General features: G+C 40.4%; 1 protein-coding gene across 1 annotated transcript; it reads left to right on the forward strand.

Annotated features, from left to right (window-relative positions):
• Nucleotides 1-10314: 10314 nt before the first annotated feature.
• Nucleotides 10315-68662, forward strand: LOC126185438 (33 kDa inner dynein arm light chain, axonemal). The gene is made up of 6 exons (XM_049928130.1): nucleotides 10315-10470; nucleotides 41744-41914; nucleotides 53022-53154; nucleotides 53265-53410; nucleotides 66445-66642; nucleotides 68175-68662. The coding sequence occupies exons 1-6, from the start codon at nucleotides 10375-10377 to the stop codon at nucleotides 68214-68216; spliced, it is 786 nt and encodes a 261-aa protein (XP_049784087.1). The 5' UTR covers nucleotides 10315-10374; the 3' UTR covers nucleotides 68217-68662.
• Nucleotides 68663-144179: the final 75517 nt, after the last annotated feature.

A 144179-nucleotide genomic window follows, 5' to 3' on the forward strand; every position in this document is an offset into this window, starting at 1 on the left:
ATTCTGGGACATTGCGAGGCACTGGCAAATCTCGCACGGCTAACAAACGCGACTGAAGAGGATGTACTCATTGACTGTTTATGACATGACCAAGATACTGCAACTCGGGTTTTAAAAAAATCACACTTTTCCAGTCCACACTTTAATCCTGCTTCACATTAACACACGTCCGCAGCTCGTGGTCCCGTGGTAGCGTTCTCGCTTCCCGCGCACTGGGTCCCGGGTTTGATTCCCGACGGGGTCAGGGATTTTTCCTGCCTCGAGATGACTGGGTGTTGCGTCGTCGTCATCATCATCATTCATCCCCATTACGGTCGGAGGAAGGCAATGGCAAACCACCTCCGCTAGGACCTTGCCTAGTCAGCGGTGCGAGTCTCCCGCATCGTCCCCTACGCTCGCTCCTCGGACTATGGGACCTCATCATCATCACATAACACACGAAACAAAACACGCAACTTTGCAATATGATCTTCAGATGTACGACCTGCTACGACACTATCGTCCAAATAGTTTGAACAGTTTGTCACTTGAGCAGTCAGCTGTTCCAAATACCGTTGGAAAACGGCGGGTGCAGAAGCAATGCCAAATCAACGCAAATATTTAGGCAAGCCCAAATCACTGTTCATTACACATATTTCTTGAGATTCTTCATCAAGCGGTATTTGAAATACAGTCGTTCTTCCCGCGAACCATACGCGACTGGAACAGGAAAGGGAGGTAATGACAGTGGCACGTAAAGTGCCCTCCGCCACACACCGTTGGGTGGCTTGCGGAGTATAAATGTAGATGTAGATGTAAGTCAATTTTTGAGACATAGCGGCCAGCAGTTAATCAGTCCATGAGGTCCTCTGGGCGTGGCAAGGGGTAAGTATCAAACACAGTTTATAAGTTGACCGTAGACTTAAAGTCAACACACAGACGAATGTTACCTGAAGGTTTGGGGGGCAAAACCAGTGGACTTGCCCATTGGCTTGTTTGTATGGATGCAATAGCTCCGCTATCTTGCAATTCTTTAAGTTCAACAGTGACTTTGTCCTATAATGCAATGGGAACAGTTCTGGCGAGGCAAAATTTCGGCTAAGCATTGTCATTCAGAGTAATATGAGCAATAAAATTGTTTAGTCTTGCCTAAACCTTCATAAAAGAGTTCCGGGAATTCTTTCAGCGAAGCTAGCTAGCTACGCTGTCTTTTGCATGGAATGTGACACTGACGACACATTGTCCTGAATGTTAAAGCCAAAAAATCAAATGACTCAAGACCAAATATGTTCTCACAAATGTGTGATTGTAGCACTGTAAAAGTCGCTGTTCGCGTATGCGAGCGATACATGGCAGGCAAAGTATATTTTCCGAGAACGGGAATGTCTTGTCCATCATACGCCATCAGGTGCGTGCTAGTTTCAGACAGGCGTGGGGAGCCCAACATTTGATAATGTATGTGTGACGATTCTGCAGTGTAACAGAGACACCAGTGTCCAAAATGAAATTTCACACGTTTCCCACAAAGAAGCAAATGAATAAAATGTTTGTAGGACTGGCGTAGCACTGAAGAAACTGCTCACTTCCTAGTTTTGCTAGTGCCTGTTGCAGTCTTTGAATATATTCCATTAATGACGTGGGCCTTGTGACTAGATTTTTGTCAGTGGGCTGAATTCTTATGTTTGTTCCGTTGCAAACATACAGATTGTAAATAAGCTTTCTTGCCACAAGCGTAGCACTGTGATTGTCGGGAGGGACAGTCTTGACATTTGTGCCGTGAATCCCATCCTCGTCACCAGTATTGTTTCCTGCCCACTCGTCTAACACACTCCTGGAAATTGAAATAAGAACGCCGTGAATTCATTGTCCCAGGAAGGGGAAACTATATTGACACATTCCTGGGGTCAGATACATCACATGATCACACTGACAGAACCACAGGCACATAGACACAGGCAACAGAGCATGCACAATGTCGGCACTAGTACAGTGTATATCCACCTTTCGCAGCAATGCAGGCTGCTATTCTCCCATGGAGACGATCGTAGAGATGCTGGATGTAGTCCTGTGGAACGGCTTGCCATGCCATTTCCACCTGGCGCCTCAGTTGGACCAGCGTTCGTGCTGGACGTGCAGACCGCGTGAGACGACGCTTCATCCAGTCCCAAACATGCTCAATGGGGGACAGATCCGGAGATCTTGCTGGCCAGGGTAGTTGACTTACACCTTCTAGAGCACGTTGGGTGGCACGGGATACATGCGGACGTGCATTGTCCTGTTGGAACAGCAAGTTCCCTTGCCGGTCTAGGAATGGTAGAACGATGGGTTCGATGACGGTTTGGATGTACCGTGCACTATTCAGTGTCCCCTCGACGATCACCAGTGGTGTACGGCCAGTGTAGGAGATCGCTCCCCACACCATGATGCCGGGTGTTGGCCCTGTGAGCCTCGGTCGTATGCAGTCCTGATTGTGGCGCTCACCTGCACGGCGCCAAACACGCATACGACCATCATTGGCACCAAGGCAGAAGCGACTCTCATCGCTGAAGACGACACGTCTCCATTCGTCCCTCCATTCACGCCTGTCGCGACACCACTGGAGGCGGGCTGCACGATGTTGGGGCGTGAGCGGAAGACGGCGTAACGGTGTGCGGGACCGTAGCCCAGCTTCATGGAGACGGTTGCGAATGGTCCTCGCCGATACCCCAGGAGCAACAGTGTCCCTAATTTGCTGGGAAGTGGCGGTGCGGTCCCCTACGGCACTGCGTAGGATCCTGCGGTCTTGGCGTGCATCCGTGCGTCACTGCGGTCCGGTCCCAGGTCGACGGGCACGTGCACCTTCCGCCGACCACTGGCGACAACATCGATGTACTGTGGAGACCTCACGCCCCACGTGTTGAGCAATTCGGCGGTACGTCCACCCGGCCTCCCGCATGCCCACTATACGCCCTCGCTCAAAGTCCGTCAACTGCACATACGGTTCACGTCCACGCTGTCGCGGCATGCTACCAGTGTTAAAGACTGCGATGGAGCTCCGTATGCCACGGCAAACTGCCTGACACTGACGGCGGCGGTGCACAAATGCTGCGCAGCTAGCGCCATTCGACGGCCAACACCGCGGTTCCTGGTGTGTCCGCTGTGCCGTGCGTGTGATCATTGCTTGTACAGTCCTCTCGCAGTGTCCGGAGCAAGTATGGTGGGTCTGACACACCGGTGTCAATGTGTTCTTTTTTCCATTTCCAGGAGTGTATATAGGGTGCCTAGTAAGCTGTTTTCTCGGATCGCTAGACAACAATTCAAGGTTCAAAAAATGGTTCAAATGGCTCTGAGCACTATGGGACTTAACATCTGAGATCATCAGTCCCCTAAAACTTAGAACTACTTAAACCTAACTTAACCTAAGGACATCACACACATCCATGGCCGAGGCAGGATTCGAACCTGCGACCGTAGTGGTCGCGCGGTTCCAGACTGTAGCGCCTAGAACCGCTTGGCCACCCCGTCCGGCCAACAATTCAAGGAAATCGTATTAATTGAGTTTATTACAGTAAGTTAAATTGACAATACTTTGCGTATTCACAAAGGTGTGTCGCAAACAAATGGCGACATGCAAATAATCAATGTCCTTCGGTAGAAACAATTTCAATGCAAGCAGTTCTTAAGTCATTGCTGTAGCGTTTGTATGACGGCTCATCTTCCACTCCAGCCACAGCTAGGCGGCGTCGTGCTTATATTCTCTTCAGCGTACTATCGGCTGACGTCGTCTCACTGCCATATCTGCTCTTCCGTTCTTGATCGTCGTGCCGGCTCTTGTCGTTAAGCCGGAACAGACACTGGCGAATCTTCTGCAAATGCTTGTTTGTTTCAGTTGCTCGTATTCGCTTCCATTCAAGCTGGTGTAAACGAACCTACCCCCCGCCTCTCTCATCATCGCTGTCAAATGTTGGGTTTTGGCAGGCAGAGCTTGCTTCCTCCACTCGCCTCACACTCATAGAAACTTGTCGATGACGTTGTGAACAAACTGCACAGCTGCGGTTGTGTGTTGCATGAAGGTTTCGCTTTTTGTTATGAGACAAGTGCCTTTAAAGTCTACTTTGCAGTTACCAATCGTAACTGTGCCTTTTAAACGATATATGAATTAAGTACTTTAGACAAACTTAGGGGAGACAATAGTGATACGCTCGACTTACCCAGAAGTGACGTCAAAACGATGTATCACTTGGTGCGACCATGGCAGTCGACAGCTTTGAAGTTGCCATATTGATTCAGTTGTACTTCGTTGTATGTCTATTTTAACTTACATGCCATGGCAGTGTGCCATTTCGGGCAGTGGTGTACTGAAGATTTATCAGAAACATATCACACGCCTTCAGAAGATCATAAGCTGATTAATATTATTGTTGAAAAATACTTGTGTTTCTGTTGCCTCGTGGTTAGGAACATTGAATTATGGAGTCACAGAAAGTTGGTTTGTGACCTGCTATGTTCCATAGTGACAGACATCGTTTTTAATAGACCTCAAAATTTCTGATCAGGTATGGAATATATAAACATCACATGTGTCCAAAAGTAGCAACACAGGAAGGTATAAGACAAAATTCAAATATTTCTGATTGGAAAAAAAATCAGTTTAATGTAAATGAAAAGCAAATATTAAAATGATACTTATAAATTACCATTTTATAGTTAAACTTGAATACTAGAATCATTCAAATTACATTAAACATGCTCTTTCTTAATTTATAGCACAGTTAAAAAATCATATTCAGAAAATAACATAAAAAATTAAAAATCTAATTAGTAAATTAAAAAAACCTAAATGTTAGTATGCCGACAGTTTCCACAAGTTGGCCTAGAACACTCCAAGCATGTTGGCCGGCCAAATTGATAGTGCTATCAATTTGGCCGGCCAACATGCTTGCCCATCAATTAAAAGGTGCTCAATGATACGAAGTCTTTCACCTTTTAATTGATGGGCAAGTGCTATATGTTTTTTTGTTATTAATTTGCTTCCATGGAGTTTGATGAGCTAGTTACTGAAATGAAAATATGAAATTGTAAAATATAAAAGTACGCTACTTTCATGAAACAAAAGAAGCTTTACCCACTAAAAATATCATTATCTGCAGGTATTTTGTGTAATAGCCTTATAGTCCACTTCATATCCATTGGTACTTGATGTGTTCAAATGGCTCTGAGCACTATGGGACTTAACATCTATGGTCATCAGTCCCCTAGAACTTAGAACTACTTAAACCTAACTAACCTAAGGACATCACACAACACCCAGCCATCACGAGGCAGAGAAAATCCCTGACCCCGCCGGGAATCGAACCCAGGCGTGGGAAGTGAGAATGCTACCGCACGACCACGAGATGCGGGCACTTGATGTGTGGTGAACCTTCTTTGCATATAAGGTTCCATTAAATCTTTCACTAGTGTGAACATAAAATTTTTCCAGCAAATCGATTCACTGTCCCTGTTAAGTCTATAGAAAATCTGAGCATTCATATTGGCTGTGTCTAGTATCCTGAAAAATTTACTTCAGAAATGTTCAAATGTGGGTGAAATCTTATGGGACTCAACTGCTAAGGTCATCAGTCCCTAAGCTTACACACTACTTAACCTAAATTATCCTAAGGACAAACACACACCCATGCCCGAGGGAGGACTCGAACCTCCGCCGGGACCAGCCGCACAGTCTATGACTGCAGCGCCTTAAGACCACTCGGCTAATTCAGCGCGGCAAAATTTACTTATGGGAGATATCTGAGTAAGTATTGCAGCAGTGCATTTTTCATCTGGGGCGTCTATACCTCCCTTGGTATTGTTGTAATATGCAACTATTTCCTCTTTTCCTATTTCCTTACCTATACCTTTGCAGTCATGCATAGATGACACCAATATTGTGGCTCTCCTCTTTTTTTGGATCAATGTAAGGAAGTCATCGCTTTAGGAAATCGACGTATTGGCAGCCTTTCTGGTATAGTATTTTTTGTTGTGTTGTCGTTGTTGCACCAACATACACCAATCCATTTCTTAGAGTGTTGCATAAGTGGTTCTGATAAAACCAGTTATCACTGGTTGCACTTACGTTTGTTTTGAGCAGTGGTTGGGATTGTCTCCAGACAGACTGAGATGTCTTATTAAATATACACACTGTAAAGATTTTATTCCTAGAATCAGTTAGACATTGCACTTTTATGCCACACGTTCTGAATTTGCACCTACCTCTGAAGTATTTCGTCAATGTACACGTTCTCCCCAGGTATGTAGAACGCTTGACATCTGAAGAGTTCTGATGTCTGAGCTAATAGCTCAATTTTTTCCTCTCTTCTCTCGTTTTGGTATCGTCACTCACAGAGCTATCAAAATACAGTATAACCTCGTTAGCGCGAACTCGCATAAGACGAACTCGCGGTTAACGCGAAAAAAATATTGGTCCAACCATGAATACATTAGTTCTTATTGTATGTTTTATCGGTTAACACGAATTTCGGTTAAGGCGAATTACGAACTCTGTTTCAGTTCCTAGCGTAATTAAATTTCACTGTAACACAAACTTCCGACCTTAGAGTATTCTAAAGCGTATTTTTTTCCGAAATGAATGTAGGAAATGTAGCTACAAAGCTAATTATAGTTATCGTTGACTCGTTTTTAACGTTTTGTAGGTCGGTAGCCGCGATTATCGCCTCAACAATCAGCGTATGCTGTACATTGTAAGACATTCAATAATGTGTACAGCAGCATTTAGGAACGTACTCAGTGCCAGATTTGACAGGTGTTCTGTTAGTCGTAGCCTTATCGAGTTGGAATACTGATTAATAACTACAGTTACAACCTGTACCGTAGCACGCGAAAGTGGCAAAGAGGAAACAGACAGCTCTAAATGTACAGGCAAAGCTTAAGATTCTAGATGAAGTGGACCGTGGTACCAAGGAAACAGCAATTGCAGAGCAGTTTGGAATACCTAAATCTACTTTATTTACGATTATTAAGAATCGAGAAAAAATTGTTAATGCTGCGGCATCAGGTTCTGGAAACAAATTTAAACGACTTCGTACTGCCAAGTATGAAGACATCGAGACGTTACTGCTAGAATGGTTCAATCATATGCGTGCATTTAACATACATTTAACTGGCCATGTGATTCAGTCAAGGCAAATGATATTGCTAAAGATGTGGGCATAAAAGAGACACTCAGTTTCATCTGTGCAAATTTGTGGTGAAGCAAATAAAGTTGATGAAGAAAGTGTGAAACCTGGTTGCATGAATTCAACCGAGTGAGGGAAAAGTATGCCTCGTGTGATGTGTTTAACATGGATGAAACTGGATTTTTCTACAATCTTATTCCAAATCACACCCTGGGGATAAAAGGTGATAAGCGTCACAGTGGAGCACGAAGCAAACAGCATGTGACTGTTGTACTGTGCTGTAATGCTGACAGAAGTGAGAAGTTTCGTCCCAGGGTTATCGGTGGATCCTAGAAACCACATTGTTTTAAAACATAAATATGGACACTTTACCTTGCATCTACTCTCACCACAAGAAAGCTTGGATCGATGACACATCATTTCGCAAGTGGCTTCTTCGTTTCAACAGTCGAATGGTTGCTCAAAATAGACATGTTCTTCTTACATTGAACAGATATACTGTCCATAACGTTCATGATCTGCACCTATCCAACATAAAGGTTCAGTTTTTTCCACCCAACGCCACAAGCCGTCTTCAGCCATTGGACCAAGGCATGTCTCTCATAAAGAAAGCTTATCGTAAACGACTTGTAAGAGCTGTAATTCGTGCTGCTGAAAACAATAGTGCAACCCCAAATTGGAATCTGCTTGACGCAATAAAAGCCATCGCAGCAGCCTGGAACTCAGTATCGCCACATCATACAGGGAAGTGCTTTAACAGAGCTTGGAGACAGCAACACTGAAGATGTCCACGAGTTAGAAGATGCCACTTCACCCGATTAATAGACAGTTCTGCAGGACGTTGCGAACCGTGGGATTAGTTTCGAAGAATTCATTAGTGTAGACCGCGATGTTGCCGTATGTGCTTCTGTGGAATCGGATGTGCCAAAAGCTGTGAACGAGGTGCAAGAAGGGCCATCAGAAGAGAGTGAAGAGGAAGAGAATACAGATACCATACCACCTATCCGTCAGGAAATGTTTACAGCCTTGGACTGTTTGGAACGATTCGCTTCAACATCCGACGTCACTGCTGAGTTTACGGATGCTATCATTACAATTGGTTGTGAAATTACAAAATATTATCATTCCCAATGAACGTCAGCGAACCATGACCAAATTTTTTCCAAGAAAGTAACGTACATAATTTGTGAGTACTTGTAATTTTACCATCACTTTATACAGTAGTGTTATAAGTCTACAATAACGTGATTGATAGTGTAGTATATTATACATTAGTGTACTGTTGTACATGTATACTTATTAAAATCTGTGTTTTTCACTTAACACGAATTTTTCAACACGAACTCCTGATTTTTCGGTCCCTTCAGATTCGTGTAAACGAAGTTTTACTGTAATAGCAAATCTGTTACAATTCAATATTGCACTGAATATTTCTCATCCAGGTGTGTGCACTAGAAGCCCAATTAATGTCCTCATTGATAAATAGCCAATGTTTCTCATACCGGCATCACTGAACTGGTATTACACAGATCCCCAATTTTTCCGAATCTTTCATTAGTGCGAAGAACAATTTTGCTTATGCAATCATCAGTTATTAGTAATGACCACATTTCGAGAGGTTTTGGTTCATGTCCACTTTCAGCTTTTATTTTTAGTCGCAGTAAATGCATTATTATGTTACGTTTTGATATGAGAGTTCGCATATTAGCAAACGGTATTTCTATCCACTTGCAACATCTATTTTTGCCACAAAAAGCCTTACCTCTGTTTTGAGATTGTTGAATTTCGGCAATGTTGATATTGTTGTCACTGTTTTGCGCAGAGCACGAATCATCTATGTCTGAAACTTCACTCTGCTAAGGTAAGCTGTTGTGCTGGCTACCAATTATATTAGTATCACAATCACATCACAGTTTTTAATATCGTCCTCCAGCCACTACCCGACTATTTCAGCAATTTTCGGATCGTTCAGATAATGAAGGCATGTGGACAGTTCCGACTCTACAGCTACTGAGAATCGAAAGGAGGCGTGCTTCCCTGAAAATAAATTATGCTTGTCTCCAGCTTTCTAGGGGTCTGAGAGACCACATGACTGTGGTTATGCCGATTTTCTTCATTTTTGTATCAGATTTTCAGACTTTCTCGCTAAAGTAATACAAGTAAGTTCTGCAATGTTTGATGTTACATATAAGAGTACGCTCTGATCTTTGCCTCATTAATACATGAAGGATGAAATTGCTGCAAGTGAAACAATCAGTAACGACGTTTGTATTTCTACTTGTGACAAATAATGGTCTTTTTCCTAATATGTCGCGACTTCCGAGGGTGTGGTTAGGCACGAACTTCAGTCACAGTAATGAAATTTATATTCCCTGCTTGTCACAAATATTTGACTATTTATTTCCGAATACCGTATGTTGCGATTTCAGAGGGTGTGTTTAGTCAGAAATATAGGGGGGCAGCTTAAACCGCTGTGAGTGAAACTAGCATTCATAACATTCAAATTCTTCCTTGTCACATGTATAGGGTTGTCTGTTTCCGAATGTGTTGTGAATTCTGAAAGTGTGCTTAGGTAGAACCTAAGAGAACAACTTAAATTGCTGTGTGCGGCATATTTAGCTGTTTCTTCTGCGAACATGTTGCGATTTCAGTGTTCACACTTGCCCAAGGGAGAAGCTTGTGTCAGTGTAACACTTGACTTACTGGAAACGTGCTGCTGGACATCAACACGTCGTTTTGATGTCACTTCCTAAACTAGTAGCCATGATCCCGGACATGGCGCGGTTTTTTCTTAGCAGGGATCAACTTATAGTTGGACTGAAAAGAACAACATCGGGAATTCCCTGTTATTAATATAGATGAGAGACTCGTAATTTCAGAGAGCTCATTTGTCTGAAACGTAATAAATTACTGAGGTAGAACAGGGACAAATTCTTGTATACCGTATTCTCCTTTATCCATCCACGTCACTTCTAAAAATATACATAGAAAGAAAATGAGAAAAGCCATTGACCTCGTAGAGTTTGAGAATGAATCGATAATAACAAAATTTATCATCAGAAGCTCGTCACTGCAAAGCGACTCTGTCTGCATGCCTTTTTTCACCCAACACTTCTGACAAAAAATTTCTCTGAATCCGAGGTCTCGGGAGGATTCGCCGAATGTTCGTTGTCAAGGAAACACATAAATAGTTATTCATCGTTTGAGTGAGCAATGCATTATTTACTGTAATTTTTCCGAAATGGCAGAAAAAGTTGTATCATATCCGACTACATTAGTGAAATACGACAATCCAGTGTTGGTGACTAGGCATCCGGAGAAGAAACCACCATCTGAGGTATAGTTAAATAGAATTGTTATTCTCATGCAACACGCACCGCTTGTATCACTGAATCAGACACGCTTCTAAACAACTATAACTGGCATTAAAAAAGATGTGCTGGCGTCAGTCCTGGAACGTTTTTGCGTCATACTGAATCATTTAGTAATCGAAACTGTGTGTTTACCGATTATAAAATATGTGAAAGGGTAAGCGAGTGGTATATTAGAACAGAAGTATCAGGTGTTTCAACGATAATCATAAAACAAATAGTAGCTGCTGTATTCCACATTTGACGTAACCCTTTGTTAATGAAATTGACTAGGAGCTCTCAAATGTCCATCGTCTGACGATCGAGCTGAAACCTGAACAATGCGCAACATGTCAGACGGGTACCGGTAGTGTTAGGCCTATAGCTACTGCTAAGGTAAGTCTTTATTCAAGTCTATCGTGTACATCGCGCTTTCTTGTGGATTTCAGAAAGTTTCACTAATTAATTCACGGACTGAAAGGGGAAAAAAGTTTTCTTTGACTTGAAAACTATCTCCGCTAAATGTCACTCCGCCATGCAGTAACGTGTATCTTTAATTCTTGCAAAAGTCTATTTAAAGGCAATCTTATCGATATATAAATTAATTAGAGGCGCCAATGATGGGTACAGCAATGAGTTACTGAATGCTGTGCGCAACTTAAGGAAATTTCTGGACGGTACTAAGAATCAGAACGTGATTGTCACTACCATTCCTTGTAGACATGACCTTATCCCCACTTCGTGTGTAAACGCTGAAATTAGGGAAGCCAACTCACAATTTCAGGCAATATGCAAAATGTATCCAAATACAAACTTTCTTTGTGCAGATTTTCTTAAGAGAGGCTACTTCACGAAACATGGGATGCATCTGAACAAAAAAGGGCAAGAAACGTTTGTGTGGGAAAATCAGCGAAATGTTAGAGAGACTGAGCAAACACAGTGACAGCATGTCATTACCATTAGCTCCAACAGTTTTAAAGCAAGCACCAGCAGAAGTATTCCCACAAAAAATGTTAAAAGCGCCAGAAACAATCACAGCAGCAACAACAAAGGCAGCTACATCAACAGCAGAGCCACCTCGGGTACCAGCAGTGGCAACAGAATCAGTGGTAGCTGGACCAACTCCACCAAAAGTAGTAAAAACATCAAGAACAGTTACACTAACAACAACAAATGCAGTAACAGCTCCATCAACTACAGAGCCAGCCCTAATACCAGCAGGAAAATTAACAGCAAAAGCAACAGAACCATCATCAGCAACAGCAGAACCATCTACAATAGCAGCAGAATCAACTCCAACATTAGCAGAACCAGTACTGTCAACTAAAAAAACTTCAGACAGCAGACGGAAGCCAGTGCCTCCATCCCATCTAAATGATTTTTTAGTGGAAACCAGAAAGAGGAGGAAGCCCACAAGAGAAACTGCGATATGAGCTTATTTAAGTCAGTAAAGCAGAGAAATATACAACAAGGTATTTACAACTTTAAAATAATCCACCAGAATGTACAGGGCTTGAGCACGAAGTATGAACAATTAGACGTGTTTGTATGTAAATGAAATTATGCCTGATGTGCTTGGTATTAGTGAACACTGGCTATCTGATGCCAAATTAGAACTTTTTAAACCTCTAAACATGGTACTAGCTAATAAGTTTTGCAGATCTACTATCAGAGGTGGGGGTGTGTCATTGTATGTAAAAAGCACATTTGATTATAATTCTGTAAATGTAAGTAATATTCATTAGAAGGAACAACTGAATTATGTGCAGCACGTATAAAGGTACCAAATGATGAAATTTATGTTATATGTTTATGCAGACCGCCATGTGGAAACTTCGAAGTTTTCTTAACAAAGTTTTGTGACATGATAGAGAATGTTTTTATATCACACCTGAACAAGTTAGTAATTATAGGAGACTTCAACATAAATGTATTAGCAGATAAGTTACACACTAGACAATTCAAGAATACTCTGCTTGAATATAATTTAAGATACCTGATAAAAACTGCAACCAGGGAGACTTAAACATGCCAGTCTGCAATAGATAACATAATCACTGGGATTCGTCTTTACGATCTTACATCTTCTGTTATTATAAGTGCTTTGTCAGACCACCATGCAGTAGAACTAAGTGTGCACATAAAAAAGGTTCCCACACACAGTTGCTATAGATATGTTAGAATGAATACAGACCAAAGTATAACTCATTTGAATAATATGCTAAGGAATGTGGATTGAAACAGTGTTCTAATGACACTTCATAGTTACAGCAAATTCTCAAGTGAACTATTCTACATTATTAACCAAGCCTGCCCATTAATAAAAAAGAGAATTCAGTCACATGCTGTAACCCGAAACTGGATATCAAGTTCAGTCACTGAGGCTAGAGAAAAACTAAGATGGTATGAGTATGCTATGTTAAATGACTTGAGCAATAAAAAATTAAAAGAAGAGTTCAAAAAGTATCAGAAATACTATGTAGACCTCCTAATTTCAGAAAAACAGAAACATTTAGAAAGTGTCATTCAGAGCTCAAATAATATCTTCAAAACATCATGGTCACTAGTAAATAGAGAAATAGGTAAATCTGAGAAACATACAGCTGAAAATCACTTGCTGATAAATGGCACAATAGAAACTGATCAGAATAAGATAGCAGATCTATTTAACAATTATTTTGCCTCTGTTGCCTCCAGCATAAACAATCAGCTTAAAAATCATAAATACAAATTTAGAGGAACACCAGTGTCAGGAAGTATATTTTTGTTGCCAACAAGTAAAGAAGAAATAATTAAAATAGTGAGTAGCTTTAAGAATTCCCATGCAGCAGGATATGATGGTCTTAGTCTGGACACTCTTAAGAAATTTATACATAAAATTGCATCACCTTTATCAACAGTTATCAACTCTCATATGGAAGATGGTCTATTTCCAGATGAGTTGAAAATTGCTCAAGTTGTGCCTATTTTTAAAAAAGGTAACAGAAATCTTGTAGAAAACTTTCAACCCATTTCTGTTCTTCCAATAATATCTAAAATCTTTGAGAAAGTAATATACATAAGAATCTGGAACTTCCTGGCATGTAAAAAAGTGATTTCTAAGGGGCAGTATGGGTTTGTCAAGGGGTCATCCACTATTACAGCAGCATCCAACTTAATGGAAAGTGTCACTCAAGCAATAGATAATAAAGAACATGTATGTGGCATCTTTCTGGACTTACAAAAAGCATTTGACTGTGTTGATACGACCATATTGCTGGACAAACTGTGGAACTATGGCATTCGAGGCACAGCCCATAATCTGATGAGGTCCTACTTGACAAATAGGAAGCAGTTTGTGTCTATTAGCACTACAGAGGGAGCATACAAATCAAACACCACTGACATCAATTTTGGTATTCCACAGGGATCAATATTAGGACCACTTCTTTTTATTATTTATGTTAATGATATTCAGTCCATAATAAACCATGCAACAGCTATCTTATATGCAGATGATACCACGTTAATATGCTGCAATCCAAGCTATTCGCAGCTCGAAGTGGAATCCAATACTGCAGCAGGCTTAATTCTGCAGTATTTTAATGAAAACAAACTAAAATTAAACACAAATAAACCTGCCTGTATTGAATTTGATCTTGGGAGGCAAAAAACTCATGAAACCAAATCTTAATGGGTGACGAATATGTTAAAAAACAATACTCGACCAAATTTCTTGGCCTGCCACTTGATGCGGAGTTAAACTGGTCTGATCATGTGAATGATATTTGCAAAAAGTTAAGTACTACCATATATATCCTAAGAAAACTGACACCTTTTTGTAACATCACCACTCTGAGGCAAATATATTTTGCACTGTTTGAATCCCATCTAAGCGATGGTATAGAGGTATGGGGATCCAGCAGTAAAGGTAATATGAAAAGTGTACTTATCTTTCAAAAGAAGGCACTTAGAATTATGGGAAAGAAATGTGCCAGGGAGTCCTGCAGAAATTTGTTTAAAGAATTTAAAATACTAACTGTTCATAACCTGTATGTGCTGAAGATAATCATTATGGCAGTAAACAGTAACAAAACACTTAACAAAGAAATACACGATCACAATACTAGAGGTAAAGAGAGACCTCACATCATCGCTCATAGAACAACACTTTATGAGAAAAGCCCTCATTATGGAGGCATAAAACTACTGAATTGCTTCCATCCTAGTATATCCAAATTGCCCATTACAAAACTAAAATCTAAATTAAAATTATGGCTCCTTTACAATCCTGTATATTCAATGGATGAGTTTCTAGATTTAGTAAACTTGTATGATGGAAGACATCTATCTAAAAATATATGTAATCTCTGATCTTAGACTGTGTCACAAACTGTAAACATTTGAATGTCAGATATGAATACTATGTCACAAACTGTAGATTCCTTAAACTAAGTATGGCAATAACAATTTTATGTATAGCCCATATATGTAATTCTGTTCTCTCACCTAAATTTAGAAAAAGTTGTGTAGATAAAAGTGCCAGCCAATAATATGTAACCCTAGTAAGTAAGGCTCTGACTTATCCAGAAGACTGGAACAAAAAAAACCTTTTTTTGTAATCAGTTGATGTTGGATCAAAATAAATAAATAAACATAGGAAAGCTTTACTACTCTGCATTTAAGACTTTCACATGGGCTGAAACCAGGCCGATCACCATATGATTTTCAACTATTCCTCTGAGAACGCTAGGATTGAACAAATCGGAAGGAAACAATATGGCGAAAATTGTAGAAACAAACCTTTGAAAATGATTATTTTTGTTAATGCCACATTTCTTTTAGTTGCTAGTCACTGTCATCTGTTATTCTGCCAGATATGTACGTACCTGTACCATATCTGCTTCCTCTTTAGAGAACCGGTATTAGCAAGTCTCATTGGGCACGGGTATAATATTTTGGATAAATGATAGTGACGGACTATGTTCTCTTATCCTATAAATATGGACTATAGATCGTCGTTTATAATTCGTAACAGCAGGGGTTAGTATATTAAATGTGAGCAAAACTTTTTCTGCAACTGTGCATAGCATCTATTTAAAACTGTATGACATCATTTGAAAATGGTCTAACCCACCAAGTCTGGCTTCACATTACAAGACGAATGGCGACTTGGAAGTTGCCATAAACATTCCAATTCCTACCCTGTTAACAATTTGGGTAAACCTATATATATATATATATAAAAAGAAAGATGATGAGACTTACCAAACAAAAGCGCTGGCTGGTCGATAGACACACAAACAAACACAAACATACACACAAAATCTAGCTTTCGCAACCAACGGTTGCCTCGTCAGGAAAGACAAAAGGATATGGGTTTTAAGGGTAAGGAGTCATTCCAATCCCGGGTTGTGTGTATGTTTGTGTTTGTTTGTGTGTCTATCGACCTGCCAGCGCTTTTGTTTGGTAAGTCTCATCATCTTTCTTTTTAAATATATTTTTCCCACGTGGAATGTTTCCCTCTATTATATATATATATATATTACCATTTTCTTGAAACAAAGATACCCGATTAAGCTGTATATTTCCCCTTCGTGAGAGCTAAGGGAGGGGCGTCCCCCGTGACCACAGGTATGGACACACTTGGTTGTGAATTGTTGTCATCCCGACTTTTCTACAATAGTGGTTTCCAACCTTTCTTAGACCATTACCGGTACCCCTCAATGCAGTCAGATCTTCCGTCTTTCTCCCCTCCCTCTGCGTTCCCCCCCCCCCCCTCCCCCCTTATGCCCATCATCAACGTTTGTGCCCAACTAAACTCTAGAATGAGAAAAAGGATTTTCTTTGAACATTTTTACTGTATTTTTGAAATGATGGAAGGTGTGATAACGTATTCCATTTTATAATTGTTTTATTAAACAACATACTAATGAGACAATTTATACTGTTAATTGCTAACAACCTTTTTTTTAATGGAATGATGAACAAGTTCTCAGTGTGTCACAAATGTCAGCTACAACTCTTCCTCAACAAAGGAAGTTAACTGTCTACATTGAGGCTAGATACTTGTTACACAGCATGCTTCCTCTGCACCACTCCTCTCCCTAGTAACACTTGCTTCATCCACACCCTGCACCAGCATTTGAAATTAACGAAGTTAAAATGTGTGTACTATAGGTTACATTCTGTTTGTAAATCACTTGATTGCAGAACTCATTATTCAACTGGCAAAAATTGAAAGTCTTCAGGCTGCCAAAGATTTGTGTCTGAGCACAGCCACTAATAATAATAATTAATGTGTAAACTGTGCAGCAGTGTAGCACAGCTATTACATGGTTACTGTTGTGTTGCGCTGTCAGTCAGTTCACTTACTGTTGCAAAGTGAATAATGAAGAAAATTTTGGTCTGTTGTGGGACTACCTACAACTTTGAGAAGGAATTTTCATGAGATATTCAAGCATATGTGATAGATATCTCTCAATTTTTCTTTGTACAAAGTACAAAGTTTTCTGCATAATGAGTGAACTTTGAGAGGAAGATGTTTATACATTTGTTTTACAAACTATCATCTCCACCACATATGTCAATGCTAGTATTTGAAATAAAAAAATGTGATTATTGGTAAGTTATGTAATCAGTAGTACATAATGAAATAGGGATGACAGTAATGATCATTTGAAAATAATTTAGTCTTGTGACCAAAACTCAATTGAATCTTTTCATTCTTACCCATTACAAAAATTCATTTCACTCCTCAGGGGGTGGTTACCTGGACGTTGGGAGCCACTGTTCTGGAAGTAAAGAAATAACTCAGCCCCATAACAGTCCTGATTTTGCTTATGCATGCACTCTTCTTTGCTATTCTGGTAGAAGTGCTCTCTGAATCTGCTATCATTGACCAAAAATGCAGTTTAAAGTTGTAAGCAGTGCAAACATACATGGTAGGTAACGAAGGATCTTTGAGAAAGCAAAAAAACTGATCACAACACTATTAAAGAAACTATACCTATTGTATGATCCACTTGCAAATATCACACCAGTACATTAAATCTGGACTAGCGGGCAGATTGTGATTCAGCTCCTTCTTGCATCTGAACAGTAGCTGTGTCTGGTTTGTAATTAGCTAAGTAAAATATGTAGCTGTAATGGACAGACAGTAACCAATTTTACATGTTCAATAAAATTTTTCTATGTTTGTGATTGCACTGTCAATATATATAAAACTACCAACATTTCAGTCCCTACTGCAAGCAACACCCTGCAGAAGGACGCTTGCAACAGGGACTGAAACATCGGTAGTTCTATATATATTGACAATGTGGTCACAAACCCAGAAAAATTTTATTGTATGTGACAATGGCCACAGAAGCATACGCTTATAATTTTATATATTGTTTAAATCATTTTTTCCCCTTTGTGTGTGAGAAAAAATTAGAGGAGCTTGCTTTGTTTAGAAAGAGAGGTAAGGCACAGCTTTCATAATATGTTTGAAGGTAGAAAGTTTAACATCCTATCATTGATGGAGTCAGTTGAGAGCAGCTAAGGTTGGGCAGCAACGGGATATGAAAACAGCTGCATCCTATTCGAAAGCAGTTATTGAGGTACCTACAACGTAGCATAGAATCTGAGCTCTGACTTTTCCAATTCAGAAAGAAATATGAAGAAATATGTTAGCAAATATGTAATAGAAGCAACTACAGATTGAAACCAAACTTTTCAATTTGCATTAATCTGAAGTAGTTTAAAGAAATCATGTAAAACTTAAATCATCATTTCAACTGCAATACATCTTCAAGAATTTGCAGTTCATTTGTTGAATGTTGCTTTATGATCATTACAAATAGAGACAAAACATATTACCTAGTTCCTAAGAACCTACTTTAAGTGGCTTTTTTTTAAACTTAGAAGTCACTGTAAATGCTTTGGATCTGTATGATGCATTTTTTCCCCAAATAATTGATAATGACATATTGCTTAGTACTGAACACACACTGTTTTCATTCCTCATATACTTTTTGTGCACTCGTGTTTCTCTTCAGATTGTGTTGTAACGAACGTATATATCATCCAGGGCTGATACTCTATTGCCCCCCCCCCCCCCTCCACCCCTTGGCACCCACAATACGGCATTACACTTCTTTGCCTTCGAGACCAAACAGATTCTTGAGGGATAACATTCGCCATCCCCCAACCTTCCAGTCAGGCTGAGTTATGTTTAACAACTGTGGCATTTCTCTCCCACTCTGTTTCCACAAACTGTTACCTTTCAGCAAGATATAATTCAACCCAGTTATATGCTTTTCCCCTAACAGTTATTTTTCTAATTTAAAAAGCTGGTTTTCATTACTAATTTTGTCATGTGTTTCTGGCATAGGAATATATAGCAGACTTTAATTAAAATGCTGTTATTACATTATTGCCAAGGCTATTAATATTCTCAGTTTTAGAGAAAACAGCAGTAAACCATTCCTATTTAATAAAAAAATGTATAATTCATTTCAGTATTTCAAAATTAAAATAAGATGTCAACAGACCACAACTTCTGTACATTTTGTATGAACAAAGTCTTCTAACTGGCAACTCAGGTTTCAAAATTTCCTCTATAGAGAAAACAAAGTCACCTTCTCCTTTTTCCTGATGTTTTTCCCATATCTTCATAGGGTTGACATGTCAGTTTTTGGATTTGTGGTAGAATGTGGTCAGATGCCCTTAGGGAAGTATGGGGAAGGAAATTGGTATTTGCCTTAAGCGATTTAGGGAAGCCACAGAAAACCCAAATCAGGATGGCCAGATGGGAATTCCAGTGGGATATGGGTACCATCTGATATTCACTTTGAAGATGTGCAAAACCTTGTAAAAACCATATTCAGCCTGACCGGCACACTGGCTCTCATCACTAATACACTGGGCAGATTTAGTCCCGCCTCCTCAAATCCAAGAAGTAGTGTGCTAACGTGCATGGCCATCCAGGTGGGTCCAGTAATGAAAGTAACACAGTCATTATTCAGTACAACAGTACATTACTAGGTACTGCCGTACTTGAGGTTGTCTCTTCTTTTCTTCCTTTGACTTTTGAACTGATTTATTCAGCCAGTTATTGAGGTACCTACAATGTAGCATAGAATCTGAGCTCTGACTTTTCCAATTCAGAAAGAAATATTAAGAAATATGTTAGCAAATATGTAGTAGAAGCAACTACAGATTGAAACCAAACTTTTCAATTTGCATTAATCTGAGCATAAGAATACAGCTAACAGTCTTCATGTTCAAGACATACTTGAAAATGCGTATCAGTAGCACTGAATTATAGCCTTTTTCAGTTGAAATGATGATTTAAGTTTTACACGGTTTCTTTAAACTACTTCAGGCAGACATCTGGGTGAATAGACTGCAGTTGTTTTCATACCCCATTGTTGCCCAAATCTGAGCTGCTCTCAACTGACTCCAGCATTGATAGGATGTTAAACTTACTATCTTCAAACATGTTTGGAAAGCTGTGCCTTACACTCTTTCTAAACGAAGAAACATTGTCAAAAAACCTTAAGCCTTCTAAGTTTAAAAAAGCCAATTAAAGTAGGTTCATAGGACCTAGGTAATATATTTTCTCTCTGTTTGTGATGATCATAAAGTAACATTCAACAAATGAACTGCTAATTCTTGAAGATATCAAGCAAATTAGATTCTAAACTTTTCTGTATGTAATACATGAGAAGTTTTGCTTTGATGAAATCTTACTTTTAATTGTGAAATCTTGTAAAGCTGCATAACCTTTTTGATATGTAAGGCTGCCTGTTGTTATTTTCTTTAAAAACAAGAACATTAATAGACATGGTGATAACATAATACAATGTTGATGTATTCAACCAGTAGTTATTTGATAGTCCTAATTGTTTTCTGTATTTACAAAAAAAAAAAACAGCGTAAGTGTAACTTGTTCCTTCAGTTTATTTTTGTGACAGTGCATTGGTATTAGCTTTCCAATACACATAATAATTTTCTCTAGCAGAATCGGAGAATTGGAATTAACTTCACGTATCCAACTGCTTGTGTTTCTCATGTTCATTACTTGCATCACCACTATTTGTGGGCAAGAAGTCTAATTATGAATGTAAGGAGGACACCCTTGTGTTTCTTATTTAATTGCAATTTTTTTTTTTTTTTCGTATCCTTATTGTTTCCTGCCTCCATATTTATTCCGATGTTGGTGAACACTTCAACAAAGAAACTGTATGCTAACTTCTATTGTTATCTGTGAGAATGTGACCATTGTTAGGATGTTTCATTGTGTTCTGTTTGGAAGGTTTGATTACTACAGTCATCACTTATTGCATTAAAATTATGAGCTCAAATATCAAGTATCACTAAAATGTACATATCAGGCCATTATTATCAATCCTCTATCCTGTTCCATTCACATATCGAGCAAGGGAAAAATATTTTCGATGGTGTTGAGCCACAGTCATGCAATTTTTTTTTAAAAAAGTTAAACCATCATTTGAATGTGTATACCATATTTATCTTCTGTACTGTCTATTCCGGCTTTTAAGCCATTACCAAGTGCAATGCTAAAAGTTATTAGACCATTTTTATGTCACATCTGTTAAGGCAGTCCAAAGCAGGTAAACAAAACTGACACGTCTTTAAGATGTGACTGTTAACACCACAGCTGTGCAATATTTTCTTGCACAAATCTGTGTTAAATGTGTAATTGCTGTTAGATATTGTTCAGTGCTGTATTGAGTAGAACATTGTGTCACTCAGTTTGTGAATTTAGAGGTTGAAGAGTGAGAGGGGTGATGCGTCTGCACTAAATTTTGCATGACTCTCAAGAAATCTTTACATAGACATACCAAATGAAGCAGGAAACATACAGTGATGAGTGCTTAACCAGTACTCGGTGTTACATATGGTTCATGTGATTTAAAAATGGCTGGACTGAAGTCAAAGGTGACCCTCCTTCAGGACGCCCTTTGACATCTACTAATGACGCTTATGTCAAGAACGTCAACGAAATTGTGCATGCCAATAGAACACTGACTGTCTGAGAGATTATAGAAGAATGTAACATTTCAGTTAGATCATGTCATGAAATCCTGATGCAGCATCTTGGAATGCACCATGTTGCTGCCAAGTTTGCCCCATGGCTCATGAATCAAGACTAGAAAGACCTTTGCCTTGCAATCTGTGAAGAGCCCAAAAAATGAAATCACTATGGTGCCTCATCATCTGTACTCTTCATACCTGGCTGCTGCAAACTTGAAAACCTCATTGAAAGGATTAAGACTTGAAATGATAGACAAGATAAAAGAAAATTCGCATATGACGCTTTGCACAATCCAGCAAGAGGCATACCAGGACTACTTTCAGAAGTGGAAACAACATTGACAGTAATGTATCAATTGTAGAGGAGAGTATTTTGAAGAAGACCATGCATAATAAGTAAAAGAAAAGCAGAGAAAAATGTTGTGAACAAAGTACCAGATTTTTTTGAACAGACCTCATATAATGCTGTTTTACTTTTCTGTTCATTTTGTTATAAGCGTTATACTGTGATATGATCTCTTATAGCACAGGACCATCAGTATTCTTGTATTATTTACTGTAGCTGTAGTGTACCAACTTGCAGCCTTTTAGATGTAGTAGAGGGTTTCTGTTTTGCAGTGATTCTTGTAGTGTATTGGGCAGATTTCATCAAAGGTTTCTATTAGAACATTAAAGAATGTAGTTGTTTACTCGTTTGCTTTTATATTCTGCAGGAAATGTTTATTCAGGTTTATTAAATTTAATCTGTGTTTTAGCTGAGTTAATTTGTAAAGATGATAAGTTGTTCCATACTGCGTGATGGTATTGATGCATATAAGGCATGAATGGCATCCATAGTGCTTTCATCTGGTTCCAAAGTTCATCGGTGGTGATGGGCACTGGGTCACAGCACTGCACCCATTATTCCACCATATCCCACATATTTTTGATTTGCAGCAAGTTTGATGACCTGGTGGGCCAGGGCAAAAGGCAGACATCTTGTGACATCAAGAAGGCATGTGTACATGCAGCAGCAAGTGGTCGTGCATTGTCTTGCTAAAAAATGACATCTGGAGTGTTGTGCAGAAAGGGTATCACCATGGCTCACACGATGTCATTCATCTACATCTACATGCATAACTCTGCGAGCCACCATATGGTGCATAGCAGAGGGTACCATGTACCACATCTAGTCGTTTCCTTACCTGTTCCACTTGCAGATAAAGAAAGGGAAAAATAACTGTTATATGCCTCTGTATGAGCCCTAATTTCTTGTATCTTATCTCTGTGGTCCCTATGTGAAATATATGTAGGTAGCAATAGAATCGTTCTGCAGTCAGCTTCAAGTGCCGGTTCTCTAAACTTTCTCAGTAGTGTTCTCCGAAATGAATGTCTTCTTCCCTTCAGGGATTCCCATTTGAGCTACCGATGCATATCTGTAACACTTGCATCCTGATTGAACTTACCAGTAACAAATCTAGCAGCTCGCCTCTGAATTGCTTCGATGTCTCTTTTAAGTCTGATGTGGTACAGATTCCAAACACTCAAGCAGTACTCAAGAATAGGTTACACTAGTATCCTATATAGGGTCTCCTTTACAGATGAACAGTACTTTCCTACAACCCTCCCAATAAACCAAAGTCGACCATTCGCCTTCCCTGCCGCAATCCTCACATGCTCATTCCACTTCATATCGCTTCTCAGCATTATGTCCACATATTTAAATGATGTGACTATGTCAAGCAGGAAACTACTAATACTCCAACCTAACATTACAGATTTGTTTCTTTTTTTACACTCATGAGCATTGTCTTACTATTTTCTACATTAAGAGCCAGCTACCATTAGTCACACCAATGAGAAGTTTTGTCTAAGTCATCTTGTATCAACTTACAGTCACTTATCTTCAACACCTTCCTGTACACCACAGCATCATCAGTGAACAACCACAGACTGATGCCCACCCTGTCTGTCAGATCATTTGCAAATATATAGAAAATAGCGACGGTCGTATCACACTTCCCTGGGCACTCCTGATGTTACTGCTGTCTCCAATGAACACTTGCCATCAAGGACAACATACTGGGTTCTACTACTTAAGATGTCTTCGAGCCAGTCCCATATCAGGGAGCCTATTATGTATGCATGTACCTTCATTAACAAGTAAGTCATACTGGCCACAGTGCCCTGATTTGTGTTTTTACCCAATAGTATCCCACACCATAAAACCTTGAGTTGGCACTTTATGTCTTGTGTGAATGCAGTCACTGCAATGCCCCCTTTTTTTTTTTTTTTTTTTAAAAAAAAGCAGAGCCTGGATCTGTTCAGAAACACTATGTGCTGCCATTCCTATCCCCAATGATGTTTTTGCACATTCATCAAAGGTAGGTGGAGAAGTTGATGATGTGCACATAACCGATGCCGTAATAAACAGCAACACACTGTCAACCCTGATAGTGTATGATGTGTTACACTGTTACGCCAGAGCTGAGGAGGCCACAGATCTGTCCTACAATGCCATTCGGATGTGGTGTTGATCCTCTCAGGATGTTATGGGTGGCGCAACTTGACCCATCTTGTCATGTCCTATGACTTCCTGTGAACCATTCTGCACACACCTTTGTGCTGGTGAAACACTTCATCCCTCATGAGCAGCAATTTCGTGGATGGATGCATCACATTCTCTCATGCCAATAATGTGTCCTCTTTAAACTCACTGATTTGACCGTACAGTCCACACTTATGTCTGCGAGGCATCCTGCACATCTGCTCAAGTCACACTGATCCATTACCTTTGGTTTATAGGGACGAGAGCCACAGGCACATTTTACCAGTAGGTGGTGTTGCACCATGATATCGAAGTTGTCCTTGAACCCGCAGGCCGATATGGTTCAAATGCTGATCATTTCTGCAGACCATACTAATGTACATGCGTACATGTCCTGTGAATACTAGCCAAAAGGTGTTCTGTTTTTTCTGAACATGAATGTGTTTGATTGCCCTCTGTTTAAATGAAGCCTGACAGCATGTTACCCAACCATTCTGTTAATCTAGTGGGCTTATAATTTAATTATTAAAACTTGAAAATTAACAAATTTAGTAAATATCTTATGGTCATACTTTTAAACCTATCACTTAGCAGATTTTGTTCTTGAGGAACAATTTTGTCAGTTTCTCCTGAGTTTCTGTCTTTGTAGTTAGGGGGAGGATATAGAGACACAGCCATTATTTCCAGTTTTGAGAACACTACTGCTGCTGCCTCAAAGTTTGCTTCTATGTATAGATCATTTACATCTATAATTTCCAAATACCTGAGCATGTTAAGGTGCCTGCTTCTAGGACAAGAGGAGTTGCACCTAGTGGATCAGTTACAAGGGTTGGTGTTCTGGTCAGCCTCGATCTGATTTTAGGCAGTTTTCTACATACATCTAGGTAAATAGTCAGCTAGTTTCCATGTCCTGCCTCTGATGTATGGTGCACAGACACCAGTGCAATGTCAGAAAAACAGAAGAGAAACAATGACAAAGCAAGGCAGGGAGACTGCCTGTGGATGGGACTCAAACCCACACTGGAATCAAGCTGCAGGGCTGACCAGACACCAGACCCAATACAACAAGACCAAGTCACTAGTAACCTATGCAACAATCAAGTGCAATTAACTTTAAAGACAACGTTGTCAACATGTCAAGTATGAACCACAATCAAAATCAAGATCAAAGAGCACAACCAATATCAACACAAAGTTGTCGATGAGTAGTCAGTAGTCCAGTGGATATGGTAATGAACACTGTCAAATGAAGTACACAACTGATTGAGCGGTCGAGGTGCAGCAGTATTTATGCCAGCTGTGAGGGACATTATTGGCTAGTGTATTCACTTGGTGAGACGGTGGTGCACTCATTACGATAGTGCAGCGCTGCAGCGACAGTACCCTCTAACCTCTATCGTGGTCCATTTCCTTCGGTGGGCATTCAACTTCTGAGCATCCCAATACCAGATCCCTCTCCCCAGAAGCTGGTTCATTCGGGCGGAAATGTCCTGGTCGGTATCGTGGTAGGTGTAATGAAGGTACGGGTGAAGGTGCAGCCTTGTCAACTTTAGGTCGTGTGGAAGAAGCGCAGTCACCAATGTCCATTGGAACAGTGCTGCAGATGGGCATGTCATGGAGGACCACTGATTCACAGGAAGCTATAGGGGAGAGCTGAGGCAACAACAGGATGTCCGTGGTAGCTGCCCAGGGTTCTGGTCAGTGTGTCACACTGGCACCAGAAGGCGGTGGAAGTTGGGGACTGTGGAGTGGGTGCTTGTGTTCGACGCCGAAGATTGTTGTGGAGATGGCGCTCAAGCCTGTTCTGATGTAAATTGTTGCCCGTTTGTGGACACTACCGTTGATGGTATTCAAGCCTCAGCATTCCCATAAGAGCATGCCCACACTGCCATGCCAGCGGTGTAATGCTGGGAGGGATGAGAGTGAGGTTCCCACGGCGACGGTGTTGGTAGATGAAGCAAGATCTGAGGCTGGAGCTCCGCATGGCTCTGATTGTTAATTGGTGTGGGCCAATAAGTCTCAAAAATAAAGTAAGGGCTGCCATAATGGTGGAGGATTTGATAGCCTTTTTCATCTGCTGGTTAAAAGTCTGGACCAGACGTTCAGCTCCACCATTGGAGGAAGTGTGGAACAGAGAGCAACAGATGTGTTGGATACTATTGGCAACATAGAAGTCCTTGATGGCCAAGGCTGTGAGTTGTGGGCTACTATCAGAGACCAATGTGCAATGAAAACCTTTGGTGGCTAAAACTTGAGATAAGACAGTAAGGGTAACCTCTGTTGTGTTGGATGCCATGCCTACAACATAGGGTAACTTGGAAGCATCCATAATGAGCAACCACATAGAACTCCTGGATGGGCCTGCAGAATTGAGATGGATGCAATCCCAAGGGAGGCAAGGAGAAGGCCAGGGGGCAAAGGACTAAGAGGGTGCTACCTGGAGCTGGGCACATGCTGCAGAACTATAGGCCATCTTTTCGATATTGCCATTGATCCAGGGCCAGTACACTTGGTGGTGTGCCACTGTCTTCATGCAGGTCTTGACAGTGGAGCAAACTCAATACCTGACAATGCAATTCTGCCGGAATAACCACTCAATGTGCCTCCACCTCAGTATCCAAAGATATCCAAAACTGAGAGTCAGTGATAAATCTGTTTCTGAAGGTGGAGCTCTGTCATCAACCAACGAGTGAGAGATAATGGGGCCAGTCATGGATCTGTCGCAGGGTGAGATTCTGGCGCTCCGCAGTGTCAACACACATGGTTGTAAGGGGAAAGCTGTACAATGTATGTTGCCTTTTGGCATCAGTGTGGAAACAGAGCACTTCTTGTTGGATGAAATCAGAGTCTGGACAAGCTAGTAGATGGACAATGTGTCCTCATTAGAATGCTGGGCTGTCGTATTTTACCGGATAGTATAATTGTAGGGATTGAGAAATAATGTCCATTCTGGGAGGTTGAAATGCACCCCAAATAACGTTGCCAATGGCTTGTGATCCATAATTAGAGAAAACTGCATCCCAAAAAGGTAGACATGAAATTTCTTTACTGCGAACACTGTTGCCAAGACCTTTTCAATTTGGGAATAGTTGCTTTGTGCCGGGGTCAGGGTCTTGGATGCGTATGCCATAGGCTGTTGGGAACCATCCACATTCCTGAGTGCTAAGACCACTCCAATACCATAGGCAGATGCACTGTCTGCCACAACCGATGAGCAATCAGTAGAATAGAGCGTGAGGCAGGGTGCGGGTGTCTGCATGGTCTTCAGTTTCACAAAAGTCTGGTTACAGGCAGGGGTCCAGGTGTAAGAGACACCCTTTTTATGTAGCTGATTGAGATGTTGTGCAATGTGGGCCACCTGGGCAAGAATTTAGCATAATAGGTGAGCTAGCCCAAAAACGCTTAGGTTAGATTAGATTAGATTTACTTTCATTCCAATTGATCGGTAGTGAGGAGGTCCTCCAGGATGTAGAACATGCCAGGTAATTCAGGTAAGTTTGTTGGGCAAGGTAAAGAAATGATGGTGGCAATGTTCTGATTAGTAGGCCAGATTCCCTCTTAAAGAGCCAATGCCCCAAATACTCCATTCCTGGCCAAAAAAATCTGCACTTCTCCATAGGGTAATGAACAGGGTGCAGAGGTTTTCCAAATGCTCCTGACAGGAGGATCCTGTGACAATAAGGTCATCCAAGTAATTGACAGAAAATGGAATATGCTGTATCAGCTGTTCCAAAAATCACTGGAATATTACAGGGGCTCAGGAAGTATCAAAGGGTAGTTGCTTGTAATACAACCCAAACAGTATGTTAAGGACAACAATGTTCTGAGATGTCTCATCTAAGGGTAGCAGGAGGTACGCATCAGTGAAGTCAATCTTGCAAAAATATTCTCCCCCCAGCCAGTTTGGTGAGGAGGTCTTGCCAGGGGATAGAATAGGCTTCTACCTGTGACTGAGCATTGATGGTCGCCTTGAAATCCCTATGCAAGCGAAGAGACCCATTCAGCTTCCAAATTATGATTAGAGGCATGGCCTGTGCACTAGATTTGACAGGTTCTACAGTCCCAGCTGCCTGAAGATGAATGAGTTCCTGCTTCACAGCAGCCCATAAGCCCACTGGAAGGTCTGGCATGGTAAAAATGAGGTGTGGCATCTGGCCAAAGGCTGATGAGCACCAGAAAGTCTGAAGTACACCCCAAATCCGATTGAAAGAGAGGTGAAAATGCTGTTCAGAGGTCATCCAGTTCCTGGAAAGAGACCACAGTGGAAATCACCTTGACTTCATCTGAGATAGAAAATTCAAATGCCATGAAGGCACCAAGGTCAAAAATGTTGTTAGCCGACAGAAGGTTGACGAAAAAGAATGTCGAAAGCCTAGTAACATAACTGAAGTTCACGCATTGAGAGCTGCCTGTGAAGAGGAATTGCACTGTCTCCACAGGCCATCATATTGCATGAGAGCGAGGACAAGTCAATTGAACCCAGTCGGTCATAAGTTGACTGATTGATCAAGGAGAGGGTGGCCTCAGTGTCCACCTGAAAACGGACATCCTGCTGAGACATGTGAAGCACGAGAAACAATTTCTGCACGAAGGGCTGCTTTTTGCAATGTGTGTTCTGTGTCCTGATGTGATCATAGCACCGGGTGGGGGTGTGTCGTACAACTGTGGCATACTGAGGGGAGGTGCCCCTCCTTGCCACAGGGTGTACAGGACTCCCAGCAATATGGATAGTCTGCTCAGTAGTGAGAGGAAAAACACTGCAGGCACGAATGGAGCTGCTCCCGTAGCCACTGTTGAGGGCCAACTGGAGGCTAAGAAGTCATTGGGACATCAAACAAAGACGAAAGACAACATTGCTGCAAGATGGTGGTCATCCTCTCTTTACGACACTGGGGTGGTGAACTTGGTGATGTGAGAACTGCCGCCACTTGTGGCTTTGCCATGGGTTGTTCGTAAGCCACCTGTGCACTTTCACATAATTGAGTGACGAGCACGATGCCCTCTAACGGCGGGTTATCCAGTTTTAACACTGCCATGTGAATCTCTGAGTCAGGCACCAGCGGAACATCACATCACGAATCAAGTAGATGGCATAGGAAACCTTACATCCTTGATTCACGCAAGTAAAATCATGTTTTTGGCTGAGTCCTTGCAAGTCAGTGACTCACAAGTGGTATGACCATCCTGGCTGTTTATGATAATGATGAAATTCTGGGCTGGAGGCAACCACATGGTACTGATAGTAATAATAATTAGTCAGCAGAATGCGCATCTCCTGAAAGGAGAGGGTAACATGTCAGAGAGAAGCGCCAATTTTCAGAGGAGAAAAAAAGTGTCCGGAAATGCCCAAGACACAAAGAGTGATCGCTGCAGTAAATCATCTATAACTTAAAACATTGTGGAATGTTGCTACAGTTGATGCAAACATTTGTCCCAGTTCTCTGTAGCATCACTGAAATGAGGAAACAGTGGTGGACAGAATGTGGTGTCAAGTGTAGAGGACACTGGTCTGTGGGGTGCAGCAGCCCCCTGCACACAAAGTTTGTCTGCCAAGGCCGGCCGGGGTGGCCGAGTGGTTCTAGGCGCTACAGTCTGGAACTGCATGACCGCTACATTTGCAGGTTCGAATCCTGCCTTGGGCATGGGTGTGTGTGATGTCCTTAGGTTAGTTAGGTTTAAGTAGTTCTAAGTTCTAGGGGACTGATGACCTTAGACGTTAAGTCCCATAGTGCTCAGAGCCATTTGAACCACTTTTGTCTGCCAAGAGCTGAAGTGGCTTTTGTAACAAGTTCATCTGTATCTGTTGCTGGTGCATCAGCTGTTGCTGTTGCTCGAGCAGGCTAACCAATTTGCTTCCATGCTACGAAACAACTTTCTTTTTTCTCATCACCAATTACTATATGAGTGAGTAGCCAGATACCAGTGCACATGTAATAAAAACAGGAGAGAAATGATGATGATGCAAGGTGCAAAGACTGTCTGCAGACGAGACTCAAAACGCACTCCGGAGTCGAGCAACAGGGCTGACCACACAGCATACACAACACAACAGGAGCAAGTCAGTAGCAGCCTACGCAACAATGAAGTGCCGAGAAATTTCGTCACAGTGCTGTCAACAGGTGAGGTATGAGCCACAGTCAAAATCAAGACCAAAGAGAAAAACCAATATCAAAGCAAAGTTGTTAATGTGTAGTCAGAAGGACAGTGGAGATAGTAACGAATGCTATCAGAGAAAGTACTTGACTGACTGAACAGGCGAGGTGCCACAGTATTTATGCTGTGAGGGACACTATTGGCCATGTATTCACATGGTGAGACAGTGGTGCACTCACTAGGTGAGCACAGCACTGTGGTGCACAGCTCTCTGTCGTCCATCAAGGTCCATTTGCTCCAGCAGGCATTCACCTTTCAAGTAGCCCGATACCAGACAATACCTTTGTAACAACATCACGTATGACCAAGCCATTAAGCTAGATGCAGACATGAGGGATACATGGGATTCCAGCCCCAGCAGGAACTGATAATAGCTATAAAATATACTTGATAGTATTGGGCCCTTCACAATAATGTCTGTATGTAGAGGGCAATGTCCCAACTGTATGACTCACTGACTCATCATTGCTCAGCTCAAACTACAGAGGACAGAAATTTGAAATGTACAGCACAGCGGGTGTCGATCTTACACTGTAGGCATTGTTGAAGAAGGTATTTTTTGAAATTCCACCTCTTAGACAATGAAGTAGGGGATGAAAGATTTTTTTAAAAACTGTCACTGCACTGTTAAGGCAATTTTGAAACTAGAACTACGAAAATTGGTATTTGGTTTATCAGTCAGAAATAAGGAGATATGTTTTTGAGCATTTTGGGAAATGTTACCCCTCTGGGAATGTAACAACAAGTAACATTTTTTTAAAAATAAATCATTATTAAAGAACTACTAAAGTATTTTTAAAGCCACATCTATGAAAACTGGTATTTGACTATATATATATAAACAAACACAAACATACACACAAAATTCAAACTTTCGACCAATGGTTGCTTCATCAGGAAAGAGGGAAGGAGAGGGAAAGACGAAAGGATGTGGGTTTTAAGGGAGAGGGTAAGGAGTCATTCCAATCCCGGGAGCAGAAAGACTTACCTTAGGGGGAAAAAAGGACAGGTATACACTCGCACAAGCACACATATCCATCCGCACATACACAAGACACAAGCAGCCTTTACAAAACCCACATCCTTTCGTCTTTCCCTCTCCTTCCCTCTTTCCTGATGAAGCAACCGTTGGTTGCAAAAGCTTGAATTTTGTGTGTATGTTTGTGTTTGTTTGTGTGTCTATCAACCTGCCAGTGCTTTCGTTTGGTAAGAGGGAAACATTCCACGTGGGAAAAATATATCTATTTCTGTCAACATACCAACGCTTTCGTTTGGTAAGTTACATCATTATATATTTTTGGAAATTCAACCCCTAAGGGGATGAAATCAGGGATGGCATATTTTATGGAAATATTTCATCATGAAAATAATGTTAAATCAATGAAAATTTGAATTTGGCTTCTTGGATAGAAGTAAAAAAAAATCATGTTTCACTATTTTTTGAAAATTCAATGCCTAAGGGGGTGAAACAGGGGAGGAAAGTTTTTATGGAAATATTTTATAATTCAAGCATTTTTGAAACTAAATCTATGAAAATTTGTGTTTGGTTTCTCTGTTACAAATTAAAAAAATACTCATTTCATTGTTTTTGGAAATTCAACCTATGAGGGGGTGAAATGGGATGAAAATTTTTAAGAAATTTTTAAGAAAATATTTTGTTATATTAAAAAAAATGTTAAAGCTAAATCTTTAAAAATTGGTATTTTACTTCTTGGTTAGATAAAAAGAAATGTATGTTACAGGATGAAAGTTTCTAGGGAAATATCACTACAAGAAAGAATAAAGGTGAAATGGGGTATGAAATGTTTTGTAAAGATATTCTATTATGTAAGCATTTTTAAAATTAGATCTTTGAAAACTCATATTTGGCTTTTTAGTTAAAAATGACAAAAAATTGTGTTTCATTGTCTTTGGAAATTCAGCCCCTATGGGGATGGAATAGGGTGAGACTGATTCACTGATTCATCACCACCCAGCCCAATCCACTGGGGATAGATACTGAAAATTTGGTGAGGATGTGGATCGTATAATGTAGGCATTGTTTAAGAAAGGGTTTTTAAAAATTCCACTCCTAATGGGATGAAATAGGGGATGAAAAGATTTTTGAAAATACATCACTATTAAGGTAATTTTGAAGCAAGAGCAATAGAAATTGGCATTTGGTTTCTCACTCATAAATAAAAACAGTGTGTTTCAGCATTTTTGGAATTTCAACCTTTAAGGAGGTGAAATGGGATGAAAATTTTTAAGAAAATATTTTGCTATATTAAAAAAATTTTAAAACTAAATCTTTAAAAATTGGTATTTCACTTCTTGGTTAGTTAGAAAGAAATGTATGTTACAGGATGAAAGTTTATAGGGAAATATCACTGCAAGAAAGAAAAAGGCATGGTTAACAAAAACCTTGGATTTCAAGTACCAGAATTGCTTTCTGGTCGTAAGTACATTCAGAAAAGGCCATGCTTCTATGGCCTAATTAGCATGAAAAGTTTAGGTGTTATGATGTGAATAACATAAAAATTTGATTAAAGAAAAACAATAAATTCAGTGCAGACTTACAGTCTACGTGAGCTAATCTACACGAGCTAAGCTAATAGCCTATATACAACCTCTGCAAAATAGGAGAAGCACCATACCAGTCCCAATACAGCACTGGTTGGATAAAGGGCATCGGATTGGAAGGAATATTATAACTTAATTGCAACTTTTTGTTAATAAATACAAATACATCACAATGTTTTAGATTTGTTCTACAGTGACTTGTTGCTCATTCATATTCATTTGGTACACTTAATTTTAGTTCATCAGTGGACACCCAGTGGTCATTAAACATAAGCAGATTACATTTAAGATTTTCTAACCTGTATTGGAGTTCCAGTATTAGGTATTGTATATTTAAACTGGAGCCCTAGAAACGACGGAGTGGCACCGTCCTGCCGTAGCCCTCAGTACTTCACAACCCCACAACAGGCCACAGCAGTCCACCCACCGCACCACTGCCCCACACCAAACCCAGGATTATTGTGTGGTTTGGCCCCAAGAGGACCCTCATGGGAACGTCTCATACCAGAGAAGTATAACCCCAAATGTTTGCATGGTAGAGTAATTATGGTGTACGCATACGTGGAGACAGTGTTTGCACAGCAATCACTGACATAGTGTAACTGAGGCAGAATAGGGGGAACCAACCCACATTCACCGAGGTAGATGGAAAATGGCCTTAAAAACCATCCACAGGCTGGCTGGCACACCGGACCTCAACACTAATCCGCCAGGTGGATTCGTACCGGGGACCGGCATACCTTCCCGCATGGGAAGCAGTGCATTAGACCACGTGGCTAGCCGGGCAGGCTGGAGTTCTAGTAGCTTAATTTCTAATTATGCTACATAAATATGGCCAATGGCTTTGCCACAGTGGTAACATAAGTTCCCGTCAGATAGCCAAAGTTAAGTGTTGTGGAGCATGGATAGCCCTTGGACGAGTGCTGTTGGCAAGTGGTGTGAACTCCAGTTGAGGAGTTACTTGACTGAGAAGTAATGGCTCTGGTCATGGAAGTTGACAATGGCTGGGAGAATAGTGTGCTAAGTACATGTGCCTCCATATCTGCATCCAGTGACACCTACTGTCTGAAGATGATATAGTGGTCATTCGGTACTATTGGGCCTTCTGAGGCATGTTCATATGGAAGAATAAGAGGTGCATAAATACGCAGGAGTATCAAGTCTTTCTCACTGCAAGTTGAATTTTATGGGGATACTTCCTGGTTTTCAGGATTATAGAGTGTACTTGAATGTTCTAATTTCTGTAGACCTAAATGAATTTCCTTTGCACTCAGCACTGTATCAGATGTGAACCATCTCAATGGTAAGGTGGTCCCTTTCTTTAGATTTCCTGGCAATCAAATTTATTATATGGCAGTGGTGTCACAGGTTTTGAATGTTGTTCCTTTATGAGGTTCTTCATGCAACCATGTAGATGTAATGTTGTTTGTTTTTTGCCTCTACAATTAAGATGGAGGCAATGTGTTGCTTGGCAGTCCATGTTTAGGCTTCTTAAATCTAAAAGTATTATATTCTTGTGTTTTCCACAGATTCATTCCAAGTCACTATTAAATTTAGTAATTTTCTTTATCGATATTTTCCACAAATTCATTCCAAGTCACTATTAAATTTAGTAATTTCTTTATTGATACTTGATCTACAGTTACAAAGATCATTTTGTTTAGATACATTAAGAACAATTACACTGGTATAGTTCAGGTCACAAAAGTATTTTTTTAAAACATTTCTACTGCTGTTTTTCTGTTGTTACTGTAGATACCATATGCTCCACTGGAAAGCACCTAATAGTCTTAAATACATATTCTTGTTGACTGCTGAGCAATATTTTCTGTAATAATACTACTCAAAACTTGTCATTCACACTTTTGTTTAAATTAACTGGGATTCTTCTTCTGTGACTTCCATCACTGTCATTTCAGTAGACTATAATGTCATCATTGAGTAACTATGTGATAAATTGTTTATGTGTATCCAGAACATTAGAGGTCCTACTATGCTTCCATGGGACACACCTGATGTTACTTTCATTTCTGTGGTATGTTTGCTATCCTACAGTCAAATATTCGTTGAGCCAGTGATGTATATTACAATCCATACAGCTGAATCTGTGCTAGTAGTAACTAATGCGATTTGGGGTCAAATGTTTTTTGAAAATCGAAGAAGATGGAATCTACCTTTTCACCTGTATTGGTTGTGTGCAAAATGTCATGTATGAATAAAGGAAGCAGTGTTGTACATGAGTGGTATTTCCTTAGTCTGTGCTGATTCTTTGAGAGAAACTGGTTTTCCTCCAGAAATCTCATAATTTTTGAGCGTAAAACATAGTCGTGGACACAACAACTTTGCATCATCACCATTACATGTTCTCTGTCTCTGTGCCATGCCATGTACTCTAGCCATTACTTACAGTGGCAGCTGGTAATGCAGGGGTGGGTGCCACATTGGCTTACTCTTTCTGATTGTGACTTCCTAGAAACTTTATAAGTGCAGAAGACCTTCACTATCACTTATTAATGTGATAGTTGTCATGTTTGTCTTATGCTACCCATAATTAACCCTGTAGTGGCTACATAAGCTCACTATACCTAAACTAACATGAAAATCAATACTAATTGTTGTATGTGCATTCTGAAGTGTCCAGTACAGACATACACAGTAGAAAGGTGCTATTGGCTGAAGTACCACATGGTACGCTGCAATGAAGACCAGTGTAGGCAGTTACAAGTTGTGAGAGAGCACAAAGTCTCATCCATTTTAGTTACTTCCACCTCAGATTCAATTAGCAATAGCCTAGTTGATCAGTTTCAGGCAAGAAAGAAGAGGGTATTTCGGTATTTGGAGATAATCTGCTGACAGCTGCAAAGCTGTAATCTTGGACAAACAGTTGCTGCAAATGACCAATTTATGTTTGACAGGAGGTATGAAAACTTATGTTATGTACTTGCCTGCATGTCTGGAAGAGCAGACACTCTTGACAATCCAGAGCTTTACAAAATACTTCACAGTTTATTTGTTCACTATGAATTACATGACATCAGCTCTATTAAGTATAGATCTACTGTCCAGCAGTGACATATGAAAATTTTTACCATACTGAGACTCAAACCTGAATTTCATGCACATCACTAGTGATATCCTAAATCTTCAATTCAGAAGTGTTATTTTATGTTACTCAAGGAGCGAAGAATGCTCAGCTGTTCGATGAACTAAGGAGAGCAATACAGGAGACAGAATAGCTTTTGATACTATCACAAACAGTTAAGTGGGTGTTGCAGAAGCAAAGTGAATCTGTTGAGAGCTTTGTAGATAGAATATGAAAAATTAATGTTAATACATACCTGCTGACAGATAGTGATGAAACAAATAATGTCATCCTGCTGGAAGTGGATCAGAGGGTGCTATACTCATTTCTGTGGGGGCTGTCACATTAAGCATCCAGAAAGATGCACAATAGTTTCCAAAGGACTTGGCTGAAGCCATAGGCATAGTGATGGCTTAGGAGAAAATAGATGTGGTAAAGAGACTGTGATAGGAGAAATCAGATGTGAACTGCTATTGTTGTAAATGTTCAGGCCACACTCAAAGAGACTGTCATTAGTCACATTGTGAAGATTGTGGAAGTGAATGGTTTTGTGCAATGCCATCCCAAATGATTCAGACTGCCACAGTAGCTTGTAAGGCACAGTTACCCCATGGAGAGACAGAAGTGGAAGGATGCCCACCTGATATCCTCGCACTGCAACCCTATTTCCACAAAGAGGGTCCACTCGGAATATATGCTTATATGATCCAATAGCGGCTGTCATGAACTGGTACAGACAGAGGCTACCTAAGAATACATAATGGTTGGAGCTGCAAGGTAGCAACATATTGGTAAATAGTATGATTTTTGATATTTCAAGGCCAACTTTCCACTTTCCTGCTACCACAAACAGGAGCCACAATTTCAAACATAACATACACTTTACTAAAGTGGCCTAACAAGCCTTTAGGCATGCTACCTGCTCAGAACTCAATTTTCCTAAACAGTACCGTAGAACTGAACCTCCTTAACTATCTGGATGAGTTAATAGCTGTGCAGAAGGACGTATTAACGTAGAGCAAATGCTTCAGCACATGCAAAAATATAGCAGTAATTATCACCACAAAATGTAAATAACATCAACCCCAGCTATGTGATACATGTCATTGTGCACATTCAGCTCTGAGAAGTACTTCACACCAGTCACTCACTTGATATGGGTCATCTTGCATAACTACTGCTAGATGCTGCCTCCACTAGCTGTGGGTCTATGGGCTGCATCTAGTCCTGATATGATGTGTGCTGAACTGGTGCCTTCCAGCTGCCAACTTGTGGCTGACTTCATCTGATTTCAGGGCACCTACCAGGGAGTCCATGGTTCACAGTCTGTGCTCAGGCAACCCCCTTTGCACCTGACTTACTGCCGAGCCACTGCTCGCCCTGCATTCATGCACTGTGCTACCACACACTTCACCTGATGCATTTCCCTTATTTATTTTATGTATTTTGGTGGACATTAAAGTTCACGCTTACATTGTAATCAGTTTTTTTCATTTTGACAACATATAGAATACTTTATAAGGAAATTGTCATCATAATTGAAAAAGTTTTACTTGTCTCACAATGGTGATCTCAGTGTCAAGGCTTCTTCCTTTGTGTTGTTGTAACCTATAAAAATATTTGGTCCTGGGTTTATCTCAGTGACAGAAACTAAAACATTATGTTCCTGTTGTCCACATTCTTTTATTGATACTTGCTTGAAATGTGACTATTGATTACATCGTAATAAATACTTCTTGAAAAATACATCACAGAACTGGTTTCCACCATACAAAGAATATAGTAATCTGAAAAAGCTCTACCATGCTAAACAATCTGATGCCATGTAACAACCACTTGAAACTGTCTAACCCTGTCTAATGCTGTCTGACTGTCTGGTCATAAGCTGAGAGCAATGTGTATCAAACTCTAAAAAGGCACATCCCACTCTTTCTATTATGAATTAAGCTCCCAGTACCTTCTAGAACAGGAGATAGTTCAAATTAGTATTAACATAACTTGTAATTGAAATTGTGTGTCGGTTTTAGCTTATATTTTGTCTTCTGTAAATAATTATTTAAGTGAAGATTTATAGGCCTAATGATTAATGACAAAGGTTGCAAATTTTGACAATATGAGAAATATAATCTTCTTTTATTTTATGAATTTGATTTCTTTATTGATAGTAAAATTAATGACATTATAAATTCTTAAAGATAACATTGAAAAATACACATTATTGGACCTAACGTAAACTTCATTTCAGATCATACACATTTAAAATAGTGACTACTAATTTTTATGGTGAAAGATAATATATTGAAATACAAGTAGAAAGATATATTCATGGAAAAATTGTATTTCACATTTAAGAAACTTTATAACCTTTCACAGATAAGAAATAAATAATTTGTGTAATAAGGTCAACCAAATATGGCTAAAATTTAAATGATATCGAACATTTCATTACTTGAGCAGAAGTTCCGACAGGCTAGATTCATTTTAACCAGTGAGCCGCAGATGCTGCATTCTACCTGGAGGTCTAGTTTGCATCCATGCCTCCTGCACTGGGCCCACCACAGGCTATTAGCTGGACATACATTTGCACCATAACAGTGTAACTGGATTACTTAAGAATTTGCTGCTCCAGTGTGCCTGTCACCTGTCTCGCCTGATGCAGCTCTACATGCCTACTGAGGAGCTTATTTGGGCTGTACCTCATAGTTTGCCTCTCTGGCTTGGCGATTCTGTGCCCTGGCTGGCTCCTGCTGCCATGTGCTGAGCTAAGCAAGCACCACTGTCCTTGAAACTTCATGACAGATTAAAACTGTGTGCCAGACTGAGACTCGAACTCGAGACCTTTGCCTTTCGTGGGCAAGTGCTCTACCAACTGACCTACCCAAGCACGACTCATGACCCATCTTCACAGCTTCAGTTCTGCCAGTACCTCGTCTCCTACCTTCCAGACTTCACAGAAGCTCTTCTGCGAACCTTGCAGAACTAGCGCTCCTGGAGGAAAGATTGCAGAGACATGGCTTAGCCACAGCCTGGGGGATGTTTCCAGAATGAGATTTTCACTTTGCAGTGTAGTGTGTGCTGATATGAAACTTCCTGACAGATTTAAAATGTGTGCCAGGTTGAGACTCGATATTGGGACCTTTGCCTTTCGCGGGCAAGTGCTCTACCAACTGAGCTACCCAACCACGACTCACGACCAATCTTCACAGCTTCAGTTCTGCCAGTACCTCATCTCCTACAGGCTGTGGCGAAGCAATGTCTCCGCAATATCCTTTCTTCCAGGAGTGCTAGGTCTGCAAAGTTCGTAGAAGAGCTTCTGTGAAGTTTGGAAGGTAGGAGATGAGGTACTGGCAGAACTGACGCTGTGAAGACAGGTTGTGAGTCATGCTTGGGTAACTCAGTTGGTAGAGCACTTGCCCACAGAAGGCAAAGGTCCTGAGTTCGAGTCTCGGTCTGGCACACACTTTTAATCTGTCAGGAAGTTTTATATCAGCACACACTCCAGTGCAGAGTGAAAAATCACATTCTGGACCACCATCCTTGGCTAGCCCATGCCACTGGACGCTGACTGCAACAAGGCAGCACTTTCAGCTGTTATTTGAATGCTTATCAATAAACATATTGTTGTTTCTCAATGCCTGTATGAATCCATAATGACCCAATATCAGGTTCTACATACCTGCTGCCTTGGCAGACATTCCTGCATCATCTTCCCAACCTACAGTGAGGCCAGTAGCCTGTTGAACCACCATGAGCCACTACATAGAGTTGGGGAGCTTAGAAACAGCTTTAATCACATCTGTGAGAGTGACAGTATCCAATGGAAACTACATTCCATATGGAGCTCAGCACCAAGCAGATCTCTAGCACATTTATCTGTTGGGTTAATTGTATACCTCAGTTTGCTTACTGAATTCAGAAAGTAATCTTTTAACCCATTTGCTGCTTCAGACATCCTCTTTGGATTCTGTGCTGATGCGGCTGTTGCTATCGCTGTAATGCTTGCCCAATTCTGGTGCCTGTGCTGAGAGACACCTTCATGGCCGATATGAAATAATTATAATCTGATTTTTAAAAACCGTTAGGTGAAAAAATTGGTTTTTGCGCATCGTACAGTCTAATGTCTTCACCCAATAAATTACTGAATTTCTTTTCTTATCCCTCATACATACTGTGCTGCATCAAATTAAGTAAAACATTGTACAAACTTTTTAAGGGTTCACTGAGGTAAAAGTGCATTACGTAAACTTTGCACGTGGTTGATTTTACTTCATACATGGCTGTGAATGAAATACAGATAAGATACTGAAATTTTATTTACAGTTGAGAGCAGAAGGATATTTCATTTCACTCTCAAGTTATGGGATCTTACATCCAAAGGACTGCAGCACATGATGCGGCCATTCATGTCCTTGCGCATTACGAATCATGTGGTCATAACAGCCATCATATTTCAAGTATTTCAATATATCAAAACAAGGTTTTTTTGCAAATGATAACATGCAGTGAAGCTCATATATTGTATGAAAAATACTCAAAACCTTTTTATTCAGTGAGACAAGGAAGTAATACATATGTGGCAGTGAGAGGTCAGTGGTTCAGGATGCATTCATATGTCCATAGTACTGTAGGAAAATCCAAGTGGCATGCATATACACATCCACAACACCTGGGGAACAGCATAGCAGGATGTGTGTACATGCCTAGAGCAGCAAAATGTGTGTGTGTGTGTGTGTGTGTGTGTGTGTGTGTGTGTGTGTGTGCGCGCGCGCACACACATCCATGTGTGCAAGAACGAGAAAACGATGGTATGTTGTTAGACACAATGAAAAAAATGAAAATGAAAAACACACAGATACCTTAGGTAAGTCTTTCCACTCCTGGGATTGGAATGACTCCTTACCCTCTCCCTTAAAACCCACATCCTTTTGTCTTTCCCTCTCCTTCCCTCTTTCCTGATGAACCAACCTTGGGTAATGGAAGTTTGAAATTTGTGTGCGTATTTGTGTGTTTTTCATTGTGTCTATCAACATACCATCACTTTCTCGTTTGGTAAGTTAAAAGCATTTTTGTTTTATATATATATATTTTCACACATTAATGTAATAATAATAACAAACTGTCCATTCGCATGAATGGACACAGGCAGACAGTGTTTGTTGGCAATGAGGATCACCCTGTGGCTAAACATGCCTTGGTGCACGGCCAGCAGATCTTGGCACAGTGTTACACTGTCCAGGTTATCTGGATACTTCCCACTAACACCAACCTGTCAGAAATCCAGAGATGGGAACTTGCCCTTCAGTATATCTTCCCTTCCCGTTACCCACCAGGCCTCAACCTCCGCTAATTTCAAGTTGCCGCCACTCATACCTCACCTGTCTTTCAACAACATCTTTGCCTCTTTACTTCCACCTCGACTGACAGCTCTGCCCAAACTCTTTGCCTTTACAAATGTCTGCTTGTGTCTGTGTATGTGCGGATGGATATGTGTGTGTGTGCACGAGTGTATACCTGTCCTTTTTTCCCCCTAAGGTAAGTCTTTCCGCTCCCAGGATTGGAATGACTCCTTACCCTCTCCCTTAAAACCCACATCCTTTCGTTTTTCCCTCTCCTTCCCTCTTTCCTGATGAAGCAGCTGTTTGTTGCGAAAGCTTGAATTTTGTGTGTATGTTTGTGTTTGTTTGTGTGTCTATCGACCTGCCAGTGCTTTTGTTTGGTAAATCATAAAAATTATGTAAGTTAAAGTCATGAACTCTGCTTGTTAGCTGACTGAATATTCACCTATATCAGTGACAAGCAAATACACATTTTGCAACACAAATAGACGGTACACACAGTACTGATCCACATGATGAAAATGGAGCTCTATGTAACTCTGTTATATCTGCAATGAAACAATTTTTTTTTTCAGGCATGGGAAGGAAAGTCTGCATCTGGCATTCTGTCACCTACACAGCCTGCAGGAAGAGCAAAGTCAGCTGTAGCACAGAGCGCTCAAAGTGTTAAGGAAACAGAAGAAATACTTAATGCCATACTACCTCCTCGGGAATGTGAGGAGAATGGCCAGCTTTGGAGACAGCAGGTTTGTTTCTGTAGCCAAATAATGTTAATCTTTACATTTGTAATCAAAAGTTTACAATATTCAGCACAAAAATTGCTTTCCTTCTTAAGTGACCTGTATTTCCAAACTGTAAAGAGCTTGTTAATTAGTACACATCTTTACATGTCTTTTAACTCAATGTTAACAAATTATTACATGAACAGTTACTTAACCTAATTAATGTACTGATCAGAAATATTGGTTTGATGAAGATGTATTTCAGTATCTTGCAATGAACATTAGAATTTGTAAATGAAAAACATGCATAAGCAATATTTCCCTTTGTTGCATTTGTTTATCTTTCTCATTTCTATGTATAGACTGGCAGTATATGACATGTAATATTAATTGTGTTATAGAATAAGCAACTAGAGTAATTACTGTACGTTTATACAGGGTGAGCTTTAATAAAACCAACAAATTGCAGGGATGGATTCCTGCCTGGAAATGGAAGAAAAAAGGTCCTATGAACATGTGTCTGGAAATGTATTGTTGCTGCAGTAGATGGCACTGATGAATGAAAGATTCTGTGACGACATGCCATGTATTCCTTGTGTTTTGCAGGCTGTGTGACTGACGCAGAATACTGTAAGCAACAGAATGGTTTGTCGGTAAAGAGGACTGATGACAGAAATCCTGTAGAGGGAAATATGCAGCTGATGATGCTTGCACTCATTGCTGGTGATAGGGAAAGTAGTGTTTGTCATGCAAGATACACATAATCATACTTTGGCTTACCCCCTGTTGGTGGGTCACTTGCCTAGAGTTTGTTCTAGGGTTCATCTCAATATCCTGTCAAACCTGGTGCTTCAAATCTGGTGTACACACAGTTCGCTGCCTCCCTTCACATTCATCTGTCTGAAAGGACCCATGATCACACAAATACGAAAAAAGAGATTGAAATGTTGTGTGATGTGGTTGGTGTCTGTGAGGGTACTTGTTTGGGTATATCTGTACTTCCTCTTGACCATTTGCACCTGCTTGGCCATACACAAACACCGTCTCAGATTGTTCCCAACATGAATACTGGACCATTCTGCTGCTTGAAGTATGCTGAGTCAATCACACAGTCTGCAACACACAAGCATCACACGGTATGTGATCAGAGGAACTTCCATTCATCAGCACCATCTATCGTGACGACAAATTTCCAGACACATTTTCATATGACCTTTTTTACTTGCTTTCCAGCCAGGAATCCATCCTTGCAGTCTGTCAGTTTTATTAATGTTCACCCTGTATAAAGTACATTGTAAAACTTTATGCCCTGGACAAAAAAAAGTGTAATAAAATTATATATGCAGGATGTATGTCCTCTCTAACTCTGGCACCTTCAAGAAGTATGGTAATGCTTATGTCACAAGGAAATCGTTTCAGACAAGGTTTGTTTGTCTTCAATAAGCCCTATCTACTTATGTTAGCAAAAGTCATTTGAATGGTATATTCTAAAGTATACAATGGTCTCAAAGATTTTTAGAATAAGATTATAGTAATTTAATGCACCAGAATAGCATATCTGATGAGGCAAATTCATTGATATAACTATTTTGAAGGTCTGCCAATACAATTGTGTTTGATATGGATTTTTTTAGCCATTTGAATGATGTGTTAATACGTATTTATGTCACTGTTCATGGAAAATAGAGGCAAGTGATAAAATTGTGTTTATGCCCTTCACACTGCAGAGTGGAGTAAATTTCCAAGTGGTGAACCAATCAAACAGCTATAGAAACAGCACAAAAATTCCCACATTCAGTGTAATTTTATTCTGTGATTTCTTGTCATATTTGCCAAAAGGTTATTTTACTTAATCTTTATCATCAAGAAGCTCTGCTATTTTGATGGGAAAAACTACCATCCCATAGTTTTTGTAGATTTCAGAGTTTTCAAGTACAGTTTTAATTCATATGAAGAAGTAAAATTGTTGTGTATGAGGCGGAACTATGGGCCTCATTGAAAAAGGGTGACCCAGCTGAATCATGCAATTTGACTCTTAGTCTGATCACGAGGTGTGGCCATTGCACGCGTTGATCACATAGGCTGATGTGAGGATCAATGAACTATACTTGACGGGATGTATCTGGAACATCTTAGGTGATTAGAAAGTTAGTAGACAGGAATACAATTAAATACTTAGCTTTAATTCAACATCAGCGGTGAACTTCGATCTTGACTTTGTACAATAATATTTACAAGTGCAGTTATAGACTGAACTGTGAATACTTATTTACAATTATGATTGCTTCACACATATAGATCAATTGTCAATGCATAAACTGTATGTGGCACCTGGCTAGGTCGTAGCTACTGACTTAGATGAAGGCTATGCTAACTAGCATCTCTGCAATTGAGATCTCTGAAGCTATAACCAGTGAACCATTCCTATTAAAGTCGGCTGTAGAATTGGACAGTGCACTAGCTTGTCTCGTAAGACCAGCTGAGTGGCGGCGCTCGGTTTGCTAGCATCGACAGTGGCGACTCACGGGTCCGATATGTACTGACAGACCGTGGCTGATTTGAAGCCTACAAGCTAGCCAGTGTGGTGCCTTGCAGTGACACCACAAAAATACTGAGAAAACAACCATTTTTGTAGTTCAAATAACAGTAGATTTAACTTGCGCAACAGATATGTGCTTTTACTTGAGTCATGCCTGCGTGTACCAATAATATGTTGTAAGAATAATAATAGCAATAACAATAACCTGTTTTGAGGTGGACATCAATGATAGAGGGATATAAAACAAACTGTAATTCAATTATTAATTGAGAATGGCTGTATGTCATAAATACTGCTCATGTAAATATGGATTCCATGAGATACCAAAAGTATTGGGGAAGCATCCTCATCCATGATCACTGAATTACCACCCATGTTATCATTGCCAAAGAAAGAGGGCTGCCTTTGTGCAGGAGCCAATCTTTCATAAGTCTTGGTGAACGAGTGTATGCTGAGTGATTTCCATGTGGCATGAGACTATGATCTGGGAACACGGCGGCACCCAGGGCTCATAAAAGTATTTGATGTGGCTATCAGGTTTGGCGTCTGGTAAGGAAGAACAAAACACAAAACTCTCAAAAACCTTGTCCTGAGGTGCCTCAGTAATGAGATTACAACCAGTTGCAGGGGCATAACTGGTCAGTGAAACTGCAACTATAGCAAACAATAAGCATTTCCCTCTTCGAGAACAAACTGGACAGTACTGTACGATTAGTGTGCTTCACACAAATGAATGGCTTCTATGTCACATTTTTTAAAAAAAGTTAATGACATTCTGAATCACTGGTGTCCTGGCTTTCCACTTCTAGATTCTACTGAATGTTCTCAGGCAGACTTCTTATAAAGAAGAAATGCTTGTCAACTCATCTAAGTATCTTCATTAACGTATCAGCTTTTCAATTTCTTTCATAAAGAATTTTATCATTCTTTGTATATCTAGTCTCTATGTTTATCCCATTTTGATTCCTACAATACTTTGTGTCTTCCAAATATATGTGTTGAAATCCCTTCCCAGAATTATCATAGCTTCCAAAATTATCATTATTTTTACTTGCAGAGTCCAAAGTCTCCCCCTAAAACACTTTACAAATTTTATCTTTATCATTAGTGTCAGTTATAAATCTAGCCTTAAAACCTTGTAAAATATCAGTTTGTAATCGTGACAATTCTGGAATGGACGAGATGTAACCACACCTTGATATTCATTTTAATATTCCAATTTCTTTGATGTGCATCATACCATACAGGATATTCTTGGAATTGACATACATATCAAAATACATCCTTGTGAGAATGGAATCTGTCATATTGCTGCCATTTGACACTAGGACATTTGATGATGCCTTTGAATGAGTTAAAAGACACAGGATCTAAAGTGATTTCATTATGTAAAAACTGTAGGTTAGTGTGCCATTACTTTGATTTCATTTATGTAACTATTGAGGAAGACATTAATGGTTAATAGATCAGTGAAAAAAACCACATGCAGCTGAAAACGAGGGCTTCACTTAGTGAAACCAAGTATTCAGTCATGATGTTCACCCTTTTAATCATTTGCACATAATCAAAAGCATTTATTCTATCCATTGTATTGAGGGTACCTTTCTTTGACATGGTGTTTATTTAATTTCAGTTCTAACAAGAAAAAAGCATGTGCAGTGTCATTGGTATCTTACACTGTTTCCTTGATCACAGTGATTTCTGTTAATGCAGTAATTACTCTAATCTTTTAATCACTCCATCCTTAACTGAAAAAAGTCTCATTGGGTTCAAGCAGAGGCAATAGATGAGACTACTGAACTAGTCAGTTTGCCTTTGTACCTCACAGAAGAAATTTACAATGTTCATTGTGGTCACTTACTTCAGAAACTACAACTGCTAGAGTAGAGAAATGGGTAAAAAAAAAACAGTACAGCAGTTGGTAAGCATTTAGTCCCATAATAACACATGAGCAAAATTTTGGAAGCTATGTGCTATCAGAATTTACATATTTGAAGCACACAGTAAGCAATGCATCACTGCCCTCTTTCTAATAAGACCTTCGGAGGGCTCTCTTGAAAGAGAGAAGTACACGTATCGACAGTATTACAGTTCCCTGTTGAACCATTTCTAATTATATTTTAGTTTGGCTCTTGTGAATGTGCAAAGAAGAGCAACAACATTGGTCCAGGAAAATTTTGAGTAGTAAAGTAGTTTTACTGGTGTCATAAGTAGCCTAATGTGGGACTAACAGTGATTAGAATGAAGATTCATAGATTCATGAATTTCAGTATTACTTTTAACTGCATTGATTGACATAAAATAAAGTTCAATGTGATGGTACAGAGAAGTTTCCAGAAGTTTGATCATTCATATAATACAAATGTGCTTCACTCCTTCATAGTTATACATAGGAGTGAAACAGATTACCAAAAGAAACCTTAAGTCCTGATTTTGGACACTTACAGTACTGCAGAAGAAGGCTGAAAATGTCAGAGTTAATGGTGAACAGAATTAATGAGATTAGTGGCATATACTCATCATCTAATCTGATTGTTCATGTGTGTAACAAATGTTGTGTGAGGAATAAGTGCAACATCAGTTCATTTGATCATGGCGAGTTCATTGTTGTCCCACATATGGGACATGCCATCTCAAGGTCAAGCAGGCACAAGACTTTTCATGTTTCAAAATGTTAAGGATGACAACAAGTGAGCAGGCATTCTATCTAGATCTACATCTTCAGTGCAGGGTACAAAATGTATCTCATCTAATTCATACCTATGCTCATGGCATACCTCATGACACAGAGATTAGCAGGAGTGCAGAATGGTTACCTGGGCTGATGGATCATGTATACATTGGTACACCCTATTGCCAAAGAACAAGCCATTAAAAATTCTTGGTGTGGTGAATCCCTTGTGCCAAGGAAATATAACACCCCATTTTCCCCATACCATGTTTGAAGGACATTACAAGTTAGAGGGTATTTTCCCTTCATATCACTTGATCCAAATGAGATGTAGCACATCTAGGACAGCACCTAGTTAGAAGCATGCATATTGGGCCCAAATTCAACACTTCGTCCTGAAATGTGGGTGGCAGTTCAGTGGTCATGGATGCGAATGCCTCTCCAGTTCCTTTGGTACCTCAAGAAATCTATTCCATGATACGTTGCCACTGTCATAAAGAAAAAATGGTTTGTTACATATAATCAGATACATACCTTTCTTCAGTCAATTGTGAAGTAATAATAATATTTGTAATGATAATAGTGTAAGGAGTGTTCAAATTAAAAGGTATGAAATGTCATAACAACCAAACCTGTTGAAATCTGCATACTCCACTGTGGGATAATGTAGTGAGATATCTAGAGATATGAATGTAGTGTCCGGTGTGGTAGTGCAAATGCATGGGCATATGACATAGGAGAGAAGCAGGCAAGTGTGTGTTCTGTCTATTTGATGTAGCAGTGCATGTGAGAATCTCATGGTGTTCACATTGCAATGATTGAGGATCAGAAAGGTGTTATCAAATTTCCAACAAGTCAGTGAGAAAGTGGAATGGCCATTTTCGTGGAGGCCAGGAGTGTTTGAGTGATGACTAAGACAAGGACAGGCAAAGACGGTAATCATGGCCAACCTTATTGACAAGGTGAACAACCTCGTGAGAAGCGATTGGCGGGTCATAATGGAAATGTTGGCAGTGATGGTAGGGCCAGTGTTGGAACTATATGGACAGTTGTGCATGACAGGTTGGGTTACTGGAAGGTACACATGCAGTAGGTTCTGAAGAAGCTCAGTGAACCACAAAAGGAAATGTGCATGAGGTTAACACTGCAACACCTGTTCTGGTATGATGAAACCCCCCTTTCCTGGAGTGGATTATCACCAGTGACAAGAGCGGGTGACTTCACTTCGAGCCAGAGACAAAGTGGGACAGTATGCAATTGAAGCAAGCGTCATCACCCCACCCCAAAAAATTGAAAGCTGTGCTCTCAGTAGACAAGGTGATACTCAGCATCATTTTCAACATCCAAGGTCTTCTACTAGTTGAATTCCTTAAGCATGGAAAAACCATTAATAGTGATGTGTATTATGAGACACTCCATAGCCTACACAAGTCGATCAATAGTAAATGGCCTGGGCTGCTCAAGAAGGGAGCAGTTCTACTCCATGGTAAAGCACATCCATGTGTGTCCAATGTCACACAGTATATAATGGCCAAGTTCAAGTGTTAGGAGCTTTAGCATCTGCCCTACTGCCTGGAAATGTTACGCTGTGACTTCCATGTGTTTCTTCCACTACAAAAACATCTCAGAGGGAAGCACTTCAATTTGAACAACGAACTGAAAGAAATAATGGAGGACTGGCTCTAATCATAGCCACAGGAATTCTGGGAACAGGGAATCCTTCATCTTATGAGTCTGTGGTATAGTTATGCTCAGGCCTCTGGTGAATACTTTTGAACAATGCCTTCAATTAGCAGTATTGTTTCATACAGTTTGATTCAAACACCCCTCATATTAACTTGTCTTTCAGGTGGACATCAACGGTAGATAGGTTTAAAAGAAACTGAAATTCAGTTGTTAATTGAAAATGGCTGTACTTGGCAAGTAAATATTCTTGTACTGAGCAGCTTTATACTTCTTCTTTTGTATTTTTTGTTTATTCTTAATGTATTTAATTTTTGGGGTCAGGTGACTGTTTAGTAGTCATTTTATGAGAACCATCCCATCTCATTCTGCATCAGTAAGCAAATTAGGGACTGGACAAGAAGAAACAACATGCTGCATCAGCAAAAGATGTAATAACTTAAGATTTTGTTGTTGAATGTTCGACAGATGTGTCACGTAAGTTTACTTCAGTAGTATCAACAGAAACCAGAAATTTTATTTCTTATATTACTTCTCCCCCCCATGAACCATGGACCTTGCCGTTGGTGGAGAGGCTTGCGTGCCTCAGCGATACAGATGGCCGTACCGTAGGTGCAACCACAACGGAGGGGTATCTGTTGAGAGGCCAGACAAACATGTGGTTCCTGAAGAGGGGCAGCAGCCTTTTCAGTAGTTTCAGGGGCAACAGTCTGGATGATTGACTGATCTGGCCTTGTAACATTAACCAAAACGGCCTTGCTGTGCTGGTACTGCGAACGGCTGAAAGCAAGGGGAAACTACAGCCGTAATTTTTCCCGAGGACATGCAGCTCTATTGTATGATTAAATGATGATGGCGTCCTCTTGGGTAAAATATTCCGGAGGTAAAATAGTCCCCCATTCGGATCTCCGGGCGGGGACTACTCAAGAGGACGTCGTTATCAGGAGGAAGAAAACTGGCGTTCTACGGATCGGAGCGTGGAATGTCAGATCACTTAATCGGGCAGGTAGGTTAGAAAATTTAAAAAGAGAGATGGATAGGTTAAAGTTAGATATAGTGGGAATTAGTGAAGTTCGGTGGCAGGAGGAACAAGACTTTTGGTCAGGTGATTACAGGGTTATAAATACAAAATCAAATAGGGGTAATGCAGGAGTAGGTTTAATAATGAATAAAAAAATAGGAGTGCGGGTTACCTACTACAAACAGCATAGTGAACGCATTATTGTGGCCAAGATAGACACAAAGCCCATGCCTACTACAGTAGTACAAGTTTATATGCCAACTAGCTCTGCAGATGATGAAGAAATAGATGAAATGTATGACGAGATAAAAGAAATTATTCAGGTAGTGAAGGGAGACGAAAATTTAATAGTCATGGGTGACTGGAATTCGTCAGTAGGAAAAGGGAGAGAAGGAAACATAGTAGGTGAATATGGACTGGGGGGAAGGAATGAAAGAGGAAGCCGCCTTGTAGAATTTTGCACAGAGCATAACTTAATCATAGCTAACACTTGGTTCAAGAATCATGAAAGGAGGCTGTATACATGGAAGAAGCCTGGAGATACTGACAGGTTTCAGATAGATTATATAATGGTAAGACAGAGATTTAGGAACCAGGTTTTAAATTGTAAGACATTTCCTGGGGCAGATGTAGATTCTGACCACAGTCTATTGGTTATGAGCTGCAGATTGAAACTGAAGAAACTGCAAAAAGGTGGGAATTTAAGGAGATGGGACCTGGATAAACTGAAAGAACCAGAGGTTGTAGAGAGTTTCAGGGAGAGCATTAGGGAACAATTGACTGGAATGGGGGAAAGAAATACAGTAGAAGAAGAATGGGTAGCTCTGAGGGATGAAGTGGTGAAGGCAGCAGAGGATCAAGTAGGTAAAAAGACGCGGGCTAATAGAAATCCTTGGGTAACAGAAGAAATATTGAATTTAATTGATGAAAGGAGAAAATATAAAAATGCAGTAAATGAAGCAGGCAAAAAGGAATACAAACGTCTCAAAAATGAAATCGACAGGAAGTGCAAAATGGCTAAGCAGGGATGGCTAGAGGACAAATGTAAGGATGTAGAGGCTTGTCTCACTAGGGGTAAGATAGATACTGCCTACAGGAAAATTAAAGAGACCTTTGGAGAGAAGAGAACCACTTGTATGAATATCAAGAGCTCAGATGGCAACCCAGTTCTAAGCAAAGAAGGGAAAGCAGAAAGGTGGAAGGAGTATATAGAGGGTTTATACAAGGGCGATGTACTTGAGGACAATATTATGGAAATGGAAGAGGATGTAGATGAAGATGAAATGGGAGATAAGATACTGCGTGAAGAATTTGACAGAGCGCTGAAAGACCTGAGTCAAAACAAGGCCCCGGGAGTAGACAACATTCCATTAGAACTACTGATGGCCTCGGGAGAGCCAGTCATGAGAAAACTCTACCATCTGGTGAGCATGATGTATGAGACAGGCGAAATACCCTCAGACTTCAAGAAGAATATAATAATTCCAATCCCAAAGAAAGCAGGTGTTGACAGATGTGAAAGTTACCGAACTATCAGTTTAATAAGTCACAGCTGCAAAATACTAACGCGAATTCTTTACAGACGAATGGAAAAACTGGTAGAAGCCAACCTCAGGGAAGATCAGTTTGGATTCCGTAGAAATACTGGAACACGTGAGGCAATACTGACCTTACGACTTATCTTGGAAGAAAGATTAAGAAAAGGCAAACCTACATTTCTAGCATTTGTAGACTTAGAGAAAGCTTTTGACAATGTTGACTGGAATACTCTCTTTCAAATTCTGAAGGTGGCAGGGGTAAAATACAGGGAGCGAAAGGCTATTTACAATTTGTACAGAAACCAGATGGCAGTTATAAGAGTCGAGGGGCATGAAAGGGAAGCAGTGGTTGGGAAAGGAGTGAGACAGGGTTGTAGCCTCTCCCCGATGTTATTCAATCTGTATATTGAGCAAGCAGTAAAGGAAACAAAAGAAAAATTCGGAGTAGGTATTAAAATTCATGGAGAAGAAGTAAAAACTTTGAGGTTCGCCGATGACATTGTAATTCTGTCAGAGACAGCAAAGGACTTGGAAGAGCAGTTGAACGAAATGGACAGTGTCTTGAAAGGAGGATATAAGATGAACATCAACAAAAGCAAAACGAGGATAATGGAATGTAGTCAAATTAAGTCGGGTGATGCTGAGGGAATTAGATTAGGAAATGAGACACTTAAAGTAGTAAAGGAGTTTTGCTATTTAGGGAGTAAAATAACCGATGATGGTCGAAGTAGAGAGGATATAAAATGTAGACTGGCAATGGCAAGGAAAGCGTTTCTCAAGAAGAGAAATTTGTTAACATTGAGTATAGCTTTAAGTGTCAGGAAGTCGTTTCTGAAAGTGTTTGTATGGAGTGTAGCCATGTATGGAAGTGAGACATGGACGATAACTAGTTTGGACAAGAAGAGAATAGAAGCTTTCGAAATGTGGTGCTACAGAAGAATGCTGAAGATAAGGTGGGTAGATCATGTAACTAATGAGGAGGTATTGAATAGGATTGGGGAGAAGAGAAGTTTGTGGCACAACTTGACTAGAAGAAGGGATCGGTTGGTAGGACATGTTCTGAGGCATCGAGGGATCACAAATTTAGCATTGGAGGGCAGTGTGGAGGGTAAAAATCGTAGAGGGAGACCAAGAGATCAATACACTAAGCAGATTCAGAAGGATGTAGGTTGCAGTAGGTACTGGGAGATGAAGAAGCTTGCACAGGATAGAGTAGCATGGAGAGCTGCATCAAACCAGTCTCAGGACTGAAAACCACAACAACAACATATTACTTCTCTGGAGTTATCTGCAGACGACAGTGCGTTGTAGCTGTTGTATCAATTGCTGTGTTAGAGAAACTGCAATAAAAATGAAGGTGAACCATGAACAGTAATCTTTACTGAGCAATAGAATGTGATTGAAATTTAGCATTTCCTGTCATATTAAATATGGTTGCTGAAGACAGGCACTAATCTTAGAATCCTTGACTTAATCAGATAGTAATATTGCCATTCAACCATGAAATAAGGTGCTTAATATACTATGTAGCTTAAGTAGTTAATAGCTTAGCTTTGTTACATGATCCCAGTATGAATACTGAACGTTTCTTGTGCTGTCAGAATAAGTCACAAGTGTTTTGTCAAGAGTTTGGATGTAAATAACTTGTAATGAGATTTTAGTGTCAAACAACTCTGCAGGTCTCAAGCACACCAGCAACTCGCCTTGATGTTATAAACTTACAAGAACAGCTGGATATGTTATTACAACAGCGGCAGGCTCGTGAATCAGGAATATGTCCTGTTCGTCGAGAACTGTATTCACAGTGTTTTGGTATGTATATGAAATCAGACCTGTTTCCACAAATGTCTTAGAAATACAGGCATTGTTAAGCTTCATTGAACTTTAAATTATTTATTAACTGAAACACTACCGTTGTCCAGATGAACTGATTCGACAAGTAACTATCAATTGTGCAGAACGTGGTCTGCTTCTGTTACGAGTGCGAGATGACATAAACATGACAATTGCTGCATACCAAACTCTCTATGAAAGCAGCATTGCCTTTGGCATGAGAAAAGCCTTGATGGTGAGTTTATATGTTCACAGGAGTGAAAGCTATACATAATAATGGAAATAATTTATTATAGAGAAAGCAGTGCATATTTTCATGTCAGTAATTACCTACAGTAGGAGATATGTCTTTGCAGTTTAGTGTCAAGATTAAGTAAAAAGAAAACTATATCTCACTACAAAAGAGTGGTTGTTATATTCAGATAACTCTATATAGAATATAACTAAACTAATATCTACACATAAAAAATATGGATGAGAGTCTTTATATAATACTGCATTCTTTGCACCAATAAGTTAATTGTAATCTTACATTTAGCCATCTGCACATTGAATAAAGTAATCTTATGTATAGAAGATTTAGAAACTGAGGGTGGAATAGATGTACTATGCATGTCTGAACATCATATAATCACAGATATGGATAAGGTAGATATAGATGGATATAAGCATTCAGCACTTGTAAGTAGAGACACTATGGAGAGAGGAAGAGTTGCCATATATGTTAAAATTATCATAGTGTTAAAAAATTATAAACTAAAAAAATTGTGTAGAGCAATGTACAGAACCATGTGTGTGAGCTTAAACTAAATAATGATACTTCTATAATTGTAGCTGTGTATAGGTCCCCATTGGGAAATTTTCAGCTACTCTTGAAAAATTGGATTCTTCATTGTGCTGTCAGTCAGACAGAAGGAAGCAAATTATTGTTTGTGGGGATTTCAATGGAGATTTTCTGAAAGAGTCTGATAGAAAGCTTGTCCTTGAAGTATTACTTGGTTCTTTCAATTTGATTGGGTTGTTAGGAGGAGGAGACCAAACAGCGAGGTCATCGGTCTCATTGGATTAGGGAAGGATGGAGAAGGAAGTCGGCCATGCACTTTCAAAGGAACCATCCCGGCATTTGCCTGGAGCGATTTAGGGAAATCACGGCAAACCTAAACCAGGATGGCCGGACGCGGGATTGAACCGTCATCCTCCTGAATGCGAGTCCAGTGCGCTAAGCATTGCGCCACCTCGCTCATTTTCAATTTGACATCAGTTATTGATTTTCCTACTCAGGTAGTACAGGAAAGCAGCACACCGATAGGTAATGTTTTTATAGACCTTGATAAATTAAATCAAATTAAAAATTGTCTTGTTAAAAATGGTCTGTCGTATCATATGACATAGCTCCATACAGTAATGAAAACAGTCCTCCAAGATAGTGTGTTCAATTAACGATTTAACAATTGCAAATTTTAGGGAAAGCTTGAAACAGTTAGACTGGGGTGAGGTGTACGGGGAACCTGATGCTAATTTAAAATTTAACCTATTTTCATGATACCTTTGTGAGTGTATTTGAAAAAGTGTCTCCCAAAGAAAACAGTGAGACATAATTACAACAAACCATCTAAAATGCCATGGCTTGCTAAAGGGATAAAAATATCTTGTAAACAGAAAAGGGAAATGTATCTTATAGCTAGAAGGAGTAATAATCCAGAAACAAACAAACATTATAAAACTACTGCACTGTATTAAGAAAAGTTATTAAAAACTCCAGGAATATGTGCACTATGTCTGAGATTAGCACATCTGACAATAAAATTAAAAAAATTTAAATATTGTCAAAAGGCAAACAGGGCAACTGAGAGCACAATAGACTGTATTTCTATTAAACTCAATGAAAAGTTTGTTAATGCAAAGTCAGAAGTAGAAAATATTTTTTGTAACAATTTTTAACATGTGTTGTAGAGAAAATAGGGTTCATTCATTCGAAAATGCAAGGCTGTATATGGAAGAGGCAATAACTATGACTGAGCGAGGTGGTGCAGAGGTTAGCACACTGGACTCGCATTTGGGAGGACGACAGTTCAATCCTGTGTCTGGCCATCCTGATTTAGGTTTTCCATGATTTCCCTAAATCGCTTCAGGCAAATGCTGGGACAGGGCACATTCTACTTCCTTCCCTAATCCAATGAGGCTGATGACCTCGCTGTTTGATCTCTTCCCCAAAATCAACTCAACTCAAATTAATAACTATGCAATTTGATAAAACTGAAATTCAACCCCTCTCTCCTACTGAAATTAGGAAAATATTAAGTTCCCTCAAAAGTAAAAGCTCACATGGAATTGGTGGTATTTCCAATAGAGTACTAAAAGCTTGTCCCCAACATATAAGTAGGATTCTCAGCCACAATGTAGTAGCTTACTGAAATAGTGCATTTTTCCAGATAGATTGAAATATGCTATTGTTAAACCATTGCTTAAAAATGGGATAGCTCTGATGCTAATAACTACCCCCCAATCTCACTTCTAACAGCTTTATGCAAAATTTTTGAAAAAGTGATTTATTCAAAAGTAGCTTCATGTATTTGTAAAAATGAAGTACTAACGAAATGTCAAGTTGGTTTTCAGAAGAGGCTTTTGAGCAGAAAATGGTATATATGCTTTCACTGATCAAATATTAAATGCTCTGAATAAGCAAACATCACCCGTTGGGATATTTTGTAATCTCTCAAAGGCTTTTGAATGTGTGACTTACAAAATTCTTCTAGATAAGGTTAAGTATTGTGGTATGAGTGAGATAATGCACAAATGGCTTAATTCATATTGAACTGGAAGAATGCAGATAGTCTGCAAAAATCAGCAGAGTCCTGTAATTGCAGAGGCATCAAGAATGGTGTTCCATAGGGTTCAGTCTTGGGTCCCTTATTGTTCTTAATATGTATTACCTACTTGCCACTCTTATTCATGAAGATGCAAAGCTAGTTCTTTTTGCCAATGATAAAAGTATGGCAATCACACCCAACAAACAAGAATCAGCTGAGGAAATTGTAAATTACACCATTCAGAAAATTATTAGGTGGTTCTGTGCAATGGACTCTCACTAAATTTTGAGAAAAATACAGTATATACAATTCTGTACAGTGAATGGCATAACACCATTGATAAGTATAAACATTGAACAGAAGTCTTTTGCTAAGGCAGAATATTCCAAATTTCTGGGTGTGTGCATTGATGAGAAACAATATGGGAAGAAAAACAATGATGATCTGCTGAAACGTTTGAGTTCAGCTACTTATACTGCTAGTGTTATTAGAAATTTTAGCAATAAAAAATAAGTAAATTAGCTTACTATGCTTATTTTTTCTCACTACCTTTGTATTTTATTTTGGGATAATTCAATGTTAAGGAAAGAAGTGTTCATTGCACAAAAACATGTAATCAATATGATAGCTGGATCCCAGCAAAGATCATCTTGCGCACATTCATTTAAGGAGCTAAGGATGTTCATGGTAGCTCCACAATATACACTCCTGGAAATGGAAAAAAAGAACACATTGACACCGGTGTGTCAGACCCACCATACTTGCTCCGGACACTGCGAGAGGGCTGTACAAGCAATGATCACACGCACGGCACAGCAGACACACCAGGAACCGCGGTGTTGGCCGTCGAATAGCGCTAGCTGCGCAGCATTTGTGCACCACCGCCGTCAGTGTCAGCCAGTTTGCCGTGGCATACGGAGCTCCATCGCAGTCTTTAACACTGGTAGCATGCCGCGACAGCGTGGACGTGAACCGTATGTGCAGTTGACGGACTTTGAGCGAAGGCGTATAGTGGGCATGCGGGAGCCCGGGTGAACGTACCGCCGAATTGCTCAACACGTGGGGCGTGAGGTCTCCACAGTACATCGATGTTATCACCAGTGGTCGGCGGAAGGTGCACGTGCCCGTCGACCTGGGACCGGACCGCAGCGACGCACGGATGCACGCCAAGACCGTAGGATCCTACGCAGTGCCGTAGGGGACCGCACCACCACTTCCCAGCAAATTAGGGACACTGTTGCTCCTGGGGTATCGGCGAGGACCATTCGCAACCGTCTCCATGAAGCTGGGCTACGGTCCCGCACACCGTTAGGCCGTCTTCCGCTCACGCCCCAACATCGTGCAGCCCGCCTCCAGTGGTGTCGCGACAGGCGTGAATGGAGGGACGAATGGAGACGTGTCGTCTTCAGCGATGAGAGTCGCTTCTGCCTTGGTGCCAATGATGGTCGTATGCGTGTTTGGCGCCGTGCAGGTGAGCGCCACAATCAGGACTGCATACGACCGAGGCACACAGGGCCAACACCCGGCATCATGGTGTGGGGAGCGATCTCCTACACTGGCCGTACACCACTGGTGATCGTCGAGGGGACACTGAATAGTGCACGGTACATCCAAACCGTCATTGAACCCATCGTTCTACCATTCCTAGACCGGCAAGGGAACTTGCTGTTCCAACAGGACAATGCACGTCCGCATGTATCCCGTGCCACCCAACGTGCTCTAGAAGGTGTAAGTCAACTACCCTGGCCAGCAAGATCTCCGGATCTGTCCCCCATTGAGCATGTTTGGGACTGGATGAAGCGTCGTCTCACGCGGTCTGCACGTCCAGCACGAACGCTGGTCCAACTGAGGCGCCAGGTGGAAATGGCATGGCAAGCCGTTCCACAGGACTACATCCAGCATCTCTACGATCGTCTCCATGGGAGAATAGCAGCCTGCATTGGAATAGCAGCCTGCATTGCTGCGAAAGGTGGATATACACTGTACTAGTGCCGACATTGTGCATGCTCTGTTGCCTGTGTCTATGTGCCTGTGGTTCTGTCAGTGTGATCATGTGATGTATCTGACCCCAGGAATGTGTCAATAAAGTTTCCCCTTCCTGGGACAATGAATTCACGGTGTTCTTATTTCAATTTCCAGGAGTGTATATATTCACTTATGAAATTTGTTATTAATAACCCATCCCAATTCAAAAATAATAGCAAAATGCATAGCTACACCACTAGAAGGAAGGATGATCTTCACTATTCTGGGTTAAATCTGACTTTGGCACAGAAAGGGATGAATTATGCTGCCATAAAAATCTTTGGTCATGTGCTAATTTTGTGTGAGGAATACCTATGTTACACAGATATGTTCCACATCATTACAAAATGTCCAATTCATGCTCTGTGGCTCAAGTATTAATGTAATGTAATGTAGTCTAACACATACAGTTGTTATAATCCTGCTGATTTTTTGCTACAAATGTGGCAGCAACATTTATTTATTTATTGTATCCATAGACAAAATACGTTTTATAGATCTTGGATAATCATATTTCAAGCACTGATAAGTACACAGTTTTTACTAAGCATTTAGTAAGTTATGATCTTTTTATAATGAAATTCTAGGCTTATTTTGTAGTGGACTGCAGTTTTTGTTTACATCATTTGTGCTATTTGTAATTGTAAATGTAAGCAACATTTATTGTAGATTCGGTAATTGTAGTGCACTTTGTTTTATTGTAAGACTGTTTGACTGTGAAACTCATAAAATCATTTATACAATAGTAACAGTTTTCTCTCAAATAAATTTTGAGAGATTTTTTTGAAAATATTTTTTGTTTCTTGTCATGGTTGTGTTATTTCTTGTTCTTTTGAGTGTCGAGAACAGGCTTGAGTTTTGTCCAACACAGAACTTGTATGAGGGTATGCAGAGTAGTGTTAGGATCTTTAAATGCTGGTCACTTGATTCTACAGAGTCCACCAGAAAAATGTATACACGCTTTAAGGAACGAAAAGTATTACTTACGTGCTTATTTTATATTTAATAATTGATTACATATATTGTAGAACCTTCAGTTTAGCACATGGTTACTTTAAATGTTCAAAATGTTCGCCAGTAGTGGCTATACACATAACAGAACGACGAGTGGTCGCCGCAACTACATCAGTCAGTGTTAACAGTGATGATCACTGCACTTGTCGCTGTAATCTCCTGGCGAAGTTCCTCCAGCATGTATGGCATTGATAGACATTATCTTTCACAGTTCCCCACAAGTAAAAGTCCATAGGTGTTAGATCTGGCGACCATGGAGGTAACTCAATGGGCCCTCTCCATCCAATCCATTGCCCCTAGAAACTGTCATCCAGGAATGCTCATACGGCTGGGTGCTATTGTGGTGGTGCCCCATCCTATTGGTAGAAGACCTCTTCATCAGCTACATAAAGTGCATGTATACCTGGCTAAATTGATGTGCATAACATTTCCAAGTACACTTCTCCAGTGACAGTAGCATCAAAGAAAATGGGTCCTACTAAGCCCCTAGATGATAATCCACACCACATATGAACCCCTGGTAGATTGACTGCTTTATCCACATAAACATGTGGATTTTCTGCCCAGTACACACTGTTATGTCGATTCATGGTTCCATTAAGTTTAAATTGTGCCTTGTCATTCCACACTACCTTTATCACAAATTGTTTGTCATCAGTTACCATTTGCTGATACCATTCGCAAAATTGCATTCAGCAATCAGGATCATCATCATTAATTGTGTGCAGTAATTGTGGAATGTGAACTTTTCACTTTGCAGCTTTCAGAATTCTTTGTGCACTTGTACTGCTAACTCTCACTTCATGTGCACATTGCTTAGCAGACTTCTGTGGAGAATTAACAAACATTTCCCATACGAGAGTCAACGAAGCAGGACTTGTAGCTGTACGCTGTCTTCCTGATCTTCCTTTGTGAATATCACAAATTGTTCCATGCAATTCAGACTTGTCAGTGACACGTCTAATTGTTAGGCTGGTTGGCAGTTCTGTTTCAAACTCTGGCCTCCTCTGACGTTGCACTTCAGTGGCATTATCAAACTTGAAAAACCACTTCACAATACATTTTCAGTGCTCAAATGTCAAGCGTCCTCCAGCAATCTTGTTTTCGCAATACTAACTCAGTACTAACATCTGTTGAGCCAAAGACCACACTACAACACACTCGTAACTCAAATCGAACAACAATATCAATATCTCGATATATAAGGTTGGCTATCATCCTTATCACTCTTTTTTTCTAACTTGAAAATTCTATTAATGTTCGTTTTGAGGTACCTCCCTATCAAACTATGTCATAACTTAATGCTGAATGGGTTAGTGAGCAGTTTATCATCTTCATAATATTTGTGTTTTTTAGATAGCTGAGTCTGAGCAGTACATATAAGTATGAGCTGATTTTCCCTCTTATATATGTGTTTATCTCAGTTTACATTATCATTGATTGTTGTTCCAAGGAATTTTGTGTACCTGGAGTTTTCTGTTATGCACTGATCAGTGCAAATATTGATGTCTTCACTACAAAGTTTTTCTAGTTTGAAATTTACACAGAGTATTTTAGTGATATTGCTACACAAATTTAATTCAGTAACGCTTTGAATAGCATTTGTAAGTTAGCTTTTATTTCTAAATTTTCTATGTTTTTATCCATGAACAGTATAGTTGCAACATATGCATAAATAACTATTTTACCACAATTAATAATGTTTTGAAGTGATCTCTATGTATAAAAGGCAATATTCTGACTGAATGATGAATCATCATCGCCCAGCCGAATCCACTTAGGATAGAAACTTGCAATTAGCAGAAGGTATGGCTCTTATACTGTACGTGTCATTTAAGAAAGGGTTTTTTTGAAATTCCAACCATATGGAGGTGAAGTAGGTGTTGAAGGATTTTTTTGAGAAGTGTGGCTTTCAAGGCTATTTTGGAGGTAGACCTAAGAAAATGGATATTTGGTTTCTTAGTCAGAAATAAAGAAATATATGTGTTTCAGAATTTTTGGAAATTTAACACTGTGTTGTTGTTGTTGTCTTCAGTCCTGAGACTGGTTTGATGCAGCTCTCCATGCTACTCTATCCTGTGCAAGCTTCTTCATCTCCCAGTACCTACTGCAACCTACATCCTTCCTAATCTGCTTAGTGTATTCATCTCTTGGTCTCCCCCTACGATTTTTACCCTCCACGCTGCCTTCCAATACTAAATTGGTGATCCCTTGATGCCTCAGAACATGTCCTACCAACCGATCCCTTCTTCTGGTCAAGTTGTGCCACAAACTTCTCTTCTCCCCAATCCTATTCAATACTTCCTCATTAGTTATGTGATCTACCCATCTAATCTTCAGCATTCTTCTGTAGCACCACATTTCAAAAGCTTCTATTCTCTTCTTGTCCAAACTATTTACCGTCCATGTTTCACTTCCATACATGGCTACACTCCATACAAATACTTTCAGAAATGACTTCCTGACACTTAAATCTATGCTTGATGTTAACAAATTTCTCTTCTTCAGAAACGCCATTGCCAGTCTACATTTTATATCCTCTCTACTTTGACCATCATCAGTTATTTTGCTCCCCAAATAGCAAAACTCCTTTACTACTTTAAGTGTCTCATTTCCTAATCTAATACCCTCAGCATCACCCAACTTAATTCGACTACATTCCATTATCCTCGTTTTGCTTTTGTTGATGTTCATCATATATCCTCCCTTCAAGACACCATCCATTCCGTTCAACTGCTCTTCCAAGTCCTTTGCTGTCTCTAGACAATCATCTATTAAACAGTATATGCCAATGAAGCCGGTGAAATGGGGCTACAAAGTGTGGTGCTTGTCAGATTCATTCACTGGATATATAATTGACTTTGATGTTTACACAGGCAAGTATAGGAAGATAGTGACTTGACGTTGGGTGAAAGGGTTGTAGCAGATCTAACAAAGGAAATAAATAATATGTAGTTGCATTTGACAGATTCTTCACCACCATGAAATTGGTGTCAACACTTTTGAAGAAGTGTGTGTATGGATGTGCAACAGTGAAGACCAACAGGAAAGATTTACCCAAATTTATGAAGGAAAACATGAAGTTGGAATGAGGAGAATTCCAGTGTGAAACAAAAGGAGCCATTTCTGCAGTAAAATGGATGAATAACCGTCGAGTCACTTTCCTTTCCTCAATTCATGACCCAAGAGAAACAGCCACAGTGTAAAGGAAAAACAAGGATGGTACTAGTAAAGAGATTTCTTGTCCTGAAGTTGTGGCAGAATACAATAAAATAATGGGTGGTGTTGATAAGTTTGTTCAATTACGAGAAAGGTATGCTATTGGCAGACGTTCTGTAAAATGGTGGCACAGAATATTTTATTTCCTGGTGGATGTTGCTGTAGTAAACAGTTTTATCCTGTGGAAAATACGTAAAAGAGAAAGTGGACAGCATGATCAGCTCACATACAGGATCCATCTAGCCAGACAATTGATCACTGGCTTCTCATCACGAAAAAGGCGTGGACAGAAACCTGTCTTTCTGGCAAAAAGGGGTAAAGTGCCAGAAAATGTTCGTCATATGGTTGTAGGGGAGCATCAACCCATTTTAGGAGAAACCTACTGAAGGTGCCATCATTGTAGTACCAAAGCTGCGAAAAAGAGCACTCGCTGTGTTTGTACGTATTGTCAAATACCACTTTGCATAGACCCATGTTTCAGAAAATTTCATGGCAAGTAATTGTGAAGAATCATTGTAACAAGACAAGTAAATTTATCAAATAAATATGACATATATTGAAAAAGTTGTTTTGTCATTTAACTCAAAGGAAGGGCAGTGGGAAGAATACTTCCCACCTTATTGTGTGACCTCACTTTCACAGTTGGAGCAAATTTGATATTCTGTATGATAAATATACCTATCTGTTAACTACCATCTGCTCTCCATTCATTAAAAAAAATTGCTCAATAATTTTGCCTACGAAAGGGTTAAAGGATAAGAGTGGCAGGATATTTATAGTGCTGATAACAAAGAAAATGAATATAATGCTTTCCTCAGTGTATTTCTCTTGCTCTCCAAAAATTACTTTCAATTAGAACTCAAAACTTAAAGAGCAAATACTAAATGCACCACACATACACAGACACACAATTATGACATATTTCAACACTTTGTGGTCCTTTTTATCATCATTGTCATTAAGCACACTCTCTGACTTGAGGTTCAGATAAAACTGTCAATGTACCTCTGATTATGAAGTACTGCCTACTACTGCTACTAGTACTACATACAAACATTATGTAGACACTAAATTATGTTGCGAACCCTGGAGCAGTGAAGAGCAACAAAGGCATGCTTTGTGCATTGGGCCCATATGGAAATTGGTGAGCCAGCTGTTCATGTATACAGTATGGGCCTACAGATATAAACAAAACTAGTTTACCACAAGATCAACAGACGTCAGAAGCATCAATTTCAAAATTGATGACAGTATGCTTTGGGCCCTTATGGTTCACAACACCTCATGCAAGGGTTACAACATACATCACTGGGGCACATCCAAAGTTACTTCTATATCTGTCAGTGACTCTCCATCGAAGATAACTTGCTGCATCCTCCCTACCAAGAAATCCTTAATCCAGTCACAAATTTTGCTTGATGCCCCATACAACTGTACTTTTGATAGTAGGCCTCATATATATGGTACTGATTCAAATGATTATCAGAAATCAAGGGATACTGCATCTCTCTGACTGCCTTGATCCAAAGCATTCAGTATGTCATGCGAGAAAAATGCAACTTGGGTTTCACATCACTGATGTGTGTGGAATCCACGCTGGTGGCATGGATGATATTATTCTGATGAGATTCCTCATTGTTTTTGAGTTCAGAATATGTTCTAAGATTCTACAACAAATAGATGTCATGTATACTGGATGGTAGTTTTGTGGACCAGTTCTATTACTACTTTGTAAATGGGTGTGACCTGTGCTGTCTTCCAGTTACTGGGAATAATTTCTTGTTCAAGGGATCTGTGACAGCTTATAAGTAAAACAGGGACTAACTCAGCTGCAAATTCTGTATAGAATCTGATAGAGATTCTATTTGGCCCTGTAGCTTTGCTCAGATTTAATGCTTTCAGGTGTTTCTCAATGTCAGCGCACACTTATTTTTCTCATCTTTTCAATGGTACAAGTATTAAATTGAGGCAATTCTCCTGGGCTTTCCTTTGTAATGGACCACTTAAAAATGGAGTTAAGCATTTCAGCTTTTGCTTTGCTACCCTCAGTGTCAGTTCCTTTATCATCCTTGAGTGATTGGATGCTAACTTTGGTGCCACTAACAGCCTTTACATTTGACCAGAATTTCTTAGTTTTGTGAAAGATCATTTGACAATATTCTGCTATGGTAGTCACTGAAGGCTTCACAAATTGTTCTCTTGACAGCCAAATGCATTTTGTTTTGCATCTCGCTACCTATAGTCCTATGTGTTGATTATACCTACTGTGCACCTGTTTCTGTTTCTTTAGAAGTTTCTTTACAGTGGAAAGTCTGTCCCATTATAAACTGTTCTATTGGAAACATGTCTACCCACTGCATGGTCAACTATTCTTTTGAACTTGATTCATAGTTCCTCTATATGATCCTGTCCTGTGCTAAAAGTTTCAAGTTCCTCATTGAGATAAAACACTACTGCTTTTTTATCTAGTTTATTGAACATGTATATTTTTCTAGTTGTTTTAGTTGTCATTTGTGCTGTGGTAATGATGGTTGCCACTATGCCTCATGGTCTGTGATACCAGTTTCGATGTGAACATCATCATAAAGTAGCCCCTGGACTGAAATGGATAAGAAGGACATCAGATAGGCTTTCTTGTAGCCTAATCCATGGCAAGTGGCAGTATAAGAAACTGAAGCAGAGAAAGACAATAATAATAATAATAATAATAATAATAATAATAATAATAAGCACTATATCAAAACAGATATGATCCAGTTTGTAGTTAGAAGTTCACAGTTATGTATAACAATAATGGGAATTCCTGGATGGAGCAATATGTAAAATAAAAGAAAGGCAACCATTCACCTACAGCAGATCGTTGTGAGGAGCACAGTAACAGAAAATAGCACACACAATAGCTTTCAAGCACTAGGTCTTTTTCCAGCAGTAGCTCACACATTCACACACATAAACACCGAAGCGCACACTGTTTGCATTTGGGTGTCTGCATATTTTGTGTGCACTTGATGCATAAACATTGTCCTTTAGCATGTGATGTGAAGACCAAAGTTCTTTAGTCTGGCTACTTCATGTGTGAAAGCTGCTGGAAGCAATTAAGTGAAACCTTCGATGTATGATGTGTTGCTCCATCTTGTTGGAAGAAACTGTATTCTTTTTCATTACCAGTTAATTATGTTTAAAATTCTTTGAATATTTTGAGGTAAAGTTCTGTATGGCAGTCCGGTTGGAACATATTGGTCCCACTGTACAATTATTGGAAATGACACACTAAACACTAATTTTCTCATTGTGAAGTAGGTGCTCTAATATCCCGTGAGGAATCCTCACCTCCCAATAGCTGGTATTCTATGAATTAATATGGCTTGATAAATGAAACCATGCCTCATCTGATGTGAAATATGACATCAGGTCTATATGTCCACCAACAATGTTTTTGAGAACCAACAATGTTTTTGAGAAGTCAGTTGTAATAATCAATTCATTTCAGTTTGCCTGTCTGCTTCAGTTCCTTTCACAGTTGTAACACAGTATAACTTCAATTTTAATTCAGGAAAAATTTTATGACACTATGTATTTAACACCAGATTGCTGGGATAACTTGTGTACAAATTTTTTTTGGACTGGCAGTAATTTGCCTTTCAGTATCAGCAATAGCCAGCAGATTTCTAATAAAAGGTCACCTATTTCATTTTGTATTTGAAACTGAAATTGTTATACACTATTTTGTAACTAAATTGTGTATGCTACTCTTCGCTGGGATATTGTTATTCAGAAATTTTTCTGTAAACGCTTGACATTTTTTCTTCATACAGTCAAGAATGAATATAGGCTTAAACTTAGCTGTTCTCTCCTCAATTGAATAAGACATTTTATGCTAGCACAACTGTAGTCACCATTCTGCATTCCAGTGAAATGTATACTGCACCTACTTGTAACCATCTGAGGAATGGCAGCAACAGTCAGTACTTAGTGGCAGATGCATCTTGTAGGCATGTTAGTTGTGTGAGAGTCTTCCATACACGGTGTCCAGTATTATTTCATTATAGATTTGGTTTTATGTTGCTCACTTTGAGTAAAGTAATGTGACAGTCTGTGTTAATGTGCTTTATGTGTGAAAAATTTTCTAACCTCTAAAAGTGACAACCAAAGCACACTTAATGGGCCGTAAGAATGAGGTATTGGTGTTACTTATCAACAGGCAGAACAAAGTAAAGGTGATCTTGAAGAGTTGGTTCAGACACTGAAATCAGAAAAAAGAGAGTTGGAAAAGCAAGTTATTGAACTCAGGCAAAAGGCAGAACAAGTAGAACGAAGGTCAAAGGAAATGCAACAGGCTGAAGAGAAGAAACACACTGAAGAAGTTGAATTTCTGAGAAAGACAAATCAACAGCTAAAGGTAAGTTACTTAAGAAAAATGTGTTCTTTGTTCACAGTGTGCATGATGTTTTTTCAGTTTCTTTCAGTATTCTGATACTAGAAAGCATTATTATATTACATAGTTCATTCATTTTTTGGTAGCACAGTCATTTTGCTAACAAAGTTATAAGGTGTCAAGAATTTGGGTTATCATCTCTCTACCATTGTATTTTGATAAAATGTTTAAGCATAAGTAATTGCTTAATTGTGGCCATACTCAAATAATCTATCATTACAGAATGATTTTACTATATCTCCTTAGAATTTACTCCCAGTTGCTTTGATGCCTCTTTCTCTTCAACAGAATGTTAAATCAGTTTTCTAATATAAGAAAGAAAGAAAAGGGGGAAAAGAAAGAACATAGAAAAAGCAAGCACTTAAGGCCATGTGAGCTTCATTACAAGAACAATGTCATTAAAATTGTAAATCAGTATCTGCCCTTTCTACATTTCTAAAGTTCCTGTCTTGCTCTCCTTTTTTCCACATTATTCATTGTAAGTTGATATATATACCACAAACTGGTTTGATATTGCAAATATGTATCAGTTTCAGATATCCAATGACTGTAAATGTTATACAAAACATTGGGTAGCAAAATGAATTATTTCTGGCCAGAAAAGAGTGTCCACAAAAATACTACAACTTTATACTACAGTTAAGAGATCTTGCCTCAGTTACCTTTCGAGTCACTCCTTGACTCAAAATATTCTTCCTGCAAAACTGATATACACAGTGCTTACTCATAGACTCAAGTATGGAGATGAGCAAATAATATGTAATTACATATGGAATTCATTTCCAGCGGCATTTTAAAAAAATATATATGAGAAACTAGTCTACAATAGAATACAGACACCCTAGTCTGAGAAGAAATCCTTAACAGGTTCTGTGTTTGGGTTTTACATAGGATTCTTAACAAAGTTAGTCAAATGTAAAGATATTGCATGATTAAACAAGGAATTATTTTCATCCACAGTTAGAATATTCATTTTTTGAAGAGCATGAAATAAGGATTTCCTTAGGTCTGATAACAATTGTCTGTTGTACTGAGGTGGGGAAGTGTGGATTATTATACAGCAGTATTCAAAGAACTGTAACTGATGCCCAAACAACAGTGAACTGACATGTATTGAGACTAGAAAATAGTGTATTGATAATGGCTAGGCACTAGCCAAAAATCTGGACTTGCAAAAAAAAGCACAGCTACCACATTCCTAATGGAAGGAAACCTGATGTGTGGATTCTATTTTGCCAATTGAGGAGTGGAATATTGTTCACATTTAAGAGTTTGAGATGAACACTCATGTGTCTTTTTCTAAATGACATCTTCTCTTTACATCAATAAATCAGTTTTATCTGCCTTAACTTGATTTCTGCATTCTATTTTGTACTGCTTATATAAGCTGATTTTTTTGGAAATTCGTGTTAATGTTCATTGTTCCACATATTATGTTAAGAGTTTGCCTTAAAACATTTATCCTTTGTAGTAATACAAATATTTCTCCTTTACAGGCTCAACTGGAATCAGCCATTGCACCAAAGAGAAAACGATAATCTTTTAAAAGCTGATAAATTTTATTTTTAATACAAAGCTTTTGTTGTTTTGTACATTAAATGACAAATACTTTGTGGCAAAAACTTTTTTATATAGAAAAAACTGTTACTTCAGCTCCAATTTCTGTACATATATTCATGACAAAGCAAGTTTTTTCAAGCGAAGTGATTGTAATAAAAAGAAAAATGAACATTTTTTTTAAAAAAAGTAATGAGAATACAAGGATTATTATTAATTTCCACCTCACCTACAGCAGTGTACGTCATTGTCCTGCAGATTTACAATGATTGCCTTTATAGCATTCTGTTAGGCAACTGGTTGTAGCGAACTTTCTCCTGAAAATGATTTGTCTTAAGAAAAGACATAAATAAAACTGGCTATTCAGAAAAGCATGACTGCATTTTTGCACTTACCTAAGCTGGATACCAGATGATTAGATGTAAGTAGACTTTTTATAGTTGGAATTGAATTGTGGGTAACAGTTTATCACATGTATGTGAGATTGTACGTGTGCAGAAGTATAACAGGTCACTCCTGGTAGCACAAATGCAGTCCTTGTAAAAGAGAATGTCACAAATTACTCCATTTCTTCTAGTCTCATACTTTTATATGTTGAGGCATAGCAGAAGCCAAATTGTGTGGTATTGTATTGTCTTTTTTAATTATTTTATCATTTTTGGGGAGGCTTGCATGCCTCAGCGATACAGATCGCCGTACCATAGGTACAACCACAATGGAGGGGTATCTGTTGAGAGGCCAGACAAACATGTGGTTCCTGAAGAGGGGAAGCAGCCTTTTCAGTAGTTGCAGGGGCAACAATCTGGATGACTGACTGATCTGGCCTTGTAACACTAACCAAAATGGCCTTGCTGTGCTGGTACTGCAAATTGCTGAAAGCAAGGGGAAACTACAGCCGTAATTTTTCCCGAGGGCATGCAGCTTTACTGTATGGTTAAATGATGATGGCGTCCTCTTGTGTAAAATATTCCGGAGGTAAAATAGTCCCCCATTCGGATCTCCGGGTGTGGACTACTCAAGAGGACGTTGTTATCAGGAGAAAGAAAACTGATGTTCTACAGATCAGAGTGTGGAATGTCAGATCCCTTAATCAGGCAGGTAGATAAGAAAATTTAAAAAGGGAAATGGATAGGTTAAAGTTAGATATAGTGGGAATTAGTGAAGTTTGGTGGCAGGAGGAACAAGACTTTTGGTCAGGTGAATACAGGGTTATAAATACAAAATCAAATAGGGGTAATGCAGGAGTAGGTTTAATAATGAATAAAAAAATAGGAGTGCGAGAAAGCTACTACAAACAACATAGTGAACGCATTATTGTGGCCAAGATAGACCGAAGCCCACACCTACTACAGTAGTACAAGTTTATATGCCAACTAGCTCTGCAGATGATGAAGAAATTGATGAAATGTATGACGAGAAAAAAGAAATTATTCAGGTAGTGAAGGGAGACGAAAATCTAATAGTCATGGGTGACTGGAATTCGAGAGTAGGAAAATGGAGAGAAGGAAACATAGTAGGTGAATATGGATTGAAGGATATGAAATGAAAGAGGAAGCTGCCTGGTAGAATTTTGCACAGAGCATAACTTAATCTTAGCTAATACTTAGTTCAAGAATCATAAAAGAAGGTTGTATACATGGAAGAATCCTTGGGATACTAGAAGGTATCAGATAGATTATATAATGGTAAGACAGAGATTTAGGAACCAGGTTTTAAATTGTAAGACATTTCCAGGGGCAGATGTGGACTCTGACCACAATCTATTGGTTATGAACTGTAGATTAAAACTGAAGAAACTGCAAAAAGGTGGGAATTTAAGGAGATGGGACCTGGATAAATTGACTAAACCAGAGGTTGTGCAGAGTTTCAGGGAGATCATAAGAGAACAATTGACAGGAATGGGGGAAAGAAATACAGTAGAAGAAGAATGGTTAGCTCTGAGGGATGAAGTAGTGAAGGCAGCAGAGGATCAAGTAGGTAAAAAGACGAGGGCTAGTAGAAATCCTTGGGTAACAGAAGAAATATTGAATTTAATTGATTAAAGGAGAAAATATAAAAATGCAGTAAATAAAGCAGGCAAAAAGGAATACAAACGTCTCAAAAATGAGATCAACAGGAAGTGCAAAATGGCTAAGCAGGGATGGCTAGAGGACAAATGTAAGGATGTAGAGGCTTATCTCACTAGAGGTAAGATAGATACTGCATACAGGAAAATTAAAGACACCTTTGGAGAAAAGAGAGCCACCTGTATCAAGAGCTCAGATGGAAACCCAGTTCTAAGCAAAGAAGGGAAAGCAGAAAGGTGGAAGGAGTATATAGAGGGTCTATACAAGGGCGATGTACTTGAGGACAATATTATGGAAATTGAAGAGAATATAGATGAAGATGAAATGGGAGATAGGACATTGTGTGAAGAATTTGAAAGAACACTGAAAGACCTGAGTCAAAAGAAGGCCCTGGGAGTAGACAACATTCCATTAGAACTACTGACGGCCTTGGGAGAGCCAGTCCTGACAAAACTCTACTATCTGGTGAGCAAGATGTATGAAACAGGCGAAATACCCTCAGACTTCGAGAAGAATATAATAATTCCAATCCCACAGAAAGCAGGTGTTGACAGATGTGAAAATTACCGAACTATCAGTTTAATAAGTCACAGCTGCAAAATAACTCGAATTCTTTGTAGACAAATGAAAAAACTGGTAGAAGCCAACCTCAGGGAAGATCAGTTTGGATTCCGTAGAAATATTGGAACACGTGAGACAATACTGACCTTACGACTTATTTTAGAAGAAAGATTAAGCAAAGGCATACCTACGTTTCTAGCATTTGTAGACTTAGAGAAAGCTTTTGACAATGTTGACTACAATACTCTTTCAAATTCTAAAGGTGGCAGGGGTAAAATACAGGGAGCGAAAGGCTATTTACAATTTGTACAGAAACCAGATGGCAGTTATAAGAGTCGAGGGGCATGAAAGGGAAGCAGTGGTTGGGAAGGGAGTGAGACAGGGTTGTAGCCTCTCCCCGGTGTTATTCAATCTGTATATTGAGCAAGCAGTAAAGGAAACAAAAGAAAAATTTGGAGTAGGTATTAAAATCTGTGGAGAAGAAATAAAAACTTTGAGGTTCGCTGATGACATTGTAATTCTGTCAGAGAGAGCAAAGGACTTGAAAGAGCAGTTGAATGGATGGACAGTGTCTTGAAAGGAGGATACAAGATGAACATCAACAAAAGCAAAACGAGGATAATGGAATGTAGTCGAATAAAGTCGGGTGATGTTGAGGGAATTAGATTAGGAAATGAGACACTTAAAGTAGTAAAGGAGGTTTGCTATTTGGGGAGCAAAATAACTGATGATGGTCAAAGTAGAGAGGATATAAAATATAGACTGGATGATTAATGGAAAATCTCATATAGAAATGTGAAACAAATACTAACAAAGAGATAGAGGGGCTGGCCAGTACTTACCTCAGCTCAGTACAGCCGATAGATACACACAAAACAAAACCGAAAATTTATGTTCCTAGCTTTCGGAACAAATGTTCCTTCATCAGGGAGGAGAGAGGGGAAAGAAAGGGAAGAAGGGAAAGGAGATTCAGTTACTCACAACCCAGGTTATGAAGCAACAGGGAAAGGAAAATAGGGAGGGTAGCAAGGATGGAGGCATGGTTGTCAGAGGGAAGCCAAAGATATCTTTGGCTTCCCTCTGACAACCATGCCTCCATCCTTGCTACCCTCCCTATTTTCCTTTCCCTGTTGCTTCATAACCTGGGTTGTGAGTAACTGAATCTCCTTTCCCTTCTTCCCTTTCTTTCCCCTCTCTCCTCCCTGATGAAGGAACATTTGTTCCGAAAGCTAGGAACATAAATTTTCGGTTTTGTTTTGTGTGTATCTATCGGCTGTACTGAGCTGAGGTAAGTACTGGCCAGCCCCTCTATCTCTTTGTTAGTATTTGTTTCAAAATATAGACTGGCAATGGCAAGGAAAGTGTTACTGAAGAAGAGAAATTTGTTAACATTGAGTATAGCTTTAAGTGTCAGGAAGTTGTTTCTGATAGTATTTGTATGGAGTGTAGCCATGTATGGTAGTGAAATGTGGACGATAAATAGTTTGGACAAGAAGAGAATAGATGCTTTTGAAATGTGGTACTACAGAAGAATGCTGAAGATTAGACGGGTAGATCACATAACTAATGAGGAGGTACTGAATAGAATTAGGGAGAAGAGGAGTTTGTGATACAACTTGACAAGAAGAAGGGACCAGTTGTTAGGACATGTTCTGAGGCATCAAGGGATCACAAATTTAGCATTGGAGGTCAGCGTGGAGGGTAAAAATCATAGAGGGAGACCAAGAGATGAACACAGTAAGCAGATTCAGAAGGATATAGGTCGCAGTGAGTACTGGGAGATGAAGAAGCTTGCACAGGATAGAGTAGCATGGAGAGCTGCATCAAACCAGTCTCAGGACTGAAGACCACAACAACAACAACACCATCATTTGTTGTACAAAACGTGCAATATGATGTCGGGCAAGACAATTTGCGTTATTATGAACAGTTTGCCATGATTAATATTCTGTGAACTGCTGCAGTCCCAGATCTATGGTATTTCCAAACTGGGGCAAAAATCTGATAGCAGCGGCCCCCTATCCTTCAAGCATTTGAGATAGGACATCAAAAATTAAAAGGTATTGATTTTTCAAAAATATGTTCATTTTGTAGTGCACGTCTTTCTGAAGAGTCTGATTTATAAAACATGAATGTTCGAGGAAATGTAAGACTTTTTATTTGGTTTTAAGTTTGCCAAAGTGCAGTGGCACACCATGCCTCTTCACACAGCATTCTTCTATTGCATGACACTGTATTTTCCTCTGTGGAATTCAAATGTATATATTTTGTAATGGAAGCCGTCAAACTTGTATTCAGAACAGTAGAAATCAAAATTTCCTCTGGTGCCTCTCCTGCCCCCAGACAGCTGGTTTGACATTCTTAGCCTCACACACACACACACACACACACACACACACACAATTAATACTGGGTGGGATTATTTGTGACTGGGAGAATAAGACCTCTTCATAAAATTTGCACTCTTCCTTGCGTATTAGCTAATAACTTTCTCTTTCATGTGATATAAAATAAAATATAGAAACATAAATCCGTAAAGACGAGACAAGCAAGACAATCCCCATTTCGCATTCCTTAGGTCCCAGCATTTTTTTCTCTCTAATCTTGCTACAGCTTTACACGGCATGCTTTCCTTTGTGTGAAAGATTCTATTATCTCATCAAAGTTCATCAAATGTTTTGCTACATGAAAAATGAAAATGTCATTGTCTAAAACTGAAAAAGCTGTTAATACGAATAGTACCCAAGACTGGTGTCATTTCTCAGTTTGATTGTCTATTTTGTCACTGTCTGCTACATAAAATGAAATAATCCTTTATAATATTGCAGCAATTGTAACACATGCCAAATAAGCGAGACTGTTTTGGGACGGATGATCATTTTTTTGTACCTCATTTACATATATAACATGACAGAATATCAAATTCCTGTTATGCCTACTACAACCAAAAAGTTTTATGTTAGGAAATAGTTTTACATTTCATTCATTTACTCCAGTTTCTCAAGCATGAGATCAAAAAGTAGTAGTATGAAATTTTTATAAAAATTTGAAATCGTCATACTCTTCCATATAATTTGTACGATGTCTCCATTTCTTCTCCTTCGTCATTCCAACAACCAACCTTGTCATCACTCATCCTGTAACTATTCTTGCTATTTTCGAAACTTATTCTCCAGTTAACTTCACTAATCCTGCTAGAATGACTGATTCCATTATCCTGCTTGTTTTGGCCAGTTAGATGTTATTACATGTTTGTACCATATGTTTTCCATGCTGTTCCGAGAGTAGAATTTAAACAGCTACTAACAGGGGACTGTACAACAGCCATTGCTAGTGTAGCTATCTGGCAAAAAAATTCTGTCATAATTTCATTTTCTTGGATACACTGAGAAGATAATATGTGATCTTTCTTACCTCTTATTCCTGTTAGCCATTTATTTCCACTCTGGTAATCTGAATCTATGGATTTCACTAATAATTATACCAAAGCTGATCATATGCACACCAAGCCAACCACATAAACAACAGCGATTGGCATTCACCTATTCGGGTTTATTTGGCTCAGCTTGTATAGCTCCATCCCCTTTTGTCTGCGGGAAAGTTTTTTATTTCTAGATACAATGAAGATTCTCCTAGCAGAAACATCATGTACACTAACCACACATTCAAAAATCAACTTATCATTCATTCAGAAATAAACTTAGAACACAGTCAAAAATGTTCAAAAACCAACAGCAGTGCATTTCAAAACCATATGAATAATTGATATACCAACATTCACTGCATGCTAGGCGCTTTGTGAAAGAAGGCTTTTTTCTTCAGGAATATAAATTTGGTGCCCCCTGAAATTGCTGCCCAGGGCAGATACCCTGGTTTGCAGCCTTCCCCCCTCCCCTAGATCCCGTCCTGAACTGTTAACATAATCATACATTTTTTTAAAATATGGAAGAATATTTAAGTAGATCTAAGCTCTATTCTTTTCATCACAGTGATATGTGAGATAATTTTCATATGGTTCTTCCACATGATATGAACTACTGCTAGGTAACTTGCGGTATTTATACAATTTGCAGTCATGCAGACTAAACATCAGAACACTGTTTGATTCAAATGTCACATATTTAACAAAACATTCAATCAGTTTTCACACATAAGACTTTTGCTATCATTTCACACTTACTATTATGAAGATGCTAATAGATATTCCTGTTACAAGATGTTCATCTTTTCTGTGATACTGCTTTTTAACAAGTAATTATGGGTAGCTGTTTCAAATGTTGAAGTACCTTTCATCAGTTCCATGCCAGGTACCATAGTTAATTTTGCAGTTTGCACAGATCCATAATGATTTAGTGCTGTGTGTGAAAACTGAATATGTATGTACTATTTTCGCATTGGGATATGATTTTGTTAGCAGATGAGTTTCCTTGGACCATAGCTCCATACAGTGGCAGCTTGTGAGTACACATTTTAGGTATTCACAAATTTTTAGATTCAGATAAATTTGAGAGTGTGAAATTAATAGCATCTGCTGTATAACAGTTATGCTTTTCAAGTTCATACAACTACAGCCACTGCCAGTAATAATGATAACAATAGAAATAATCTGACAAAAGGAAGAATTGTTTTTGTGGAATTTTATTGCTTTGTACATACACTCCTGGAAATTGAAATAAGAACACCGTGAATTCATTGTCCCAGGAAGGGGAAACTTTATTGACACATTCCTGGGGTCAGATACATCACATGACCACACTGACAGAACCACAGGCACATAGACACAGGCAACAGAGCATGCACAATGTCGGCACTAGTACAGTGTATATCCACCTTTCGCAGCAATGCAGGCTGCTATTCTCCCATGGAGACGATCGTAGAGATGCTGGATGTAGTCCTGTGGAACGGCTTGCCATGCCATTTCCACCTGGCGCCTCAGTTGGACCAGCGTTCGTGCTGGACGTGCAGACCGCGTGAGACGACGCTTCATCCAGTCCCAAACATGCTCAATGGGGGACAGATCCGGAGATCTTGCTGGCCAGGGTAGTTGACTTACACCTTCTAGAGCACGTTGGGTGGCACGGGATACATGCGGACGTGCATTGTCCTGTTGGAACAGCAAGTTCCCTTGCCGGTCTAGGAATGGTAGAACGATGGGTTCGATGACGGTTTGGATGTACCGTGCACTATTCAGTGTCCCCTCGACGATCACCAGTGGTGTACGGCCAGTGTAGGAGATCGCTCCCCACACCATGATGCTGGGTGTTGGCCCTGTGTGCCTCGGTCGTATGCAGTCCTGATTGTGGCGCTCACCTGCACGGCGCCAAACACGCATACGACCATCATTGGCACCAAGGCAGAAGCGACTCTCATCGCTGAAGACGACACGTCTCCATTCGTCCCTCCATTCACGCCTGTCGCGACACCACTGGAGGTGGGCTGCACGATGTTGGGGCGTGAGCGGAAGACGGCCTAACGGTGTGCGGGACCGTAGCCCAGCTTCATGGAGACGGTTGGGAATGGTCCTCGCCGATACCCCAGGAGCAACAGTGTCTCTAATTTGCTGGGAAGTGGCGGTGCGGTCCCCTACGGCACTGCGTAGGATCCTACGGTCTTGGCGTGCATCCGTGCGTCGCTGCGGTCCGGTCCCAGGTCGACGGGCACGTGCACCTTCCGCCGACCACTGGCGACAACATCGATGTACTGTGGAGACCTCACGCCCCACGTGTTGAGCAATTCGGCGGTACGTCCACCCGGCCTCCCGCATGCCCACTATACGCCCTCACTCAAAGTCCGTCAACTGCACATACGGTTCACGTCCATGCTGTCGCGGCATGCTACCAGTGTTAAAGACTGCAATGGAGCTCCGTATGCCACGGCAAACTGGCTGACACTGACGGCGGCGGTGCACAAATGCTGCGCAGCTAGCGCCATTCGACGGCCAACACCGCGGTTCCTGGTGTGTCCGCTGTGCCGTGCGTGTGATCATTGCTTGTACAGCCCTCTCGCAGTGTCCGGAGCAAGTATGGTGGGTCTGACACACCGGTGTCAATGTGTTCTTTTTTCCATTTCCAGGAGTGTAATTATGTGCAGTTTAGGGTAATAACAAAATAATATATAAGCTTTCAAAACTCTCCATTCTGCATTTTTGTGTAAGTGGGAGATTTCCTCCTTTACCATTTTTTCGGGAAAGTGTGCAAGATCCCTAACAGATGTATTGTTTCATGACTTTACTTCCAGGTGGAAAATCAGATATTCTTATACTGCACCCACACAACAACTTGTGCTAACTGTGCATTTCCTTATTAAATGTTTGCTTGTAGTCATGCTTATTTGATTTTGTCACTCTCTCAATCAAAGGATCTGTTCTTGGAGACCCTAGTTCCTTTGTGGCTAACTTTAGCTGGTAATTTACTTTTCTTTTCTCAGAATGAGATTTTCACTCTTCAGTGGTGTGTGCGCTGATATGAAACTTCCTGGCAGATTATAGCTGTGTGCCAGACCAAGACTCAAACTCAGGACCTTTGCCTTTTGTGGACAAGTGCTCTACCAATTGAGCTACTCAAGCATGACCCACAACCAATCCTCACAACTTTATTTTCTGTTAGCATTTAAAACAGATTCAACGTAGTTTACACTGCACACAAAAGCCGATTCCCGCACAGTAAACAACCAACTCCAAACACAAAGTGTCATTTGTGGAAATAATTAAACTCAAGTATTAATGTCTACCAACATGGTCACTTGACTAGAATAAAATTGAGGTGTTGAGATCCATAAGGGCCTAAAGCACACTACTGTCTATGTTGCATTTAAAGTGAATATTAGAGAAACCAATGATAACAGCTTTTCGTGAATTTTTATATATACAATGCGGGCGTACAGCACAGATAAACCTGACTAACCATAAGATCAACAGATTTCAGAAGCGTTAATAAATGCTACAGTCTCACAATGGATGGTGATGTGCTTTAGACCCTTATGGTTCTCAGAATCTCAAACAGATTACTATATGATACAAATTCATAGCTTAATGTACTACAACTCATTCAAAAATCCATGAAATAGGTTTACTTCAAGACAGATTTAACATGTACTGATGTCCGATCTAATTTTACTACAAAATATAGTGAGTGAATTAGCATATCTGAGGAGTGAGCTATTATCTAGCAGGATTTATGCTGAGCAAACAGAGATAAAAGTCAGCTGCAGAGCGCTACCACCTAGTGCACTGATGTAAACTTGTACTTGAGTGGCAAGAGCTAGTTGTGCACGTCATGAACCGTGCACATTGTTTATCAAATCTGTATGTATTTGGCCCGAAGGCATTTACATCACGCAAGTTGCGCATGTGCAGAACCTCCTTATAACTGTAGGCATGCTCACAACCCTGACGCTAAGTTTCACTGAGTCTAGAGGAGCTGTAGCATGGTAGATTTAAGTACCATATCTTTCAGATTGCAGCATCTATGCTGCATTTAACAGCATTCAAAGAAAAATAACCAATAAATCTGCAAGGTGTTGATAGGATATTCATGTGGTCTTGTGCTCTTACACAGTAGCCACCATTGACTGCATATCATACAAATAAGTCTACCTGACTAAACGACATATTTTAACTCTCTTTTCTCATATGTGACCAGAAAGTATGTTGATGGAATAACATAATAGTATTCATTTCTGGAATATTCCATTGGTACTTGTAGGAACATAGACACACTCAAAACTGAAATACACAGAATTAATATTTCACAATAAAAAATATTATTGTGGGACATAAATACTCAATGTTTCAGTTTTTAATAGAGTATTCACCTTATTTTATATATATTGCATCTTTCACTTACATTAAATCCTCCTGAACCTATACTCAAAGCACTGATAGAAATTATATTCTCAAGAGAGATTTAGTGCATATTTCCATATAAAAAGGTAATAGGTGCTTGTTTTTTACTGTACACAAATGCATTGTGACTGTTTTTGCGCATTTATTGCTATCCCATTTCCATAAAACCAATACATATGGTGTGTTGCATGCTTTTTAATTTAATACTGTGGTTTTTGTGTGGTGTTGCCTTTAATTGATGTGTTTGTATTGTGTGCAACTTTGAAAATTTTATGTATTTTTGGTATGGGATTGTTGGTTCTATGTTATTTTAAAAAGGCCAAAACAGCACTGGTTCTGGAGCGAAGCATTGTGAAACACTGTATTTAGTACTCTGTTTTTCTGAGCAGTAGCACTTTATGCTAATAATTTCTATAAATGCAAGCTCAACTATTGGGTTTCTATTCTATACATATGAATTAATTTGCTGGTAGGCTACTTCTCTAATACTTACATACTCCAGTTTCATAAACAATGTGTTGTAGTTTATGACACTAAATGCAAAATTACTGAAGCTTTTGTAGCTACTTGTTGACGTATTTCCTGTTGGCTTCTGTCTCGAGTTCTTTGGCCAGTGTTTCTTTTATGATTGTTCTGACATTTTACAGGCACAAGTTTTTAACAATGTCAATGCTTCACCCTCCATTGCTGGTGCCAGACTGGATGGTTGTCTCCAGCTGGATATTATACGTACCTGTTGCAGCAATGTCTGAGGGCTTTTCTTTGTCATTGACACTGTGGTTCTCCACATGCTACCTGCAAAGATCGTTTTCTGCAGCATGGGGATCAAAGGTCCATTTAGGTTGAGACTTTCCTCTTTCTTACTGTAGCAGTTGTCATCCTTATGAATTTCTGTGGCTTCTTCACAGCAAGATCTTCTGTGTCACCAAATTTTATTGTGTGATTGGTCTCACACATGGTATTCTCTGGCACAGCTAATTTCTCCTCTTGTCCCAGCCTGCAATGCCATTTGTGTTTGATGATCCTGATGTTGATGGATTGTTTAGTCATTCCACATAAACTTGTCCACATGTACAGGGTATGATCTATATTGTGAACATTGCATGGGGCCCTTTTGTCCTTTGTAGTTCAGAGACACTCTTTACTCTTCATGATTGGCTTGCAAATCACCTTTACGCAGTGTTTGCACAACATAGGGCCAATCTTCTCTCTTGGCAGACGTACAGAGGAACCTGCACAACACAGGAGCCCTACCACCTCAGCTATATGGATTACTGTGCTGCTGAGACTGATTGTAGAGACTCCTGGCTTACTGACACATAAAATGGCAAAATGCTCTGTTTCAGCCACAGTTTGGAAAGACTGATACATGTTTAAATGACTCAGGACATTTCATTGAGATCTTCTTGCATCAAATGACATTCAGTGTTATTTCTTTAGTTACCAAAATGTCACTCAATGATTCTTTGGAGCATACTGGCCCCATTTTCCCATTGATATTACCAAGCTTTTTCATGCATGCATTTCGATGAGCTACTTCATGTGGAATAGTAATGTCTATGAACAACTTGAAGGCGTTACCCAGTGGTGTGACTAGCATGATTGGCTCCCAGGGCTGTGTCGATAGTATCACTCCATGAATAAAAACTCTTAAAATTGACAAAACAAGTATGATTTTAAGTAATACAAATGACAGTCATTAGAGTCATTAATCATTAAATTTCAGTGTATAACATAATAGTATTCTTTTATTATGCATTATACATTATTACATAGTATTACACACTAGACGTTAGTATACATTTGTGGCGCCAATGAAATCGACACCAATATCGATATGCCTTCATCTTTTGGATTCTAAGCATTATCTTTGGCTATTCCACCATGTTCAGTTCAGTTCTTTGTGATCCTTGTATGTGTTAAGGTTAATAAATGAACTATTGCGAAATGGGTGTGATTATTGGTGCAAACAACCTGGTAATCCTCCTCACTGGTGACCCCAAGTTGTAATGTCTTCCATTTTCGCTGTTTTACTGTGTCCGCGACCTCCACGTCGGTCATTTTCATGTGTATTACATCAACACAGCATTCGAGCAATGACTTCGGCCCAGCGCCTAACGCCGGATTTTGTGTTCGATATGCATCGTGTTGCGGGTGATGTACACCTGCCAGGACTGCAACACAATGTATCTCACTCGATGATTCCGCTGATTTCGCCAGACATTTTCAAGCCTGCAACAATAAGTGAGGTTAGGAGTGTGCAAGACTCCGGCTATCAAATGTCTTTGTTCCCGCCACATGTGCCCTCCCTCATCGAATGTGCAGTTACCTCTTACAGAACTCCGTGCAATGCAGCACCAATGCCGATTTCTGCAAATGCTTCATCGGACAACCTACTACCGCCAGGACAACGATTTGCCATGCTGCAATCCATGCAGTACCACGTGGATACCTGCCATGTGGCTGGAACTGCTTTGTTCACAGGTCTACCTCCTCAGCATCTGACCACGCCCGCGCCTGCCTTGGTTCAGCATCGGCACATGCCTTCCTACTTCGATACTTCGGCCTGCAACAGGAACAATAACTTGTTATCTGTGCCTGACCTCCACCTCCGTCCTACTGCTACGCCTCAGTGTTTTGTGCCACGACATTCACCTTATCCGCACACCGTTTTGAGTGGAGTGGCTATGAACAGTGAACATTCACACATTCCGTCCGACATTCAATATCATTTCCCACACTGTGCTTCTGGACAGCCATCAACTTCACAGCCTCCTTGCAACACAGGTGGCCCCGGCTCTGATCATCGTCAAGCTTTCCTCGGACTAACACACGTTCTCAAACTTTGAAATTTTTCTCCCCTGTCGGACCCATGCCGATTCCAGTTGAGCTTCCGCTACCGTTCTCGGCACATCTCGGTGCCTCATCCGCGTCAGACTTCCGCAGCATGTCAATCCGAATACACCCGCAACGTGTTGAGCTGCCGCAACCGCAATCGTCACATTACGGTGTGTCACCAGCATTGGCCTTCCGCATCGTAACAGATTGCGCCCAACCACAATGTGTCACCTTCATGCTTCCACCTGAACACCCGTCGTTGCCACATCCCCTGGAGGCACACTCTCCTGGAATACTACAGCAACAACAGCTCGATTCAGGCAGTGCCCCAATGAACTCAACTCAACCTGTTCTTCCGAACATTCTACAATGCTTACCAATGCTGCCGCCATTTAATCCCGACAGAGCAACAACCTGGTTCAAATTTGTGTATGAAGTGTTCGACCATTACAAACTTGACGAGTCAACCAGGTTTCTGTGCCTCATCACCCACCTGCACGACCAGGAGGACTTGATTGCTGACCTGGTCGAAGCCCCGGACTCATCTACCAGGTACACTCTAGCCAAAAAGACAGTTCTACGTCAGCTTGCACACTCGACTAAGGCAGCAATACGGCAAGTGCTCCACGTTAAGCAACTAGGCAACGACAAACCTTCCCAGCTCTGGAGACGGCTATGTGCCCTGGTCAGCAACGATCTACTCTCTGACATAGCTCTCCTCGCCATCTGGTCAGATAAACTATCTCCTCACATCCGCTTTGCTCTGGTTCAAAGGTCTCCTGAACCTGTCGAGCAAAGAATGACAATTGCTGACAAGCTTCACGATGCATCACTGCTCTATTTCGCCAGCCACTGCCTACCTGACAAGTCTCATGTTCAGGCTCATCGCCCTGCGTCTGGACACGGCCAGGGCCGTACTGTGCTGGCCGTTCCGCTCGGTCCGGGAAGCAGTAAACAAGCAGCTGGGATGTCACTGGCTCCGCCCACTGCCATGCCCCCTCCTGCAACCAAACCTGCTGCGGCCACTGAACCTTGGCCACTGCCACTGGCAACAAACCTTCCGCAGGAAATGCAACTGCACTACCCGTACTGTTACTTCGACACACGGTTTGGTGAGGCGGCACAGAACTGCAGACCACCCTGCTACTTCCCAAACTCCAATCGCAGGTAGGTCTGGGTGCCACCTCCTGTGGACAACACGACAGACAGCCCCCAGTGCTCCATTCTGTCCGGGAACAACCGGATGATTACGGACATCTTTACATTAATGACATTTCGTCGGGATACCTTTTCCTAGTGGACACAGGTGCCGATGTTTCACAGCTGCCTATGCCCTTAGCATTGTCGAACATCTGCCCTCATCATACTTCACTACAAGCCATAAATTCAACTAAACTACAATGCTCAGTTTCAATTTCCCACGTCGTCTCACTCTCCGCAAACTGCAAACTCTAGTGGACATTTTTAGTGTGCAAAATTGACAGACCTATACTAGGCATTGACTTCTTGCGACACCACAAACTTCCACTGGACCTAGTGCGAAACACCATGTTTCATCATCCGTCCAAGACTCTCTTCCCCTGTGCTCCATCGAGCAATGGTCCCCCCATGACACATCGGTCCGGGTTCATCTCGTCCGTACAAGCTCATCTCTGTTGGCGCCGTTACAAGAAACCATGCACAAGTGCCTTGTCAAACTTGAACATGTCGCTCGTCTATGCAAGGAAAACTTCAAGCTCTCCCTCCGGCTCCACGAAACACAGCTACAGCTCACACTACAGCAAGGACAAAGCAAAATCAGTAAGTGCGCCGAATCTGCTTGCAATCCCAGCCATAGAGTCTTCATGTGTTTACCTGCCACTACCCCTCACAACTGTGCTATCAAGACTGCCATAATGTGTACTGACAGTTCCGCAGGGCCACACTCTCCTAACACGGCAGCATTTGACACTTGGCCGGGCACAAATGCGCATGCGCGATGAGCATTGTGTGTTCCCGAACTGACAGCACCTACCCCGCCGCTCGTGAACAGCACCTCAAACTATGCAACTTCAGCTCCTGTGAGCCGCCGTGCGACCACCACTGGCAACACAAACAGTGCACTCGCGCCAAGTGTTTCGCTCACGACCATGCTGCCACAGGCTGCGCCCTCGGACAATGGACTCACTAACGGCTCATGAGCTCTACCAAGCTCACCCGACCACGGTGCCACTGCTTCGGGCCGGCGACCATCTTGTCACATTGACTCCTGGTACACTTTGCCGCCTCGGCTCCTGTCGGATCTGCCAAGTGCCTCCGAACACCATGGCCACGTCTCTCCTGCCCCACCTGCCACACATTGTAAACAAACTGCCTCCCATGCCGCCAGCAACATTTCCGTCATCACCAACGGCATGGTTCACAAGCTTCGCCTCATACCAGGTCCCCCAATCTCCAGTAAACCACGTCGACTTTGTCCCGAGTGCCTCTCCGACCTTAAAAATCAGATTTCTGAACTACGAAGCTCCGGCGTCATTGAACCTTCTGCCAGTAACCGGTCTACGCATATACATATGACACTCAAGAAAGACGGGTCCTGCTGCATGTGCGGAGACTACCATCGACTAAACACACGAGCCCCATACCCAACATTGACGACTTTACCAGTTCCCTCGAAGGTGCGACCACGTTCTGTGTCATTGATTGCAAACGGGCCTACCACCAGATCCCCATGGCACCTGAAGACATTGAGAAGACAGCAATCACCACCCCGATCAGGTTATTTCAGTTTCGATTCATGCCCTTTGGTCTGAAAAACGCAACCCAGACCTGACAACACTTCATCAACGAAGTGCTATTCGACCTAAAATTCTGCTTTGCATACCTTGATGACATTCTTGTGTTGTGCTCCTCCATCGAGGACAACATTCGACATGTGCAAACTGTTATGAACACTCTCGCGGCAGCAGGCATCGAGACCAACCAGGACAAATTGCAGCTACATCAACCCGTTGTCACTTTTCTTGATTTTCATGTCTCTACCGACGGCATTTCAGTGCCCCCTGAGAAAGTGCAAACAATACTAAACCTACCCAGACCTTCGTCATTCAAAGAGCTCCGGCGCTTTCTGGGGACAATTAATTATTATCGCCGACATCTGCCACGGGCTGCAGAGATTCAGGATCCACTGACGGACGCCTTGGAAGGCACCAACACTTCTGGATCTCGGCCCGTTCCATGGACCCCTGCTATGACTGACTCTTTCACTGCCCTCAAAAATCTTCTTCCCAAGGCCTGCACCATTGTGCATCCTTATCCCAATGCGCAGTTTTTCATAACCACAGACGCGAGTGATACTGCCATCGGTGCTGTCCTTAGCTTGTCAATCGATGGCCAAACTTCACCTCTGCAGTTTTTCTCACGCGAGCTCACCAATGCACAACGGAAATATTCCGCGTTTGATAGGGAGTTGCTCGCGGTCTACGAAACGATTAAGCATTTTAATACTGACATTGAGGGACGCCCATTCTACATTTTAACGGACCGCAAACCCCTGGCTGTAGCCATTACAAACCCACCAGCTGACCCGCCTCCTCGCTGCTTCAGATACATGGACTTCATATCTCAGTTCACCACCAATGTCAGACACATAAAGGGTGCTGACAATATAGTTGCTGATTTCCTTTCATGAGTAGATGCCATCCATTCGCTGTTAGAGCTCTCTGAACTGCCTAACCTCCAACCCACTGATGAGGAAACACAAAAACTGATTTCAGACTCTACTTCTTCACTACACTTCGTCCGCACCACCTTCCCTGGCATTTTTGGTGAGATCTGGTGCTACGACAGTACAGGCACATTACGCCCCCTCATCCCAACCACGCTCTGTCGAGCTGTCTTCAATGCATTGCATGATTTAGCCCACCCCGGTGTTCATGCATCCGCCCGCCTCATAGTGGAGTGCTTTGTGTGGAGAAATGTCGACAAGGACTGCCAGCAATGGGCACGCTCCTGCTTCACGTGCCAATGCTGCAATGTTCACAAGCACACTTCATCCCTGCTCGGTGCCTTTTCGATCCCTCCTGGGCGTTTCCAGCATATTCACATTGACATTGTTGGCCCTCTCTCCCCCTCTAACGGCTTTCGTTATGTTCTATCGTCTATCGACCGAACAACTCGCTGGGTCGAGGCTGTCCCCCTCCCCAATATTACCGCAGAAACTGTTGCTTGAGCTTTCATCGAGTCATGGGTATCGCATTTTGGATGTTGAGCTATCATCACGACTGACCAGGGCAGACAATTTGAGTCAGCTCTGTTCAACGGGATTTGTAACATTTGCGGCATCCAGCGCATCTGTACCACAGCATATCACCCGCAAAGTAACGGGCTAGTCGAGCGCTGGCATCACACTTTCAAGGCGGCTCTTTGATGCTATGACTCTCTATGGACAGAGGCCCTTCCCCTTGTACTACTCGGCATTCAAGCAATCTATAAGGAAGACGTCAAAGGCACAATAGCTGAGTTCGTATACGGTCAGAACATCGTTCTACCTGGCAAACTTGTGAGCCCTTCCGCTTCTCTCCCTCAGTCTGACTTACCTTCCTTCGTGGACCGCATCAGACGCCACTTCATCAACCTCCATATCCATCCGCCCTCCAGCCATTCCCGCCCTAAGGTTCATGTCCCGAAATCTCTGGACAATTGCGAGTACGTCATGCTCCGAGATGACACTGTCTGTGCTCCCCTCCAACCTCCATATACCGGCCCATACCGAGTTCTCCGGCGCTCAGCCAACACCTATGACATCCAGATGAAAGATTCAGCTGTTACAGTCCCTCTCCACAGACTTAAGCCTGCTCATGTCAAGCCTTCTTCTACCCCCCTTCAGGCCACAACCACACCACTCATTGTCATGGCTCACGACGCTCCGACCACTCCCTCCACATCGGACTTACACTCTCGATTGAGTGACTTCCAGCTTCAATCGTCGAGCTCTCCTCCGACCTCGCCCTCTAATCCGGTCTCATGCACTCCATCGAGTGACCACATGCTTCCCACGTTGAGCTTACCTACGATCACGCTCTCGCTCAAGGTGTTTGTAACTGTTCCCCTGGACATAATCCATGACATCTCAATAATACTGCGCAATTATACACTGTTTGTCGTGTGTTTCTCTTCATCCAGTGCTCATGACACATCCTCCGCCATTCCCTGCCATCTGGTGAAATATGTTCCCCTCCCGCCCGATGTCGACCTGGACATGCTTTGTGTGTTTACCACGCCCACCGGAGACATCATCGTCGTCGCTCCGTTCCACCCACAAACCACCGGCCTACCTGTTGCCACACGACCAGCACACCCAGTATGACACCCAGCTCGCTTCAGTGACTTCCAGGTTCGGTGGCCGTACCTTCCTTCATGACATCTTCCCACACAGCTCCCCGATGACGCTGTTGAGCTGACAATGGTCCGGCCCCCACGGACCACCCCTGCCGACACCATAGTTACCCCCCCAAGGCCTCGCAAGAGTACCCGTACTGCGAGGGGGGGGGGCCTATGTGGCACCAATGAAATCGACACCCACATTGATATGCATTCATCTTTGGACTCTAAGCATTATCTTTGGCTGTTCCGTCATGTTCAGTTCAGTTCTTTGTGATCCTTGTATGTGTTAAGGTTAATGAATGAACTATTGCTAAATGGGTGTGATTATTGGTGCAACCAACCTGGTAATCCTCCTCACATTCTTGAGAAGACTAACTGTTAAAGCAAGATATAAACACTTAAAACTTCTTCACAGCTTTAAAATTGCTAACTCTGAAATAACATCTTCAGAATTTATAATTTATGTTGCCTCATGCTTGATAGTTAACATGGCAAGGTTATTTTGCCTCTGGTTACTCTTTTTAACTGTAAGAAGATTTTAATGAAATTTAATTTACTTAAGCTTCTCTCACTTGAAGCAACTGGTACACAAATCAGTATAAATAACTTAAGAGTGAGTATAAGGCTTGAAAAGGCTGTAAAAACCCATTCTGTGATGAATTTAAAAAGTCTACACACACCCAGTCAGAAACTGTAATATCTGTTGCTTTTAAATGTCTTCTCAGCCTTGGAATCTCAAAGAGGAGCTCTGTTTCTGATACCTGATACCTCATCATAAAAACCGATAAGTTTTGAAGTAAATTTCAACTCTTCAATGTTTGCCAAAAGCAAAGTTTTTTGCTGCACAACCTAAAACAATATGGCAACATCTTGAATGGACTTTGATCTGGTGTGAAATTCAATACTGAATCAGTCAAGACACTCCCACATATCCTTTTGATGTTCTGCTTTCAGTGTGAGTCCTGCATTGGTGTCCAATATCCAGCTATTTGTTTTTTATGATAAATTCATCTTTCTATTGGAATGTCGTAGTTCTTGGGTTTTTTCAGAGCAAGACCTATTGCCTCTTTCATAATATGGTATTATTTTTGTTCAGTATAAAGACGAAGTGCCTCTATTTTTATAGTTAGTTAATTAAGACACAAGCCTTTACTTTGCATTGCAACCTGAGTGCAATTTATTTCTCATTCCAGAAGTAAAGATAGCAAAGAAATGTGAATTTACTTACTGCAGGCAAAAAAATTTGTGCCAAACCTCCTGTGTCTAATTTTTCTTGTTGCTTGCATATTTCATCTATTTCAGTGACAACCATATCAAAACTATCTGTCAGTACTTTTAATGCAGCATAAAGAACACTCCAACACATCATTGAGAGTCTTTAACAGATGATTCGCTGTCACTTCAACATATCACTGAATCTTTTAACAGATGATTTGCTGTCTTTAATAAGTCCTTCCTAGAGGCTAATGGAAGCAGAAAAAAAATGTAAGAATGGTCTCTACTGTTCAAATAAATGTTACACAAGATACATTTTGTGCAAATTTAGGTTTACCACATAAATTAATTGAATGATCAATACATCCAACAAAAATGGCTGTATTGTATTTTGCTTTAATAATAGCTTGTACTCCTCCATGTACACCGCTCATAACAACTGCACTGTCATAATCTTGGGAACGACACATCGTAACATCCAAACCATCATTTTCAAGCTTCTTGAGAGTTTTGTCAGTGGTTTTTTCCTTTCAAAAGAAAAAAATCCAAGGAATGCTTCTTTTAATTCCACTTTTCTGTTATCTGTTTTCACAAAATGAGTCACTTCAGGCATTTGATCAATATGTGAAAAGTCAGTTGTGCTACCAAACATAATACCAAAACCTTCAGCCAATTTAATTTCATTGACAAGCTTAGATTTTATGTAGTTTGCTAATACATTTATAAATTCATTCTATATTTCTTGTGATAAATATGATACTCTTTATGATTTACCATGTTCCATGTTCAAGGTGTGTTCCTTTAATACTACATCATACTTTGACATTAGTGTAACTAGTTCTAAGAAACTGCCTTTATTTGTAGAGCCTTGTCCTTCATCATGTCCACAAATTACTAGGTTTTGTTTTGCTGGAAACAATTATATGCACACCCATCCCTCCATCTTTGCTACCCTCCCTGTTTACCTTTCCCCTGTTGCTTCATAACCTGGGTTGTGAGTAACTGAATCCACTTACCCTTCTTCCCCTTGTTTCCCCTCTCTCCTCCCTGACGAAGGAACAAAGTTCCTAAATAAGATACGTAAATTTTCTGTTCTGTTTTGTGTATTTATCGGCTGTACTGAGCTGAGGTAAGTACTGGCCAGCCCCTCATCTCTTTGTTAGCATCTATTCTGTTTGACACTTCTTCAGTAGCTTTTAGTACCTCCCTCCCTCCATTCCCCATCACTGTATTAACCGGGTCAGACCCTTCTGCACTTATTTACCTATCCTGTGGCTACTACTCCTGTGTCTATCCCCTCTGTAAGACTTGCCCAATGCAACCTCCTACAATGACCTATACCAGCCCTGCAACTGGTAAGATGTCCCTGCCAAATTATTAGATGCACTGCACATTTTAATGTTATGTGTAGTAATTACGTGTTGAGTACTATATTTAATGTGATTAATCAGAAAATATGACAGTTATTGAGGGCACTTATTACATTGTTGAATTTTGTATCTATTGTTTCTATGTTACATTGGATTGTTGACTTGTTGTAGGTATCAATGTGCAGAGTACAGCGTGCAGGAAAGGACCTGTTCAGTGGTGTTCTTGCATGTAACTGGTGTAATACTTTGTTCACTTTGATTATCAATTTCATAATATTGACATCACAATTGATTGTTTAACAGCCAGATATTACTAATTGTGGCCTTTAAAAATGGGTATAAGAGGGGACATTTTACCACATAGAAAAGCTGAGGTCAAAGCCATTGTTAATACATAAATGTGTTCCAATCCGGAAATTTCGCAAAGGTTGGAAATGTCAGAAGCCAGCATGAGGCGCATAAAGAAGAAAATTGATTCAGGTGAAGAACTGAGCTCCAGAAGGAAGAATAAATGTAGAAGAAAACCAATTTTCACCACAAGGTCAGAAAGATTTCTCAAAAGAATTTGCCTAAAAAACAGATTTGCAACAACGAAAGAGATAAAATCTCAACTGGAAGAGGCTGTTCTCAGAAAGTCGAAGGATATTGATTTCAAGGCTTGTCAACCCTTAGAAAACCAGAGTTAACAGCCACAATGAAAGCAAAGCGTCTGAAGTGGGCCACTCAGTGGTGTGATATGGATGTGGACTTCTGAAGATTGGTAATTTAACTTTAAAATTATTATTTATGATAAGATATTATCTATGTACATTTATTCATAGTATGTTAATTATGTTTCTTGATTTTTACAGGTATGCTTCAGTGATGAAAGCACAGTTGAAATTTTAACTAACGAATCTCAGTATGTGCGCCGTCGAAGAGCAGAAAAATTTCATCCTGACTGCATTATTCAGACTGTAAAACACACAACTAAGGTGATGATTTGGTCTTTCATCTGTGAATGTCTTTAGGTGGTTAAAGGCATAATGAGGCAAGACCAGTACAAGGAAGTCCTCCAAAAATGGTTGATACCACAGCTCAGAGAATGGTTCCCGAATGGGGAACCATTTATTTTTATGCAGGATGGAGCTCCCTGTCACACAGCCAGGTCAGTTAAATCCTTTCTGAAGGAAAAAATATCCCTCTGTTAGACTGGCCAGGTAATAGTCCCGACATGAACCCCATAGAAAATGTATGGGAACTATTGAAGAGGGAGGTGGCAAAAGGTGTCATCACAACAAAAACACAACTCCTAGAGAAGATCATCCATGTGTGGTATCATCCACAACTGCAAGACACAGTACAGTCCTGCATTCAGTTATATAGTTTAAAGGAGAAAATAATTGTTGCAGCAATTTACAGGTCACCATCTGGAGATACTGGTCTTTCTTAAGAATTTGGAAGAAATGCTCAAGATTTTCTCAAATGAGAACTATACCATAATTCTTTGTGGTGACTTTAATATTAATCTATTGGTCCAGAGTCCAGTAAAAAACAAGTTTTTAGATATACTAAAAAGCTTCAACATGTTCCCCCACATATCAGCTCCCACTAGAACAACAGATTTCAGTGAAAGCCTAATAGATAACATCTTCTCAAATGTGGACACACATGAAGTTGCAGTTACAAATGTGAATAAAGGATTATCAGATCATAATGCACTAACCTTTAATCTCACTGCAACTCCCAAGGAGGAGGAAAATAAAAGTACAAACGATTTTTCTCTACTGAAAATTGTAATCAGTTCAAAAATAATTTAAAAAATGCAGTTTGGTCAGAGGTCCTGGCACAAACAAACACAAGTGATGCTTACAATATATTCACTTCCACTTTTATGACATACTTTGAAATGTGTTTCCCAAAAAAGCTTTTGAGTTATAGATCATCTGGATCCAAAGGGAACTGGATCACACCCGGAATTAAAAAGTCAAGTGAAACCATGAAATTACTGAGTTTAAAGTTAAAAACATGTCATAATCAGCAGTTTGTTGAGTATGTGAGGACATACAAAAAGACTTACCACAAAGTAATAGCAAAAGCAAAATTATTAAGTAATAATAGATTAATAAAGCAGGCTAGTAACAAGTCCAGAATGATGTGGAAAATGGTAAAAAAAGAAACTGGGGGTCAAACTAAAGAACAGGAAATCAATCTTAAAAATAATGAAAATATTCCCATAGAAAAAGATGCCATGGCAAACTATGTAAACAATTATTTTGTAAATATTCCCCTTACTTTAAGTAGAAAATTTAAGCAACAACCAACAGTGATGAGTCCAATGGTAAATACCAGCATGATGGCAATCCCAACAGATGAGGATGAAGTTCTAAAAGTCATTAAATGCTTGAAATCCAAAATGTCCTTTGGGTTGGATGATGTACCTGTATCAATAATTAAGAAAATTGCTCTATGTGTTGTCAAACCTATAGTGCACATAGCAAACTTGTCCCTTAGTGAAGGGATATTTCAGGACAAACTTAAAATCTCTAAAGTGATACCTCTATACAAAAATAGTGACAGACATAAAATAGAAAATTACCGACCTATATCTCTCCTCCCAGCCTTCTCCAAAATACTTGAGGAATTAATGAAAATCAGAGTTACAAAATATCTAGAAAAACATAAACTAATAAATAACAGTCAACATGGATTTCGAGCAGGGCACAGTACAGAAACAGCCATATTGGACTACACAACAGAAATAGTAAGAAATTTGGAGTCAAATAAACAGGTTGTTGGAATTAATCTAGATTTATCCAAAGCCTTCGATACTGTGAACCATGTAATATTACTAGAGAAACTTGAAGCAATAGGCATCAGGGGTACTGTTAAAAAATGGTTTGAATCTTATCTGCAAAACAGGTCACAAGTTGTTGAGCTGAGGTCATCCAACAATCTTCACAATTTTAAACTCATATCTGAACCAAAAAAAATTGAAATAGGTGTTCCACAGCGCAGCATTCTGGGCCCATTGTTATTTTTAATTTATATCAATGATATACAAGCTCCAGACAGCTCAGCCAAAATTCTACTATTCGCACATGACACGAGTATCATAATTAGTGATATAAAAGAATCATTGTGTACTACAGCAGAGAAAATGCTCTCATACGTACAGTCATGGTTTTATTCATATAAGCTGATATTAAATACAAAGAAAACAAACTTTATACAGTATGGAAGCAAGTGTCAAGGGGAAAATATGTGCCTTATGCTGGATAGAAAAAAAAAAAGTGTGCACCACAAAGTTTCTGGGAATGCGAATTGACCAAGATTTAAACTGGAATGAACACAGTGTATATCTTACTCAGAAACTTAGCTCAGCATGTTTTGCCTTAAGAATAATATCCAAGGTATGCAGCAAAGAATGTATTAGAGTGGTGTACTTTAGTTATTTCCAATCAGTTGCAAGCTATGGCATAAGTTTTTGGGGAAAAACCAGGTCAAGACTAAATGACACTTTTATTATGCAAAAAAGAGCTATTCGTATCATGACACACAGCCCACCATAAACTCACTGTAGACCCTTATTCAGACGACTAAAGATACTTACAATATCATCAATATATATTCTTAAATGCCTGGAAATGATAAGTAAAAATAACTGCAATCTCCAGACCAACTCAAGCTACCATGATCACAATACAAGGCATTGTAAAGACTTCCACATTCCCTATGTAGCAAAAACTAGAAGTCAGAAACATGTTAGCCACTTCGGAATAAAGCTTTTAAATGCACTTCCATCTCAAATTAAAGAATTGAAAGGCAAAAATAATTTCAAGCATGAAGTAAAAAAATACTTGATGTAAAAATGCTACTACAGTGTAAATGAATACCTGTCTCAGACTGTGGATTGAAACCTGTACTTATTTTTTAAAAATTCAAACTAATTTAATGATGTTTTCAACTTTGTAATTATGGTACTTAGGAAAAATCTGTTAAATATCCATAATACGTTTTGTGTATATCCGTAATACGTTTTGTGTATAAGGCATAGTTCATGTTCTAAAATTGTTTATCATGAGCACGTACTTTTGTTTATTGGGGAATAAGTTATTGTACACTACTTATGTACTATGTGTATGTAATTTGTTTGCTGTTTCTATATGTATGTCAATTTATTATGTGTATGTGTTGTTATGTGTTACGTGTAATCAAATGACAAATCCTGTATCACATGTGTGATCTATTGGATGCTAAATAAATAAATAAATCTTCACCATGCAACATCATATTAAGGCTCTCATAGCTGCGAAGGTGGCTCAACAAGATATTAAAACTAATGTTTTCACTTTCACAATATTTTAATTTTTGTTGTAATTATTGAAATAAAATATTTTCAACAAATACCACGTTTTGTTTATTTGTTATATCACCTAAGTTATGAAGTAGACTGCACATAATCATTTTATCACAATTTATGTATTAAAACAAAATTCTATAAATCAAAATTTGCTTAAAGACTATAGTGTGTCTAATAAATTTGGCAGAGACTGTATGCACCATCCTGTCAAAGGGAAAACCACCTTTGAAGCAATGCATGTCATGTGCCAGCTATTATGTAAACACTGTTCTGCCTTCTGTGTTGGTATGACTACCACCAAGTTATCACTTAAACATTCCACATAGGAAAAATGTATCTAAAAACAAAGGTGATGTGAGTTACCAAACGAAAGTGCTGGCAGGTCGATAGACACACAAACAAACACAAACATACACACAAAATTCAAGCTTTCACAACAAATGGTTGCTTCATCAGGAAAGAGGAAAGGAGAGGGAAAGACGAAAGGATGTGGGTTTTAAGGGAGAGGGTAAGGAGTCATTCCAATCCCGGGAACGGAAAGACTTACCTTAGGGGGAAAAAGGACAGGTATACACTCGCACACACACCCATATCCAACTGCACATACACAGACACCAATATATATATATAATAGAGGGAAACATCCCGCGTGGGAAAAAACTCTTGTCACCATAATTCCGGCTAATCCAAACAAATCGGCAATGCGAACAAGGTCCGGTCCCAATTAGTTCAAAATAATGGGATTTTATATATATATATATATGTGAATATAATAGAGGAAAACATTCCACGTGGGAAAATATATCTAAAAAGAAAGATGATGAAACTTACCAAACAAAAGCGATGGCAGGTCGATAGACACACAAACAAACACAAACATACACACAAAATTCTAGCTTTCGCAACCAACGGTTGCCTCGTCAGGAAAGAGGGAAGGAGAGGGAAAGACAAAAGGATTTGGGTTTTAAGGGAGAGGGTAAGGAGTCATTCCAATCCCGGGAGCGGAAAGACTTACCTTAGGGGGAAAAAAGGACAGGTATACACTCGCACACACACACGTAACCATCCGCATATACACAGACACAAGCAGACATTTGTAAAGGCAAAGAGTTTGGGCAGAGATGTCAGGCGGGGCGGATGTACAGAGGCAAAGATGATGTTGAAAGACAGGTGAGGTATGAGCGGCGGCAAATTGAAATTAGAAATTAGAAATTAGCGGAGATTGAGGCCTGGCGGATAGCGAGAAGAGAGTATATGCTGAAGGGCAAGTTCCCATCTCCGGTGTTCTGACAGGTTGGTGTTAGTGGGAAGTATCCAGATAACCCGGACGGTGTAACACTGTGCCAAGATGTGCTGGCCGTGCACCAAGGCATGTTTAGCCACAGGGTGATCCTCATTACCAACAAACACTGTCTGCCTGTGTCCATTCATGCGAATGGACAGTTTGTTGCTGGTCATTCCCACATAGAACGCTTCACAGTGTAGGCAGGTCAGTTGGTAAATCACGTGGGTGCTTTCACACGTGGCTCTGCCTTTGATCGTGTACACCTTCCGGGTTACAGGACTGGAATAGGTGGTGGTGGGAGGGTGCATGGGACAGGTTTTACACCGGGGGCGGTTACAGGGGTAGGAGCCAGAGGATAGGGAAGGTGGTCTGGGGATTTCTATATTCATTACCAAACGAAAGCGCTGGCCCGTCGATAGACACACAAACAAACACAAAAGGATGTGGGTTTTAAGGGAGAGGGTAGGGAGTCATTCCAATCCCGGGAGCGGAAAGACTTACCTTAGGGGGAAAAAAGGACGGGTATACACTCGCACACACACACATATCCATCCACACGTATACCATATATATATATATATATATATATATATATATATATATATATATATACCCTACCCTCTGGCTCCTACCCCTGTAACCACCCCCGGTGTAAAACCTGTCCCATGCACCCTCCCACCACCACCTATTCCAGTCCTGTAACCCGGAAGGTGTACACGATCAAAGGCAGAGCCACATGTGAAAGCACCCACGTGATTTACCAACTGACCTGCCTACACTGTGAAGCGTTCTATGTGGGAATGACCAGCAACAAACTGTCCATTCGCATGAATGGACACAGGCAGACAGTGTTTGTTGGTAATGAGGATCACCCTGTGGCTAAACATGCCTTGGTGCACGGCCAGCACATCTTGGCACAGTGTTACACCGTCCGGGTTATCTGGATACTTCCCACTAACACCAACCTGTCAGAACTCCGGAGATGGGAACTTGCCCTTCAGCATATACTCTCTTCTCGCTATCCGCCAGGCCTCAATCTTCGCTAATTTCTAATTTCAATTTGTCGCCGCTCATACCTCACCTGTCTTTCAACATCATCTTTGCCTCTGTACATCCGCCCCGACTGACATCTCTGCCCAAACTCTTTGCCTTTACAAATGTCTGCTTGTGTCTGTGTATATGCGGATGGATATGTGTGTGTGTGCGAGTGTATACCCGTCCTTTTTTCCCCCTAAGGTAAGTCTTTCCACTCCCGGGATTGGAATGACTCCCTACCCTCTCCCTTAAAACCCACATCCTTTTGTGTTTGTTTGTGTGTCTATCGACGGGCCAGCGCTTTCGTTCGGTAATGAATATAATAGAGGAAAACATTCCACATGGGAAAAATATATCTAAAAAGAAAGATGATGAGACTTACCAAACAAAAGCGCTGGCAGGTCGATAGACACACAAACAAACACAAACATACACACAAAATTCAGCTTTCGCAACCAATGGTTGCCTCATCAGGAAAGAGGAAAGGAGAGGGAAAGACGAAAGGATTTGGGTTTTAAGGGAGAGGGTAAGGAGTCATTCCAATCCCGGGAGCGGAAAGACTTACCTTAGGGGGAAAAAAGGACAGGTATACACTCGCACACACACACACACACATATCCATCCGCATATACACAGACACAAGCAGACACTTGTAAAGGCCGCTCCTGGTTTTAAAATGTCCAAAGATCATATGACTTTATTAGCATGCAGCAAAGCTTCTGGTAATCACAAGCTCCCTTTAATGCTGATTGGCAGATCTGCTAGGCCCAGAGCTTTTAAAAACTGCAGCATGAAGTCCCTGTCCATACATTATCGCAACCAGAAAAAAGCATGGTTGGATGGTAAGCTGTTCAAAGAATGGTTTCACAGCCGGTTTGTTCCCTCTGTTCAATGGTTTTCTAAGGAAAATCATTTGTCTCCTCATGCAATCCTTTTGATAGATAATACGGCATCTCACCCCAGCACTGAGGAATTATGTGATGGAGAAATTGTGGCGAAGTTTTTGCCACCGAATGTTACACCACTTCTACTGCTAAAAGACCAGGTGTTGTGCCCCCAGAATTTTATGAAAGTCTGGAGAAACTTGTGTTCCAGCCATTTCAGACACGTGTTATTTTAAAGCAGGGTGTAAGGATGAGCATGGGATACTGCACCAATTTATTGTTTGTGCAGGCGAAACTGGAAGGGAGATAATTCGTCGGCACTGGCAAATGTTCAGCACAACCTGCCAAGAATAATCAAATACGACCCAGAAGCTCTGTGGCCGGCTGCAAAGAGCAATGTAGCTTTGTACTGTTGAAAAACAAATGGAGTGACTTGAAATAGTGACTGTTTATTAGACGTTGAACTGCTGTTGAGAGTACATGGACTGGACGTGGATAGTCAGCCACGATGAAAGCTTATGTATTGTGTTCAAAAATGTGTAATTAACTGATTGTGGGTGCCCAGTAATGTGTGGACTTACGTCATAAAGTTTAGTTGTTTTTTGTACAAAGTGGAAATAAATATGTTCTGGTGCATTGAATGATATTCCAAGAGTAGCATATTCCCTAAATAAGAAGAGAGAGAGTGAAAATTTCCCCTTTCTAGCAGCGAAATCATCGGAGAAGCGTCCGGTGCTAGCAGAAGACATCAGCACTGCAAGAAAGCAGAACCAGCATTCTTCAACAAGTAAGTCCACAACAATACTTAAGCTGTATAGAGAGAGCTTAACATTACACCGGGCCACCGCAAGAATGTGGTGACCATAAAGAAAGGACCTGAGAAAGAAGGGGAAATATTAAAGCAGTTATAAGAAAAAGAAAAAGAAAACAGTTGGATGTTGCCATAGCAACTGATAACAGCAAGGCTGAAGAGCAATTCCACAATATTTATCCAGAAATATCATGTTGATAAATGGTGAAATGATTAAGGGAATCAAGAAAATTGCACAACGCTGCAGTTAGTCTCAAATCACCGCCGCCACCGTCTACAAACGCCGACGCCACCGTACACCAACACCGAGGCTGCCATACACCAACACCGACATCGCATCACACCAATGCCGACACAGCCATCCACAAAAGCCGACGCCGTCGTCCACCTATGCCGACGCTGCTGTCCATCGACACTGGTGCCGACGCTGCCTTCCACCAATGCCAGGTGAGCTACTACTGACCGTTGAGTGTTTGTGAAGTGTGGGGGGTTGTGGAAATAAGCGAGTGTACTTTTAATGATAACTAGATTAAAGGCAAAACAAAACACAATGGAAAAAGAACATCAATCCTTAGAGTCTGTTTGGGCTATGGGGATTGAAAAACAGGGGCCAGATTTAAGCGCATTAATGACGTTTATCAAAGTGCAGTTTGAATCACAAAACACAAAACTAGAGGCTCAAGTTAATATCCTAAGTAATCAGATGCAAGAATGGAAAAAAGAATTGTCCAATTCCCTGAGTGAACAGAGAAATATTTTATTTACGGATTTAGAACAAAGAAATGAAGCTAAACTAAAAGGGTTATTTCAAAAATTAGAATATTATGTAGACTATTAACGTAGTAATTTGGAAACACAAGTTAACAAAATATACGACTTTTTGAAAAATGTATGTAATGTTACATTTGATGTGGTCGAACGAGAATTAACTACGCTAAAAAACCAATGTCCAGGAACAAGATAAGTTGCTCCCCCTAGTACAGGTGCAAATTTCAGGGGTCAAATCACGGGTGGAAACCATAGAACAGAACTTCAAAGAAAATTTAATGACTGCAGAGCTTATAAATTTGAATGGCTTAGAAGAACAAGTACAAGAATTAATAGGACGAAAGGTTGAAGAGAAACTAAGTGTTGATATCTCTTCGCCTATAGTAACTTCTGATTTAGATAACACCAAGAAAGACTTAGAAATGTTGAGGAAAGAATTCAAGCTTATTCAGGAGGAACTAGAGAAAGGCACAGTTTCCCAAAATATTATATTAAATAAGGACATGATAACTGATTTGCAATGGGGATCAAATTCAGGCTTGTCGAGACAGTTTCCTAAATTTCTAACCAGATGGGGAGGTACACCCCACCCATTTCTTAAAACGGTTTAACCAAGCCATACCTAAAAGTTGGGAGGATGCTAAGAAAATAGAGTTTGCAGTAGGTTATTTAGAGGGTGAAGCTTCAGAATGGGGCACAGTAAATATTGAAAACTTCACATCCTGGGAAGATTTTCAGAGAAAGTTTAAGGAAAAATATTGGTCTTCAAGTGCACAAGAGAATTTGATCTCAGATTTGTGGGATCCTAAATACTATAGTAATGCCTGGGGTACAATGTGCAAGTATTTTGACTGGCATTTGACAAGGGCAAAATATTTAGTAGATCCTGTGACAGGAGAGGAAAGGGGAATATATAATGTTAAGGATATAAAACGATATGTACAAAACCCACATTAGTTTTCCTACACCAAACTCCCTTCAAATCTTCGACTATCCTGTAATCTATTTATAGACCTTAAGCTATCCTATCATATTAGTATTAAAACAGACCAATTATGACTACATGATGTGGTGTCACAAGGCTTAGGCCTGTCCCACCCCTCATTAAATCAACCAAGACTTGTACGAAAAATTGTAAGAACAGTTATTATTATTATGTTTTTTAAGTTTGTTTTTGGGTTTTCAGAAATACTGTGGGAAGAAAGTTTATTTATGTTGCAAATAACTTGGAAGACGTTACCCAATGATCACCACGAAAGTTCGACATAGCAGCAAGTGGGCAAGGAATAAAACAAATGCTGCAAACTACCGTGAGCCATGGAAGAGCCTGGGCTGCGAGGGTGTTGAGCTTCCTAGGTTGTTGTTGGACAATGTCAAAGGAAGAGATATTCTGCTTTCTCTTTGTAAACAGATTGATCGAGTCTTGAAAGGTTCATGTAAAACGTGTAGGTGGGTGACACATTAGGTGGGACCCGATGCCTGTAATACTTCCACAGCTATTAAAAAGTTGTTACACAGCAAAACCAGTAGTTCATCATTTGTATAGATAAAAAGTAGTAAAGATATGGGAAAGGAAGAGTTGTGGCTTCAGAACGAAAAGTGATACATCGCTCAGCAACGAAGGAGGACGTAAACAGTGGGCGTTATATGGTGAAAACAAATCAACCGATAAAATAGTAAGTCTGTAATTAAGCATAAAGCCACGTAACACTGCACATGGCGACCGTGAATTAATATGAATTCTGTGATCAAGACGAGACGATAAATGTTATTGGAAACTCAAGAAAACATCAGAGAATATAATTACTCTTTGACAAGCAAGAAGAGACAAATTAATGAAAATATAACCACTTTCTATTAACATATACACCGACGATATTGAGAGTTAACGAAAAAAAGCATAAAAATATTCAAGATTTACAGGTAGACAAAACATACCAAATTGTATTAGATATTAGGATGGAAGTGGGGGAAGTGAGAAGGATAGGGTTCTACTTGACCAAAGAAAAAGGGGAGGTTCCCTAGTCCTTAGGTGTTACGAGGACTTACATGACCATGAAGGCGGGGTCCTTAAATGTTAGGGTTAATGGGGTTCTACTCAACCATTAGGTGAGGTTTCCTGAGTTAGGGCCACTCCTTTTTGGTATACTACGGTGGCAAGAAGGATATGGGATTATGCAATGTTGTAGTCTACCTTCAAATCAGATGAAGGATAAAAACTTAAGGGTGAGAAGGCTCTTTAGTGAGATATGATTTACGTACCTTATCCTCAAAAGCTCTGTACATTCAAACATATCAAAAATAGATATAATTTAATATGTTGAAATTACTTGGTGTTTGCCAATCTGAATGAATTTGTATAGTTTGAAATTGATCGGACAATGCTGTTCCAAGTTTAGTGTGATTTACTAGAGGAAAGCTAACTGTTATACAGAAATATATGAGTTATTATGAACTCTCTGAAATGTTGTACAACTGGTTACAAACCTACTTGTATAAATTAGTTTTCTGTTAACCTAACAACATGAATCTATAAAATACATAAGAATATAATTTTGTTATAATACAAATAGGAAAAACAAAGTAGTCATAAGAAAAAGGAGTATTTATTATATAATAAGTAAAACAGGACAAACACAAACTATAAAATGGAACATTCTTCAAAGTTCTGTTTTTGAAGATAATCTTGACAATCTTGAATAACCATAAGGTTATTAACATATAAAGATACCTGGAAAATAAATGTAACTATTAGTGAATTTTTAATGTGAATTTTTAATGTGAATTTTCTATCTTGTTTTGTTTTCGTATTGACAAGATATGGTTGGGTTTATATTACTTTCTAGGGGTGATTGTTTGGTATAATTAGAGATACACACATTTGTATTACTCAATACAAACATTCACACACAGACACGCTACATACATACACAGACACTTATATAGTTAATATGGGGGTAATTATTTAGATATATATGTATGTGAAAATTTGTACTAAGCAAATACCAAAAATTCAGTAAATACTGAAGAATAAATGAGAATCCCTTCAGGAATCTTTGTCATCTATTCACTATAATTTGTCATTGCTATTGATGTAATGAAATAAGGTATATCAATGGATATAAATGAAATATTAAAGTAAAAAGAATACCAAGAACAGTGATGAAATATTAATTAAATAGGGAGGATTAAAATAGAAAGGAACATTTAAAGTTTATGTGAATGTTTTATCAAATAAAATGTACAAAACGAGAATAATTCGCATAAATCTGGTCTACAGTGGGGGTGTGTGGTGTCACAAGGCTTAGGCCTGTCCCACCCCTCATTAAGTTGACCAAGACTTATACAAATAATTGTAGGAACAGTTAGTATGTTCTTTAAGTTTGTTTTTGGGTTTTCAGAAATACTGTGGAAAGAAAGTTTATTTATGTTGCAAATAACTTGGAAGACGTTGCCCAATGATCACCACGAAAGTTCGACGTAGCAGCAAGTGGGCAAGGAATAAAACAAATGCTGCAAACTACCGCGAGCCATGGAAGAGCCTGGGCCGCGAGGGCATCGAGCTTCCTAGGTTGTTGTTGGACAATGTCAAAGGAAGAGATATTCTGCTTTCTCTCTGTAAACAGACCGATCGAGTCTTGAAAGGTTCATGTAAAGCGTATAGGCGGGTGACACATTAGGTGGGACCCGATGCCTGTAATACTTCCACAGTTATTAAAAAGTTGTTAAACGGCAAAACCAATAGTTCATCATTTGTATAGATAAAAAGTAGTAAAGATATAGGAAAGGAAGAGTTGTGGTGTCAGAATGAAAAGTGATACATCGCTCACCAATGAAGAAGGACATAAACAGCGGGCATTATATGGTGAAAACAAATCAACCGATAAAATAGTAAGTCTGTAATTAAGCATAAAGCCACGTAACACTGCAACGATTATGACTAATTTAAGGAGTCACAATAAACAGTAACCTCTAAGCATGAGATAAAACTAACAGGGTAACATTCTAACAGGAGATATAATATGATGGCACTGTTTAGGAAGAATGATACCTAGATGTCATAAACTGAACATGTGTATGAAATAAAAAGTGAAGTAACTAACTGAATAATTATTTCATTATAGTCTATATAATTTCTATTTTTATAGAATGTTTTAGTGGTTCATGGTGTGGGTTCCTGTAGTCATGTCCTAGTTCATGAACCACGGGCAACGTATGAGTGGCCAAGTAAGTGGTCCCGACAGTCGGGATACCAGTTACTTTGGAATAAGGCTGGGCATCTCGGACATATTCTGAGCCATGGTCACCTTTGTGCTCATACGGCAAAGACTACCAAATCCACCAGTTAGTCCCTCAGCCGTTAGGGGTAAAACCCAATGGGACTCGGGACAAGTAAGGCTTGCAACCTGCTTCCCTGGTACTTTAAATATGATGCTGGCAACAATCAGAGCAAAATGCCTCGGACCTTTGGAGGTGACGGAGTCCCACCTCTAACTGACAAACCAGGGACTCCTAAGATACGACTTGGCAAACAAATGGTAATGAGATGGGGAGCTATTAATATCAATGGGGGCTACTCTGGGAAGAAGGTAAAGCTGGCAGAGGCTGCAAGTAAGATGGGGCTGGATGTTGTAGCTGTTAGTGACATTCGGGTAAGGGGTGAGAAAGAAGAAGAAGTGGGAGAATACAAGGTCTACCTGTCAGGAGTCAAAGCAGGAATAGCACAATGGGGTGTAGGGCTTTACATCAGGAAAGAAATGGAACCCAGTGTAGTTGCAATAAGGTATATAAACGAACGACTGATATGGATAGATTTGACAGTGTCTAGCAAGAAAATTAGGATTGTGTCAGTATATTCGCATTGTGAAGGGACAGATCAAGATAAGATGGATAGTTTTTATGAGGCACTCAGTGATGTAGTTGTTAGAGTAAAGGACAAGGACAGTGTTCTGCTCATGGGTGATTTTAACGCCGGTATACTTGGTAAGGCAGGGGAACCAGATCTGTCATTGACTATATAATAACAGATCAGGAATTCAGGAAGGCTGTGAGGGACACACGTGTATTCAGGGGATTCTTTGATGACACTGATCATTATTTAATCTGCAGTGAAATTGGGATTGTGAGGCCGAAAGTGCAGGAGGTCAGGTCCATATGTAGGAGGATAAGAGTGGAGAAACTTCAGGATAAGGAAATCAGGCACAAGTACATAACAGTGATCTCAGAAAGGTACCAGTTAGTTGAATGTAGTCAATTACAGTCATTGGAAAAGGAATGGACAAGGTACAGGGACACAGTACTGGAAGTGGCTAAAGAATGTCTTGGAACAATAGTGTGTAAAAGTAGGATGAAGCAAACAGCTTGGTGGAATGATGCAGTCAAGGCAGCCTGTAAAAGGAAAAAGAAGGCGTATCAAAAATGGCTACATACCAGAATCCGGGTAGACAGAGAAAGTTATGTTGAAGAAAGAAACAAAGCCAAACAGATAATTGCAGCATCCAAGAAGAAATCGTGGGAAGACTTTGGAAACAGGTTGGAGACTATGGGTCAAGCTGCTGGAAAACCATTCTGGAGTGTAATTAGCAGCCTTCGAAAGGGAGGTAAGAAGGAAATGACAAGTATTTTGGACAGGTCAGGAAAACTGCTGGTGAATCCTGTGGATGCCTTGGGCAGATGGAGGGAATATTTTGAAGAGTTGCTCAATGTAGGTGAAAATGCGATCAGTAATGTTTCAGATTTCGAGGTAGAATGGGATAGGAATGATGATGGAAATAGGATCACTTTTGAGGAAGTGGAAAAAATGGTCAATAGATTGCAGTGCAATAAAGCTGCTGGGGTGGATGAAATTAAGTCGGAACTCATCAAATACAGTGGAATGTCAGGTCTTAAATGGCTACACAGGATAATTGAAATGGCCTGGGAGTCGGGACAGGTTCCATCAGACTGGACAAAAGCAGTAATCACACCAATCTTTAAACATGGAAACAGAAAAGATTGTAACAACTACAGAGGTATCTCTTTAATCAGCGTTGTGGGTAAAATCTTCTCAGGTATTGTTCAAAGGAAAGTGCGAGTATTAATTGAGGACCAATTGGATGAAAATCAGTGTGGGTTTAGGCCTCTTTGAGGTTGTCAGGACCAGATCTTTAGCTTACGGCAAATAACGGAGAAGTGTTATGAGTGGAACAGGGAATTGTATCTATGCTTTATAGATCTAGAAAAGGCATATGACTGGGTTCCTAGGATGAAATTATTGTCTGTTCTACAAGATTATGGAATAAGAGGCAAACTTTTGCAAGCAATTAAAGGTCTTTACATGGATAGTCAGGCAGCAGTTAGAGTTGACGGTAAATTGAGTTCATGGTTGTGGGTGTCCACAATGAGGAAATCAAAGAAAAACTGGGAATGAACTCTATAGATGTAGCAGTCAGGGCGAACAGGCTTAGATGGTGGGGTCATGTTACACGCATGGGAGAAGCAAGGTTACCCAAGAGACTCATGGATTCAGCAGTAGAGGGTAGGAGGAGTCAGGGCAGACCGAGGAGAAGGTACCAGGATTCGGTTAAGAATGATTTTGAAGTAATAGGTTTAACATCAGAAGAGGCACCAATGTTAGCACTGAATAGGGGATCATGGAGGAACTGTATAAGGGGGGCTATGCTACAGACTGAACGCTGAAAGGCATAATCAGCCTTAAATGATGATGATGATGATGATGATGATGATAGAATGTTTTATATTTTTTGTAAAGTGTGATGTGATTGGGGAGGGTTTATATCTGATTTCGAAAGGGGTGGGTAGCATAGGCACAGACACGACCTACACACCATGCCCTTCATACAACCCTTGCAGACAAGTGTGACTGGTTCTTCATCATTTGCCATTCCATAGGAGTTGCTAAGATCTTTTCTTCAGGGACTTCAAGGGTAACAGTGAGAATGTCCGTTCTGCAGGAGACGCCAAACATCATACCTCCTCCGGCTTCTCACATAAGTACTAGCGAAGTTGAGATCCTGGGGAAGGGGGGCGGGAAGGGTGTCCTGTCTTTGGGGCTGTCTTCTTTCTTTCTTTGATCTTAGCAACCAATTCTTTTATTTCCTTTCTTAATTCTCTTAAGAGTACCAATCGATCTTTCCCTCTGTCCACATTCATATACTTCTATCACTGAAGTCCTTCTCTTTTCCGTGTTTTCTATAAATCTTCAACTAAGAACCTTAGTGGGCCGAAGAATCGGGATGCACGATCACACTTCCATACTCAAACAATTAAATACAAAGACGCAGACAAGTAATACACAGGGAGATGTAACAACCGTCACAGATAAGGGAGGAGGTAGTGCTCAGGAAGGGCTTGAGCACATGTGCTAAGTAATGACAGTTGCACATCTCAAGTGAAATGGTAAAGTAAGTTTAAGCTAAAGGAACAAGGGGGGACGAAGTGTATATCCACCTGTGGTCATAGCTATAGTAGTACAAAGTAATATGAATGGAGATATAAAGAAATAGCTATTAAGCCAGAGGTATCGAGTCAAATAAGTTTCTGATGAATATTAGGATTGTGCAGACCGAATAGCCTGAAGAAAAGAAATAAAGTTACAACCATGGACAAAACATATTTAGTTCTTAAGGCTATATAAGTGAGCTGTAAGTAATGAACAAGCAAAGAATTTAAGCAGGTAGGCTGAAGGACTCAGGAGGAGGAAAGGAGAGGTAGATAGAAATTTTACCAGGAAATTTTAAATAAAATAGTGTGCAGAGGAGTACGAAAGAGGCAAGACTTGGGATCATTGTTAGAGAAGATAGGGAGGGCACATCCGATATAGATGAAATGAGAGAAAGAGAGGCAGGTAGGCAGACCCAGAGGAGGCTGACCTATATTTGTGGGCAGGGGCACGAAAAAGGGGATTGACCTGTACCATAGTTTAGTATAAATGGAAGGGGCGTACCTACCCAAGGATGAGGAAGAAGATGTTTCCATAGTATCAACCCTTATGTAGATTGGAACCCAAAGGGAAAGGGTGGTATACTGACCTGAGATTGCAATGGAAAGTTTCTCCTGGTAAATTTGAATTCTAAATTTTTTTTAAATAGAAAAGACAAGTCCTGTGCAAGGAGATAGAAAAAATAGAAAACCCCCAGTACAACTAACTTTTTTCAGACCCGGAAAACTGGTGGTTATCATTAAAATGAAAGTAAAGACTCTACTCAGAATAACGCCTGAACTTCGAAACTGGATAAGGGGAGGGATTTATTTTGGCTTAATCCTGGAAGCAAGAGTAGATAAATCTATTGGAAATAGCTAATACTTGTTGTACTATTAGTTCATCATACTACTATGTCTATGAAAGAAATTACCAACAGCTTAATGAAATACCGGAGATGGAAGACAGTTTTTGTACCTAATGTTTTTATGTAGTACAAAGTAACAAGATAAGTGTTAACAAAAAAAAAATTATTAAAATATATGTTGTGTGCAAAATAACAAGTGTTCGAGCTAAGGGGAGGGATATGTAGTGCCCCCAGAATTTTAATTAAGTCTGGAGACACTTGTTTTCCAGCCGTTTCGAACATGCGTTATTTTAAAGCAGGGCGTAAGGATGAGCATGGGATAATGCACCCATTTATTGTTTGTGCAGGCGAAACTGGAAGGGAGATAATTCGTCGGCACTGGCAAATATTCAGCACAACCTGTCAAGAATAATCAAATACGGCCCGGAAGCTCTTTGGCCAGCTGCAAAGAGTAATGTAGCTTTGTAGTGTTGAAAAACAAATGGAGTGACTCGTAATAGTGACTGTTTATTAGACGTTGATCTGCTGTTGAGAGTACATGGACTGGACGTGGATAGTCAGCCACGATAAAATCTTATGTATTAATTGTGTTCAAAAATGTGTAATTAACTGATTCTGGGTGCCCGGTAATGTGTGGACTTAAGTCATAAAGTTTAGTTGTTTTTTTGTACAAAGTGGAAATAAATATGTTCTGGTGCATTGAATGATATTCCAAAAGTAGCATATTCTTTAAATAAGAAAAGAGAGAGCGAGAGAGTGAAAATTTCCCCTTCCTAGCAGTGAAATCTTCGGAGAAGCATCCAGTGCTAGCAGTAGACATCAGCGCTGCAAGAAAGCATAACCAGCATTCTTCAACAAGTAAGTCCACGAAAACGCTTAAGCTGTATAGAGACAGCTTAACATTACACCGGGCCACCGCACAGGGTGTACTGCAAACATTAAAACTGATTTACAGAGAACAATTTTTAAGAATGCTGATCCAAGATGATAGCATTCCTTTAGTGGATAACATAAAAAAGACCAATGTAAAGGATGTTGTTTATTGGGCCACTGAGGCATGGCAGAATATTTCAGAAAATACTGTACTCTGAGAAAATCGTGGAGAAAACTGTGGATATCTCTTGAATTTCAGGACAACCTAGTTGAAAATTAAGAATAAAATCTACAACAAATGATACAGACAATGCCTGGATGTGAAGAAGCTACAGAAGGAGATGTAGATGAGTGGATGTCAGCAGATGGAGCATGTATGGAGAACCTTACTGACACTGATTTTGTTGCTGCTGTGACTCAAGACGAGGAAGAAGTGGACTGCTGTGACAGAAGTGGCAATGAGCCCAAAAGTGACAAAGGAGAGCTGGTGCCACACAGTGATTCAGCAGAGGCCCTTGACCTTGCACTACATTATTTGGAGCAACAGCCCACTGCTAAACCTGCTATTTTGATATTTATGAGACAATGGCACAACTATATGCCACATAACAGACTGTCTTCATTACACCAATGAGTGAGTTCTTGTCATCTAAAAAGTAGGGTGAAAATGTCTGCTGTATTTTCGTAAGTTTGACAGCTTTTCTTTCATTGTTATGCATTGTTTTGACGTAATGTTTTCTTGCCAATTCTCCTAGTACACATTTACTGTACTGTGTATATTAAAATAGTTTGTATGTTTACCGCACAGTTTTCCATACTTAGACTAACATTTTTCATGTTCGGATTAACCAAACATTCGCATTACTGGGGTTCGGATTAGCGGGACTCTGCTGTATATTTCATTCTCTGATCTCCATGTAGCGCAGATGCTGAGTCACAGATAGGCACAACAGAAAGACTATCAAACAAAACTTTCGGCCAAACAGGCTTTCACCAGAATTAAACTACACACACACACACACACACACACACACACACATATGCAAATGCAACCCACACACACATGACCACAGCCTCTGGCTGCCATGGCCTTGGAAGCTGGAGACTGTTGTCATGCGAGTGTGGTTTGTGTTTGTATGTATGTTATCTACTTCTTATGAAGTCCTGTTTGGCTGAAAGCTTTGTTTAACAGTCTTTTTATTGTGCCTATCTGCGACTCAGAATCTCCTCTATGTGGTGAGTAGCAACTATCTTTTTCAAAATATTGTCATTACTCCATTCTGGATTTTTTTTTTTTTAATTTTGTAATCAGATATAATGGACTTAGCTTCCTGCTCTTGTTGTCTTGTGCATGATGTTTCTTCAGTAATCTTTGTCTTGCTTATTATCATATATTTCATCTTTAATTTCTGATATTTTCAAATCTCATCGGGTGCAAGCACCAACAATCAGTCTTTTCTTTCATCCTCTCCAGCAAGTCTTCTCTAACCTGGGGTTTTGGAGGACTTTCCTATAACTTGCCCCACTTCCTAAATGTTAGCAATCCTTTCCCTTCAGCCCTCTTCCTTTCCCTTCAATCCTTCTGCCAGGAGGAAGCATTGTGTTTTGAAGCTTGTGCATTTCCACATCTTTTATGTGTGTTTTTTCTTGCTGTTTTATATGGTGTAACTGACTTAGCTGCAACTTCCATACAATGCTTATTTCAAGTTTCAGTCCAACTTCTTATGCACTCCCATACAAGCACTGACTCACCTTTATCCTTTATGGTTGGAATTATTGGTCATGTTTGGGTAGCAGCTCTATATGTACTACGCACAAATTTAAAAACATAAGCGAAAGTAGTGAACTAAATATCTTCAATACAGAAAAAATATGTTTCATTAATGGCTAAATATTCCATGTTTTATATTATTTTGTTTGGTCTTAATGTATGCCTTTGTGTTTTACCTACTTTATTTTTTAATAAGCATTTGTACTTTTGAATACAAAGACTTGATCTGTGACTGTTAGAGTCCTTCAGTGAAAGAGCAAATATAAATTTACTATCCTCCAAACTAGGGTTTGTTCCATGTCATTTCTTTGTGAAAATAAAGTGTTGTTCCCATATAATATTATGACAAATGCTTCAGCAGATCAACTGAAAATGCAGCTGTTTAAAGTTGCATATCAGTGTGTACAACTGTCATGCATGACTGTTTGCTCCTCATGTGTAATAACAGTTTCTGAGATGGTGACAGTTTTGTCTAGCCAATAAGCAGATAATGATTCCAATAACTGCACACCTAGAAAGTGGTTCATTGATTTGCATACCAAGTGAAAGATGTATCAACACTGTTAAAAGACACTCAAGATGTTTTATGAATTCTCTAGAATCTGGTTATTTTTCTTGAGTGAGACAAATTCTCATCACTAGCTATAAGCAAGATTTTTGACATCATAATAGTTTAGCTTCTATAGGAGAATGCTATGAACTGTGAAGTGAAATACTTTTGACAACTTGGAGAAAATGCCAGTTGGCAGTATTTTTTATTTTAATTTTGTGTAATCTGATCTCTGAATTGAAAAATTGCATGTTCTATGAAGCTACCCTTTTGAAATCCAAATTGAGCTAAGTATGTAACTTATTTTGTGATAAGTATGTTATTGCTCATGTGCACATAATTTTTCCCACTATTTTTGAGGAGGTAAGCAGTAAAATACCACTGTACAGTACTTTTTAATATCTTTATTACTACTTATATTATAAAGGTTTCTGACATTAGGACATTTCAGTCATCTGTAAATAAGTGCTGTAATAATGATGTGTTCCATACATGACTGAAAACATTGGACATATGTGAGGAACAATGTTTTAATAATTTACTTGAGATGACATCAAATCCATGAGAATTTTTGCACAGAGAGATTTAATGACATTCTTGTGGCTATGCAACTAACTGAACATTAAAACAAATACTGCAGCATTGAAGTGCGGAATACCTTATTTCTGCATACTCTGTCTTCTGGCCTTTCATGACTGGTATGTGTGTATCAGTTACTTTATTATTATTCTCTTGTTTTATCTATCTACTATTGAGTGGTAATAAAGAGTGTGGTCTCAATATTAACAAGTACATGCTGTACTTATTGTGAATAGACATTTACTGCAAATGGTGACCCCGTAGAAAGCTATGGATCACAAGTAGCACTTTAAGTCTGAGGTTAGAAAGCCAGCACCAACAGATGCCATCTCGTTGGAACAATTATTATGTGATTTGTGGGAAGTGACTACTACTCCCATTCCTCCGGTGTTTCCAGCCACTGTACCAATTCGCCGTATTGTGCCACTGTACTAATTAGCTGTATTGTGTCTTCCAACCTGCGAAGAAAAATTGTTGTTCTGCCATGTTTGTTTGTTGTTGTGATCTTCAGTCCTGAGACTGGTTTGATGCAGCTCTCCATGCTACTCTATCCTGTGCAAGCTTCTTCATCTCCCAGTACCTACTGCAACCTACATCCTTCTGAATCTGCTTAGTGTATTCATCTCTTGGTCTCCGCCTACGATTTTTACCCTCCACGCTGCCCTCCAATTCTAAATTGGTGATCCCTTGATGCCTCAGAACATGTCCTACCAACCGATCCCTTCTTCTGCTCAAGTTGTGCCACAAACTTCTGTTCTCCCCAGTCCTATTCAATACTTCCTCATTAGTTATGTGATCTACCCATCTAATCTTCAGCATTCTTCTCTAGCACCACATTTCAAAAGCTTCTATTCTCTTCTTGTCCAAACTATTTACCATCCATGTTTCACTTCCATACATGGCTACACTCCACACAAATACTTTCAGAAATGACTTCCTGACACTTAAATCTATACTCGATGTTAACAAATTTCTCTTGTTCAGAAACGCTTTCCTTGCCATTGCCAGTCTACATTTGATATCCTCTCTACTTCGACTATCATCAGTTATTTTGCTCCCCAAATAGCAAAACTCCTTTACTACTTTAAGTGTCTCATTTCCTAATCTAATTCCCTCAACATCACCCGACTTAATTCGACTACATTCCATTATCCTCGTTTTGCTTTTGTTGATGTTCATCTTATATCCTCCCTTCAAGGCACCATCCATTCTGTTCAACTGCTCTTCCAAGTCCTCTGCTGTCTGTGACAGAATTACAATGTCATCAGCGAACCTCAAAGTTTTTATTTCTTCTCCACGGATTTTAATACCTACTCCGAATTTTTCTTTTGTTTCCTTTACTGCTTGCTCAATATACAGATTGAATAACATCGGGGAGAGGCTACAACCCTGTCTTACTCCCTTCCCAACCACTGCTTCCCTTTCATGCCCCTCGACTCTTATAACTGCCATCTGGTTTCTGTACAAATCGTAAATAGCCTTTCGCTCCCTGTATTTTACCCCTGCCACCTTTAGAATTTGAAAGAGAGTATTGTAGTCAACATTGTCAAAAGCTTTCTCTAAGTCTACAAATGCTAGAAAAGTAGGTTTGCCTTTCCTTAATCTTTCTTCTAAGATAAGTCATAAGGTCAGTGTTGCCTCACGTGTTCCAGTACAGGGTGAGGCAGTGAAACGGCATGATTTTGTAAAACCACCAAAGATTTATTTACAAGTAAAATCATAATAGTTGAACATGGATCTCAAGTACAAGAGTGGAAATTAAAGATTTAACTTAAAAACAATCATTTTTTAAATATGGTGTCAGTGAGGTGTCATCCTTGGTTTTGCACACATTGTCTAAGCCTGAGATGAAATTGTCCCATGACGTTTCGTAGCATCTGTACTGGAATGTTGTTAATTTCCTGTCGAATTCGCTCCTTCAGGTCTTCTTTTGTTCTTGGTGGATTTTCCTGGAAGGCTTTGCACTTGAGGTAGCCCCAAAGAAAAAAGTCTGGTGCCGTCAGATCTGGTGAACGGGCAGGCCAGGGGAAATCGGCATTCCTGCTGATTAGACGTCGTGGAAATGCAAGTCTGAGCAATTCCATTGAGACATTAGCAGTATGGCTTGTTGCACCATCTTGCTGGAAGAGTGTTTCAGCATCTGGATCATGTCGATCAATTCCAGGCAGACCAAAACTGGTCAACATGTCAGCATAACGTCCAGAGTTTACCGTCACTGTGTTGCCATCTTCATCTTCAAAAAAATAGGGCCCCACGATTCCACGAGATGACATTGCGCACCAGACTGTTACTTTTTCAGAATGGAGAGGTTTTTCATGAAGTTCGTGTGGGTTATCTGAGGACCAATATCTGAAGTTTTGCTTATTTACGTACCCACTAAGATGAAAGTGGGCTTCATCACTCATCCATAAGTTATGCACTCTTTCTTCATTTCGTTCAATAACGTTAAGCATTGACTGGCAAAAGCGTATACGGTTATTGTAGTCATTACGTTTAAGGGCTTGCACTACCTGAATTTTGTATGGATGATAGTGAAGGTCACTCTTCAAAATCCGTCTTACTGATCGATTGCTGAGACCAAGTTCTGCGCTGTGCCGTCTCGCGGATTTTCGCAGAGTTCATCCCAACGCTTCGCACACACGATTAATGTTCTCGGGTGTCCGGATTGTTTTTGTGCTGCCGCCTCTTTTCTTTGTTGTGCTAGCAGTAGCTTCAAAGGTTTTAACCCAAAGGAGAATGGCTTTCCTTGATGGCACGGGAGCCCGTGGCGGCAGGTTTAATTCACGACGAAAGGCGCGTTGAGCACCAACCACACTATCCGCGTTTTTGTAATATTCCTTTACGGCATATGCACGTTGCGCACTCGACCAACACTCCATGGCTACTGAAACTTCCACCACTCTAGACGCCCAAGGTCACTTCCCCCACTCTCGCAACCCCCCTCCGCGCCCGACAACCACTATCGAAATCGTGCCGTTTCACTGCCTCACCCTGTATTTGTATGGAATCCAAACTGATCTTCCCCGAGCTCAGCTTCTACTAGTTTTTCCTTTCGTCTGTAAAGAATTCGTGTTAGAATTTTGCAGCTGTGGCTTATTAAACTGATTGTTCGGTAATTTTCACATCTGTCAACACCTGCTTTCTTTGGGATTGGAATTATTATATTCTTCTTGAAGTCTGAGGGTATTTCGCCTGTTTCATACATCTTGCTCACCAGATGGTAGAGTTTTGTCAGGACTGGCTCTCCCAAGGCCATCAGTAGTTCCAATGGAATGTTGTCTACTCTGGGGGCCTTATTTCGACTCAGGTCTTTCAGTGCTCTGTCAAACTCTTCACGCAGTATCGTATCTCCCATTTCATCTTCATCTACATCCTCTTCCATTTCCATAATATTGTCCTCAAGTACATCACCCTTGTATAGACCCTCTATATACTCCTTCCACCTTTCTGCTTTCCCTTCTTTGCTTAGAACTGGGTTTCCATCTGAGCTCTTGATGGTCATACAAGTGGTTCTGTTATCTCCAAAGGTCTCTTTAATTTTCCTATAGGCAGTATCTATCTTACCTCTAGTGAGATAAGCCTCTACATCCTTACATTTGTCCTCTAGCCATCCCTGCTTAGCCATTTTGCACTTCCTGTCGATCTCATTTTTGAGACGTTTGTGTTCCTTTTTGCCTGCTTCATTTACTGCATTTTTATATTTTCTTCTTTCATCAATTAAATTCAATATTTCTTCTGTTACCCAATGATTTCTACTAGCCCTCGTCTTTTTACCTACTTGATCCTCTGATGCCTTCACTACTTCATCCCTCAAAGCTACCCATTCTTCTTCTACTGTATTTCTTTCCCCCATTCCTGTCAATTGTTCCCTTATGCTCTCCCTGAAACTCTGTACAACCTGTGGTTCTTTCAGTTTATCCAGGTCCCATCTCCTTAAATTCCCACCTTTTTGCAATTTCTTCAGTTTTAATCTACAGTTCATAACCAATAGATTGTGGTCAGAGTCCACATCTGCCCCTAGAAATGTCTTACAATTTAAAACCTGGTTTCTAAATCTCCGTCTTACCATTATATAATCTATCTGACACCTTTTAGTATCTCCAGGGTTCTTCCATGTATATAACCTTCTATCATGATTCTTAAACCAAGTGTTAGCTATGATTAAGTTGTGCTCTGTGCAAAATTATACCAGGCGGCCTCCTCTTTCATTTCTTAGCCCCAATTCATATTCACCTACTACGTTTCCTTCTCTCCCTTTTCCTACTACCAAATTCCAGTCACCCATGACTATTAAATTTTCGTCTCCCTTCACTATCTGAATAACTTCTTTTATTACATCATACATTTCTTCAATTTCTTAGTCATCTGCAGAGCTAGTTGGCATATAAACTTGTACTACTCTAGTACGTGTGGGCTTCATATCTATCTTGGCCACAGTAATGCGTTCACTATGCTGTTTGTAGTAGCTTACCCGCATTCCTATTTTCCTATTCATTATTAAAGCTACTCCTGCATTACCCCTATTTGTCTTTGTGTTTATAACCCTGTAGTCACCTGACCAGAAGTCTTGTTCCTCCTGCCACCAAACTTCACTAATTCCCACTATATCTAACTTTAACCTATCCATTTTCCTTTTTAAATTTTCTAACCTACCTGCCCGATTAAGGGATTTGACATTCCACGCTCTGATCCGTAGAACGCCAGTTTTCTTTCTCCTGACAACGACATCCTCTTGAGTAGTCCCCGCCCGTAGATCTGAATGGGGGACTATTTTACCTCCAGAATATTTTACCCAAGAGGATGCCATCATCATTTAATCATACAGTAAAGCTGCATGCCCTCGGGAAAAATTACGGCTGTAGTTTCCCCTTGCTTTTAGCCATTCGCAGTACCAGCACAGCAAGGCCGTTTTGGTTATTGTTACAAGGCCAGATCAGTCAATCATCCAGACTGTTGCCCTTGCAACTACTGAAAAGGCTGCTGCCCCTCTTCAGGAACCACATGTTTGTCTGGCCTCTCAACAGACACCCCTTCGTTGTGGTTGCACCTTCGGTATGGCTATCTGTATCCCTGAGGCAAGCAAGCCTGAGCACCAACGGCAAGGTCCATGGTTCATGGGGGGGGGGTTCTGCCATGTATGGCACAGTAATTGGCCCTGGGGCTCAGCCTAGTAGAACTTCCATTTATGTTATCAGGCATTGTTCATAACATGCCCACTGTGCAACTATGCACATCTTAAAGGTGATGTGCTTCAACATGTATCAAGAGACCTATGCATTCAACAAGTGTCACAAGGCTAGGTTATTGATGATAAATCCTCATCAGAATTTTGTCATCACCTAAAGAGTGATTGGTTCTACAGTGACTTCAAGGTCACTATTAACGTGCAGGCTGTCATAGATACTTATTCCCTTCCCCGCCCAGAAGAGTTGCTCAGTAAGTTGCCTGGGGATTGCTTCTTTTCAAAAATGAACTTGGCTGAAGTGTAACCACAAGTTCTGTTGGATGAGGCATCAAAACAGTTGCTTGTGGTCAATATACATTTCAGCCTCTGTCAGTATCAGTGGCTAATGTTTGAGATCGCTAGTGTGCCAGCCATCTTTCTTCATTATCTCGGATATGTCACATTGGTTGTTTTGCAGTGCACTAACCATCTTGATGATGTTGCGATGACTGTTGCTACCAAGGAAGAACACCTGTGTAACCTCTGTTCTTTGTTTACTGTTCTACAGTACATGTCAGTGCCATTTTGGCTTTGCTGTGTCTCTCTTATCTATGAGAACTGCAGGCATTCCTCAGCAGAGTGGCCTACTATCACAAGTTCATTCCCAGATGAGCTACTATCGCCCAACCGTTGGATCGACTGCTTTGGAAAAATACTCCTCTTGTTTGGTCCCCTCCCTGTGAGCATGTTTTTGTACAATCCAAGGATTGTCTTGACCCCACACCATGTCTTGTACATTTCAGCTCAGTAACACCTTGTTCTGGTCACAGACACATCATAGTATGGGATGGGGGTGGATCTGGCCCATATTCAGTCCAATGGACCTGAACAAATGATTGCCTTTGCATCGCAGGCACTTATTTTGGCTCAACAGCATTATTCTCAGGTGAAAAAAGAAGCCCTTGCCACTGACTGTGCTGTAAAAAAAATTGTTTTTGTATGGTGCCAAATTTCATTTAATTACTGACTAAGTCTTTGGTTTCCCTGTTTAGCCCATTTGCATCCTTGCTGGACCAGATCTGCCCATTGTCTTCAGTGTTAGGGCCTGTATTTTTTTATTTATTTTTTTTCTAGGTACAGTTATGAGATCCATTTTCATCCTGCATTGCAACAGGCAAACACAGATGCACTGTCCCAGCTCCCCATAGGCCCTGACTCCTTTTTCAACTAAGAGGAGCTGCTTTGTTTTCACTTGGATATGAGGGCAAGACACATGGTGTATAGTTTTCCCAGCAGTGGCTCCCATATTGTCTCTGTTGTGGTGCCTGATGTGATGCTCATGCAGGTTATGTGCATCATATATCAAGATTGGTCTGACTGGCTGCCACGCCAGACATAAAAGCTGCTTCATAACTATTATCGATTGCAGCATATTCTCTCCCTCTTGGATGGCATTATTCTCCTGCCAACAGATGAGTTTACTGCCCCCATCATGGTACCAACACTCTGCAACATCAGGTTCACTGGGAGATCTGTCACACCAACTGTTGATGTGCTGCCATATGTTATGGTCAGGCAGCGATCAGGAGGTGGAACATTTTGTAATGGCCTGCCAAAACTGCTCGAGTCAGCAGGCAGTACTGTGTATGTCACTATGGCTGGCTCCTACATACCTTGGGAAAGAGTCCACATTCATTTCACTGGTCCTTGTTCAGACACTTTCTGGTTGTCAGCAATTGACACCTTTTTACATTTTCCTTATGTCATTCATTGACCATCAGTGACAGCAGACACAATCGTCAAGGTCCTGTCTAATGTGGATTGCACCTTGGTTACCTACAATGGTCCTAAGTTTGTGGCACAATCAAAAGATTTGTACCCACAGTGTCATTCACCATGTTACAGCACCTTCTTTCTATCCACAGTTGAAGAAAGAGGTGGAATGCCATGTCCGAGCCTTGAAAATACAGATTTACAAATGCATGGAAGGTTTTCCCACAGAGGAAGCTCTTATGTTTTTCTTAAGCTCATGCAGAATGGACAAGACTGAGTTCCTGCATGGCTGTCAGCTGTGGACACTGCTCAGTCGCTTGCTGTCAAGTGGATACCCCCAACAACATGAGTTTCATTGAAATTTGTGTGTGGCATGACCATCTGGGCCACGGATTTTGGACAGTGTCCACTCTGCACTCCAGGTGTCATCCACAGCCAGCATGGCTGCCACATCTTCATAGTTTGCACTGAAGATCAGCTCTTGGTATACTAAAAACAGTTGCACCCCACAATGGGTGCCAGGCCTCCCTTGCAGGTTGGGGGTTTGCTGCCTCTACCAGCGCCTCATCTTTCACTCGCAGTGGCTGCTCTGGTGGTCGGGCAGAGCTGGTCCCGCCTATTTACCCCAGTGATTGAGACTTCAACACCAACTGGGGGTTCTGCTTCCTCGATCTGGTGCTGACCCTCCCTGAGTACTGCATCTGTGCCACTGGCAGGGGGGAGGGATACTGGGGTGCCATCTTCTCACCAGTCCAGTCACTCCTGTGGACCTTGATGTTGAGATGATCTCCCTTCCATCATCTGTCCTGTCTACCAGGCACCCTGGATGGTGAGGAATCCCTCGTTCCATCCACTTTTGTCCATATGCACTGGTCCCAATGGATCCACCTTTGTTTGCCACTGTGGACGCCATATATATCTTGGCAGTTGCAGCACCATGATTATGGCACCCAATTCTTCCCCTCACAAGGGAGAAGGAGTGTAATAGCCCACTGGTTACTACACTTGCTGTGGCCATACATCAGGTAACTACAACAAGTGCAGTGCACGTCAATACTCGAATGACACAATGCACTGAGATGGCTGCTAGGGGCAGCCTGATCACTGACAGGAGGCACCTGACCTAGTGTGTGCATGCAGCATGACACTAGTGCCGCCTGCTGGAAATTGTCTCTCTATATGGAGACGAGCATCCCAAACCCTCGGTTCTAATTCTCAGCCTTGTAACTACTCGATGTATATTCATGTTCTTCTTATCAATCTGTGACCTATGAACTTTGTTGCCTTAAGACTGTATCTTTCCTTCTGTTTCTAGTTAGTACAGTACATGATGAAGGGTACGACAGTCACATTCCTGGTTCCTGCTCCAGTCACGAATGATGAGCAGGAAGAACAACTCTTCATAAGCTTCAGGATGAGCTGAAATCACTTAAATTTTATTTACATGGTTGTTTTTATTAGACTTGTTTAGGGGGTTGACTCATCTAGAAACATATGCTCTTGGAATTTTATCCGTAATATTATGGAAAGTATAGTAGGTACTCACCATATAGCGGAGATGCTGAGTCGCAGTTAGGCACAACAAAAAGACTGTCAGAAAGTAAGCTTTCAGCCAACAATGCCTACATCAAAAATAGACAACACACACACACACACACACACACACACACACACACACACACACACACGCACACATGCAAACCCAACTCATATACATGTGACCACAGTCTCTGACTGCTGAAACTGCTATTGATCACATAATAGATTTCCTTCATGTAGCAGTGACACCAAGGTAATAGGCTCCACACTTGCAGACAATTTTGTCATCATGATAGGCATCGACATAAAGACTGCCAGAAGTGGGCAGAAAATATGGGAGCAAAAGGAGGCAGATAAACTCACAAATCTCAATTCACTTAAAAAAGATGGTAATAGCAAAAAATGGGAAACACTGTATGCAGAAGGCAATTATGCACATTCTAAATGGGACCATTTTTATCTTCATTTAATTATTATTATAATTGTCTTACATGTCCTGTCAGCGAGTCATCAAAACAGTGGTAAACGAGTACCAAAAAAAGAAAAACTGAGTGACTGGCGAGGTACACAATGCAAGAAATAAACAAAATTTATTACGATCTCTCCAAGCAAACAAAAACAGAAAACTGCGGGGACATATAATACAACACACTATACAAAATAAAAAAGAAATAGTGCTGCAATTTCATCAGAGAAGTTAAAGCGTTATTAATTAAGACAGCTTTAGATAAAGAAGAGAATTACTCAGAAGACTTATGGTAGTTCATAAATAAGGATAGAGGAAAAGAAACAAAATTGACAGACTTTCTGCCCACTGAAAAATGTCAAAAGTGATGTTAATCCTCTAGAAATAACAAGCACCTTTAATGGGTAATATATAACTGTACAGGTGAACAGACAAAACAGAATAAAACAAAGAAAGTACAATACCAAAAATCCCACTTATAAACCATATAATTGCATTCATCCCAGCAACTGATACAGACTGCAGACTTAATAAAGAAACAAAAAGTTAAACTGTCATCTGACTTAGATGGTGTTACATCACACCTCATAAAGGAATGCAGGGAAGTATGCAGAAATACTTAACACATGTGCTGAATGCTGCAATAGAGGAATGTATATTTCCAGAGTCACTAAAAGTGAGTACAGCCAGTATATAAAAAGGGAATAGAGGTAATATAGGAAACTACAGGCCAATATATGTAACTGATCTCCACATTTGCTAAAATATATGAAATGATAATAAAGAATAGAATCCTGAGTATCATAAATAAATTTAAAATACTACACTCATCACAACATGGTTTCAGATAAAGCAAATCAGCACAGACAGCACCAACAGATTTAAGTGAACACATTCAGAGTTCACTTGACAGGTAAGAGAATACTTGTGCATCCTGTCTAAAACATTTAACTGTGTGATACGCTAATGGGGAAACACTATCAGTATATGCTTTAAGAGGAATGCTGTGACACTGCCAAATTGCACATTCATTCATCATCTTTTATTGCACATACACAGGCCATTTAGGCTTTGGCAGAAGACAAAAATTTACAAATGCAAGACATAATGAAATTATTAACACACCAAGTCCTCAAATCATGAAAAAATGGTAGTAACATCACAGAATTTTTTACCTATGTTTGCCCATTTACTTCTGCCTTGGGCATCTTCATACTGCCTGTTCAATCTGCTTCTTCCAGGATTACTAAGGTCCTGTCTCTCCACCTTGTTTGCGGACAACTTCTTGGATGTCTGCCAGTTGGCGGGCATAGAAACACTCTGTTAGGGAGAGTGCTCTTTGCTCGTTGAACATATCTGGTCCATTGTAGCCTTCTTCTAGCAATCATCAATCATTCTTCCAACATCAGCTTTCTTAAACTGCTGATACAGACCTTAATGGTTCCTTCTTTCCATCTTACAGTTTCCTTAAAATCTTCTTCTCAAATTCATGAACGTGCTGTTCCATTGTCTGTGTACTTGACCATGTCTCACAAACATACAGCCATACAAATCGTACATTCTGAATAGGAAACTGCACAGAAATCAGATATACTAGTGCTGGAAATATAATTAATTATAGATCTTTATTACAAATTATCAGACATGGTATGCCACAATGTCTGTGCTCAGGTGAATATTGTTTATTCTCTACATAAATGATTTCCCAGAAGATATAAAACAGAAAATTACAGTCTATGTCAATGAATTACACTTGCAGTTGAGACAAAGGTGGAGCTGGGAAAGGAAGCACTCTCAAATACTGAAACTGCAAATAAATTCCTAGTATGAAACAATCTTTTTATAAATCAGTCTAAACCAATGTAAGTAGTATTCCAAACAAAACAGAGTGAAATGTATAATGTAAATATTAAATTATACAGTGAGGCAGGTAAGTATACAAGCAGCATAAATTTTTAAGAACTATTACAAATAAGCATTTGGCACAGAGGAAGCTCATAGATGTACTACTTAAAAAGATGAACAGATTTCCTTATGCACAAAACCACAAAAGTTGTGGATGATGAACTATGGACTTGTGTTCTCACACCTGTCCCACTCAATTCATGAATGGGCAGTGCACATGATAGCTACTTAATAAAAATATTTAAAATTCAGAAAACAACAGAGATATGTATAGCCAAAATACCATGCAGTTAAACTTGTAGAGAAGCTTTTGTGCACCATAATATTATGATAGTGTACTTACTGTATCTATATGACAGTATTATGGCAGTGAGAATAAATAACAAACATCTTCTAAATAAAGATATACATGACCACGCAACAAGAGGAAATGAAAATTATTACACAAGACAGTGATATCTCAAACGGACAATGAATACTCCCAATGAAGTAGGAAAAAGGTGTTTTAATAGGTAACCAAAATGAAATAAAGAAATAAACAAATTAAATTTTAGCTGTTGTATTGTAACATAAAATATGTAATAACCTCGTATGTCGCTAGTAAAATGTAATCCTGTTTTCTTTACTGTACATTTAGTGTATATATAAAATTCAATAAAAGACCCTATACTCTCAACTGAAAATTATTACCTAGAGTACATGGGCAAAGAATAAATATATAGTCACAACACTCACTGCTGTGTCAGTTGGCGCGTAACTTATTCTTCTGCCGTGAACAATTATTTACACTTGGCCACACAGGTGACCACCTAACCTTAACTGGCTCAACATGGCCATTGTCAAGAATGGCAGCACAACAACAGCCACAACATGGACAGTGCACGCCACCTAATGGCATTATGGACATTCTTCCAGTTAAAGACATTGTGGTTTATCCTTCATCAGCACCATTACCTTCAGCATGGTTTAACTTGCCGAGTAAGTTCCAGAACTGTGAATCGAACATTTCTATGCATGGGGTAGCACATTCTTATATGCCTAGTGCCGCAGCACCCTACTGCATGTTGTCTTGGTGATGCCGGTCACCTCAACCACACCGGTTTCCATGACCATGGCACTGTAGTTGCCCCATGACCACCTCCCATTTTCGTAACAGCACCAGCCATTCCACCTTCGCTGATTCCCAAGTCAGACCCCCTGTGGTTGCACTGTGACCGCCTTCTGCCTGCTGTTGCAATGGCACCGGCTGTTACACCCGCACTGTGTTCTTTGTCAGTCCTGCAGTTTGGACACACCATGCCGACTTTTACACCTGCCCCCTCCACACCATATGCTGCATGCGGCTGCCACCCCACACAGACTTTGGGCGATGCACATTTCACCGCTACTGCACTTCCGGTGTCAGAGGCATCCTGCTCTGCTCTCACAGATCTCTGTCTGCTACCTCAACATGTGTTACCCGGCAGGTTTCCCAAGCTACCTACTTTGCAAAAAGATAACCCTAAGACTTGACTTGCCTTAGTGGGTCACCTACTGGACAACCATGGCATTTCGGAAGACGACACCCATTTTGTCTGTGTCATTGTCGATGGTCAAAATGTCTTCAGATCTGCAACTTCATCTACTGCCTCACGTCCCCGACCCACTTGAGGTTCATTTACGCATGACAGATCAAGCTTACGCTATCATTCACCACTGACACTGCCTGTCACAGATGACATTTCCGTCACCCTCAGTTGGCACAGCTGCACATTTGGTTCTGCACCCTGCCAGCAGTGGCCAGTGTGCTCGCCTCGGCACCTCAACTGCCACTCAAGAGCTGCCACCTAGCAGCCTATAGAAGGTATTGCCTACAGCCTAACACCCACCGACCTCACCTAAGTGCCAGCCCGATTGGCTACTGGCCCCAATGCAGTCAGCTGCAGCCCCCTCCTGCTCCGGACTACTGGCCTATCCACTTTGCTGGTTCCATGCTACTTACGGGGATGCCGCCCACAACTGCTGCACTTTGCAACTACCCAAATGATACCGGTGGGCAAGTTTTGGTGCCAGTTCCTTCACGACGTATACCATCAAATGCTGCATCACTTAATTCAGCAACACAATGCCCCTATGCCACAGACATGTCATCGGGCATTCGCTTTCTCGTCGACACTGGCGCCATCGTTAGAGTTATCTCAGCCAAGCATGCTGGCGACACACTTTCACCTACTACCTTCGCCTCGATCGCCACCAATCATTCTCCTATTGTGGTCCATGGCTCCATCAAAATGTCACTTCGCCTGACACTAGTTCACAATTTCCCTTGGAATGGTTCAAATGGCTCTAAGCACTATGGGACTTAACATCTGAGGTCATCAGTCCCCTAGACTTAGAAATATTTAAACCTAACTAACCTAAGGACATCACACATCCATGCCTGAGGCAGGATTCGAACCTGCGACCATAGCAGCAGCGTGGCTCCAGACTGAAGTGCCTAGAACCACTCGGCCACAGTGGCTGGCTATTTCCCTTGGACCTCCCATGTTGCCGACCTGGATGAACCTGTGATTGGGTTGGATTTTCTACATCATTACAACCTTTAACCAGACCTGCAAGCTGCTGTGCTCCACCACATGTCTGGCTGTACTGTTCCATGCTCACAAGAGTTCAGCACGACTTCGCTCTCTGCCTCCTTGGCTACGCTTTCCACATGTGTGCCCCTCTTCAAGTGCATTACTGCATGGCTCTCTCACCTGTCAGATATGCGCTCACAAATCGATGAACTCCGAACACAACATGCCGCCTTATGCACCCGCTTAGCCTCTACCTCTGCTGAGTTGTCACATGCACAGAGTACTATACATTGCCTATCTGCAGATCTGCAATGAGGTGACCCGACACACGCCTCTACTACGTCTTCTCTCCAACCTGCTCCCCTGTCAATCATTCTGCCACCTGCTGTCATTTTCGGATCGCCGCGGACGAATCTCCAAGATGCACATTCATGTGCCCCTCCTGATTCTTTGCACCATGCAGCTCCTGCTCCACACCTTCCATTGTCTACTATAGCCAATGCCCCGACTGCGCTGCCCCAGTTCATCAAGGTCAGTGAACCAAATTGCCCTTCTTGACCCCTCTTGCTGACCCCCTTTATGAGTATCGGCTATCAGTAATGGCACTTAATGGCACTTGTCATAGGATTCGCACCACCGATGGCCCACCTGTACATTATAAGGCCAGGCACCTTAATGCTTCCAAACTTCTGCGCACCAAGGAGATCATCAGGATCTGTTGGCTTTGGGCGACCTCCGCCCCTCTGATAGCAACTGGTGTTCATCCATTCACCGTGTTCCTAAAATGTGTGGGGACTACAGGTCCCTTAAAACTCTAACGCTTGCACCATTAACGATAACTACCCCATTCCTCATATACAGGATTTCACGCAATTGCTACATGGTTCTAAATTTTTCTCTCTTTTAGATTGTTCCAATGCATACCATTATCTCCCTGTGCATCCACTGTGCGAGCAGCCTTGCAGCCACCTTATTTGGGCCCTCACTGCATGCTATGTCGTGGTGTACACACAGTTGTCATCCACCTGCATGGACGTCCTCAGACTGTGTCTGTTAATCAACTGGAACCAGCGTGGTCAGTCACCAACCTGCCTCCCGATGCTGCCGACCTGCCTTCGGCCGACGTCTCTCTGCCTACGCAGCCATTGGTACCACAGGACCCTTGCACCACAGATTCCGATGTGCCTACAACCGCCGTGCCAGCATGATGATTATAAATTCGTGTTATGAAGCTTCCCTCCGCCATGCTCCACACTACCGGGGAGAGGCACTGTGGCTTCTCTGGCGTAGAGCGCCCTATCTTTGACTCTTATTTTCTTTGGACTGCTTTTGTTCTAGCTCTTTCTCGCATATAACTTGTTCTTCTGCCATGTTTGTTCATTTTTTCTCAGTGATTAATAAATGCATATTCGATACTTAGTCTGTGTTATTACCGACCAATCATACATGATAACCACAGCTTCAATTATAATTCTACTTAATTAAAGAAATAGCCATTATATTTTTGAACACTAAATGTCAACAAATTATCGAGAGACATGAATGATTGTGTAATAAACGTAAAAAGAGATGGATCTCACTGATTTGGTGACATATCATCAGCTACAACATTCATGAAGAAATACTTTCGGATGCGTTTAGAACTGCAGCTTACTCCACTGAAATCAGTTTAAAATACACACGATATTTCGTATATGAGAAGCTTGTATTCCTACATGCTTATTCTTATGAAACTAGCATTGACATTCATCAGTTTTGTATGGAGCCTAATGATTTACACACCTTTTTTTACATTTCACTCGTTTTTATAATAGACGAATTTTTTTTAAATGTCATTGGTTTTTTCTCTTTTTTAGAAAAAAGACGACTTTATTGAATTGAAGATCCATACCATTTGTGGCTCAGAGATAGGAACAACTGCAGGGGGTTGGTTTGTTTGGAGGAGGAGACCAAACAGCGAGGTCATCGGTCTCATCGGATTGGGGAAGAATGGGGAAGGAAGTCGGCCGCGCCCTTTCAAAGGAAGCATCCTAGCATTTACCTGAAGCCATTTAGGGAAATCACGGAAAACCTAAATCAGGATGGCCAGATGCGGGATTGAACCGTCGTCCTCCCGAATGCGAGTCCAGTGTGCTAACCACTGTGCCACCTCGCTCAGTAACAACTGCAGAATTGATTTCTTTTGTGCTGGGAACAGTTTACTTGCTTTTGACGTTTTATTATTCTTATAAACTATAGAGTGCAGCAATCAGTCGTCCTTTTTTAGATTTTATTACGCAAATCAAGATTTCGGCTCGTAGCTAGCCATTCTCAATGCACCATTTTCTATTCTCAATGCATATAAGTCCCTGTTGTTCGGGCATCAGTCACAATTCTTTGAATATTACAAAAGCAGTGCATTGAGAATAGAAAATAGTGCATTGAAAATGGCTAGCTACTAGCCGAAATCTGCATTTGCGTAATAAAATCTAAAAACGGGACGACTGATTTCTGCACTCTATAATTTATGTCACATAACAGTCGCTGAGTGCACCCATTTTCCGAATGGAAGGTAACCTGATGATATTATTATTCTGTGTGGTGACCTTGTTGGAAGGTTAAATTATGTAGGTATTGCATTCCATACAAGTTTCCTACTTTTCAGATTCATTGATCTGACTGGACGTGTAGTGAACAAAAACTTCACATTGTTTGGTATATGTGAGACACCTTTCTGCAAAGCATCAGGTTTTCTGTTGGTTGCTAGATCTAATGGGGAAGCCAACGGTCACCTTGTAAATCAATCAATTAAGGTGATGGAATCGCTATCAATCAAGATAATGGAACCCCTCCAGACACAGAAGGAATTCTGCAATATCAATATGAATGTGAGAAAATCGACCTGTAGGTGAGGGGAAAGCAATCACAGGAGAAGTTGTGTGATGGCCAACTTTATTTCTCTGACACAGAATACAGCTTCGTGTCCAGTGCCGACAGTTCTTCCGTACTCCCGGCCATCCGGCCATAACACTTTGGGCGTCCACTAACTTGGTCGAAGCGTTAACGGTAGGATGTGAAAAGGTGGGTAAAATATAAAATATGGCCCATCACCAACGAAATGGAATAAGAGGTCGCAACATATTGTGAGACGTCTAGCACCATAAGCGGCACTTATAAACCTGTAATTGCATACATTCGTGTTTCAAACTTGTGGTTGCAGGATCGAAATTGCGTCGTTGCAATAATGCGTCGGACTCTTGGTCTGTTGAGATTGTTGTTCAATCAATACACGCTGTAATGGAACTGCTCGACAAGCGTGCCTTTATTTGCATGTACATTACGGGACATAGACCATAGAAAACATTGTATGGTCTATCTTACGAAAGGTACTATGGCTGCGCTCATTTCAAAGATATATAGACGATAGAAAACTTTGTATGGTCTATCTCGCGGAAGGTACTACGGCTACACTCCTTTCAAAGATATACTTCGGCTGAAATACCTGTGTAAGGCCTTGTTAGATTTGATCAAACTCGTGTTTGGTGTATTTTTTTATAACCGTATTATAACTAATGTACTGTAAATAAATGCTGTTCCAAAACACTTGTTCATTGATAATCTCTCGGAAAGGTAAGGTTTATTGGTATTAAATATCACTGTCTCAGGGACGCATGACGTAAGGAAAAGTACTGAGCTACAGTGTTTGTTGTAGTATAATGGATAACCTCATGAGCAACGGCCAGTGAGAACGGTCCGTAATATTCGTTGGTTTGATTCTAGTCCTGCCATCTGCAAAAAATTTATAATTCACCTTTACAATTCTGACGACATCAGGGACTTGCCATTGTCAATAAATTACAAATTAGACGTGAAACGTGGGAATGCGATCGAATATTCAAAACAGTTTGATTATCTGGTAAAATAAATTACCACTCATAGTTAGCACAAGGAACAGGTAAAAGACTGACTCGTGTGAGGAAGAGTTAAAAGGTGACTTAGCCTCACTGTCAGCTGCCTATACAGTATAAAAGAAAATTTACAGGCTAGTTATTTTAGGAGACTTCTTTTCCAAAAAAGAACAGGACGTCTTCAAATTACCGACTTATGCAGACGTAATATATTCTGGTACTGGTGCAGGTGTATTTCAGCTGGTGTTTCAGTTACTTTCAACAGCAAAGGAAGAAGTTTACTTTCGTGGCAGTTAGTTATAATTTTTCGCGAAAATTAGAGCATTCTTCACACAACCGGCACATTTATTTAACGGCGAGGGAGCTTCTATAATGCATACCACTGCATAAAGACCTAGTATGTAGTTGACAAGCTCTCACTTCCGAAGTAAGAGAATTCAGCAACAGTTATAGTTTTTCGCACAAATTAGAAACTCTTCACTCAACCAGCACACTTATTTACCTTTGGGGAGGCTTGTTAAGTACTTTTCATATTATACATCGATACATAAATGGTTCAAATGGCTCTGAGCACTATGGGACTTAACATCTGAGGTCATCAGTCCGCTAGAACTTAGAACTACTTAAACCTAACTAACCTAAGGACATCACACAGATCCGTGCCCGAGGCAGAATTCGAACCTGCGTAGCGGTCGCGCGGTTCCAGACTGAAGCGCCTAGAACCGCTCGGCCAATCCTGCTGGCTATCGATACATAAATAAAGGTTGCGGAGTGGGCAAGGTGTCTATTTTCACATAAGGAAAAGACAGCAACAGTTTCCAAATTTGCTATGAATGAACGAGCTTTTGCTTTAACTCGTCTGCTAGTCTGACTGGTGCAGTCATGATGATACCTTGACAACCAGTGAGCTCAATTTGAGCTCACTTTCATGACAGAGACATCTGTCGATTCCTTCGAGAAAGCCAAATGATATCTTTGGAAGGAGTACAGGGAAAGTACAGAGTGCGCGACAGACCTGGTTTTCGCAAAGTATTATAGATTATGATGCATTAAATGTTAAAGTATTTACCCTCTTCATGCATCATTAACATATCACTCACTCTTTTCTATAATTGTTGCTTTTGGTAATCCAGTGTTAAATATATTTGCATTTTTTTGGAAGTAATTTCGATCATATCAATACTTAACACGTATCTTTAGATGTAAAGATCGATGTACCCAATTACTTCTTTGAACTGCAAGTAATGGTATCTTTAATTGCGTAAGCTTCCACGGTCACAGTCAGTTAACATAAAACTTTTCTGGGTATGGTACAGCATCATATTGTATAAAACTACTGCTGGAGAAAACCAACGTTTCGACCACAGTTGCAGCAGCAGCCTTCGTCTGGACCTACTGGTGCGTTCTAGCTATGTAGTGTCCCCTATGTTTTGTTACTACTGTTCACTGTGTGTGGCAATAAGTAATAATTTTAAAAAGATAGTTCATTTCAGTGGTCACTTAGGGAAGAAGGAGAGGGAACTTTATTTTAATAGGTTACTGTGGTGGAGGGGGTGAGCATAATGTCTGTTGTCTATTAGCTCTTGTATTATGTGCCATGATTGGTGGTCACCAGCGAATGAGAACTTTGCTCATGTTTTGCCAAATGCTGGACATCAGCCATGTGGCGGAAGTTACTCGCCAATAGTGTTCGTCAATAGTGTTCGTGCCTCATGTTGACAGTGCGGTCTGTTGGGCTCTGATTGCTGGCAGTCTGTCCTGATAGCTGAATGGTCAGTGTGACAGACTGCTGTCCTAAGGTGCCCAGGTTCGATTCACGTCTGGGTCAAGGATTTTCTCCGCTCAGGGACTGGGTGTTGTATTGTATTCATCATCATTTCATCCCTATTCGGCGTGCAGGTCACCCCATGTGACATCGAATGTATTAAGACCTGCACCAAGGCAGCCGGACCTGCTCCGTAAGGGGCCTCCCGGCCAATGATGCCAAACGTTCAGGGGAAGCCTGAGTACATCCTCTCTATTCATGTTCTTAGGGTGTTTAAGTATTTCGATGGTCTCTCTGATTTTGCGTTTCGTTGCAATGAAATGAACTATCTTTTTAAAATTGTGACGTAATGGCATGCACAGTGAACAGTAATAACAAGATATAAAGGATACTGCATAGCTAAAATGAACCAGGAGATCAAGAAGAAGGCTGCTGCAACCGTGGCCGTAATGTTGGTTTTCTCTAGCAGTAGTTTTATACAATATGACTATACCCAGGAAACGCCTATGTTTAATGGTATCTTTGTTGTTGATAGTACAGTACAGTCTTTTATGGTGTACAGGCATTTGTAATTGTCTATTAGCTAGTTATGGAGTATCAAGAGTGTAGTGTTTCAGTGAGTTATGGAAGAATTTTGTGAAGTTTTTCTCATGAAATTATGATACTAACAAGAGTTGTGGAAATTATACTGAAATGTGACACGAGAAAAATAAAAACGATGGAAAAAATTCATTATGCAGCAAAATAATTATTTGTCAAGAAGTGACCCTAACATGTCTATCATTAAATAAGTCCTAATATTGATGAAGATTTACAAGAAACAAATGAGCACATTTTTAAGTGTTATTACAATCTTCTTTCTCAGTTAAAACAGTGGTAAGATTCCTGAAAATGTGCATGAAAATAACTCATGATTATAATTAGTAACAGTGGAGAGAAGGTTGTGATAAGTCGGGGTCTCCAGTCTGGAATTACACGCATCAAAAAAAGTTTTGCATCAATTCGATTCCGAGAGTTCTGGAACCTGTACAGAAAATTGGAATAGAGATCAACATAAACATCATTTCCACCCTCTTTATTGCATGTTGTAGCACCATACAGCGAGATCTTCAGAGATGGTGGTCCAGACTGCTGTACCCACAGGTACCTCTAATACCCAGTAGCACGTCCTCTTGCATTGATGCAATGGTAATTGTCTTGGCATGCTACCCACAACTTCATCAAGTAACTGTTGGTCCAGATTGTCCCACTCCTCAATGGCGATTCAGCGTAGATCCCTCAGAGTGGCTGATGGGTCACGTCATCCACAAACAGCCCTTGTCAATCTATCCCAGGCATGTTCAATAGGGTTCATGTCTGGAGAACATGCTGGCTACTGTAGTCGAGTGATGTCGTTATCCTGAAGGAAGTCATTCACAAGATGTGTCACGATGGGGTGTGAATTGTCGTCTATGAAGACGAATTTCTCGCCAATATGCTGCCAATATGGTTTCACTACCAGTCAGAGTATAGTATTCACGTATCGTACAGCCATTATTGCGCCTTCCATGACCAGCAGTGGCGTATGTCGGCCCCACACAATGCCACCACAAAACAGCAGGGAACCTCCACCTTTCTGCACTCGCTGAACAGTGTGTCTAAGGCATTCAGCCTGACCGGGTTGCCTCCAAACACATCTCTGACGACTGTCTGGTTGAAGGCATATGCGACACTCATCGGTGAAGAGAAAGTGATGCCAATCCTGAGCGGTCCATTTGGCATGTTGTTGGGCCCACCTGTACCGCATTGCATGGTGCCATGGTTGCAAAGATGGATCTCGCCATAGACGTCAGGAGTGCAGTTGCGCATCATGCAACATTTTGAGCACAGATTGAGTCATAACACGACGTCCTGTGGCAGCACCAAAAGCATTATTCGACATGGTGACATTTCTATCAGGGTTCCTCTGAACCATAATCCGAAGGTAGCGTTCATCCACTGCAGTAGTAGCCCTTTGGCAGCCTGAGCGAGGCATATCATTGACAGTTCCTGTCTCTCTGTCTCTCCTCCATTTCCGAACAACTTCGTTTGGTTCACTCCGAGATGCTGGACACTTCCCTTGTTGAGAGCCCTTCCTGGCACAAAGTAACAATGTGGACGCGATCGAACCGTGGTATTGACCGCCTAGGCTTGATTGAACTACAGACAACACGAGCCGTGTACCTCCTTCCTGGTGGAATGACTGGAACTGATCGGCTGTTGGATGCCCTCCATCTTATAGGCACTGCTCATCCATAGTTTTTTACATCTTTGGGTGCTTTTGGTGTCATTTCTGAACAGCCAACGTGACTGTATCTGTAATACAATATCAACAGTCAACGTCTATCTTCAGGAGTTCTGGGAACTGGAGTGATACAAAACTTTTTTATGTGTGTAATTGGAGACTAAAATTTGGATTCTGAGTATCGGAATTTTGAAGTCCTATCAGGCTGGGGTCCCTCGGTTTGTGCCCTATGTATCTCTAGAGCAGAGAGCATATTGGACACAACTCGCTAGCATTCTTGTGAATAGTGTCCATATTGTAAGTGCTATTGGCTTGTGCCCCATGTATCTCTAGAGGAGAGAGCATATTGGACACAAGTCGCTAGCATTCTTGTGAATAGTGTCCATATTGTAAGTGCTATTGGCAATAAGAGCAGTCCTATTTGAGGACAAGTCCTGCTCAAGTTCAAAATTCATTAGGAGAAGTATGAACATTTGTTTTTGAAACAGAGAGAACGTGACAGTTGCAGCACAGTCCAGAGACTCACACAACTTACCCCCTGCCTACACTGACTACTTTCACATCCAAGGTCATATGACATCAAAAGATTATCCAATTGTCCTAAGTTAAAAACTTATGTCATGTTCAATTTTCTTAAATTTAATTTAATTTCCATAACTTGTGAGTCAGTGCCATAGTGCGATTGGACTATTGCAGTATTGATAATGCACATAAGTCAGTGCCACGGAAGCCTAGCCCTGTATGGGTTCAACTCCAACCATGTTCAGTTTTCTAAATTTCATCAGAAATTTGCCAACAACAGCTAGAATGTTCTACAGCTGTCATTTCAACACTGTCATTATCCCTGTGGAATCACTCTGCTGCCAAAGCTGAGGTCCTGTCTCCACTACCAAGGTTCCACACCTGCCACTGGAGTCTCCTGACCTACCACAAACAATCAGAAATTCCCTATGGCACCAATCTAAGATGTCATCATGGTTAATTAACAATTTAAGACAGTGCTACACAGCACCACGACTATAAACAACTTATTTTATAACCATAAAAAGCGAGAATTATGTGTAAAAATTACTTTTATTTAACAGAGCTTAAGACCAACACTCATACACATGGCATTTATACGAGAGGGCAATTTATAATGATATAACTCAACTATGAAAGGCCACATGCATAGAAAGCTACAGAACATGGATTCATTATATCAAGAATTACTATCAACTTGTACCAATACAATTCAATTAATCAGCAATCCTTGGAAGGAAGAAGATTACATTTTGCTATTGAGATCCAATACCTGAGAGAGACAATGCCTCTAACATTTATCTCACATTGTTAATGTATATCAGATCTCTTAAATAGAGGTACTGACAGTGAAACTATTTATGGGATGGAAGTGATTTCAATGGTAGAGTGTGTTAACTGTAAGTTGAGAAACAATTTAATACACATGCCCCTGATGATGAGCCTATGGTGGCCCAAAATGAGCATCACAAATAATGATCACATATTACAGAGGTTACCTCTGTATCACTCATCGTTGCAGTGGAGAGAAGCAAATGGGGTAGTACTTCTGTAAAGGAATATTTCAAGCTGGAGCACAGCATTTATAATTCTTCTCTGGTGCTGTCAATTTCGGTTTATCTGCTGCCCATGAGGGTCTAACTTGGTGAAACTGACCAGAATTTTGTTGGATTTTACATCTACATCTACATCTACATCCATACTCCGCAAGCCACCTGACGGTGTGTGGCGGAGGGTGCCTTCAGTACCTCTATCGGTTCTCCCTTCTATTCCAGTCTCGTATTGTTCGTGGAAAGAAGGATTGTCGGTATGCCTCCGTGTGGGCTCTAATCTCTCTGATTTTATCCTCATGGTCTCTTCGCGAGATATACGTAGGAAGGAGCAATATACTGCTTGACTCTTCGGTGAAGGTATGTTCTCGAAACTTCAATAAAAGCCCGTACCGAGCTACTGAGCGTCTCTCCTGCAGAGTCTTCCACTGGAGTTTATCTATCATCTCCGTAACGCTTTCGCGATTACTAAATGATCCTGTAACGAAGCGCGCTGCTCTCCGTTGGATCTTCTCTATCTCTTCTATCAACCCTATCTGATACGGATCCCACACTGCTGAGCAGTATTTAAGCAGTGGGCGAACAAGTGTACTGTAACCTACTTCCTTTGTTTTCGGATTGCATTTCCTTAGAATTCTTCCAATGAATGTCAGTGTGGCATCTTCTTTACCGCTTTATCTGCTTTTGTGAGATACATTTCAAATAAAATCCTGCTTCAGCGCATTTGACATCCAAATGTCCTTCACTGATCATGTCTTTATCTCCAGAACTAGTATGCCATAGTCTGTGTTTCTTGGAGTGAGTCTAGGGTCTATAGCAAAAAGGGTCCCACCTCCATCAGCTTTCCTTCTAGGTACCTATACATGGTCCAGTCACATTAATGTGATGATTGCCTGTAGTCAACATCATCACATAATCATCACTCACAGACAGCAGGTGGCAGTACTAGGAATGAAAGGAATATAAAACATGTTGAGGGACACTAGGAACAGTGCAGTCATTGTCATAATGGGGAAAAGGGACGATTTATCTGATGTCCAAACTGGCTTGACCATTGGATTGCAGGCCAAGGGAAGCATTTTAGAAATGGCTAAGTTTGCATATGTTTACAGGCCACCATGGTTAAAGTATGGCACTATCCAGAACCAGTGCCATCGCAGCTGTAATGCGCCATGTGCCATAGATGACAGGTGTGAATGACATTTGCAGAGATGTGTATTTGTGAATACATGTGCAACTGTTGAGCAACTGACCACCCAGACGAGCCAAGGGACTACCAACAAAGACTCCTCAACGACAGTTTAGTGAATGTAGCTGCATAAGGGCTCTGCAGTAGGTGCCTGGTTCATACAGCAATCCTGACTGTTGTTCCTTGGCGATGAAGGCTGCAACTGAAAGCAAAATACTGCAACTGAATGTCCACTGAGTGGCAACAGGTGGCCTTTTCAGATGAGTCACACTTATGCCAGAACTCGGAGCATTATGGTCTAGAGAATGTTTTCGTGGCATTCCCCGAGGGATCTCATCACTCCAGAAGGCACAATGCACCAACACAAGTATGAATGTATCCTTACGGTCTATGTCAACCCTCACATGCAGTTTGTTTTTCCTTGGCATGATGGTGTCTATCAGCAGGACAGTGCAATGTGCCACACAGCTTGCAGTGTATGTATGTATTTTGGAGAGCATCACGATGAGCTTATCATACTGCCCTGGCCATCAAACTCCCCAGAATTAAAAGCAGTCAAGAATCTGTGGGGTACCCCAATCAGGTTGTTTGGAGCACAGATCCTCATCAAAGAAACTTGGTGCAGCTGGCCACAGCACTGGATTCGGCATAGCTCCACATCCCTGTTGGTACCTTTGAAAATCTCGTTGATTCTCGTTCTCCATGTCTTACAGTGGGCTGCACTGCAAAAGGTAGTTACTAAGTTTTTGCCAGGTAGTCAGTTTCAGGTGACTGGACAAAGTGTATCCAATACTTGTCCAGTAGTTCTTTTAAACTTGTGCCACAGTACCTCAGCTCTAGTCTAGCATGAAAGAAAATAGATATATATATAAAAGAAAATTTATTCAACAATTTGATGAAATCATAAAAGAACAAAATCAAACTTCTTGTACTTACATTAACCTAAATTGTTACAATTCAAGATCGATTCATTCATTTAAAAATGAAATCTCTTCTTGTTTTATTTTGTACAAAATAATCAATTAATTCCTCCTTGATCTTTGAACGACATCTGATTTTTTTGCCATGGAAAGCACTGCAATCATATTTAATGTCTCTGAAATCATGTTACTTCTTAGAAAAGGTTTTATCTTTTCAGTGCTAAAAAGCAGCATTCTGCCTCAGATGAAGTCATGGGACTTGTAAAGAGAATTTTTATCAGAGTTATAAATTCACCAAGAACATCATGTAGGTTATTTTCCAGGATGAATTTTGGCAGCTAAATTAATTTGCAATATTAATGAATAGCAGACCTATAATAAATTATTCTTAGCTCAGTTTCAACCTTGTCAGTTGTCAGTCATGGGATATGCTACAGTGGTCAATGCTATCTATTTTGTAGGACATTCATTCTTCAACCCAGCCATGCACTTCCTGTTGAACAATTTAGCTTCTACTAAATGCACCTTCTGCCATGACTGTCTTTGAAGGATTCTCACAGTACACTGAGTTCCTTAAATCTAAAATACCATTTCTGAAATTCTTATATATCCATTAACTTTAAACAAACTGATTTTTCCATACTGCATTTCATTGTAAATTATTTCATCATGAGAAGCAATGTGATGTAAATGCTTGTGGCGACCATGAGATAGACCAGTTGAAGAAATACAGTGCTAAGTGTTGTGTGCAGAGATATCTTTCTGGGATAGCCATACCATATTTTTCTTGTCCTTGGTATGTTACCACAGAAAAACCTGGGGTTTAGAACCTTTAATCGTGCTTTTGTTGGTTGGATTACACACAGGGCAATCACTGTTACTACTTCTTCCCTGCGAATCTTCTCGGAAACTGTTTCAAAGTTGAAATTACATATCTTGAGTGTCTTCATATCTTCCTTCAGGCCGTCTCATAATAAACGTGTTTTCTGTCTTCGCCAGAGCTGGTAGGGAGATACATGTTCGGCCATCGCTTGCGAGTGACATTCGTGTCCCATATTGTGGTTCATTTTGCACACTGGGAATGAAACACAGAACTGTGGAAGGGGGAGGGAAGTATGCTATGTCGCAGTGACACCATCATCTACCCCACGTGCGTTGGTTGTTTCAACGTTTTGCAGTTGTCTCTGGCGTTGCTGTTTTTGTGGACATAGTTCTCAGATGTGTACCTTTAGTTCTTGGGGAAAATCAGTGTGATCGCCAGATAGCTGCACTGTTAGTAAAGATCGTGCAATAAAATCGCCAGTTACTCGAAGCTGTTTACCGAACACGGCTGTGCTGGAAAACGGGAAAAAATTTCTTTTACAGCCATCTGGAGGCCAAGCAGAGCCCACAGCACTGTATCAGTCCAAGCTTCTCTGCGGACAGGAGAAGAGGTTAAGTGAATGACACATGCACTCGATGATGATGATGATGATGTTTGGTTTGTGGGGCGCTCAACTGCGTGGTTATCAGCGCCCGTACAATTATCCAATCTTTGCTCAGTCCAATTTCGCCACTTTCCTGGATGATGATGAAATGATGAGGACAACACAAACACCCAGTCATACATGCACTCGACTATGGCATTACTACTTGAGCGGTAATTCATGGTACAAATGTGGTAGCTACCACAAAGGTTGTGTAGCTCATTGAATAGTAAACACTCAAACTGATGGCCTAGATCTGCGATAATGGCAAGAGGAATCCCATGGTGAGAGAACCAGATGTTCATAATTGCCTTTGCGATAGATTCAGACACGATGTCTGCTAGTGGTATGGCTTCTGGCAGTCTGGTATAACGGTAATGATTGTTAGTAGGTAAGTATAATAGTCTACACATGTTAAGGGGCAGATAAGGTATGGGTGGATACATTCCAAATATGTTGTTGATAGAGGAAAATTTATCTGGCATGAAACACAGGAGCGAGTTGCTTGGCACAAGTGTTATAATGCCACCAAGGCATGGTATGTTGTGAATGCCATGAAGAGCTCTTGGTGGTGTTTCTGTAGGGTTAGAGCCCATAAACGATCGCCACTTCAGTCACACGCTTTCCACTTGCAGATCTATCAGCTGGTACACACGTCAGGCGAAGTGAGACAGGTGCTTTGTTGAGAATATACTGTTGTATGAAAGTATCCATCAGCTGGCTAGCTGCAGTCTTCAACCATCCATCATTGCTATACTGTCAACGTTTCTTGATTAGCGATCAGCCACAGTATTGACTTTTCCTTCGATTTGACAAATATAGGCTGTAAATTGTGCTACAAATTCTGTATGTCAGCACTGATGTGGCGAAATAACTTCAGATGGCCACAGTAGAATAGAAGTAAATGGACTGATGGTTGTAAACCCTGTGATGTGTTGGCCCTCAAAAATTGGTCAAAAGGGTTTAGCGGCTGGTAGTTGGTGAGAAGTTTGCTAGTTAGTTAGTTACGTGTTTCATAAACCATTTTAACGATTCTTTTGTCGAAATGATGTGAAATGAAGCAGTGTTAACATTAATGAAAACACAACTACTTTAGTCCTCCTCAAGTAGAAATTCATCAATGTAATACAAGGAGTTGTTTTGGAGAAATTATTTTAAATTACATTAAAAACTTGCGTCGTTACTTGTCAAACCTTTTATGTTCTTGGCTATATGTTCAAAATTTTTTGTTACTGCGTATTGAAATCGTTTCTGATCAACTGACAGCTTTAACAATGAGGAATAAAGTTCACTTTCCCTCTAGTGTTGTCAGTATGTACATCTCTGTTCTCAAACTGTGATAGATTTTTATGAAGAATTTCAGTAGCAAATTTATGTATTGCGTCAACACAGTTAAAATGCCTAGTTCCTTGAAGAGTTACCTAGAAGACGTTCATGGGTGAACAACACATATTATTCTTACTGCTCGCTTTTGTGGAATCAATCATTTGTTTCTAAGTGGTGAGGTAGCCCAGAAAATGATTTTCTATGACATTATTGAGTGGAAATATGCAAAATATGTCAGGAGGTTGACACCTTTGTTTCAAGATTAGCAATTGTACGAAGAGCATAAGTAGCTGAACTTAATTATTTGAGAAGCTCAGTAATATGTTTTGTCCAATTCAAGCTTTCATCAATATGTACACCAAAATATGTGGAGCATTTTACCCTATATACTGACTACAGCTCAAGTTATACAGCAGTTATTGGTATGACTATTTGTTGTGCAAAACAGTATACAGTGTGTTTTTTTTCAAAATTTAGAGAGAGTCCATTTTCCAAGAACCAGTTAATAATTATTTGGCAAATATCTTTTACCTCCTCTTCTCCCTTTTACTCTCTAATGGGATTTACTGTAGCACTAGTAATCATCTGCAAAAATTACCAATTTTGCTTAAGATCATTTACATAACAGGAATAGGGGTGAAACCAAGATTGAAACCTGTGTGACTACTTTGTGATTTTTTTCCAGTCAATTATTTTCTACCTGAATTACTGAGCACAGCTAATCTGCATTTTGTTTGTTAAGTTTGATCAAACCAGTTGTGTTTTAGACCATCAGTTCCATAAAACTTGAGTTTTTCTAAGAGAAAATAATGACATACACCATCAAATGCCTTGGAAAGACCACAAAAAATACAACTGACGATCTACTATAATTTATGGCTTGTACTATATGATGAGTCAATATATAAATAGCATTCTCAGTTGAGCAACGCTGTGGAATCATAACTGTGATATGCTAAGTAATCTGTTTCTATTTAAGTGTACAACTACTTTGGACTGCATTACTTTCTCGACGTATTTTGGAGAAAGGTGTCAGTAAAGAAACTGGACAATAATTTTTTAATTGAGTCTTGTCGCCTTTCTTCTGAGGTAGTTAAATAATTGCATATTTTAACTTGTCTGTAAAAATTCCCTGTGCCACTGATGCACTGCAAATATCACTAAGAACATTACTTATTAGGCTGGAACAACTGTTCAGAGTTTTGTTTCAAAATTCAATCAACCCCACAGTGAGCTCTTCTTTTCAGGTTTTTTATAATTGTATTAATTTTAGTGAAGGCTGTTGGTTCTATTTCTAATTACTTTAAGGAGTGACATTTTAATATATTCTTTCACTTCTTCAAATAGATCAATTAATCATATATTGGCTGCCACATTCAGAAAATCATTATTAAAAGTACTTGCAACTTGTGAAATGTCGATCATTTAGTTTATTTGTTATGGAATAATTTATACTGATTGGCTGTCCTGTCTCTCATTTGACAATGTCCATATAATTTTAAACTTACTATCTGCATTATTTATTTCTGTGAGGACATGCATACTTCTGGACATTTTCCTTAAAATACTACAGCATTTTTTGTTGTATGCAAGTAATGTCAGATCTTGACTTATTCTGGCCTTTACATAAATTTCTCTCTTCCCCTAAAATGAGATTTTAATTCCCTTAGTTATCCATGGCTTATTTCTTTTTAGGGCCCTGTGCCTTGATAGGTGAAAACAGAACCCTTTGTTGTCTATCTGTATGTCTGTCTATCTGAATGTTAAAAATCATTTACCTCAGGAAAACACGTATGAAGTTGAAATTTACGTCACCTATTGAAGTCTGTGGTCCACTGGTGGTGTAAAAAGCTGAAGCTTCTAAGTCAGTGTAATCAGAATATATGGCTATTTATGTCACATACTTTAATACTTCCAAACTCACAGATCAAAACCTACAGAGTACATCCCATTGATCTACAATCATGAAATGTGGCAAAAAGAAAAACTTCACAGTAGAAAAGATATATAGTCCTTTGATATCAGTAAAAAAAAACGGATTTTGTCTTGTGTGCTTCTGGTCCCCTTACACCTTCTGCAAGGTACTCAGCTAATTATTCCTCCCCCTGCCTATTCGGGTGCAGGTCAAGTTTAGTGTACCCCTACATCCCACCCACCCACCCACCATCCACCCACCCACCCGCACACACACACACACACACACACACACACACACACACACACACACACACACACACACACATATATATATATATATATATATATATATATATAGGGTATGCCAAAAAAATGTATACACGCTTTGAACTGTCATAGACAATTTATTTCCTGTTCTGCAAGGTTAAATATCTGTGAGAAAGTAATGTTATGTTTCTTCAACAGGTGGCAGCAGTGGCAAGGAAGTAACTGCAACATGGCGGACGTGTGTTTGAGCTTTGAAGCGCGGAAGCAGATAGTTAAGTGGTAGTGGAAGTTTGAGAATGAAGCTACGGTTTGAAGACAATGGAGAAGTGAGTATGGTATAGTACCACATTCAAGGTTAACAATTACACGTCTACAAGACAAATTCGAAATTCGTGGAACAGTGTGTGATGAGCATAAAGGTCGACCAGGGCGACCTCGTACAGCTACAAGTGATGATTCCACAACTGTCGTTGTTTCAGGGTTCGCCTCAAAAATCTTCAAGGCAAGCGTCACGTGAGAGTGATGTAAGTGCTAGTAGTGTGCTACGCATTCTGAAGAAAGGCAAGTTCCATGTGTACATTCCAAGGCTGGTGCAACAGCTAAGTGACAACGATCCAGATCGAAGGTTAGAATTTTGTGAATGGGTTCAGGAGATGGTGAGACGTGAACCGGGATATATGGGTAGTATAATTTGGTAGGATAAAGCTCAATTCAAACTCAATGGAACTGTCAATAGGTACAATCGTGTGTACTGGGCTGAAGATAATCCTCACATTACAGTTGAAAAGGCTGTGAATTTGCCTGGTGTAAATATGTGGTGTGGTTTGTCTGCAAGGGGACTCATTGTGCCTTTCCACTTTGAAGGTACTGTTACTGGAGAAACGTACCTAACAATGCTTGCTGATTCCATATTTCCAGCCATTCGTGCATTATGCGGTAATGGTGAGTTTTATTTCCAACATGATGGCGCCCCGCCGCATAGGGACATACGAGCATACCTGGATCACAAAGTGCCAGGCCAGTGGATAGGAAGCCTCTAGATTTCTTCTTATGGGGCATAGTAAAAGGTGAGGTGTACAAACGTAAACCAAGTAACCTGGACACACTTTGGAATGAGATTCAGGCAGTGTGCGCAGAAATCTCATTGGACACTTTAGTACGATGTGCGGAATCAGTGTTGACTCGTACTCAGAAATGTATTGATGCTGAAGGCCACCAGTTTGAATATTAATCACATTTGCAAAGCACATTTATTTTTCCAATTGGACTTCAAGCTTTACATTTCCAAAAATCTAACATTGTAGATCGGGAAATAAATTTTCTATGATGCTTCAAAGAGTGTATACATTTTTTTGACGCACCCTGTGTATATACATGGAGGTCCATCGATAGTGACCAGGCTAAATGTCTCACGAAATAAGCATCAAACGAAAAAACTACACAGAACGAGACTCATCTAGCTTAATGGGGGAAACCAGATGGCACTATGGTTGGCCCGCTAGATGGCGCTGCCATAGGTCAAACGGATATCAACTGCGTTTTTTTAAATATGAACCCCCATTTTTATTACATATTCGTGTAGTATGTAAAGAAATATGAATGTTTTAGTTGGACAACTTTTTTCGATTTGTGTTAGATGGTGCTGTAATAGTCGAAAACGTATAAGTATGTGGTACCACGCAACATTCCGCCATTGCGGACGGTATTTGCTTCGTGATACATTACCTGTGTTAAATGGACTGTTTACCAATTGCGGAAAAGGTCGATATCGTATTGATTAATGGCTATTGTGATCAAAATGCCCACAGGCGTGTGCTATGTATGCTGCTCGGTATCCGGGACGACATATCCAAGTGTCCGGACCGTTCGCCGGATAGTTACGTTATTTAAAGAAACAGGAAGTGTTCAGCCACGTGTAAAACGTCAACCACGACCTGCAACAAATGATGATGCCCAAGTAGGTGTTTTAGTTGCAGTCGCGGCTAATCCGCACATCAGTAGCAGACAAATTGCGCGAGAATCGGGAATCTCAAAAATGTCGGTGTTGAGAATGCTACATCAACATCGATTGCACCCGTACCATATTTCGATGCACCAGGAATTGCATGGCGACGACTTTGAGCGTCGTGTACAGTTCTGCCACTGGGCACAAGAGAAATTACGGGACGATGACAGATTTTCTGCATGCGTTCTATTTAGCGACGAAGCGTCATTTACCAACAGCGGTAACGTAAACCGGCATAATATGCACTATTGTGCAACGGAAAATCCACGATGGCTGTGACAAGTGTAACATCAACGACCTTGGCGGGTTATGTATGGTGTGGTATTCTGGGACGAATGATAATTGGCCCCCATTTTATCGATGGCAATCTAAATGGTGCAATGTACGGACACTGATTTCCTAAGTAATGTTCTACCAATGTTACTACAAGATGTTTCACTGCATGACAGAATGGCGCTGTACTTCCAATGTCATAGATGTCCGGACATAGCTCGCTTGGAAGCGGTATTGAATGGCATATTTCATGACAGGTGGATTGGTCGTTGAAGCACCGTACCATGGCCCGCACGTTCACCGGATCTGACTTTCGCAGATTTCTTTCTGTGGGGAAAGTTAATGGATATTTGCTATCGTGATCCACCGACAATGCCTGACAACATGCGTCAGCACATTGTCAATGCTTGCGCAAACATTACGGAAGGCGAACTACTCACTGTTGAGAGGCATGTCGTTACACATATTGCCAAATGCATTGAGGTTGACGGACATCATTTTGAGCATTTATTGCATTAATGTGGTATTTACAGGTAATCACATTGTAACAGCATATGTTCTCAGAAATGATAAGTTCACAAAGGTACATGTATACCATTGGAACAACCGAAATAAAATGTTCAAACGTACCTACCTTCTGTATTTCAAATAAAAAACCTACCTGTTACCAACTGTTCGTCTTCAATTGTGAGCCAGTGTTTGTGACTATTACAGCGTCATCTATCACAAAGCAAAAAAAAGTGGTCCAACTAAAACATTCATATTTCTTTACGAACTACACGAATATGTAATAAAAAATGGAGGTTCCTATTTAAAAACCGCAGTTGATATCCGTTTGACCTATGGCAAAGCCATCTAGCTGGCCAACCATAGCGCCATCTGGTTTTCCCCTTCAAGCTAGACAAGTTTCGTTCTTCGTAGTTTTTTCGTTTGATGCTTATTTCGCGAGATATTTGGCCCAGTCACGATCAAAGGACTACCCTGTATATATATATTGAGTGACATATCCACACCTTGGAAATTCAACAAATGAATGCGTATGCAGCTGCAAACAACCATCAGCAATCACCAGCCCCTTTGCTCGGCAGCAGTAAGCCTGCTGGGAGACACATCCACTTCTGGTCATACCATTGGAAATGGTGTGATTGGTTAATTTCCCTGACAAAATTTTATGTGGTTTACCCTACGCATTAGTCTTCAGCTGGCTTTTCAGGCAACTTTTCTATTCCATCTGTTTGTATTGATTGACT

Source organism: Schistocerca cancellata, chromosome 1 (assembly GCF_023864275.1).
Source record: "Schistocerca cancellata isolate TAMUIC-IGC-003103 chromosome 1, iqSchCanc2.1, whole genome shotgun sequence".
Classification (NCBI taxonomy): domain Eukaryota; kingdom Metazoa; phylum Arthropoda; class Insecta; order Orthoptera; family Acrididae; genus Schistocerca; species Schistocerca cancellata.

Bases quoted from the DNA above. Each gene is read 5' to 3' on its own strand.
- LOC126185438 (XM_049928130.1), top strand. From the start codon at position 10,375: ATGGCAGAAAAAGTTGTATCATATCCGACTACATTAGTGAAATACGAC. The intron at 41,915-53,021 runs GTTTGTTTCTGT...ACAACTCTGCAG, and splicing joins GCCAGCTTTGGAGACAGCAG to GTCTCAAGCACACCAGCAAC. The intron at 53,411-66,444 runs GTGAGTTTATAT...ACTTATCAACAG, and splicing joins GCATGAGAAAAGCCTTGATG to GCAGAACAAAGTAAAGGTGA.